Genomic DNA, 129,096 nt, shown 5'->3' with positions numbered 1-129,096 from the left:
GTTTTCCATTGGATTCCTAGGGGTGATGGGAAGACTAGGGGTGAAATGTGTCTGTGGATTATATTTGAGGAACAAGGCCTGTCTCTGAAGGCCTTAACAACACTTTCAGGATACTGGGCAAAGGAATATTCACTACAGATGCATCACATCTGTGGGTGGCCAAACTATAGAAGGTATAAGTGGAGGTAAACGTCAAGGAAGGTGGCGCATTGGGCCGAAGGGGGCCAGGTAAAGCAAATGGGAAAGAAAGTGTTTAGGTTGTGGAGAAATGAGGATAATGTTTGTTGGCTCTGGGTCCAGATCATGAAGATACCATCAATGAAACCGAACCAGTCAAGGGTCTGAGTTGCTAGGAAGGTTTCTTCTAGATGGCTCTTACACAAATTGCCAATGGAAAGTGCCATGCAGGTGCCCATGGCTGTGCCATAGAGCTGCCCCCCCCCCCCCCTCGTAGGAGGAGTAGCTGTGTGTGAAGATGTAATTAGATGCATAAGAAATAAGATGGTGCGTTTGGATCCAGAAAAAACAGCGTTTGATAGCAGCAAGTCATAGACATGCATGATGTTGGGTAACGGAGGTGGCTTTAACAGTTACGGGTCGGGATCCAGATGGTCATAGTTGGTAGATGGTGTAGGAAGTGGTTTGTATCTATGACGTGGGAGGCTAGGGTATGGGAAATTATTTGGAGGTGCTGATCAACAGTGGAGATTTTTTGGTGGGAGCACAGTAACCAGCTACAGTAGTGTGTCCAGAATTGTTGGGGTGAGGAGAAAAATGGATTCTGCTTAACCTCTTAGTAGAGAAATGAATGTCCATGGTACAGACATCCCTGAACCACTTCCACTCCCTCTGCAAGATACTGTTACTGTGCAACCCCAACTGCTTACAACATATCTCCCAAATTGATATCCTTGCCATCCAACACCTGGATGAGCACTCTAGGCACATCCTCCAAAAATTCTCAAATTTTTTGAAACACTGCTGTGACAAGTATTCCTTTTGCCCAATGTGCTGGAGAAGTCATTAAGATCTTTGCAGACTGGACTATCCCTCAAACCTAGTCCATGGACAAATCTCACTTGCCTATCATCACACACACTTTGAACCTCTTCAAAGGAGCATCACATGGTATTATCCCGGACTGCAGCAAATGAACGATATCCTTTGCCAGGGCTTTGACTTTTTATCATTGTGCCCAGAAACAAAGAAAATGCTACCCACAATCCTTTCCAACCCTCCCAAAATGGTATTCCATTGCCTACTCAATCTAGGCAATTTCCTGGTCCACCCTTATGCCACATCCAGTCCTAACCCCCTGACATCTGTCTGTGGAAGACCGAACTACAAGGACTGCCCCATCAACCCACCTAGCACGTCCTATTCTAGTCCTGTTACATGCTTTAATTATGCTTATTACCAGAGGCACAGAGACATGCAAAAGCAATCATGTCATACAGCTGCTCTACTGCAATTTTTTGCACAGCATTTTATGTGAGCATGTCCACCAACTAACTGTCCACCTGAATGAATGATCAAGGCCAAACTATGGCCAAGAGAAGATTTGGTTACCAGCGATGAAACATGCTACTTAGCATTTCACACTCTATTTCAGTTGCTGCTTCACAACTCATGTCATTTAGATCATTCCCTCCCAGCACTTAGGTTCTTTAAATTGAATAGTTGGGAACTGCCTTTGTGACACATTCTTCATTCCTGTAGCCATCCTTGGCTCAAGCTCCACTTGCCCTTTGCACCACACCCATTTCCACCCAACCCAAGACAAACTTCACTCAATCCACATTCTCCTCAACACAGTCTCTCTTGCCTCTGTTCTGTCACCCCGTCTCAACTCATTCACCTGTATCATTGTGTGTAGCAATATTGGTGTCCATGCTGCATCCCTATGCCAGGCTGCTGCTTCCTCCCTCCTGGCTGCCGACCACCTTTCCCCAAACCTCTTTCACACTCCCTACCTCCTTTCTCACCCTCTACACTCGTCACAATCTCCTCCCTAGTCAAGCTGCAGATGCGGTTCAGACACAGAGTATGCACCCTGTAGAATGTAGCTGTATAGGTTTGTGTGTGTGTGTGTGTGTGTGTGTGTGTGTGTGTGTGTGTACACTACAACTCAAAAAAGGATTCAATTTTATCCATATTTTGCGGTTGTGAACTTCACTGTATTCAGTGCAAAGAAAGTCTGAATAAAAATGCCCTCATTCACAATTTTTTCATGTTTTGTTAAATTAGACGATGTATTTTGGACCCTGTGGGTCCACCTTCAGGTGCAAATTGTCTAATGTGTAATTTACATTTGCTCGAGTGAGGTGAAATGCAATTTCCTGTTTCGAGAAGGTTACATACAAATATAGAACCTAATATCTAACTTCATCATAATGGGGAAATGCATTTCAGCTCACTAAGAGCAAATGTAAATTATGTATTAAATTATTTGCACATGAAGATGGATCCACACAGAGCAAAATGCCTGCTGTAATGTAGTACAAATAAAACACACACACAACAACAACAACAAAATTGTGACTGAAGGTAATTATATTCAAACTTCCTGTGTAAAAAGAGTTCTCCAAAAGCTAGCAAACTTTTCAATATGTGTATGTGCCTGTTGACTCAAGGCCGATGTACAGGGTGTCAGTAAATTCCATTTACAGACACTGTGGCCTTGTAGTGGGAACCAAGTCTGTTAAGCTTATCACAGGAACTCATGTCTGGAAACATTCCATTTTTCTCGCTATACACAAAATACCACAACACACGTTAAAATCTCCCACATTTCCAGCACCACAGACGAGGGTATTACGCTCCTCAAGCACTGATCATGTGATGTCCCATGCCCACTACAGGTTCATTTACATCCCGTTCACTTGAGTTTGTGATCTGTCTAGAGAGGTTTGTACCTGCTGTTGTGCTTGTGGTCTTTTTTCATACTGTACAGTAGTAATAATTCATTAAACACAGAGTACAAGCTGTGCGTGCATTTCATTTTTAGTATATCACTGTTGACTGTGGTAAACTGCACAATCGTGAAATATGCCAACATAATGTTACTGTGTGAGCTCTGTGCAACAGGAGGGCTGCTTGTCAGTAATATGCAGACTATTTCCCATACCACCAGACAGCTTCACATCTCTGTTTGGTACAGTGTACCAGTGGGCCTCAGAGAGAGGTACCATCACCACCACCAGCCAGACTGACAAGTGTTGTTCCACAGTGGCGCAGCACACCAGAGTTTTGAAGAGGCTGTACTCTACGAAGTGGAACAGAATGCGACAAAAAGTGTCAGAAATGTAGCAAGTAGATTGAATGTGGATCAGCAAACTGACTGGCATGTTCTGTACGAGCAGCAGCTACACATATACCTCACCCACAATGTATAGGCAATGTAGCCACATGATTTTGCACCACAAGCCCACTTCTGCACGTGGTTCTTGCACCATGCTGTGGACGAAACCAACTTGCCAAGGGGGATCCTTTTTCAAGGATGAAGCCTCGAAACCCACACGCTGTGCTCCCTCACGGGTTTCAGAAATGATACTGTCTGAACATTTGGACAGAGTTTCTGGATGGACATGTGACTAGGCTATACCTTCGTCCACCAAAGTTCACTTAAGCTGCATATTTGCGATTCCTTGTCAGCATATTATATGGGCTCTTGGAAGATGTCAATGCATGCGTATCAAAAGGCATGGTTCCAGCATGAGGACGCACAACCTCATTTTTCATGTGCAGTCTGAGATCATTTGGACCAGTGATTTGGGCAACAGAAGATAGGCCGTGGTAGCCAATTGCTTGGCCTGCATGCCCTCCCACTGAACCCACCACACACATGAAATCCTGGACTTACTCGAGACTATGGCATCTAAAGACCTACTGCCACAGGTTAGGGCTGAGGCAGATGCTGGAAGACCAGGGACTGATGACTGTGTATGCTGGAATATGGTACGAAGGTATCATAACTGTGTAGTCACTTCAAACTCAACTTTTAAGTGGATCCAGATGACAGGCAGCATGAGTCAGAGAGAAATGTTTGTTGTGATATTTTGTGTGTAAGGGGAAAACAGTACAGTTCATATGCTAAAGATAACTGTCTTGGTCCTCACTACGTCGTGCTACATTCTGTATTAGATGCTAGACTGCCCCCATTTAATCCTGATGCCACTGAAAAGATGAATGAAGTATCAGTGTCAGTGCTGTTGAAGAACAGCTGAAATCATTAAAATTGAACAAAGCTCCAGGCCCCAATGGAATCCCTGTCAGTTTCTATACTGAATTTGTGGCTGAGTTAGCTCCTCTTCTAAGTAATCTATCATAGATCCCTCAAACAAAAAAACTGTGCCCAGTTCTTGGAAAAAGGCACAGGTCACACCCGTCTACAAGAAGGGTAGTAGAAATGATCCACAATACTACGATCCAATATCCTCGACATCAATTTGTTGTAGTATCTTAGAAAATATTATGAATTCAAACATAATGAGGTATCTCGAACAGTACGACCTCATCAATGCCAACCAGCATGGATTTCAAAAACATCAATTATGTGAAACCCAACTGGCACTTTTCTCATATGACATACTGAAAGCTTTGGATCAGGGCGATCAGCTTGACGCAGTATTTCTTGGTTTCCAAAAAGCATTGTCTCAGTACACACCCAAGCTTATTGTCAAAAGTACATCATATGGAGCATCAAGCGAAATTTTTTTCCGGCTTGGGGACTTTTTGGTTGGGAGGATGCAGCACGTCATTTTGGATGGAGAGTCATCGTCAGACGTAGAAGTAACTTCAGGTGTGCCTCAGGGGAGTGTGTTGGGACCGTTGTTGCTCATGTTGTATATTAATGGACTTACAGACAATATTAATGATAAAATCAGGCTTTTGCAGATGATGCAGTTATCTATAATGAAGTACTATTTGAAAGAAGCTGCATAAATATTTAGTCAGGTCTTGATAAGACTGATAAGAGATTGGCAACTTGCTGTAAATGTTCAGAAATGTAATATCCTGTGACTATAATATCAGTAAGTCATTGTTGGAATCGGCCAACTCATACAAATGTAACACTTTGTAAGGATATGAAATGGAAGAATGATCACATAGGTTCAGTCGTGGCTAAAGGAGGTGCTAAACTTCGGTTTATTGGTAGAGTGCTGGGGAAGTGCAATCAGTCTACAAAGGAATTTGCTTACAAATAATTCCTGTGACCAGTTCTAGAGTATTGCTCAAGTGTGTGGGATATGCACCAGATAGGACTAATAGGGGATATTCAATGTATACAGAAAAAGCCAGCACGAATGATCACAAGTTTGTTTAACCTGTGAGAGTGTGTCACAGAGATACTGAAGGAACTGAACTGGAAGACTCCTGAATATAGAAGTAACTTATCCTGAGAAAATCAATTAACAAAGTTTCAGGAACTGGTCTTAAATTGATTACTCTAGGAATACGCTACAATCCCCTACATATTGCTCACATAGGGATCACGAGGATAAGATCAGAATAATTACTGCATGCACAGAGACATTCAAACAATCATTCTTCCCACTCTCCATACATGAATGGATCAGGAAGAAACTGTAATAACTCGTACAGTGGGATGTCCCCTCTGCCATGCACCACACAGTTGTCTGCACAGTATAGATGTAGAATTAGATATATAATGATAGGAATGTGGGAGCGAGGGATGGCAGGTGCAGGGGCTAGGCATGCTGCATAATGGCACTGGAGCCAGGTGGTGGTGGTGGTGGTGGTGGTGGTTAGTGTTTAACGTCCTGTCGACAACGAGGTCATTAGAGACGGAGCGCAAGCTCGGGTTAGGGAAGGAAATCGGCTGTGCCATTTCAAAGGAACCATCTCGGCATTTGCCTGAAACGATTTAGGGAAATCCCGGAAAACCTAAATCAGGATGGCTGGAGACGGGATTGAACCGTCGTCCTCCTGAATGTGCGTCTAGTGTGCTAACCACTGCGCAACCTTGCTCGGTACTGGAGCCAGGGAATTTGTATGATGCATGAGGAACATGGTGTGGATAGGGAGGGAGTGACAGGACAGAGAAAGGGAAAGTTGTTGGGTAGAAGGTGTGGGAACAATGGGTTATGCAGAGACTGAGGCCAGGAAGACTATAAGAGTGAAGGATGTGTTGCAAGAATAACTCCCATCTTCAGCATCCAGAAAAGCTGGTGTTGGAAGGAAGGACCCAGAGAGCAAAGGTTGTGAAGCAGCCTTTGAACTCTTGTGTGTTATGCTTAGCAATGTGTTGTGCAAGTGCGTGGTCATTTTTGTTCTTTTCCAGTTTGGCAGTGATCTTTCATTCAGGTGGACAGTTGGTTGCTGTCGTGCCAATGTAAAATGCTGAAATTGCAGTGAAGATGGTATATGACACAACTGCTTTCACAGGTGAACCTGCTTCTGATAGAATAGAATAACCCTGGACAAGACTGAAGAAGGATGTGCTGGGGCAAGTCTTGAACCTGGGCCTTTCATAGGGATATGAAATCTGCCGCAAGAGATTAGGAGTGGCACAGGGATGGACCAGGATGTTGTTTAGATTGGCTGGGCAATGGTATACCATTTTAGGAGGAGTGTGCTGGATTGTGGGTGGGTACATAATCAAAGCCCATGTGATTTGGTTATTCCATTTTGGAGTGGTATTGTGTTATAGGGGCGGGGCACCCCTTTTCAGCTCATTCTTGGGAACAGTGTAGGATTACGATTATCGAAGGACATAGTGCAGGAAATCTGTTTGCAGCCTAGTTTTGTGAGGTAGTGCGTATCTATGAAAGTCTTCGTAAGATTTTCAGTGTGGTGGGCAAGAGAATTTTCATCACTGCATATCTGGGAGCAATTTTTGGTGTGTAAGGGGTGACAGCTGTCAAAATGCCGGTATTGCTGGTGATTAGTGGGCTTAATATGGATGGAGCCATCAGTGAGGTGAAAGTCAACGACCAAGAAGGTAGCACATTGTGTTGAGGAGGGCCAGGTGAAGTGGATGGGAGAGGTCGTGATGAGGTTATGGAGGAATGAAGATTTAATGAAAGAAACTGAACCAAAACAAGGGGTTTGAGAGGTTAGGGTTAGGAAACTTTCCTCTAGATGGCCTGTACACAGGTTGGCAAAGGAAGGTGACATGCAGATGCCCATGGCTGTTCTGCAGATCTGATTTTATATCTTCCCCTCAGAAGAGAAGTCGTTGCGCACTGGGATGTAATTGGTAAGTTGTATGAACAGTAGCAAGGCCAGGTGCATGAGGAATGTTTAGGGAGGTGGGATCAACAGTAATAACTTGGGATCCAGGTAGCACTGGGGGAAGGGGAAGAGAGTATGGCATTTTTGGGTCATTGAAGGAACCAGTTTCTATCGTTGATATGACAGATTAGATTCTGAGCAACTGGTTGGAGGTGTTGAAGTAGAGGTTATTTCAGTGGGAGCACAGTTATCAACTACAGTGGGACATTTCAGAAAGTGTTATAAAATTTAAATCAATACTAAAGACACTATTGCACATGGACTTCATGATGAAAGCCACTGGCAATATTAGCTGAAATATTGTTTCAATGTTTTACTTGAGATGGTCTACAACCAAGAGTTTTATGCATGTTGACTCTGGTCACAAAAGTCTAAAAACATACATTTTCTACAATTATTACATAGATTTTTATTCAGTCATTGCCACTGAATAGCTGTCTGCCAAAACTTTGGCAGACCATCCTCCTGAGCATGAAATGGTTAACTTCAATAACTGTTTTGCAATCCCTGCTATCTGGATCGTCTGTTGAGTTATGCAGGGGAAGTTGCCTTCAACACATTTTGATGTCATAATCTCCCTGACCTCAACTGCTGTTAGCCTCTGTCTTACAACTGTACCCCACTTCCTGCTCCCTTCCTTTTCACTATGGTCTGAAACTTTGGTTTATAGTCCTGTAAATTCTCATCCACATTTTTCTTTCAGCTCTTTCTTCCTTTATGTAATCCTGCCCTCCACATCTCACAAGTACAAAACACCAGTGCCTACACTATGGTGAATTATCTTTATTGGCATACTTCTACATCCTCCACGCTGCACCCCTATTCCCACACCCTTGCCCGGTTCCTCACTTCAGTGCTGGAATGTATTTAAGTTCTGTTCCATGTCCCTATCAATTAGTTAACACTTCTGGTGTATAGAACATGAGATGCTTCAACAAATGGTCCACATCCCCCCCTCCCCCTGTAATGATTTTCCATGGACTTCTTTCCTCGTTTTTTCTTGTCCATGGTTCTTCACAACAAACTTCTTTGTCTAATAGTTTGAAGGCGCCTTCTGCAGCAGCACATTTCACAAGTTTCTCTTTCTATTGTACATATCTTACTTTTCTACAACTCTATACTCCATAAATACTGCTTCAGAAAATTCTCCGAAATGTTATGTTCACATTTCGTACTATTAGAAGTACACTGTAAATATTCTTTGCTTTTGCCACTCTCTTTTTGTTGTTTGTGACCCTTCATAATTTCACTGATTGGTAATTACGATATTTCTACTACTAAACATCATTCCCTTCTTTGCTTTGATCCAGATCCAAATACTGAGAGTTACTGATGGCTGTTTCCCTTTCAGTAACATTTTGGGCTTCAATTATTTCTTTGTTACATTCTACTCCTTTTCTGTTGTACTGCACTCAACACTTAAATGTAGTTCAGCAGTAACTGTCTTAGCAGTCTCAACTTCATTTGTTAATATCCTGTATTCTCACCAGCACTAGGTTACAATCTGAGTATCCACATCTGAGTTTGTTTTGCCATCCAGTAGTTGGTTTCTTTGTTCCATATGTCCCATTTGTTCTTCATACATTATATTTATTTTTATCATCATCTGCTAGTGATTACGGCATGTAAAACTGTACAACTGTGGTTACCATTAACTTAGTTTTAATCTTGAGAACAATAATTCCACCAGTGCATAACACACTGTTTCCTAACTTGCTCTTCATAATTATGTAACACCTGTTACGCATTTTCTGTTACTAGCAATAAGGCTTGGATTGTAATTACCTAGCCAATAGATATCTCAATATGTTTGGGGTCGAGAGACCTGAACCTCTATTTTTATGCACTGCTTCCATACACTGCCCTCTCCTCCCTGAGGGAGGAGCTGGTAGTTCTGAATGATAGGGTAGTGTATTTTTGTGTCTCTCAGAAGTACTGACCAGCAATTCTAGATAATATCATTTTAACCTTGTCAGTCCCTAACCCAAGACCTCAACTGAATGTTGTGCGGTCACACTTTTTTGAGACACTAATGCATTACTACTACAACCACAGGGAGACTTCCAACCTCTCTTGAAAAGCTCCACTAGCAGAATGCAGGAGACTCCTTGCGTATAAAGTCTTCTAAATTTTATCCATGGTTTGAATAAAACCTCCTTTCTTTCTCATTTCCGTAAACCAGACTTTTCTCATTCTAATATTGAGATACATGAGTGCTACATTTACTTGCTTCCAGTAGATACTTAAGGGTACATAAACTGGCAGCTTCGGGATGTGTGTTAAGCACTGAACTATGGTGGTGATAATATAGAGATGTGGCATATACCTATTCAGTTCCTATGGTGGGACAAGTCCATCTTGAGGGCTATGGCAGTGGCATTGTGTATTTGCCAGCATAGACAGTGCAATGGAGAGAATTCTTGATTACACAGTTATTTTATTACAGTCTAACTGCCCAAATTTTTTTCAGTTCTGTTGTGAATAAAAGTAAAACAAGATACCTATCCTTGGCATATATGACATTACAGAAATTTTAATAACTAAACAAATTTAGTTTTTGTACCACTTACTTTACTAGAACCAAAATTTAAACAACATATTACAAGAAAAATATATTTAACAAACACAACATAATATCAATACAAATGGTGTATGAAACAAGAGTAACAGAAACAGAATCAGCACTGAGATATCCATGGCTACTGGCTCTTGATAACAAGATCAGTTTCAATACAGGGGAATACTGGGAAGAGACATTCCCTTGACAGTCTTATTTTCCATGTATATTATTTTACTACCATGTTTCTGAAGTTATTTACATTGTAATAAGTACAGTCTTACTTTGCTGTTGTACTGTGTCAGTACATAAGTAATCATAATTATTTGACAACTTTCTTTTAATCACATATAAAGTTAATAACATTTTTGATTTTACTTTCTTGGCACTCTCACTCAAACAATGTTATTATTGACATGGAAGCTTTGTTGAAACAAAAACTAGTAGCTGCAGAACAAAGGCAAACTGTAGATTAGCAGAACGCTAATTATTTAACTCTCATGCCAGTGTCAGACCTCAAAAGCCAGCCTCAGATGGTTTAATGCGCAATATTACAGGAACACTGGTACAGGGCAGAATAGCAAGTTCTGTGACAACTGCTGTTACAAGATCTGGTGGAGTCACATCATACGTGAGATTCAGAGGTGTCAAGCAGCCAACTTCATGCCATCCTCGCACACCTAAAGCATCGGGGTCACCTGCAAAAAAGAAGGAAAAAAACAAACTTTTATTACATTTCTCTAATAATTGTTTTCGGATACAAGTATTACAAACGATTAAGAGCCACATATCCTCGGGCTGGAGTGTCCTGTTGTTCCATTTTAACCTCCTTCAACCAATTCCTCTCCCTCCCTACTGGAAGAAACTAATAGTTTCAAAATCTGGGACAGTGTCGTCAGTTTTATCTACAATACTAAATATTTGACCTTGTGAAAGTATGTAGTGCCCAGGAATCCTCTCATAATTTATTACTTTTCTTGACAATTTTATTTTTCATGCAATGCACCACCAGGGTGTATACGTGGATGAGGGAAAAAAATTCCAGGACTTTTCCCAGTTAAAAATACACTTTCTCCCAGATGAAAATATACTTTTCCCATGTTAAGTAATAGTATACTTTTCCTCGGAACTGTAAAACTTATAAATCCTTTCAATGGTTGTAGTTTTATACACTGGCGTAGAATTTCCTGGCAGTTTAGAAAACAAAACTCGGGGTGGGGGACACGTTTTGGAAAGATGTCTGATGTGCAGCACCATGTACACTGTGTATTTCGTATTGTGAAAATATAAATTCGAATTCCACCAAACACCGTATGTTACTTTCTCAAGGATTGAGATCGGGATTGCGATGTGCTTTTGTAAGCCAGTCGTAGCACATGTCAAGCGATCTCCCCAGCCGATGACAGCGGATATTCAGAGCATAGGACACGTGATGTAGTCAGCCAATAGTAACATCACTGTTAAGTAGCGTGAACACACAAATAGGGAAAGGTAATGGTTTAAATTAATATACATAGTGCTGCTTAAAGTAAAGAAAAGCTTTCATGTAGCCTATAATATTGGCCTCTAAGATTAAAAAGCTTGCACATATAATGTTGATCTTTTTTTGCGCATGTTACACTAAGATACATCACACAAATGTGGCAGTAAAATTTTTGACGACGACATAAATGTCTGATCTTCTGGGCTCGAAAATATTCTAAATGGTCATTCTCAAATATTTCAATTTTCAATGAGAGTCAAATGCTCTGTGATTTAAGAAATTCATCGGACATTGGCAGACAGAGTTCATCTTGTGTAAAAGGAAATTTACTTTACTAACGCTTTTCAAACAACCACTCGGAATATTTTCCCGCGACCTGTTAGAAATAAGATTCGTTTCAGCAGATGATCAGCTGCGATGGCGCAGGAAGCCCGTATGTTTGTACGTGTAAAACATTAAAAGATCTTACATTATGTCACAAAAGAGACAAGATGTTAAGAGGATACTCCAAAAGCATGGGAATTTTGTGAACCCTACTAAGATGCATAATGCAGCTTAAAGTGCACATTCCTATGTCCAGCTTCAGATGTAAATTTTCTTGGAGTGCCAGTATCGCATTATCTCATGTTTGGTTTTTCATTATGGCTTAATGCCACACATGCTAGACAATGAAAACATGAACTTGAAATGTAGCGAACAGTTGAAACTAGACAATAGTGTGGAATTAAACACTTCGTTTCAAATAAATTAACTGCCTCAGCAGAAAAGATTAATAAAAGTCAAATATCTTTAACAAACCGACCAAGATAACTTCATTGTTCTGCAAGGCGATTAACACTTTATTGCCAGAAAGGTAGAAATAAAATCAAATCTGAAACTAATAACTATTTTAGCCTTCCGTAATTATGTGAATGTATTTTAATTCACTTGATAGCTCCCAACCACAGAAATCTGTTATATTTTAATTTGACTTGAGAACAACAAACAAAGAGGAAACAGCAAAACCACTTAACGTAAACATGGGTCACGTGGAGAATACCACCTCCCCACAACAACTGGACTGCTCTGTGCATCAGGTCCGGATCTTCGATATTTTCGAACCGGGCCAATATTAAATAGTGGCGCTATCCCTCCCTCGAGCGTTTGAGGTAGAAATTTAAAAAATCGACTTTTCAAAAATATCTTCATATTGTAGTGCACACCTTTCTTACGAGTCTGAAACACAAAACATATATGATCGAGGGAACGTAAGACATGTTATTTGGTCTTAAGTGTGCCGAAGTGCAGTGTCACGCTCCTTCACAGAATTCTTCAATTGCACATCTCTGTATTTCGCTCTGTGGTATTCAAACATGCTATAGTTTGTAATGGGTGCCATAAAACTATATTCAAGCTAGAGGAAATTAACATTTCGTATCGTGCCTCTCCTGCTCCCAGTCAGCCGGTTTGACATTCTGGCCCTCTTTAAAAAATCTCAAAATTTGTAGTGTATGGGATTATTTGTAACCGGGAGGACAAGAACTCTTCAGAAAATTTTCGGGCATTGCTACCTATTTGCTAATAACTTGCTGTTCTGTGTGACATAAAATTAAATATGGGATACATAAAAGGAGTAAAGACAAGAGACAAGCAAGACATTTCTTCAATCCTTAAGTCCTAGCTCTTTTTTCTCTCAAATCTTGCCATGGCTTTATATGGTGTACTTTCCTTTCTGGGAAAGAATCTATTACCTCATCAAAGTTCGTCAAACGTTTTGCTACATGAAAAAATGCAGAAAAGCTGTTAATACAAATAGTACCCAAATAGTCTGCTAGATAAAACAAAATTGACCTGCCTAATATTGCAGCAACTGTTACACACACCAAATAAACGACACTGTTTTGGCACAAACGGTCATTTTTGCAGCAGGACAGAATATAATTCACAAAGTACCAATATCAAATGCTACCAGGCCCACTACAAGCAAAAGGTTTTATATTAGGAAATAGTTTCACATTTCATTCATACTATCTAGCTTCTTAAGTATGAGATCGAAAAGTAATAGTACAAAATTCTTCTATAAATTTGGAATTGCCATACTCTTCCGTAATTTGTGTGCGTCTCCGTTTCTTCTCCTTCCTCATTCTAACAAACTGTCTTGTCACCACCAATTCTGTAGCTATTTCTGCCAGTGTCAAAATTTATTCTCTGGTTAACTTCACTAACCCTGCCACAATCAGCGGTTTAATGACTCCACATTTGTTCTCCGGTTAGGCGTTAATAAGTGTTCGTACAACGCATTTTCCGCACTACTCCCAGAATAGAACTTCAGCGGCTGCTAGCCGAGGACTGTATAACTGGCCCTTAGTAGTGTACCGGTCTGGCCAAAAATTTTCTGTCAAAATTTTATTTTCTTGGATACACGGAAAAGACAATACATAATCTTAGTTGCCTGTTATTCCTGTTATTCGTTTATTTCCACTCTGGTAGTCTGAATCTATGGAATTCGCTAGTAATTATAACAACGCTGATCATTTTCAAACCCAGTCAACCACATAAACAGCGATTGTCATTCGCCCTTTCGGGTTTATTCGCTCAGCTCGTATAAAAAATGGTGCAAATGGCTTTGAGCACTATGGGACGCAACTTCTGAGGTCATCAGTCCCCTAGAACTTAGAACTACTTAAACCTAACTAACCTAAGGACATCACACACATCCATGCCTGAGGCAGGATTTGAACCTGGGACCATAGTGGTCGCGCGGTTCCAGTCTGTAGTGCCTAGAACCGCTCGGCCACACCGGCTGGTGCTCAGCTCGTATAGACCCATCCCCTTTTGTGTGCAGGACAGTTTATTTCTAGATGCGACGGGGACTCCCCTGGCAGAGACATCGCGTACACTATGCACGCATTCAAAAATCAACTTACGATTCATTCAGAAATCAACTTAGACTTTGATCAAAAACTGTTTAAAAACCAACAGGGAGGCGTTCAAAATCATATGAGTAATCGATAGATCAACGTGCGCTGGATGCTTGGTGCTTTATCAAACACGGTCTTTTTCCTCAATAATATGAATTTGGTGCCTCCTGCCCCCCACCCCTCTGAAACTGCCGCCTGGGACAGATAGATACCCCGGTTTGCCCCAGCCCCCTAGTTCCGGGGCTGTTGCGCTTACGTGAATCTGCCAGCTTAGGTGCACCAGTAAAATTTTTCCAGATAGCATCTGGCTGCTTGCTGCTATTGCTTATTCAGCTAACTGCCACACTTCTGTAGCCAGAAGCAGGAGAAGGTACAACTTTTATGCGACTCACCTGCACATGCACATAAGCTCGCTCGCAACTGCTCAAATAAGTCTAATGTAAACAGTTGTGACATCACGCTCATCGGAGGCAATTGGTTTTATTTTATTTTTTTCCCTCTCGTTCGTGTTTTACTGCTGCAGTGGTGAGATACAGTAATATTCTTTGTTAGAGTATTGGTTCTTACTAGTCAAAGTTACAAAATGTAACCAAAAACTAAAACAACAAAAAATTCCCGGGTTTTTCCCAGTTTTCTCCTGGATGAAAAAATTCCCAGATCTCCCAGTTGTCCCGGGTTGTATACACCCTGACCACGTTTTCTTTTTTTTAGCATTTTTTTTATCACATTTGTGGGTTATTTACTTGCTTGTCATTTGGTGATTTTTTTATTTAGTGTGTAGAGATCCCCCCAATTTAACAATAATCTCTCTCTAATTAGCAATATTTTTTCCTTTTTAACAGTCATGTGCCGTGTTACTCGTGATACTTGGCTAATCAGATGCTTAAAAATTTAGAAACCAACATTTACATAATGAATTTTTAATTCACTAAACACTTCTAGGTGATGACAAATGATTAATGCAAGCACATATGCTTTCATACTTAGCACTCTGAGTATTGTTCTCACTGCCGACAATCACATTATTCCACTCAGCATGCTGACATCGACTCAAGTCTAAACATATGAAATACACAGCTAGCTTCCTAATATAGCCTCACATTCACCCCACTAAACCGTTTTCCAAATTTATCAAAATTTTGGAAAACAAATGGAAAACCTTTAAGGTCTATTCTTTTCATTATTTTGTCATCAAATACATCAACCTTATAAAGTCAGTGTCCCTTCACCAAGAAATGGCAATACCTAAAAAAAAATTTCACAACATTTTGGGTGAATTCTTTAATGAGCTAGAGAGAGAGAGAGAGAGAGAGAGAGAGAGAGAGAGAGAGAGAGAGAGAGAGAGAGCACACACACATGCCCCAACCCCCCCCCCCCCCCCCCGCCCCCCAATATTGATACCTAATGAAAACAAGATTACTTACTTTTTGCATGCTCTGTATAACACAGTCACATGGTCATGAAATAAAATAAAAAAAAAAAAAAAAAAAAAAAAAAAAAAAAAAAAAAAAATTAAAAATATTGAAAATCCCTCAAAGTTTCACTTTCACGCATACAAAATCACTGTTTATTTGTGTGATGACATGTCTGTGTGTCATTGTTGGTACGTCTGGGTGACCACGTTACTGGAACACGATATTTGTAGTATACAGACATAGCCAGCTGATTTGATTCGAGTGGACCAAGATCAACATTCCTGCACGTATCAACCAGCAACGACTGCGTGGCTGACAGATGGCCCCCAGGCGTACGCAAAGTTGCGCCAGAGTGTGGCGCAAGCAGACTCGTGCTTCATCTTCACAAGGATGATGTAAAATTAATCTCCCACTCTGATTTCACTACTGTCCGAAAATCCTTAGATTCGTGACCTTGTTCATTTTGCTGTTATCATGATCTCTATTTATTTTGATAATTACTTCCATTTTTCAGGCATAAGGAGTAATTTGCAGTAGTTATCACTTAACTTCACAGTCCATTGAATACTTCCTTCATAGGTTGTGTGGTTCCTCCTTGACTCTCCACAAGGCGTTCTTTTCTGCCTAAGGTTGGCATGTAAACTGTTCTCTTAACCATCACTTTTACTTTTAGACTTATGATTTAGGTTTATTCTTCCTCACACTCTTCTCAACTGAAGATTGTCCTCATCACTTGTTGCCACTTTTTAAGATATCAGTGCAGGTAAGCAGAAACTGTACAGTCATATACCAAGTCACTCATTAGACTTGGATTATGTGAGCCACAAAGATTTAGAAAACAACAGTTAAATCAAAGCTTTTTATTTCACTAAACATTTATTTCTGATGACAAATGATTAACACACAACTGTGCTTTTTCTCCTTCTTACATACTTAGCACTCCAGCTACTTTTCTAACTTCCAACAATCACATTATTCCGTTTGATCCACTAGTCTTGACTCAACTCTACAGGGTGGTCCATTGATAGTGACTGCGCCAAATATCTCACTAAATAAGCACCAAACGAAAAAACTACAAAGAACAAAACTCATCTAGCTTGAAGAGGGAAGCCAGATGGCGCTATGGTTGGTCCACTAGACGGTGCTTCCATAGGTCAAACTGATATCAACTGCGTTTTTTTAAATAGGAACCCCCATTTCTTTATTACATATTCGTGTAGTACGTAAAGAAATATGAATGTTTTAGTTGGACCACTTTTTGCATTTTGTGATAGGTGGTGGCTCAATAGTCACAAACGTACAAGTACGTGGTATCACGTAACATTCCGCCAGTGCAGACGATATTTGCTTCGTGATACATTACCCATGTTAAAATGGAGCATTTACCAACTGCGGAAAAGGTCGATATCATGATGATATATGGCTATTGTGATCAAAATGCCCAACGGGTGTGTGCTGTGTATGCTGCTCGCTATCCTGGACGACATCATCCCAGTGTCTGGACCGTTCGCTGGATAGTTACCGTATTTAAGGAAACAGGAAGTGTTCAGCCACATATGAAATGTCAACCACGACCTGCAACAAATGATGATGCCCAAGTAAATGTTTTAGCTGCTGTCACAGCTAGTCCGCACATCAGTAGCAAACAAACTGCGCGAGAGTCAGAAATCTCAAAAACGTCGGTGTTGAGAATGCTACATCAACAATGATTGCACCCGTACCATATTTCTATGCACCATGAATTGCATGGCGACAACTTTGAACATCGTGTACAGTTCTGACACTGGGCACAAGAGAAATTACGGGATGATGACAGATTTTCTGCACGCGGTCTATTTAGCGATGAAGCGTCATTCACCAACAGCGGTAACGTAAACCGGCATAATATGTGCTATCAGGCAACAGAAAATCCATGATGGCTGCGACAAGTGGAACATCAGCGACCTTGGCGGGTTAATGTATGGTACGGCATTATGGGAGGAAGGATAATTGGCCCTATTTTATCAATGGCAATCTAAATAGTGCAACGTATGCCGGTTTCCTACGTAATGTTATACCGATGTTACTAAAAGATGTTTCACTGCATGACAGAATGGCAATGTACTTCCAATGTGATAGACGTCCAGCACAAAACTTGTGTGCAGTTTAAGCGGTATTGAATAGCGTATTTCCTGACAAGTGGATTGGTTGTCGAAGCACCATACCATGTTCACCGGATCTGACGTCCCCGGATTTCTTTCTGTGGGGGAAGTTGAAGGATATTTGCTATCGTGACAACATGCATCAGCACATTGTCAATGCATGTGCGAACATTACGTAAGGCGAACTACTTGCTGTTGAGAGGAATGTTGTTACACATATTGCCAAATGCATTGAGGTTGACGGACATAATTTTGAGCATTTATTGCATTAATGTGGTATTTACAGATAATCACACAGTAACAGCATATGTTCTCAGAAATAATAAGTTTACAAAGGTACATGTATCAAATTGGAACAACCGAAATAAAATGTTCAAATGTACCTACATTCTGTATTTTAATTAAAAAAACCTACCTGTTACCAACTATTCGCCTAAAATTGTGAGCCATATGTTTGTGACTATTACAGTGCCATCCATCAAAAAGCGAAAAAAGTGGTCCCACTATAACATACATATTTCTTTACGTACTACATGAATATGTAATAAAAATGGGGATTCCTATTTTTTAAAAATGCAGTTGATATCAGTTTGACCTACGGCAGCACCATCTAGCAGGCCAACCATAGTGCCATCTGATTTTCCCCTTCAAGCTAGACAAGTTTCATTCTTTGCAGTTTTTTTGTTTGACACTTATTTCGTGAGATATTTGGCCCAGTCACGATCAATGGACCACCCTGTATACATAATCCAAAGACCTCAAATGTACAGATGGCTTACTACCATAAACTTACACCAGCAAATATCTTTTTCTATATCTGGTGTACTTTTTTCATTGTTTAGCATTTTTTTTTCTTTGCTGTCCACTTTCATTCTTCAACAGTCTTTCCTCTTTGTTCTGTGGTTGTGTTTCCTTGTTCCTAGACCAATTATTCTTGTGTGGCTTCTGTCTTTCTGCATTTAGCAATCTTTTCTCATTTCCTTGGAGACTTACACTATTGTCCCAAACTCTCACATGATGCGTCCCTGACAAGTAACATAACCCAATGAAATTTAGTTTGCACACAGGACAAAATGCTAAGTGTAATACAGAAGATAACTTAAAGAAATATGCAGTGAGACGAACAGAAATGATAATTTAATAAAACACAGTGATTATATGGAAGTCATCACGATTTATGGTGGTTCCCTGGACATTACAATGGGCAGGATGTGATTCTTAATAGTGTGTGTGATCACAATAGACAGCAATGCAGCTCCCATGCTGAGTTCCTGTAGTAGAACACTCTACTCTTCCACGTGTACAGTTGACAACTGTTCACTGGTCACTTGTGCATGTGGACACACTGCAACACACCCCATCGCATCTCACTTGCACTTAGAGGGCAATTCAGTTGAGGGAATTGGCAGGTCAGCCAATTCGTTGAATATCTTCATTTCAAGAGTAGTTCCACCAGCTCTGTTTGAAGTGGTCATGCATTGTTATCCACAAGGGCTGCATGCACACCTGAAAAGACCGACATGGGGAAGGAGTATACTGTTGCAAAAATGTTTAAAAGCGAGTACAATGTTTTCAAAGATTTGGAGGTTTGTACAGCCCGCAACATTACACCCCCTTAACAAAAAAACTGGATCAGCAAAATGAAATCATGTTAACAATGCAACAACGTTCCTGGGTGCTTCTGCCTCTTACCGTATGAGGATACATCCTGGATCACTACTCAGACTGAATCTGCTCTCATCTGAGAAGAGCATGCGACCCCACTACTCACTGGCCCAGTTCCTATACCTTTGGCATGCTCGCAAATCAGCCGCCCATGTGGGGATGTCAATGGAGCAAAACATACTGATCACCAGGCAAAGAGACCATATCAATGCGGTAGCTGCACCACAGTGACATGTGGCAATCCATATTTTTGCCTTCAGGGCTTTTTTTTTTTTTACATAGGAATTCTTTTTGCCTCATTACCAATCTCCTCCTACCCCCATTAGGAAATCCCTTTCCCTATTTGAATATAATCTTATTGTTTAATTATCTCTTTCCATACCATTCTGTTTCTTTGTCTGGCTACCTTCTTCCTCAATTTGGTGTCTGCCTCCGTAGCGTAGCAGTAGCATAATCACCTACCACCACGCAGGGGACCCGGGTTCGATTCCCAGCAGGGGACTGGGTGTTGTGTATCCATCATTATTGACTCGCAAGTCGCTGATGGGGCGTCACCTAAAAAGGACTTGCAATAAAGCACCTGAACTCCCCCCCAACAATGCCATACGATCATTTCCCTCACTTTGGTGATTTTTTTTCTCTCTCACATATTAACAATTTTTTATCTGACTACTACTATCCTGTGTTTAGCTGTCTTTTACCATTTCCATTTCAGTAATCTTTACACTACAGTTACCTGATGTTCTCTTGTCTGTTATTTTCTACACGTTCATTCAGCACCTCTTATCTCTGTACAGAAATCCCTCACCTTCTGTAACCTTTTATCTCAATATAGTTATACTTCCAGCAGTCCAAGTTACCCCTCATTCTTTTACATATTTAATGTTTCCTAAGCCTAAACCTAAGATTGTCTGTGGGCCCCTCACATCCTGGGGTCTGAATGACATGTCCTTCCTTTTTTAACATTCCTCAACCTATCCTGTCTCTTTCCTGAGGAAGGAACTAGATGACATCTTTGTGATCTGGACTCATGGTGAAGAAACACTCCTTAATTTCCTCCATAACCTCAACTCCCTTTCCAATCTGAATTTCACCTGGTCCTTTTCCAAAACCCAAGCCACCTTCCTGGATGTTGACCTTCATTTTGTTGAACCTCACATCCACACCTCTGTCCATATCAAACCCACAAACAAACAACAGTACCTTCACTTTGATAGCTGCCATCCATTCCACATCAAACGCTCCCTTCCCCACAGCCTAGGTATTCGTGGCAAACGTATCTGCTCCAGTGACGAATCCCTCAACAATTACACCAATAACCTGACCAGTGCTTTCCTCTCCCGCAACTATCCTACAGACCTTGTCCACAAACAGATCTCCCGGGCAATACATTCCTCCCCGTCCAACAACAATGTTCCTACCCGCAGACCACACAGAAGCATCCCCCTTGTCACCCAATATTATCCTGGCCTCGAATACATCAATAAATTACTCCACCAGGGATATGACTTTCTCAAGTCAACCCCTGAAATGAGATCATCCCTTGACAAAATTCTCCCCACACCACCCAGAGTTGCCTTTCGTCGCCCCCCTAACCTCCGTAACATCCTTGTTAAACCCTACAATATTCCCAGGCTACCTTCTCTACCCAGCGGTTCCTACCCCTGTAACCGACCCCGTTGCAAAACCTGCCCCATGCATCCCCCCACAACCATCTACTCCAGCCCCGCTACTGGTAAAACACACACAATTCAAGGCAGAGCCACGTGTGAAACCACACATGTCATTTATCAGCTGACATGCCTGCACTGCACAGCCTTTTACATTGGTATGGCAACAACTAAACTGGCTGAGCGCATGAACGGACACAGACGAACTGTCCGCCTAGGAGATGTCCAATACCCAGTAGCGGAGCATGCCCTCCAGCATAATTCTAGGGACCTAGGAACCTGCTGCACCGTATGTGCCATTTGGCTTCTCCCACCCAACACCAGTCCCTCTGAACTGCGGAGATGGGAACTTGCACTCCAACACATCCTTTCATCCCGCCATCCCCCTGGACTGAACCTACGTTAAACAACCTCACTCCCATTTACTCTTCAGTCTTCTCCTCTTTCCCTTTCCTCTTTAGCCATTCATGCATCTTTTCATACCACATCTTTATACTATATACCTCTTTACTTCTGTATGCATCCTCTTTGATTTGAAGCTGGCACGGTACCTACAGTAGAATATCTTTGGTTTCCCTCTGACAACCATGCCTCCATCCTTGCTACCCTCCCTGTTTTCCTTTCCCTGTTGCTTCATAACCTGGGTTGTGAGTAACTAAATCCACTTTCCCTTCTTCCCTTTCTTTCCCCTCTCTCCTCCCTGATGAAGGAACATTTATTCCGAAAGCTAGGAACTTAAATTTTCGGTTGTTTTTTGTGTATCTATCGGCTGTACTGAGCTGAGGTAAGTACTGGCCAGTCCCTCTATCTCTTTGTTAGTATTTGTTTCACATCTTTATATGAGATTTTCCATTAATTATCTGAAGGAACTAATAGAGATTCCTGGATGGAATATTACATAAAAGAAAGGAAAGGCAACTGCTCACCCATATCTGACTGATGAGTGGTGCATGGAAACAGCAGCAGAAAACTATTTTATACTAGCTCTCTCTCTCTCTCTCTCTCTCTCTCTCTCTCTCTCTCTCTCTCGTAGAAGGTAGAAGTACATCCAAAAGCACCAGCCCATGGGCCCTTGTGCCCTGTGTGTTTTTCCTTTATTTCACAAAGCAATAGTTATGACAACTATGATAAGTCTTGTCAGCAGTATTGAGTATTTTGCCTTTTGAAGGAAAGTCCTGGCCAGAAATTCTGTCTCAAGATTTTACATGAAAGACACTAGGCCACTGTCGTGCATTTTTCACACAGTGGTTGATGAAGACCGACAGTTCCCCTGCCTGTCTTTAGGACCTGTATGGCTGAAATAATGGACAGTGAAAGCCAACTGGATCAGAGGTAAGTTGCTGGCCCTCAGACTTCTCCTATCCCTGAATGGTTCCCTTGTTTCAGAAGCAAATGGGCCGGGTAAGTGAGCATGCCAGTGTAATATAAAGTCTCTTGTATCCTATTCCACATATGCTGAGAACCTGAAGTACACTAGGCTCAACAGTGAGCTGGTCTGGGCAACAAGATGCTGATGCTTTGGAAGCACCTCCAACACATGGTTCCGACTAACAACAGCTGGCTACTTTATTACTGCTGGTTAGTAGCTGCAGGCACTACTCTGACAATCAATCCCCCCCCCCCCCCTCCCTCCCCAAGGGGGGTCATTTTTTCAACCTACATTCTGAACTGCTGGTTGAATGGTTAGTGGGCAACCTCTCACTTGACAGCTGATATACCACAGGCAATTATCTGACAAGATGTTTAGTAAAATAGGGAAGTCCCAGATTTCCCAGTTTCCTGGGTGGAAATAAACTTTTTCCTTGTTAAGTGACAGTACTCTTTCCCTTGGAGCTGCAAACTTATCAATCTTTTTCTGGCACTTTAGGAGACTAGATGTGCAGCAACATGTACGCTGCATATTTTCTTATTACAAAAGTATGGGTGCTAATTCCAGCATATACAGCACATTTGTTTCCGAAGCATTGAAATTGATATGGTGATGCACTTTTGTCAGCCCATCACAGCTCATCATTTGATTAGTAAGCCAATAGAACTCTTAGGTAATGTGTGTTACCCCTTCAGATACATCAAACACAAATGTGCCAGTGAAATTTTAAATAATGACATAAATGGCTGGTCTTCTGGGCCCAAAAATTTTCTAAGTGGTTGGTGCTCAAAGTATTAAGTTTTGAATGTCAGTCAAATGCTCTTCGATTTAAGAAATTCATCACAAATTCCCACACATAATGTAATTCACAATATAATGCTTCTCAAACCATGATTTGAAATATTTTCCCGTGAACTATTAGAAATAGGATTGTTTGAACAGTTGCCAGAGTGCACCAGAAAACAGGCATTACTGCACATGTGCAGCTACTGTGACACAGGAAACTTGTGCTTAGTGTTTAATCTGTGCATAAGCCTTCATCAGTCGCATTTCTGTTTGGAATTTTGTCAGTAGTGGGGCATCACATGACTATGTGCAGTATGTTGCTCAGGGGCTGACATACGAGGTTAATGTACTTAAGGCAATTGTTTTTTCATAGCCTATCTCCATAAGGAATCAAAAATAAGAAAACAGTCCTTGGAATAATATTCGTTTCAAAACTAGACTCTACAACTCAAAGTACCTTAATATTTTGCTAATAAGAAGGAATACTACACACACACACACACACACACACACACACACACACACACACACACACACACACACACACAGAATTACTAGCTTTCGCAACCGATGGTTGCTTCTTCAGGAAGGAGAGGGAAAGACGAAAGGATGTGGGTTTTAAGGGAGAGGGTAAGGAGTCATTCCAATCCCGGGAGCGGAAAGACTTCCCTTAGGGGGAAAAAAAGGGACAGGTGTACACTTGCACACACACACCTGCCCTTTTTTTTCCCCCCTAAGGGAAGTCTTTCCGCTCCCGGGATTGGAATGACTCCTTACCCTCTCCCTTAAAACCCACATCCTTTCGTCTTTCCCTCTCCTTCCTGAAGAAGCAACCATCGGTTGCGAAAGCTAGTAATTCTGTGTGTGTGTGTTTGTGTGTTTTGTTCATTGTGCCTGTCTGCCGGCGCTTTCCCGCTTGGTAAGTCTTGGAATCTTTGTTTTTAATATATATTTCCCATGTGGAAGTTTCTTTCTATATAAAGATCCACCCCCAGTTGTTTGCATATGCCAGAAGTACAAACAGTTAGTTTTTCATGTCTTTTTCAAACAGTATATAAAATTAACACAGTTATCTGTTATTTGTGAAAGCAAGAAACTATAACTGGCTGTTTGTAATCTACCCAATGAGTAAATATAAGGTCTTGTGGTGAGTTACAATAATAAAACATGGTGTGCTGCCAGTTATAAATTATTGAAGAATGGCATTCTGTAAAATTAAGACAAAACAACACAAATTGAAAAATAACATCAAGTCTAGTGGAGGTACGAGACAAGTTCTGAAGCACATCTTGTGACAGAAGGCAGATTTGTAAAACTCTGTTAAAGCTGTCAACATATTTGAGACAAAATATTTTATTCAATACTTCTGAGCCTGCATGTTTAGCATGTTCAAGTAAACATTTGCTTGTGTTCATATGTCTATAGCGTTAAGAGGTCTTACATTAGATCATAAAAGAAACATCAGAATACTCCTAGAGCATCAAAATTTCGTAAACCACACTAAAATGCATAATTCAGAGTTAAGTGCGCATTCGTATGTCCAGATTCACAATGAAGTAGGCCAATACCTGAAAATAAGCTTTTTAGTACGTTTTCTGAGACGCCAATTTTCTTGGAGTTCCCGTACTGCATAATCTTATGTTTGTTCTTTTTGAGGTTATGCCATTTGTGCCAGAAGATGAAAATGTACATTTGAAATTCACCAAACAGTTGAAACTAGCAAATAGTGCTAAATGAAACACTTTAGTTTCAAATAAGTTGGCTGCCTCTGCAGGAAAGATGAATTGTTTTAGCAAATCAACAAAAATAACTTCATTACTCTGCAAGACGATTAATGCTAATGATTGCCAACAATGTGGAAATAAAATAAGAAGACTGAAAATTATAACATATTTCAGTCTTCTGTAATAATGTGAATGTATTTTAATTCAGTTGATAGCTCCCAGCCATAGAAATTCATACAACCCCCCCACCATCCCATTTGATGTGAAATATCAACACAGAGAAAACAGCAAAATCACTAAATGTTAACTTGAGTAACGTAAAGGCTATCTCCCCCCACCCTCACCACCACCACCACCACCACCACCACCACCACCACCACCACAACAACAACAACAACAACAACAACTCGGTCTACTCTGTGCATGTGCAAATCTGGCAGCTTGGGTGCACTAGGAAAGTTTTTCTGGCTAGAATCTGGCTGCTTGCTGCTGCTGCTTACGCAGCTAGCAGTCTCACTTCCAGTAGCCAGGAGCAGTAGAGGGCACTGCTTATATGTAACTTCAGCACTGCACATATGCATAAGCCCACTAGCTACCGATCAAACAAAACTAATGTAAACAGTTGTGATGTCATGCTCAACGAAAGCAATTTTCTGTTACGAAGTATTGTATAGTTTTTGTCCTAAAGCCCTTGACACTTTTTGCTGTCGGGAGACGCTTGTGTCTACACTGTGCATTGTTGTTGTAAATGACATCATCTCTTTGCAATTTAAGTTTTATTTTGGTGTTTTTCTATTGTTTATATTTTATTGCTGCAGTATTACTCTGCGGCAGTGAGAGAGAGAGAGAGAGAGAGAGAGAGAGAGAGAGAGAGAGAGAGAGAGAGAGAGAGAAAGGAATCATGTCTTTGTCAGGCAGACATTTTTAACTGTCATCTTTTCTTGGCAACGGATGCTAGAGTAGTTAAGCATAAAGAGCAACTTACATTAGTTTATACTGTTACTGATTTAAAGCACTCCAAGTGTTGATGCAATATTGGTTAAAACCCAGCTGTCTAAAATCAATGGTTTACTTCCACAAAAGCTTCAGATTTATGTAAAGTATCTGAAGGGCGCACATCTTGTGATGTCAGTTTCCAGAGAGTGAAACAGATGTGTAAGAAAGGAATCTTCCAGAACTATTTTACATAGAACACTTCATAAAGAAATGAAATTGGGTTTGCAAAAGCACTATCAAATACGATTATAAGAATCTAAGGTTTTATGAATTATAAAAAAGATCTTAGATAAGAAAAAAGGGGGAGAGGGAGTATAAGGTTCCTAAGAATTATTCCTGAATTAAAGCACTAACATTAAATTTTAGGTTTGCAAATTTGAAGTTACAATATGTGATAATGCTGAAAGTTTTTTTTTTTTTTTTTAATGCTCACAGATCAGCTAGAACATTATAATTACCCTTCTAGATTGGTAATAAGTATATAAGTAATATAAGTATCAGTATTTCACATGGAGGACATAAGCAATACAAACACTACGTAGTTTGTGAGGTAATCGTGGAATGGGTAGCGCATAATAAGGTAATCCCTCACTTGACAACTGACAGATCAGAGACAATTTTCTGACACATGGTGTTTAGCAAAGCTTGGAATAGTTCTGTGGACACTGTTGTAATCCCCCTCCCCGACCTTCAACATAAAGTATGGTGAAGATTACCTTTACCAAAATTATTATAGAGGGACCTGAAGATGGTGTATTGTAACGTCGAAACCAGTTTGCTATAAACAACATCAGTAAATGCAGCTGATGGTGGTGTTGTTACTACATACTTAACACTAAATATAAATAAATAATACCATTGGCATCATGTGAAAAAGAGGAGAATAAGAAAGGTGACTAAGCAACTATTATGAAACTTATGAAGGTTGAAAACGAATGTCACAGAAACAGAGTGTTTCATCAAATGTTCATGAAGCCACTAGGAGACAACAAAGTGGTTTAAAAAACTTGTGTGTATGTGGCTGGATAAACTCGTCAAAAGGACCCTGGTATTTCAACAAGTACCCCCTAAGGCATACTCATATATGGTGTCCCAGAAATGTTGTGACAAACTTCTAGGGAGGTGGGGTACATAATAAGGATTCAGAATTGCACGGCAGCCCACAGCTGCAAAAGTCATCATACACCGCTAGGTGGTGCTGTACACGAGAGCATTGGATGGGAACACCACTTGCTTGAAGATGTTCCAACAAATATGGGTACAAAATGTTGTTCCATTGTGATGGGACACCTGCTCATTTTGGACTGGCTGTTTGTGTGCCTCTGAACAGATCATGCCTGCTTCGATGGATTGGGTGTGGTGGACATGTTCCCTGGCCCCAACGCTCACTGGGTTTACGAGCCCTGATTTCTTTCTGTGGGGAGCTGTGAAATCTCATGTATCATGATCCTGTGGAGTCTAAAATGGATCATGTAGCAGGAATTGTCTGCGCAGCTGCTACAATTAAAGAACCTCCTGGTGTAGCGACTGATGGTGCAAACTTTGAGCACGTGTTGGAACATTAGAGATGTGTTCATATCATACACCGTGTTCACTCATTAGATTTAAAATGATGTTTCAAATGAAGAATGCTTTTGTTTCCTTTTTGGTCTCTGACCTCTGCTACCAACTACCCAACCCATTTTGGACCATAGTTTGCTACGCAATTCTCAATCTTTATTATAAAGAAGGAAGTAGGCCATTCTAGCCCCTGGAAAGCAAAAATTTCTTACACTTCCTTCTGCACTGTGATGTCATGTAGAGGATCTGTGCATTCGGTAGAACATGGAAATCGTGATGTGCCTCCAAGGTAAATAACTCTTTTTGTGTCAATATGAGCATGAGTTACTGCAACTGCACCATGGTACAGGGCATTAGTGTTGCTCAAAAGATGAAAAATTCAAAGATGAGCTCTTGCAATGTGAATGAATAGTTTGATGCAAATGCACGGACATTTTCACGTCATGTGGCAGAAACTTAAAAATAATGCCTTTACCAAAACCAGTGGCATAGCGTAGTGTTCCTGACATGCTGAAAGTTGTGGGTTCAAATCCCTACATATGATACTACATTTTTATTTTTATTTTTACATATTTTCTGGAATAACTTGGATCATTCTTGTTATTTAGTTGATTGCTATAAAAATAATTTTTATTTCTAATGCTTTGCTGCATCATTTTAATTATAATATTAACTTTTTTATTTGTTCTCATGTTTTTTTCCTCTCATCCTTTCCTTATCTGAAACTTTTGTGATGTGATTTTTAATTACTTGTATTTATCTATCATAAAACTGGTATTTAATAAGCATATGAAAATACCAATCTATCGGGTACAAACAAAATAATCTACTTGTATTAGCTATGCAATGGTATTGACAACATATTTTTCGTTACAAGATGCACATGTTTTTTGACAGTAGTCATCATACAAACATTTAAAACATGAATTCTTGCTGCACTATGGACAAAATAACACAGAATAAGGTTTAAATAAAAGAAGACAGTTATTAATAAAACTAAATTCACGCAACACGAGGAATAGGAATAATGAATACAATAAATGAGCAAAAATATACAAGACCAAGGAAAAAAAATAGTATTTCTTTTTAGAGGTTTCCAATTCATTTAAGATTTATTGCTGCAACAGTTCCTATGGAGTACATGAGATGATTACATTTACAGTACGATAGCACAAGTGCTTCTGAGGTAGCAGGTATCAACTAATGCTGAAAACATCCATATCAGTATGTGATAAAGCCTCCAGGCCAGCAGTGCAGGTGCTGACACTGGCATCCAGTTGACCATAAAGATGGTGAATATTGTCCTGGGATAAGTTATGCCATGCATGCTTGATGTGTTGACATAGTTCTGTAAGAGATGCCACTTGAAGAGTCACTTCTTGTCCCATCATGTTCCACACATACCTGATTGGGGACAAGTCCAGAGGTCATGCTGGTCAAGGAAGTTGCTGCATATCTTGCAAAGAATACTGGAACAACCCATCACCTTCCTACTGCAAGAATGGCAAAAGAACAGGTCTAACAACATTCTGCTCATACCCAGCCCTGATTACCCCCCCCCCCCCCAATAAACACCAAAGTTTGTAGCTTATCATATTTCAGACAATAAGCCTGGGGTGGGGCCAGTAAGTTTTGGATCAATGCACTCTACAAGACAACATTCACCAGGTATATGCACTAAAGTCCACCTCTTGTGGCCAGGCAGGATCTGCTTTCATCGATGAAGACTGCGGTGCACCATTCCATCTTCAGAGTGGTCCTGTGACAGCACCAGTCAAGCAGTGCATGTCTATGCTGTGATGAGCAGAAGACGGGCTATAGGTGTGCATGTCTGTAGTCCCACTACTAATATCTGGTTCACAACAGTTCATGCTGACATGTCTGGTCTCACAAGCCCTCTCATCTGTGCTGTGGTAGCCGTACAATCAGCCATTGCTGCCCTTCACAATATGATGATCCTGGTGGGCACTCGTGCTGTGCAGACATACAGTACCATTTCTAAAGGTGAGAATGTCCACATGACCACCGATACCAGCATCGCTCCACAGCTGATACAATATGTCCAACTTGTGTGGTGCTCTAAAACGTCCATCTCACCACTCAGAAGGCCACAAATTAATTCCTTTCAAACTCGCTCAGTTGGCTGTAGAAAGTACAAGTTGGTCTCCGTGGCATGGTTGCCTGCTTGCTCCATGTTTGCATCACACTGAGCCTTCTCACTATGAGCATTCATATTAAAGAGCAGACACAAATGCCACTATGGTAACTATGCCACTATTCTGTCTGTTGATGGATGATGTTGAAACCATTATCAGTACACCTATCATCTCCCAAGTGGCATATGCCATCAGCGCATCCATGTTGTTTTGCCAGGTGCACTAAGTTTTGTTTTCCAGCAGTGTAAAATGATAAAATGGTAGAAATTAAATCAAAGTTAATACATAAAAAATATGGACATAGGTTCCAAATGAAAAAGTGCAAATAAAAAAATAATTTTAAATCAATATAATAACGATAAAAGTTATGCATATAAAAATAAAAAAGCACCTGATGAGATTGAATCACACAATCTTCAGCATATGATGAGTGTTTCTAAACCACTATACTACATGGACACTGTGGGAAACGATGCTAATGAATCACAAGTATAAGAAATACCAGAAACTGCGAAAGATGAAAAAAAAAAAATCTAATTAAGAGATTTGGGAACAGCGTGCGACAACTCTGTAAACTCTCATGTTCTCCCAGATGTGCTGAAATACATTGGAGGCTATATCGCATTACAATGTCAAGACACTGATAAATCATTGGTTTTTCCAGCAACAAAAAGTAAAGTATGAAAGCATAATACAGACTGAATACAATTATATCTTGTGGAGATGTTTCTCATCCAACGCCAGCATGGAAAAATAAAGTGTTGTACTTTGCAGCAGAAACAAGTGTGCTAACATACAAAAGGTTGTAGAATGAACTATATCTTTTAATAAAAGTTTCCTGAGGTTCATGACACAGTCGTTGCTCTTTTTGCAGGAACACGATTAGGAATCTGAGTCAAGACACTAAGTTCGAGGCCAGAATGAAATGTGCCACAACAAGGAAGGAGCTATGAATTATATCTTCATCTGGTAAATGATAAAGATAAATCTGGAAAAGGCTGCATTACTATCTGCTTCCTCATCAAAGAAGTGATTTCTTTTCCCACCTTAAATATGGTTTATTTGGTCCTAAGGTGCTATACATCTGTCAATCCACCTGATTTGATTTGTCCAGATCTTTATTATTTTAATCAACAAGAAAATGAACGAATAATACGCCCCAGTGGCGGCGGTTTGGTGCATTTGCCATGCAAACCCACAGCTGCGTTGCATTATGCATTCTCACAAACATCAGTTGGATCGAGCCAATAGTTCTTGCTGAAATGGACCATCCCGGAATCTACCATTTTTGAAAATTAGGGGTGGCAGCAGGGAGGAGGTGAGGTGCGGGGGTTTACCTTTCGAAATGTCAACACTTTCTGACAAATTTACCTATCTGCAGTCCCAGAAGTTATCCAAACATCTTTTAACTGGGGAAAGCTTAAAGTTCACAGACAGGACTAATGAGTATTTTCAAACACACTACTCCTTACACAATGTTGCATGCACAGCTCTGCAGCATGTGGCCCCAAAAATGAGTTTTAGTTGACCCTACAATACAGTTATGACTGCAGTCGAAGTTATAATGATGGCATTAAAGAACAAATGAAAACTTTTCCCTGATTAAGATTCTGTCAAAATGAGGTAATTAGAAATGGAGCTCAAGCTTGGACAAGGAATGAAATCAGCTCAGTCCTGGTCAAAGGAATCATCCCTGCATTTGCCTCAAGTGATTTACAGAAATTGTTAAAATCCTAAATCTGTTGTATGTGGATTTTAGCCCTGATCTTTACTACTGTTGAGTCCAGTGTCTTAACCTCTCTGCCACCTCACTTGGTGACTAAACAAGACTCTGATTTGCATACAAATCACCAACGGCAAGACCTAATATGCTTCTTGAGATCCCCATTCACACAGAAACAATTACATGCAACTTAACTGTGTTCTTCATCACCATTTGAAACATGAATTTGGTAAACTATTTAACACTGTTAAATATTTTATACAATACAATAAAGATATCTAACTATTTTTACTTACAGTTGTGACTTGTGCCTACTTACCAAGTTCATTGTAGACAAAGGAGTCAGTCTGCACTCTTTCACTAAATTTGTGTGTTTCACAGCAAACCAAGACTGGCACATTGTAAGCGTGAGCAAGCAAAGCTATTTGCGAGGCCCCTGCGCGAGACATCACATATCCATTTGCCAGAAGTGCATGGGCTCCAAGTAATACCTTTGTTGCCTGTGGAAATGTGGATGATTCCAATGTGATTACATAGGTTTTTAAACAAACAGATAATTTGACTATAAAGAAGTATTATTTCTCATTACAAGAGATGCACAGTATGAATACAATAATCCTTGAATCCAAATTATTGTGATATTGTCTCACGTGATTGTGCAGTGGCAAGTTGGTTCCATTTTTATTAATTAATCCACTAAGTATTAAAAGAGTTTTTTTTACACAATAAATGTTTTACACCACACTCTTGGTCAATTTTTAGTTCGATATTTTCAAATGCATATGTTGATATGCATAAAATTAACAGAATGTAGTTTATTTCATAATAAAGAACCGAACATTAGAGAGTACTTCAATAACATTAGCATCCCAACTGACTATTAACCATACTACTACAGCTTATCATATAACAGTGTGCACAAGTATGTCCAGATTAAAAATTAAGTGCAGCCACACAACACCACTGAATGGGAAGAGACTAAATAGTGACTATGTAAATAGGATCACATTTGGTTCTTCAATTTAGCATCATATATCATCAGTTAATGTGTACTTAAAAGCTTGAATACAAATCCTCTTGACAATGACCAAATGTTTGAGGGTGGTCAACAATGTGGAGTAAAACATCTGGTTTCAAATAAAATGACAGCTTCAGCAAAAAAAAAGTGTATTTTAATTGAGTTTTGGTGTATATGTATTCAAATATGAATAAAACCTCCAAATATATACTGTACTTGTTTTTTGAATAACATTCCAAACAGCTTTCATTCTTAGTAAATAAGTGCCCAAACTGGATGAATTTATGAGATAGCCAATTAAGGACTACATCAATTTTGCATTATAATTAGTGTTTCTTCATCTACTACAAGTATGCAAGCAGTAAACATTCAGTAAACATTAACCACAATTTTTAAAAAATTTAAAAAATGTCTCTCCAGGGGTGGGGTAAGCTGTAGAAATACTATCATCCTAGTATCCGTCTCCAAGGCAAAGGTCACTAACGCACGCTTGGTCAATGGTGCTTGAACTGGGAGTAAGCTGGCTCAAATACTGGCAATGGAATACATTTTCAATGTCAGTATTTGGCTGGCAAGCGGGACAGAGGTGGTGGCGTAAATTCCTGATCATCAGACTTTGCGCCAATTTCCTGGATTAAATACCAAATCTCTCTGCAGTGTCTCATGAAGTAAGGGTATGTGACACAGTTGACAGTGACCCGTAAGTCTAATAGGGACGTTAAAACTCGGTGGCCCCCTTGGTGCTGTTTGCTTGGAACAGTCTATGTGCCGGCATCGGGTTTCACTATCTCTCTTCAGCTGTCATCATCATCATCATCATCGTCATCCAAAACTAATATTACCCCCCCCCCCCCCCCCACACACACACACCTTCCCTTCCACACTTACACTACTGGCCATTAAAATTGCTACACCACGAAGATGACGTGCTACAGACGAGAAATTTAACTGACAGGAAGAAGGTGCTGTGAGCTTTTCAGAGCATTCACACAAGATTGGTGCCGGTGGTGACACCTACAACGTGCTGACACGAGGGAAGTTTCTAACTGATTCCTCATACACAAACAGCAGTTGACCAGCATTGCCTGGTGAAACATTGCTGTGATGCCTCATGTAAGGAGGAGAAATGTGTACCATCACATTTCCGACTTTGAAGGTTGGATTGTAGCCTATAGTGATTGCGGTTTATCATATCGCGACATTGAGGCTCGCGTTGGTCGAGATCCAATGACTGTTAGCAGAATATGGAAACCATGGATTCGGGAGGGTAATACGGAACGCCGTGCTGGATCCCAACGACCCCATAACACTAACAGTCGAGATGACAGGCATCTTATCTGCACAGTTGTAACAGATCGTCCAGCCACGTCTCGATCCCTGAGACAACAGATGGGGACGTTTGCAAGACAACAACCATCTGCACGAACAGTTCGACATCGTTTGCAGCAGCCAGGACTATCAGCTACTATCAGCTCAGAGACCATGGCTGCGGTTACCCTTGACGCTGCATCACAGACAGGAGCGCCTGCGATGGTGTACTCAACAACAAACCTGGGTGCACGAATGACAAAACGTCATTTTTTCGGATGAATCCAGTTTCTGTTTACAGCATCATGATGGTCACATCCGTGTTTGGCGACATTGTGCTGAACACACACTGGAAGCGTGTATTCGTCATCGCCATACTGGCGTATCACCCAGCGTGATGATATGGGGTGCCATCGGTTACACGTCTCGGCCACCTCTTGTTCGCATTGACAGAACTTTGAAAAATGGACATTACATTTCAGATGAGTTACGATCCCGTGGCTCTTACCTTCATTTGATCAATGCGAAACCCTACATTTCAGCAGGACAATGCACAATCGCATGTCGCAGGTCCTGTACGGGCCTTTCTGGATACAGAAAATGTTCGATTGCTGCCCTGGCTAGCACATTCTCCAGATCTCTCACCAATTGAAATCGCCTGGTCAATGGTGACCGAGCAACAGGCCGTCACAATACGCCAGTCACTACTCTTGATGAACTGTGTAATTGTGTTGAAGCTGTATGGGCAGCTGTACCTGTACACGCCATCCAAGCTCTGTTTGACTCAATGCCCAGGGGTATCAAGGCCGTTATTACGGCCAGAGTTGGTTGTTCGGGGTACTCATTTCTCAGGACCTATGCAACCAAATTGCGTGAAAATGTAATCACAGGTCAGTTCTAGTATAATATATTTGTCCAATGAATACCTGTTTATCATCTGCATTTCTTCTTGGTGTAGCAATTTTAATGGCCAGTAGTGTATTTAATGTTTCATTTACTTTTCCAGATTTATTATCTGTCTATCTGGGCAAAAGAGCTGTTGATGAAAAACCACCAGTCTGACATGCCACAGCTGCTCATCATCTCATTTTGCCAATCTTTTGCTGTTATATCACACTGTTATACGGGCATTCTACTTTTCTCTTTGCTTTAAATCATGATAAAACTTTTACAGGCATGGGAGATTGAGCCTTACCTCACGCATGATGAAACTGGCAGCAGGTAACAATACATATGAACATTTTAGGCCATGCTTCACAAGTCGGCGCAACATTTCCCGCCCTTCAAGCCATGGCCGCCCATCTGCCACAACAACATGAAATCTTTTCCCGCTATCATGAGCCTTCAGCAGAATTCTCGTCAACAACGAAGAACTGAAAATAAAGAAAATTGTTTATAAATTAATAATAGTTATAGATTACTAAACAAAATATTATGAAAAGGCAGATTTCTACTCAGCATAAAGACAACATGCTTAGTTGCACACAAAAACAAAGAAAAGACTGTTAGACATTGAGCTTTCAGCCAAAGCCCTCTTCGGAAAGGAAAACACATTCGCACAAGCAAGCACACTTCACACACATGACCACTATCTCCAGTCACTCTGGCCAGTATTCAACTGTTCTGCAGAGAGTGCAAGCGTCAATCCGGAGTGGGGTTGGGAATAGGGAAGGGTAGCCCCATTCCCTTCTTTCAACTGACCTCTACCTATTCAGATTCCACCAGTCTCTGTCCCTCACAAATCTACTATTGCAAAAATGCATCTCCAAGCATAGGCATCCCAGAACCACCTCTGCTCCCTCAAGAAGATACTGCTACTTATGCAATCCCTATCACACGCATCATATCTCTGAAGAGCATTCTAGACACACCTCTGTAAGTTATCCAGTCTGCTGACATCCTACTGCCAACCCAATTCCTACCCTACCCACAGTGTTCGTCCTTGTCAACCCCTCACAGCACCCACACTCTGCATAGCTAACCGAAATTCCTTGTCCCACTCCACTACATCCAGATCTGAAGCAATCCCAGAACATTGTTTTTAACCTTTACACCAAAATCTTATGCCCCACAGAACTCCTAGTCCTATCCAAAGGCCTCACCATCAGCCCTGCACCCAAATTTAACCATGCTGGACTTGACAAAGACCTACTCTCCTTCTCCCAATGGGAACACTCCTTTGCCACAAATCCCTCCAACCTAATCCCCGTTCATACCTCCATCCACCTGTGATCCTCCCTGCCTCTAACCTAACCACCATGTTTCAAGAATCCAACTTGGCCTCACCTCCTTCCCCACGTCCCTTCCCAAAAACAACTTTTCACCAGAAGAAAGGACAGACAAACACAGCCTCAGAACAGATCCTGACCTAATCATCCTAACTGCAAAAAAAGAGGTTTGAATAGTGCCATTATCAATGGTTAAGCAACTGCCTGCCTGAAGGCCTCTGCCAGTTGTCTGACCCCGCAATCTACAAACTATGCCAGTGATCCCATGCCGGAAGTCCAACACAACCTCCAATCTCTGCTCAAAGCCTTACACACGTCAGAAAACCTCTCTCCTGAACTCATTTCCCTTCTCACCCCTTTGAATTGACACACACACACACACACACACACACACACACACACACACACACACACACACCTTCCACCTGATCTCCAAAATCCACAAGCCTCAACACCTCCAATCAGCTACCCGAAATTGAGCCTCCCAAGTCATACATATGAACAACTTACTTCACCACCCCTCCACCAACCACACTCCTTTACCTCTTGGATCCTACTGAATGTTGATGTTGTACACCAACATCCCTCATGCCCATGGTCTCCCTGCTATTGAACACTACCTCTCCCACTGTTGTTCAGACTCCAAAACCACTACCTCACTCCTCGTACGCCTTACTAACTTTATTCCCTAACACACTTCTACTTCTCCTCTGAAGGGGGGTATACAAACAAATCAATGGTATAGCATGAGAACCCGCATCACACCCTCTTATGCCAACCTGTTTATGTGCCACCTAGAGGAAATCTTCCTAGTCTCCCGTAACCCTAAACCCCTTGCCTGGTTCAGGTTCACTGATGATATCTTCATTATCTGGACTCAGGGCCAAGGCACCCTATCCCGATTCCTTCACAACTTCAACAACTTCTTTTTCATCTGCTTTACCTGGTCTTTCCCAACCCAGGATGCCACCTTCCTGGACGTTGACCTGCTTCTTTCTGATGGGTCCATTCACAGCTTCGTCTACATTAAACCCACCAACCGTGCCTGCATTTCAACAGCTGCTATCCCTGCCACACAGCCTGGTCACTCAGGGACAGTGCATCTGCTGTGATAAAAATTCCCTTACCCAGTTTGCTCAAGGACTCACAAAGGCTTTCACAGACAGACACTGTCCCCCAGACCTGATCTGCAAAAAGATTTCCCACACACCCCCAATCCTCCCACCACTGCTAAAAGTCAGCTAAAAGGGAGTGCCCCCTTCATCACCCAGTACCACCCTGGACTGGAACAAATGAGCCATATCCTTTGCCGGGGCTTTGATTATCTATCAGCACGCCCTGAAACAAGGGAAATCCTACCCAAGATCCTTCCCTACCTCATTAAGTGGTGTTCCATCATCCACCCAAACCCCACAACATCCTAGCCCACATCTATGTCACTCATAATCCTAACCCTTTGTCACAGGGATCACATGCCTGTGGAAGACCCAGGTGCAAGAACTGCCAAATCCACCCACCCAGCACCTCCTATTCCAGCCGCGTCACAGGCAAGGCCACCAGTGAAAAAAGCCATATCATATACCAGGTCTGCTGCAATCACTGCACAGTTTTTTAATTTTTTTAAAATTGGTATGTCTACCAGCCAGCTGTCCACGTGGATGGATGACCACTGCCAAAGTGTGGCTAAGAGAAAAGTGGACCACCTTTGGCACAAAATGCAGCAGAACATTAGATGCTCGATTTCAACTACCTACTTCACAACCCAGACCATCTGGATCCTGCCCTCCACCACCAGCTTTTCTGAACTGCATCGTTGGAAGTTATCCTTACAACACATTCTCTGGTCCAGAAATCATCCTGGCCTCAACCTAAGGTAACCTACTGTCCCCACAGCCTCCAGCCAACAGTTTCACCTCTTCTCTCTTATGACCTCCTCCAAATTCACGTCCCCTCACCCTCACTGTGCACCACTCTCTGCCACTGCAACCACCTTCTTTTCCCCTTCTCTGCTCCTCTCCTTTTCTGCTCCCCTCCTCCTACAGCCTCCTGATGCTGCTCCTGGTAGCCTTATCGTGCCTCCTACTACCTGCACGCTCCTGCAGGCAGCGCTGACTCCTCTCCCTCCAGCCATATCCTGCTATCCCTCCCCCCCCCCCCCCCCCTTCCCTGCCCCACTCTGGATTGCTGCTACTGCTGGAACAATACAGTTGCATTTTGGCCAGAGTGACCAGAGATAGCTATCATGTGTGCAAGGGGTGTGCTTGGTTGGGTGAACTGTGAGTTTTTCTTCTTCTTTCTGAAAGAGACTTTGGCTGTAAGCTCAATGTGTAGCAGTCTTTTCATTGTGCCTGTCAAAATTTCAATGTGTTGTCTTTATAACGAGCAGTGATATACCCATTCATAGTATTGTTGATATTCCAACCAGGAATTCCCATTGTTTGATTAAACAAAATGATATTCTGTTAAGCAGTTAAACAATTATTGGCAATTATGAGTCATCCTTTACCAACTTACACAGTTTGTGCAATTGCTTCACATAGTTCTTTATTATTATTCTACCATTCACAACATGAAATGTAAAAATCCTCATAAGCAATGGGATACTTTGTTTGTTGGCGGTCTGGTTGGGCTGAGGAGATGATCTCCAAATCTGAGCTTAGCGTGGCAGTTTGGGATGCCTTCAATACACTGTGTATTCAGAACAATAACAGTGATGTCACTGGAATTTTTCTGCAAGATAATTTACAAATTTTGTCATGAGTTATAGTGTTTTTAGCTATCAAGGGTGCTAAACAAATGGCATTCTGTAGCTTGATAGCCAACTGGCTAAGAAGTCTAAATTTTTGAAGTGACTTTAACTTGCAAAATCATACAGTTAGTTATGGACCCTTGTGGAGGGAAGGACGCAAGACTGATGAGATGTGGATATGGAATGCTATCAGCAGTTTTAAATTTCACAGAGAAACTTCACAGTTCTAGCACAGGTGCACGAGATTCTAGAGACGCAGCTTTGTTATAGTAATTCCTCATTGGCAGTTGTGACTTTCAAAGTTAAGTGTACAGTGATTTAGCCTCAGCTGATGTGGCAGTTTTGTGTCAGATTAGGGAGCAAACAGTTACCTGGAGTTAAAGTGGGAGTAAATCATATTGTTACTGGGGAGTTATCATGAGATGCTTTTCTCTAATGAGGCCACCAAAGATACCATAAACAGAAACTTGGAGACTAAACTGTTATTGTTAACATGTTTCCAGTCCAGTGGTTGGATCTTGTGCAGCTGGCTTGCTACAGGAAAGAGTTGCGACTCCTTAACCTCGGTTCATCAGTTAAAGTGGGACATCAATCCTTACAAAAATCTTTTTCAGTAATGCATCAATGCAAATAAATAATCCAGGTCTGCTGATTCACGATTCCTTCACAATAACTGCATGACTTAGTGGCATTTCATGAATCATATAAACTTGCAGACTGTGGAACATTGCACTGTCATGCTTTTGCAAAATTGGCCCACTAAGAAGGGCCATTTCATTGTTAATTCTAAGTCTCTGCCTCTGTTCTGGCATAAAATCTAAACTTTTTAAAATTTGTGACTATTGGCTCCTTTAAAGTTGTTCTTGTTTTGGCAGCTAGGAAACAGGAAAGGAGCAGGGAAGACAGATTTTAGCACCCTTTGAGAATGAGGTCATTAGAGACAGACTACAACCTAGATTTAGACATAAATGTGAAGAAAACTATTACCTTTTAAAGTACCATCCTGCCATTCACTTTAAGCGACTTTGGTGAACTACAGGAAACCTAAATCTGAAAGCAATCTGAACCACACTGCTTTTAACTCATGATTTACAGTGGGTCTCACACACTTTTTTTAGTATTGTTTCTTCTGTACATCTCTCCCTTTACCAGTGATGTTATACCAATAAAAGCTTAACTGATTTTAATGAGAATGTAGGCTTTTTCAGTATAATGTCTTATATTCTTCTGAGTTTTCCAGCAGATAGTGCATTCAACTATGTCGCAGGCCTGCCTGGCTGCCATTCTCAGAATAATTGCTGTACTATATCTTGCTCAACTGATGTCTCATCAGAGATGACCCCTCTCCCTCATTCTATTCACAGAAGAAAGCGCACACTAAGTGTCAAGGTATGCACCATTGTAGCTGTCTAATGATACCGTGTAAACATGCAATGTCAAAACGGGATAAATGTGACTAACAGCAATGTACTGTCCTGAGATTTGCAAATATAGTCCCCAGCCTGCTAGGACAATGAGTATTTTGTTTTAATCATGTTAAGATGGGGTTCGACACCTGGCTTAAATTAAGCCATTGTCTTTATAAGATTCTATGTCATGTGTTAAAAAGTATTACACAGTTACATCTGGAGTAGCGCTTAAAGGGGGATAGGACGTCAAACAGGCCGACTTGGAGTAGGAGAGGCACCACAGGACATTTTATTTTCTACTGTCTATACTTTTACAAATAAATTCATAAAACTTTGTCAGCATGACCAGGAAGGATTTGGGATTAACACTCATAGCAGTGGAATACATCATTTTTTCGCTTACTATTGGCTGCATTTGTTGCTATAGGTACATTTTTCTTCACCAGTAAGAGAGATTCTTTGATGAATTTTGCACACCATACAAACCATACTTACAGGTGTTTGAAACTCTAGAATTTTCCAAATCTATTAAAAACTGTGGTAAAAATTGAGATAATTAACTACAAAATTTGACTTCTTTCTAAACATAAAGTTTAAAACTTAACAGCTCATTCATTGTTTCATAAATTAAATTGATTCTAGAGTTTCAGACACCTGTAAGTATGGTTTGTATGCTGTGCAAAATTCATCGAACAGTCTCTCTTACTTATGAAGAAAAGTGTACCTATAGCAACAAATGCAGCCAATAGTAAGTGAAAAAATGATGAAATTTCACATGTAAAAAATTTATTTTGTTATGTTTTTGAACTTCCGTTGGTACTAGTGTTAATCCTGAATCCTTCCTGGTCATGCTGACAAAGTTTTATGAAGTTACTTGTAAAGGTATAGATAGTGGAAATTAAAATGTCCTGTGGTGCCTCTCCTGCTCCAAGTCGGCCCCATTTGACATCCTACCCCCCTTAACAGACATGGAATGAAATATGAGCCACAAGTTGTCACGCCTGTGTCCTTCAGCACTGAACGTGTAATAAACCACAGTTCTTTGCTTCAGCCAGCAGATTGTTTTAATCATTTCTGCAACCTATAGACTGTTGGCTGGGGGAGGGGGGGGGGGGGGATATCTCTTGTGTGGCATTAGTTCTGACAGATAAAAAGCACACTATTTCATCTGAAAAATGGTGTTAAATGGAATATGGAATTTTGAAATATCATGTTTAGCCGAATGCAGAATCTAATGGCAAGGAATCTGACAATACAGTAAGACTGTATCCATCAGATCTCACTCCCAATTGTTACATTCCATCCTGGAGTTTCCATTGTTTGGTCTCACTCCCATTCATACCAGCTAAATTACATAAGGATACCATGCAACTACTAAAATTAGTACACAGTTTTAAGTTCAATTAATTGCTGTCAGCTAAACATATGACAAACAATTTTAGTGCTCTGAAGTGTAAAAGAAAGCAAATAAAAATCTAGAAATCGAAGACGAGCTAATTTTACTGACTGAGCAACAAGTTGTATTAAACAGATTATACTAACTTGCTATCTTTCTGTTCAATTTGGTAAACCATTTATAGTCTCTAGCATTAACTCAATTACTTGAGAACCATTCCTTAATTTAGGTATTTTCAGAATTTCCTTTTTCTCCTATGTCCCTCTCCCAGCATTTGTATTTGGCCTGAAAAGCTTTTGAATTATAAGTTGATATACGAGATATGATTAGCAAGTAATGGAGGTTTTTGTTTTTCTCTAATAATCTTTATTTATTCATCAACATCAACTCTGTCCCCTCTTCAAAGTAATCCCACTCAGATATAATACACTCGTGCCAGTGCTTTTTCCAATCTTGGAAGCACTTCTGACAGTCACCTTTCCTCCAGCAATTCTGTTTTTCTCACATCAATGGTAGCCAAACGACATACTTTCATGGTTCTCATCAGCCTCAGGAACATAAAGAAGACGAGGGGGCCCTTTCCAGAGAATACAGTAGCTAAGGCAATAAAAAAAGGTTTTTTTTTTTTGCCAAAAAAATCATGAACATATATTCAGGTGTGAGTGTGGGGATTATTGTGATGCAATTTCCACGAGTTCTTTTGCAACAATTCCGGTCATTTTCTTTGGGTTGCTTTATGAAAATGGCACATAACTTCCAGGTAGTATTTCTTATTGACCATACGATCATAAGGCAGGAACTCATGATGTAATACACCGTTGTAATTGAAGAAAACATTGAAAACAAGCTTTACATGCGATTGAACTTGTTAATTTTTTTCATTTGGCTGTTCAGGTAGTTTCCATTGGAACGATTGGGCCTTAGTTTCAATGTTATACCCATATACTCGTGTTTCATAATGTGTTATAACCTTCTTTATAAGTTCTGGATCGTTGTCAACTTCATTCAGAAATTCCCAAGAGATGTCTATGCGACATTGTTTTTGGCCAAAGTTGAACAATTTCAGAACAAACTTTCCTGCTTTACATTTCATACTGAAAACACCTGAAAAAAATTGGTTGGCATGAGCCAACGGATATGCCAACATCATCAGCAGCCCCTCTGATGGTGGCTGGGATTTTCCAGAATAATTTTCTTTACTTCTTCCACATTTTCATCAGAAATTTATGTGCTAGGGCATCTACAGTGGTTGTCATCTTCAACGAGTTTTCGACTCCGATTCAAACATCCATGACTCAAACTGATGTCTTACTCATAGTAAATTTGCCAAAAACCTCAGTCAACATTTTGAATGTAGTGCTGCACTTTATTCCATTTTTCGACCAAAATTTAATGCAAATTCTTTGATCCATCTTTTTCAAGTAATACTTCACCGAGCATTCAAAAACACAAGTAATTTTTCTGATTGTCAACTATAAACTAAACATTCAAAACTGCTGAAAATGCAAATATACCATGTGCACCAACAAGATAAAAAAAATTGAAAACTGGATGTATAAAAGCCTGTTAAATTAAAAAAAAAATTCTTTTACTTTTTGTTCATACCTCGCATATTCTGAAGATTAATAACTGCTTTAATGGTGCCACACCAATTTTATTGAAGAACCATGATTCAATGAAAAGTGTACAAGACTATGCTATCAAATTGCAACTCACCATCCATACGTGAGTATAGTGTCACCATTAGTTATTTTGTCTAGAACAGCATTGCAAATTGCCTGGCCTGCCACATCTATCTGTTCTCTTATGTATGTGTCAACAGAGTCATGTAACTTCTTCTTTGCCTGCAAAAAATGTTATCTTAGCAAATTTTAAGTACACACACATGACTACAATATTAGCAAAAATAACAAATTATTATATGTATACACTGACATAATCACACATAAAATGTTGTCTGATGTTTCCCTTAAGCCACTCTAATCATTCTGTGACTAACTTCATGCGATTTATAATTACTTTGAATATATACAATGATGTACAAAACTTAGCGACAAAGTAACTTGCACATGACACATCGGTTGGTAGCCCTGTGCCTGCTACAAGGACGTCTGAGTCACAGCTCTTGTACAAGATAAGTAATTTAAGTAGTAATAAACTGTTTTTTTAACACTTTAAACTAATTTATTACGTTAATTATAGTGCTCTGCAAGTGTACCATTAAAGGTTTTTGTCTTACTCGCGTATTTTCACAGTAATCACGTAAAGTTCGTTTTGTTTACATATCGCGGCCAGGCCGAACTTTTGAGTTTTCAGATTAAACTTCATACCGCAATCTTAAGTGCATTTACTGATAGTTTAGTGTGCTAAATACGTTTGCTGCCCCTTTATATCTGTAGAGTATCGTCATCTCTTAAGTAATTTCTAGTAAAAAACTTCTGAACCACTGTTTACATAGTCGCGAGTAGGCCTAATTTTTCGTACACGTATTTTCATTGTTTTCCGGTAACTTAATTGTCTTTCTGTCACTAAAATCGATTTGTACCATGAGTGTAAAGTGCCTGACGTGCCGTAGGATCGTTAGCTCCGGGGTCTGGTGTGATGGATGTAGTAACTTTTTTCATTGGGGCGACTGTAGTGGCATGGGAATTGGGAAAATGAGCGAGACTCTTCAGTGGTTCTGTAGGCTATGCAGTAGAGATAGGAAGATTGTGGAACAGGAGGGGAAAATTGCTGCCCTTCAGGCTGAGTTAGATGAGGCTAGGCGAGAACTGGGCAGGTTAAGGGGGGAGAAGGGTAAACAGGGGTGGGAAGTGGCAACAGGCATGAGGAACAGGCCAAGAAATTCTTCTGACAGCTTTGTTATTAATGTACAAAATAGGTTTGACCTGTTGCCTCAGTCAGAAACTGATGAGCCTCTCACAGAAGTAGATGTAGACAGGGCTCAACAAGCTTTCAGCAGCAAATTGATTAAGAATGTAGGGAAGTCTGCAAAGAGAAAGAAAGTCTTGTTGCTAGGTAGTTCGCATGCTAGGGGTGTGGGCCAGCTTCTGCAGGATGAATTAGGGTTGGATTACCAGGTCACAAGTTTTTTCAAACCTAGTGCTGAACTTGGGCAGGTTACAGAGGATTTAGGTTCACTATGTAAAGGTTTTACTAAGGAAGACACCGTGGTTATTGTGGGTGGGCCGGGCAACAGTATTGACAGAGATCCGGGGCACAGCATAAAGTGTGACCTGGCAAAGATTGCATCGGCATCGAATCATACCAGTGTTGGGTTTGTGTCGGTTCTGGAGCGCCACGACCGACCTCATTTGACCTCTTCTGTCAGGAGAGTTAATTTGGAGTTGGAACGGCTACTTGGATCTGGTGCAGGGTCACACATTGGTGTGGTTCCTGTTGATTCACTCTGTAGGTGGGACTATACTAGACATGGCCTACACCTCAACAGGAAAGGGAAGGGTAAACTGGCTGGGCTGATAGCAGGAAATTTAAAGGGGGGAGGAACTACATCTCATGGTGGAAACTCTTTTTTAGTGTAAGATCAGTGTCCAGTGGGAAACTCAGCCAGGCGAGTACTAAAGATGTTAAAAAAGTTCAAGATACTCACAAAAGTAAAGTGAAAAATAATGTTAGTATATTTCATCAAAATATTGGGGGATTGAAGAATAAAATTGATGAGCTTCTGCTTTGTTTAGAAGATATAGAAACCAAGAATGTAATAGATATACTTTGCCTGTCTGAGCATCACATTGTCACTGATATGCAAAAGGTTAGCATCAATGGGTACAAATTAGCTGCACATGTAAGTAGAGATAATATGATGAGCGGAGGAGTTGCCATATATGTCAAAAGCTTCCACAGTGCAAAAAATTTAGAAACTAAAAAATTTTGTGTAGAACAACATATGGAAGCATGTGCCACTGAACTTAAACTAAATGATGGCACTTTCATAATTGTAACAGTGTATAGGTCCCCCTCAGGGAATTTCCAGCTATTTCTAGAAAACTTGGATGCTTTGTTGTGCTATCTGTCAGACAGGGGGAAGCAAATTATCATTTGTGGGGATTTCAGTGTTGATTCCCTGAAAGAGTGTAATAGGAAGAATGACCTTTTAGTATTACTCAGTTCTTTCAATTTGAGCTCCGTCATTGATTTTCCTACTCGGATAACAAAGAACAGCAGTACATTGATAGATAACTTTTTTATAGACCAAGATAAGTTTAAGGACATAAATGCTTATCCTGTTGAGAATGGTCTTTCAGATCATAGTGCACAGCTTGTTACAGTACATGACATAGCTCCATGCAGTATAACAAATCAGACTTTCAAAGCAGTGCGTTCAATTAACAATATAAATATTGCAAACTTTAGGGAAAGCCTACAGCAGCTAGACTGGGATGAAGTGTATAAGGAACCCGATGCAAACTTGTAATATAACTTATTTCACAATACATTTTTAAGGGTATTTGAAAATTGTTTTCCCAAGAAAATAGTTAAACATAATTCCAAGAAAACATATAAAAAACCTTGGCTAACTAAAGGAATAAGAATATCTTGCAACCGTAAAAGAGAACTGTATCTAACAGCAAGAGGGAGTACTGACCCCGAAATTGTTCAATATTATAAAAACTATTGTGCGGTACTAAGAAAAGTTATTAAAAAGTCCAGAAGCATGTGTATCATGTCTGAGATCAGTAACTCTGATAATAAAATTAAAGCAATTTGGAATATTATTGAAAGGGAAACAGGGCAACCAAGAGCACAGGAAGACTTTAGTGCAATAAAACTGAATGACAAGTGCACTAACAAACAATCAGAAATTGAAAATATTTTGAATAATCATTTTTTAAATGTTGTGGAGAAAATAGGATCTAGATCTTCACTAGAAGAGGCAAGGCTATTAATAGAAGAGGCCATACCTGCACAGTTTGAAACAACTGTAATTCCACCAACCTCTCCCCCTGAAATCAGTAAAATAATAAACTCACTGAAAAGTAAAAGCTCTTACGGAATTGATGGCATTTCCAGCAAAGTACTTAAAGCTTGTTCCCCACAGATAAGTAGGATTCTCAGCCTCGTATGTAATAGCTCTTTGGAGCAGGGTGTTTTCCCTGATAGACTGAAATATGCCATTGTAAAACCATTGCATAAAAAGGGGGATACGTCGGATGTCAACAACTACCGCCCAATCTCTCTTCTGACAGCTCTATCAAAAATTTTTGAGAAAGTAATGTATTCAAGAGTAGCCTCCCATATTTGTAAAAATAAAGTACTAACAAAATGTCAGTTTGGTTTTCAGAAAGGCTTTTCAACAGAAAATGCTATATATGCTTTCACTGATCAAATATTAAATGCTCTGAATAACCGGACATCACCCATTGGTATTTTTTGTGATCTCTCAAAGGCCTTTGATTGTGTAAATCATGGAATTCTTTTAGATAAGCTAAATCATTATGGTTTGAGTGGGGCAGTGCACAAATGGTTTAATTCATACTTAACTGGAAGAATGCAGAAAGCTGAAATAAGTGGTTCGTGTAATGTTAAAACAACAGCTGATTCCTCAAACTGGGGTGCTATCAAGCACGGGGTCCCACAGGGTTTGGTCTTAGGTCCTTTACTGTTCTTGATATACATTAATGACTTACCATTCCACATCGATGAAGATGCAAAGCTAGTTCTTTTTGCTGATGATACAAGTATAGTAATAACATCCAAAAACCAAGAACTAAGTGATGTAATTGTAAATGATGTTTTTCACAAAATTATTAAGTGGTTCTCAGCAAAAGGACTCTCTTTAAATTTTGATAAAACACAGTATATACAGTTCCGTACAGTAAATGGCACAACTCCAGTAATAAATATAGAATTTGAACAGAAGTCTGTAGCTGAGGTAGAATTTTCAAAATTTTTAGGTGTGTCCATTGATGAGAGGTTAAACTGGAAGCAACACATTGATGGTCTGCTGAAACGTCTGAGTTCAGCTACGTATGCTATTAGGGTTATTGCAAATTTTGGTGATAAGAATCTCAGTAAATTAGCTTACTATGCCTACTTTCATTCACTGCTTTCGTATGGCATCATATTCTGGGGTAATTCATCGTTGAGTAGAAAAGTATTCATTGCACAAAAACGTGTAATCAGAATAATTGCTGGAGCCCACCCACGGTCATCCTGCAGACATCTATTTAAGGATCTAGGGATCCTCACAGTATATATATTCCCTTATGAAATTTGTTGATAATAATCCAACCCAATTCAAAAGTAATAGCATTGTGCATACCTATAACACCAGGAGAAAGGATGATCTTCACTATGCAGGGTTAAATCTGACTTTGGCACAGAAAGGGGTAAATTATGCTGCCACAAAAGTCTTTGGGCACCTACCAAACAGCATCAAAAGCCTGACAGATAGCCAACTAACATTTAAAAATAAATTAAAAGAATTTCTAGATGACAACTCCTTCTACTCATTGGCTGAATTTTTAGATATAAACCAAGTAAAAAAAAAAAAAAAAAAAACCTTAATCATACCAAACAGCATCAAAAGCCTGACAGATAGCCAACTAACATTTAAATATAAATTAAAAGAATTTCTAGATGACAACTCCTTCTACTCATTGGCTGAATTTTTAGATATATATATATATATATATATAATAAAAAAAAAAAAAAAAAAAAAACCTTAATCATTAGTGTCATGCAATATTTTGTGTAATGTAATTTCTTGTACAGACATCTTTTATTAACCTGACACGTTCCACATCATTACGAAGTGTCGTATTCATGATCTATGGAACAAGTATTAATCTAATCTAATCTACTGCCAAGTGACACAGCTCGATGACACTTGGACCACACATAGAAAGAACTGTACAGTATAGTACAGAAGGTAACTAAAAGAAATAAACAATGAGATAAACAGAAATAACACTTTTCTTATAAGTCACTAATTATACTGAAGTCAACATGATTTGTGATGGCCCCATCAATGTTATAAAAGGTGGGACACGGTTCTTAATAGGGTACGTGATTACCATGGACAGCAATGTATGCTCTACAACGTGATTCCATGATGGCCACAAGGTGGTAAGGAGTTGTTTTCCCCCACCAGTTGGATAGTAGTTGGTGTGCATATAGGCAAGCTGCATTACTTTGTCTTCCAAACGCATCCCGCATGTGCTTGATGTGATTTAAATCGGGGGCAATGGACAGGCCAGTCCATACACTGCATGTCCCCTGGTTCCAGCTCCTCCATCCGTACTGTTTGATGCAGTCGCACACTGTCATCCGTAAAAATGGAGGCAGGGGCAAATGCACCCCTGGGACAACACACATGGGAAAGCAGAACAATGTCACAATAATGTTGACCAGTGATTGTACTGCCTTCTTAGCTTTGGAGAGAAGTTTCCCCATGCAACATTGTGCCTTACCACACCAGCACCTGTGCTACAAAAACAAACATGTTCGACTATGTTCCTGTGCGCATTACGTGTTCCCACCTCTCACTATATATGTCCACAAGGACTACTCAGACTGAATCTGTTCTCACCTACGAAGGGTACATGATCCCATTCCTCTTTAGTTCAGTCCCTATGCACTTAGCACCATCACTGATGTGTGCGTGTCAACAGAAAACAACATACTGGTCGATGGGCAGAGGGACCACCCCAAGCAATTGCTGTGGCACTATGGGTTGAGTCCCTTTGATTCATGTTCAATGTGGCTGCAATTGCACTCACTGTTTGACGTCTCTTCTTGCCTGTTGCCTATGGACAGCAGTGCCTGTGGTTTGAAATGCTCCTCATGCACGTGAAGCAATGCTTTGACCAATCCCGATCTCTGGGGCTACACTTTTCACACTATGACCATCTTATGGTTTCCAAACAATTCTTTCCCATGTGAAGACATCCAAATGTTATCTTTGAGCTACACTGTAATGAAGACCACCACCAGTGCACCGTAACTGTTCACTGATTGACATATGCTGTCTTTTCCCATTCCTTTCACTGCCTCTTGCTGTGGGGGCCAGCCTCATTTGGCGCTAGTCACACTAACCTCTATCTTGTGACGTCCTACTTTCTGTGCATGACTGGAAGACCTTTAGCAACACGCTCCCACACTTTTCATTTATTTCCACCTAGTAGTTAGTATCTCATGTTACTTTATAAAGCTCATCCTTAAGTTTTGCTGAGTAGTGTAACTTAGTCCCTTAATGCCTGAATAAATTCCTACACAAAAGAAAGAAATAAAATAATAATAATAATAATAATAATAATAATAATAGACATATCTGAAAAAAAAGGGAGATGTCAACATAGGTCACAAGTGTTGGTAGCTTTGTGTAAAATCTGCAGCTAATGCTCCTGTGCTCAAAAACAGTTAATCTTCCATTTATTAGCATCGCACAGGTATGATGCAAATTCGCGCCACTCAGCTTTAAGCGGTTAATGGAGTGGCTTGGTGGCATCAAAGATCAGGTCTGTAGTCGGTCCTAGGAGGTTTTCAGGTCAGTTACCACTTTTTCACCTTTGGCAACAATTTGTTACTGCGAAAAATAATATGCCTCACTGTATTTTGAACTGTATTAATGGTATAGCAATGTTCACATCCATGATGGACCCTCATACTTGATTGGGTATGTGTAGTATCACCATTTACTTTTCAGCCATTAAATATTATTGATACTAACTGTTATCAAAAGGAACACGAAAATGATAACTCAAAGTGCTAAAGTTAGTGAGACAGTAAGTCCCACTCTATTTAGTATGTCACACTGCCCAACAAAAAAAGTGAAGCAGCAGAAGTCATGGTCGGATGTCAACATAACTTTGGACACACACACACACACACACACACACACATTGGTATAGCAGGTAGGTAGATTAGAGATGCAATCTTCCATGATAGGTAGAATGTTGTTCACATTTAGTGTTATTACCAAGCCTAGTATGGTGTATAAGGGATGTGGACGGCTTCATATGTTCAGTGATCACTGTGAAGGGCACGGAGATGCCACATACTCATGTGAGAAAGCACAGTCTGCAGATCTGTGGGTCATTCAGATATGAGAGTGATCCAATGATGGAACACATGGAAACATGAGGGCAGGCATAATAGTCACCAAGATTCCTACAACCATATCTACCACCAAAACGGAGGATCGCTGTATTCCACATCGAACATATCATAACCCCTTCGCATTTGTACCTGCCATCAAAGAACAAATAATGGACTCCCTGCAGCATTCGGTATCTTCCTGCACCACTAGTCAGAGACTAGCAGCAGCTACACCAGGGAATTATCATCCCAGGTGTAGGTTGGCATCAACATCATAACACATTAACGGCTGCATTGGAAGTGATGCCTTGACCAGGAAGCATGGACTTCTGATGAATGGGATTACATTGTTTAGCAATGAAACACAGTTCACAGGGTTGCCACAAGTTTCCTCACATGATATTTCCCTCATTTCCAGACAAGTTTTGGAATTTTTCCTCGACCAATTTTGAGATCTCAAGGGTTAGTAAAGACATAAGTTGACATCTGTCTTTGCAGCTATGGTACAAGAAACAATAGTGCAAATGAGGAAATATCGAAAAAAAGACTTGCAAGCAGATGGCATTTCCTGAAATGAGCAAAACTCTTTAAGTACTAACATCAACAGCTTTTGTAATGAACTGTTTTTAGATGGAGATCTTCACTGATTTTAGAAATCACCCCATAAAAATGTAAGCCGTTTAAAAGAAGTGTACAAGGCGGGGAAGAAATGCGTAAACCAACACTGTAGGTGACCACCAATAAAATTTTGGTTCTACCATGTTCATTATTATCAGCTATGTTATATCTATTATTTTACAGGTATTGTGTGATTTTTCTTTCGAGAAATATATGAGTAAATAGCGTACAAACTGCCAGTAACTGACACAATTTCCTTCTTCTTATCGTCCATACTTTCTAACATAAACTACTCTTGAAGTGACAAAGTGTGCTAGGACAAATGAAATGTCTATAATACACCACACTGTACAATGTACTTGCAGCGAGACATTCACAATTCCTGAAATCCCTCGCCCACGGCCTCTGGCCTACTGAGGTGCACCGCAGTCCTGGGTACATGCATATACCATGAAAATCTGCAGCATTATTTCACACACAGATAGGTTTGGCCTGCGGGCAGATTGGTCGGTGAAACTACATCTCACGGGCAGGGTGTGCAAATTAGTGGGAACTGGATAGATCGGCAGGCCCAATACCCTTTACAGATACTCACAGAAACAGCCTCCAGTTTTGGCCCATCATAGACATCCACTCCTGTGGCCAGCTATTCACAAGCCACAAACAGCATGTTTATGAAATGAGAGCATGGTGATCAATCCAGGCAACAAATAACTTTTCAAGTACTCTGAGAATCAATAATAATGAAGATTGGTAGCACTCATTGTAAAGATGATTGCTGAGCCACAGACATGTGTAGAAAAGACAAGTGCACGCTCACAACTAAATTTTCAGCCATAGCATTTGTCAAAAAATGAGAGCACACACACACATTTACACAATCACTCAGACACAACTCATGCACACATGACCACCGTCTCTGGCCGCTGCATCTACAATCTCTGAGAATAAGATCCAAACAAACCACTCTTTACACCTCCCTGACTCTTGTCAGCAGCTGCTAGGCTAATGACAAGAAGTGGTGGCAGCACTGACTGCAAGCTGAGGAGAGGGCTAGGAAGGGGAGAAACAGTAGGAATGAAGGGAGTACAGAAATGATGCACGTACTCAGCTGCACCCAGCCAGCGACGATGCATGACACCTCAATAAACAAACCATTTCATCTACTGAGACAAAAACAAGATTTTTCCAAGGCTTTTTTTCCCTCAAATTTCCCTGATATTTGCCAGACATGTTTGAAATTCTCTGATATTCCCTGATTTCCAGAATCTACGGCAACCCTGAGTTCAGCACCACTCTAGATGATCATCATTGGCATGTATGGCAACAACCTGAGGATAGGTCCTATCTTTCCAAAGTTTTGGATATTATTCCTGGCATTTTGCTGTAAGCTGTCACTGGGTACGACTTCAGGTCACGGCTGGTGGTAATTGCAGGAACTCTGACGATGCAACATTATGTCATGGACATTCTGTGTTTTTATGTGTTACTTGTCATGTGACAGTATTGTGAAGCGATTTTTCAACAGGACAACAGTCATCCACACGTCACATGTCTCTATGGATTGTCTGCATGATATTGAGGTGCTCTGATGACAAGCAAGATACTTGGGTCTGTCCTTCATACAACATGTGTGGACCAACCTGGACATCAACTCTGTGCCAGAACCAGTATCTACGACATCAAGGACCAGTTACCACAGGTGCCTTCAGGAGAGGACAGAATGGCTTCACGACATCCTGGCCAATTAAATCACTACATGCATCCAGGCCTGAGCAGCTGCAATGTCATTACCGGTTAGTGGGCTCATACTGCTAAGTTCTCTGTAAATCTGACTCAATTTTGTAATCTCTGAAATAACATCACATAGCCTCCCAACTCATGAGGATTCATTTCGTTCCCTCCTCCCTTTCTAATTGCTTCACTTTCTCGCCAGATAGTGTAGTACTGGCAACACTGGAGTGAATCTGAAAGAACTCGGAATCATCAGATTGCTTTTATGAACACTGAGAACTTCAAAGGCTGTGAAAGAGCAGGGGTAGTTGAGTGAACAGAATGTGTGTTTGAGATCAGGTACGGATGGGTACCCTCCATTGTAAGTGGATTACAGATCACTTACAGATGCTTATTTATGAAGTTCTAGGAGTGTCTTGATGGTGCACTGATTCGCCCAGAAGGGTCAAATTACTGATTTCAATTAACTTAAGTTTGCTCTAAGAAGGTGAGGAGGCCAGATGGAAGAGTTTCTTGGATAAATGAATGCAAGAAATATACCAGACTACTGTTTGATATTCAGTTAAGATTGAAGTCTACATCTACATCTACATACATACTCTGCAATCCACCATAAGGTGGGTGGCGGATGGTACCTCGTACCACAACTAGCATCATCTCTCCCTGTTCCACTCCCAAACAGAACGAGGGAAAAATGACTGCCTATATGCCTCTGTACGAGCCCTAATCTCTCTTATTTTTGTGGCCTTTCTGAGAAATGTTAAGTTGGCGGCAGTAAAATTGTACTGCAGTCAGCCTCAAATGCTGGTTCTCTAAATTTCCTCAGTAGTGATTCACGAAAAGAATGCCTCCTTTCCTCTAGAGACTCCCACCCGAGTTCCTAAAGCACTTCCGTAACACTTGCGTGATGATCAAACCTACCAGTAACAAATCTAGCAGCCCGCCTCTGAAATGCTTCTACATCCTCCCTCAATCTGACCTGATACGTATCCCAAACGATCGAGCAGTACTCAAGAATAGGTTGTATTAGTGTTTTATAAGTGGTCTCCTTTACAGATGAACCACATCTCCCCAAAATTCTACCAATGAACTGAAGACGACTATCAACCTTCCCCACAACTGCCATTACATGCTTGTCCCACTTCATATCGCTCTGCAATGTTACGCCCAAATATTTAATCAACGTGACTGTGTCAAATGCTACACTACTAATGGAGTATTCAAACATTACGGGATTCTTTTTCCTATTCATCTGCATTAATTTACATTTATCTATATTTAGAGTTAGCTGCCATTCTTTACACCAATCACAAATCCTGTCCAAATCATCTTGTATCCTCCTACAGTCACTCAACGACGACACCTTCCCGTACACCACAGCATCATCAGCAAACAGCCGCACATCGCTATCCACCCTATCCAAGAGATCATTTATGTCGATAGAAAACAACAGCGGACCTACCACTCTTCCCTGGGGCACTCCATATGATACCCTCACCTCCGATGAACACTCACCATCGAGAACAACGTACTGGGTTCTATTACTTAAGAAGTCTTCAAGCCACTCACATACTTGGGAACCAATCCCATATGCTCGTACCTTAGTTAGGAGTCTGCAGTGGGACACCGAATCCAACACTTTCCGGAAGTCAAAGAATATGGCATCCATCTGATACCCTTCATCCATGGTTTGCAAGATATCATGTGAAAAAAGGGCAAGTTGCGTTTCGCAGGAGCGATGCTTTCTAAAACCGTGCTGATGCATGGGCAGCAACTTCTCTGTCTCAAGGAAATTCATTATATTCAAACTGAGAATATGTTCGAGAATCCTGCAACAAACCGATGTTACTAATATTGGTCTGTAATTTTGAGGATCTGTCCTTCTACCCTTCTTATATACAGGCGTCACCGGCACTTTTTTCCAGTCGCTCGGGACTTTACATTGGGCAAGAGATTCGCGATAAATGCAAGCCAAGTAACTAAAGTCACTAAAGACTTGCTTAATTTCAAATTCTACAAAAGGAAATATCCAACACAACACTACTGCAGATTACCTACAATTCAAACAGAAAATTGACAAGTGTTAAAAAAAAAAAAAAAAAAACTCCTACATCATAATGTGAACTCAGTTTCTATACTTGCCAGTACAATATTTTACACTTGTAACATGTCAATACAGTCTGCCTAAAAATTGAAGAACAAGCTGGGGAGTCCCACTCACTATAAAACTATGTCACATGGTGCACATTAGGCTACTATACTGAGCCTTCTGCAGTGCAGTTTTAAAACAGTGGTGACACAGTTCACGGACATGCCTGGGGAGTGTTTATTTTCTCTAAATGCATTAGTACCATACAGAATATACAAATTGGTCACTAATACAGTAAATGAAAGACAAATACAAAATCTTAAGGATGAAGCTCACTTGGTGCCCCTGGTTGCTTTCAAATATATTTATTATGGAAAAATGGTTCAGCCCTGAGCAAGCACAAATTCTTTCTACATCCAAACATGTTTTCATGAAGTTACACCAATGTGTGTGTTCGTTTAGTTTCTTATAGCATGTACTATTGTTTAAATGTGGCTTTCTGTCTCTCACAGTAGAGGCTGGTATTTTGTTCCAGCCTGTTATTTGGAAATGCCTGGAAAGGTGCTGTGGTATTCATCTTGAGGTTGAAGCTCACATTTATGCCTTCAAAATGTACAGTAATAAGAAACATATTAAGAAAAGAAGAATTTTTGATTGTGAGGCAAAACCATACTTCCTTAATTATCAAGCACATAAATCGCCGTACACTGTGTAGCTAGATGGGAAACTAGTACTCAGTTTCCCTGTGCAGTAGTTTATCCAGATTAAAGATGCCACTCCTCCCACCACAGGTGTAGCTTGCTCTTCAGATTGCATATAGACTATACCATTCTCAATCAGCATGTGTACACCAAACTTTTGAAGGTAGAATACTATGGAGCATACCTCCTAGTGCTAATACAGTGTGTGTGTGTGGTAGAAGAAAGCTATAGCAATTAGAAAACCTTCTAGCTGAGAATCACGTTGAAAACATTTTAAAGATCTAAATATCTTGACAATACACTCCCCCTCCTTCCCCTCCCCCCTCAAAAAAACCCTAATTAACTTTGCAAAACAACTATTCATTCCCACAAAATCAGAACTAGAGATAATCTAGATGTAGAATTTACAAGACTGTACAAGATACAAAGTAACTTTAAATACACAGAAATGAAGCTATATAATAAGCAACCACCATTAATAAGACACTTACCTAGTGACGCAGTCAAGGAATATCTTCATATACTGTTAATGCATAAGTGCATTTATAGTGTTAAGAAATCTCAATGAGCATAGTAAATGCCCTCGTCCACAAGTACTATTAAATCCATCACCTACAGTAAAAATAAAGCTAAGAAGGTAATAAAAATTCAATATTGTGTATCCCTCAAATTAGTAAAGTGTACGCAAAAACTTCAGATTTGTATAACGTACTATGTATAGTGTTCTTTACCAGTTCCAAGAGGATCACATCAATTTGACAGATATAAAGCAAATTTCTAGCAATAAGATGGTAAACTATTAAATGTGGCATAGAATTCAAATTGTAAACTTGTCTACTTCAACATACGTTAGCAAAAAAAAACACACAGACATCGCAAGTAAAATGGTAACTTGTAAGTATACTGTTATAATGCTGCCTATCTTGTGGCAGTATTGATAGTCATCTTTCTGGAGAGAGCAGAGCAAAATTGTCAGGAGCCGTGGCTTAGCATGTAGTATCCATGTTACTGTGTGTGTGTGTGTGTGTGTGTGTGTGTGTGTGTGTGTGTGTGTGTGTGTGTGCGCGCGCCTGCTTCCATACATATGAACTCATGCGTTGTGTTGGGAATCACGAATCAGCTGTGTTGTGGCAGTTATGGGACAAGCAACTTCATTCTAAGTGAAAAAGAGACCTATAATCAATGTGACTAAATTTTACAAGTGGAGATACTTTTAGTTCAGTAACATGTCACGAAATCTTTGAACAGCCACATTGTAGTTATGCGTACACTCATCAAAGTCATTGGTAACACTGTTAGACTGGATTAATATTAATTGCAAGAATTTTCCACCTGTCAAACTAATATACTTCCATCTAAACAGATAATGGTGGACCTTATTGTGCGAGTTCTCCCCTAACCTCTACTAATTAACAAACAATACACAATTAAAACAGTTGATGGTAGCATCAGTACGAGAACAACCATCAAGGGGAGCCAGGAACAAGTGTTTCAGGCATGCAGTCATACAATATCTGATCCATGCGTCTGTGCTTTAGACAATGTTGTGTGTAGTAATAGTGATTGTACTGGGTAATTCTGAAAAAAAGAACAGATTTCAATTTTTTATTACTAACTATAAAAAATAGAAACACATTGCTCATATTACTAGAAACAGGATGGTTCTGACACAGCAACATGGCAACTACATCATAAGAGAGAGAATTTTGTGTGCTGGAATATGTATGAAGTCAATACATAGTTCAAGTGCAACATGTATTCTGCCATCAATTCAGCTAGAAGCCACATCTGCACAAGCAGATTTATGACTGGCGTTCAAAATACTTGGAATGCCAGTTGCACATGCAAATGGAAGAATACTGGTCGGACATGAATGTCATCTGGATTGGAAGGTGTGGACAACAAGATCTTGTTCACTGCCTTTGGCCTCCCAGGTGGAGGTTGCCAGACATCACAAATCACAATTTTTTTCTGTGAGGGTACATGAAAGACAAAGTCTTTGTCCCACCTAAGGCAGCTACTCTAAGAGGCAAGAAATCGAATTGTTGAAGCTGCTGATTTAATAAACAGGGACCTGTTGATTCACGTGTGGAATGAAAGGGATTACTATTTGGATGTTTCTTAAAAAATGCTTGGCACTCACGTCCATGCAAACATAAGACTCAATAAACCTTCCTCTATCCAGTGACAAGCACAATAAATTTCTATCTTTCATAGTGTGTCTGTAATAAACAACTTGAATCTGTTCTTCCTTTTTGTATCATCCTATATATGGATAGCATTAACCCCCACCCTTCCTGGTTGTGCTAAAAAAGGGGGGGGGGGGGGCGGGAGGGGGGAATTCTGAAAGATGTGGAGAGATTGCTGGAAGTATAGAGAAAGATGATGATATGTAGTGACCAAAGCTGTGGCATAAGAGTTGTTGATTTGACAGTTATGCAAATGTAATTGCAAGTTGAGATGATACAACTATGATTTCAAATAAAAAAGGGAAGAATTTCGGAATCACTTAAACATATAGCATATTTTGACAAAGGGAATGACAGTTAATTGAAAAATAATGTTGAAGAAAACATCCTAAATTGGAAATAATAACCGAGAGATGATTATACAATCCACTCATGTAACACAGGTTAGTGATGATTGATGTGCAAGAGCTTACATTAAACAATGACAGGAAAAATTTTCATTTTTACTGCTACTGGATGCTCTCTTCCCTTCTTATATATTAAAAACAAAGATTCCAAGAGTTACCAAGCGGGAAAGTGCCGGTAGACAGGCACAATAAAAAAACACACAAAATTTCGAGCTTTCGCAACCGGCAGTTGCTTCGTCAGGAAAGAGGGAAGGAGAAGGAAAGATGAAAGGATGTGGGTTTTAAGGGAAAGGGTAAGGAGTCATTCCAATCCCGGGAGCAGAAAGACTTACCTTAGGGGGGAAAAAAAGGATAGGTATATACGCGCGCACGCACACACACACACACACACACACACACACACACACACACACACGCACGCACACACGCACACACACACAGACACAGACATATTTAAAGGCAAAGAGTTTGGGCAGAGATGTCAGTCGAGGCGGAAGTGCAGAGGCAAAGATGATGTTGAATGACAGGTGAGGTATGAGTGGCAGCAACTTGAAATTAGCGGAGATTGAGGCCTGGTGGATAACGAGAAGAGAGGGTAAGTTCCCATCTCCGGAGTTCGGATAGGTTGGTGTTGGTGGGAAGTATCCAGATAACTCGGACGGTGTAACACTGTGCCAAGATGTGCTGGCCGTGCATCAAGGCATGTTTAGCCACAGGGTGATCCTCATTACCAACAAACACTGTCTGCCTGTGTCCATTCATGGGAATGGACAGTTTGTTGCTGGTCATTCCCACATAGAAAGCTTCACAGTGTAGGCAGGTCAGTTGGTAAATCACATGGGTGCTTTCACACGTGGCTCTGCCTTTGATCGTGTACACCTTCCGGGTTACAGGACTGGAGTAGGTGGTGGTGGGAGGGTGCATAGGACAGGTTTTACACCGGGGGCTGTTACAAGGGTAGGAGCCAGAGGTAGGGAAGGTGGTTTGGGGATTTCATAGGGATGAACCAAGAGGTTACGAAGGTTAGGTGGACGGCGGAAAGACACTCTTGGTGGAGTGGGGAGGATTTCATGGAGGATGGATCTCACTTCGGGGCAGGATTTTAGGAAGTCGTATCCCTGCTGGAGAGCCACATTCAGAGTCTGATCCAGTCCCGAGAAGTATCCTGTCACAAGTGGAGCACTTTTGGGGTTCTTCTGTGAGAAGTTCTGGGTGTGAGGGGATGAGGAAGTGGCTCTGGAGTTGTTCTTCACTGTGAGGCCAGATCATGATCCCATTCCTGATGTCCAGGCGGAGCTTCAAGGAATCCTCAGAACCTTAGGTCCCCTACAAAACCTTTCACCTGACTCCATCAAACTCCTGATCCAACCGACACCTCGCACTCCTACCTTCTACCTACTTCCTAAAATTCACAAATCCAAACATCCTGGCCGCCCCATTGTAGCTGGTTACCAAGCCCCCACAGAACATATCTCTGCTTACATAGATCAACCCCTTCAACCCATTACATGCAGTCTCCCATCCTTCATCATAGACACCAACCACTTTGTAGAACACCTGGAATCCTTACCCAGTCTGTTACCCCTGGAAACCATCCTTGTAACCATTGATGCCACTACCCTATACACAAATATCCCACACGTCCAGGGCCTAGCTGCAATGGAGCACTTCCTTTCACGCCGATCACCTGCCACCCTACCTAAAACCTCTTTCCTCATCACCTCAGCCAGCTTCATCCTGACCCACAACTTCTTCACTTTTGAAGGTCAGAAATACCAACAATTAAAGGGAACAGCCATGGGTACCAGGATGGCCCCCTCGTATGCCAACCTATTTATGGGTCGCTTAGAGGAAGCCTTCTTGGTTACCCAAGCCTGCCAACCCAAAGTTTGGTACAGATTTATTGATGACATCTTCATGATCTGGCCTCACAGTGAAGAACAACTCCAGAATTTCATCTCCAACCTCAACTCCTTTGGTTCCATCAGATTCACCTGGTCCTACTCCAAATCCCATGCCACTTTCCTTGACGTTGACCTCCATCTGTCCAATGGCCAACTTCACACATCTGTCCACATCAAACCCACCAACAAGCAACAGTACCTCCATTACGACAGCTGCCACCGATTCCCTATCAAACAGTCCCTTCCCTACAGCATAGGCCTTCGTGGCAAACGAATCTGCTCCAGTCCTGAATCCCTAAACCATTACACCAACAACCTGAAAACAGCTTTCGCATCCCGCAACTACCCTCCCGACCTGGTACAGAAGCAAATAACCAGAGCCACTTCCTCATCCCCTCACACCCAGAACTTCTCACAGAAGAACCCCAAAAGTGCTCCCTTGTGACAGGATACTTCTCGGGACTGGATCAGACTCTGAATGTGGCTCTCCAGCAGGGATACGACTTCCTAAAATCCTGCCCCGAAATCAGATCCATCCTTCATGAAATCCTCCCCACTCCACCAAGAGTGTCTTTCCGCCGTCCACCTAACCTTCGTAACCTCTTGGTTCATCCCTATGAAATCCCCAAACCACCTTCCCTACCCTCTGGCTCCTACCCTTGTAACAGCCCCCGGTGTAAAACCTGTCCTATGCACCCTCCCACCACCACCTACTCCAGTCCTGTAACCCGGAAGGTGTACACGATCAAGGGCAGAGCCACGTGTGAAAGCACCCACGTGATTTACCAACTGACCTGCCTACACTGTGACGCTTTCTATGTGGGAATGACCAGCAACAAACTGTACATGAATGGACACAGGCAGACAGTGTTTGTTGGTAATGAGGATCACCCTGTGGCTAAACATGCCTTGGTGCACGGCCAGCACATCTTGGCAGTGTCACACCATCCGAGTTATCTGGATACTTCCCATCAACACCAACCTATCCGAACTCCGGAGATGGGAACTTGCCCTCTCTTCTTGTTATCCACCAGGCCTCAATCTCCGCTAATTTCAAGTTGCTGCCACTCATACCTCACCTGTCATTCAACATCATCTTTGCCTCTGCACGTCCGCCTCGACTGACATCTCTGCCCAAACTCTTTGCCTTTAAATATGTCTGCTTGTGTGTGTGTGTGTGTGTGTGTGTGTGTGTGTGTGTGTGTGTGGCGCGCGCGAGTATATACCTATCCTTTTTTTTTCCCCCTAAGGTAAGTCTTTCCGATCCCGGGATTGGAATGACTCCTTACCCTCTCCCTTAAAACCCACATCCTTTCATCTTTCCTTCTCCTACCCTCTTTCCTGACGAAGCAACTGCTGGTTGCGAAAGCTCGAAATTTTGTGTGTGTGTTTGTGTGTTTTTTTTAATTGTGCCTGTCTACCGGCACTTTCCCGCTTGGTAAGTCTTGGAGTCTTTGTTTCTAATATATTTTTCCCATGTGGAAGTTTCTTTCTGACTGATTTATGTGCACTAAAGAACAATAGTGAGAAAAGGTTAAATACATTCTGAGGATCACGACTTCACTATCATCAAAGAATCCTTATTTGCATTGATAGCCTTTAGGGAAAATAAGTGCTGAAAAACTACAAAGATGATCTGTTATAAATTAGCAACTACAAACTGGACATGAAGAAATGCACCAATTCCAACATACATTCACTCACTGAACAAATTTTTGAAGCTATGGTTTTCATTTACCACAAAAATGAGCAATAACTAGCAGTTTTAGAAAATTCTATTGCAAAGAATGTGACAAGGGTGCTCTAGGTTGCCAAACTTGAGTTAAGTCTACAGGGAGCCCTTAAGAAACTGATAAAACAGGGCAAACACATTGTACCCTTCTTTTGCTGACAGTTAGGTTGTTGTAGCTGGGGATAAGAATGATGCAACCTACCGTATTTACTCAAATCTAAGCAACACTTTTTTCTGGTTTTTGTAATCCAAAAAACCTCCTGCGGCTTAGAATCGAGTGCAAAGTAAGCGGAAATTTTGAAAAATGTTGGTAGGTGCCGCCACGACAAACTTTTGCCTTCGAATATATGTAGCACTGCACAGGCATGCTTTGCAGGCACAAAGATAGATATTGGCGGCAAAACCTCCGTGTCAGGAGGGAAAAAAGTGGAAGACGAGCTTTCTTTCTTTCTCCTCTGCCCCGAGTTTCAACCACTGCATTTTATACATTATCCAACGAAGTAAATACAATTTCCGTATTGTTTAACTTCGAATGTAGCAGCATTTGAATATACTACGAACATCCGACTGGCAAGACTGGGATGTTTGTCAATATGGCCAACTCTCCATTCTGATTTTTTTCTTATCTGTGAGAAGAGATGGTTGCTAACAGGAATTTTTATGAATTGCGAATCACATGCAGTATTCTCTTCGCCTTAAGAATAATACGAATATAAACATTTTACCATGTATTCTTTCATGTTTGCTGCTATCTCATTTAAATCCTGCCTGCCTAATAAACTACAAAACTAGGGTGAGACAACAGCAAACACGGAAGAATATACAAATCATGTCATGTTTATATTCGTATTATTCTTATGCCTAATAGTGATACAGTCAGAAATGAAGCACGGCAATTGAGTAGATTTTTAAATGTAAGATGACTAATTTCTGTGCAGAATGTAATGTACTAAAGAGGCGTCTCCAAAGGTTTTCAAACGGAGAAAAATTTTCGCTAAACTCTCGTGCAGAACGTCTTCTATCAAAAGCAGTCTATTATTTGGTTCTTGTTGATCATTATCAAAGAAAGCAGCAGTGTAAGTAACAACAAATAGCTGTCTCTTGCCATTGTTTTGCTAATGAGACGATTCCTCTCCCTCTCCCTCTCCCTCTCCCCCCCTCTCTCTCTCTCTCTCTCTCTCTCTCTCTCTCTCTCTCTCTCTCTCTCTCTCTCTCTCTCTTTTTGTAAGCACCAGTAGCGCACACAAAAGCAAGCCATGCCACAAGCGGGGACATGCCGTAAACACTTATTATCAGAATGCGACAAACAATTCTTGACACAGTACAGTAATGCATTTTCAGCTTATAGTGACGTAAACACCTGTAACACAGAGAACGGCACCTACCAGATCAAAGCAAAATAAGCAATCAATTCAAACCAGACGAAGCACGTGAAAAAGGAAAGGTACCCGTATAAATACAGATGGAGCGCGTGACGCATGGCAATCGCTACCTTGTAAAGCTTAACTGCTAAGCTTACGACTCGAACCAACTGTAGCTGTATAGTCATTCATTCGACCTAAATTGTGTCTCATATTACAATGAACCAACTTTGTTTCGATTTGGAGGTGCGGCCTAAAACTTTTCTCTCCCCTTGAACTTCGAGTCTCAAATTTCAGGTGCGGCTTAGATTTGGGAAATTTTTTTTCTTTCTTGATTTCGAGTCTCATTTTTCAGGTGCGGCTTAGATTCGAGTAAATACGGTACTTGCTGCAAAAGCAGAAGTAAGAATATGAAGAAAGGTGACTAACAATCAAAATGCAGAAAAATTAATATGTAGCAGTAGGAGAAAAGAATGTGGAAGACCTACACATTGAACTGGCAAAATCACAGGATGTGATGTTTTCAGATACTTAGGAGATTGTTGCCATCCAATAGTAGACACAGAGTTGACATAAATAACAAAATACATCAAACCTAAGTGCAATAAGACAATTCACTCCTGTTTTCTGGATAGTAAAATAACAAAAAGGACCAAGATATTCATCTATAAATCCATTGTTGACAGTCCTCTTACATATGGTGTAGACATGGGAGTTGAATAACACACACACACACACACACACACACACACACACACACACACACACACACACACACACACAGAGAGAGAGAGAGAGAGAGAGAGAGAGAGAGAGAGAGAGAGAGAGAGAGAGAGAGAGAGAGAGAGAGAGACTAGCTTTTGGAGATGTTTTAGCATTCACATGATCCACCATGTGAGGAATAATACAGCAAGAGAGATTATGGGAGCCAGCAAGATGTTAAGTGAAGCAATAGAAACTCAACAGCTATTGTGCTTGTCTATCTAGAAAGGATGGATTATGGCAGGTGATCAAAACGAGTTTGGACATGGACTCCACAAAGGAGAAGGAAGAGGGAATGCTCTCCAAGAGCATGGAAGGAAGGTGAACATCAGGCAATGATGACTGGGAGACCTCCTGGAAGGAAACTTAGTAACTAGAAAGATGTGGAAAGTGGGAAGTGATGACAACTGTACATAACACTCGCGATTTAATGAAGAATAGCAAGCATTGTGCCAATACAGGAATTCTTACAATGAAATATATGCAAATAAAAGCAAATGAGCATAATTAAGAAAAGGCGAGTTCTTTTTGTACTGATCAAATAGAAAGAAAGCCAGACACTCTTCTGAAAGCTAATTTTCACTATGGAAAAAAACAGTAGCACCTGGGTCATTCCACATCAAGGTGATCACTCGTCCTCACTCTACCATCTCCAAATGTAATGAAATTTGGTGTGAAGGTTCTATATGGTCTTGGATTCTTGTATACCAAATTTCAGTCCAGTATCTTCAGTGGTTGAATTTTTAGGGGCCTTTAAAAAGACAGGCTACTCATCTTTGCGATACATACAAAAGGGCAAATGGGCCAAGTTTGCTAGGCTTTTTTAGAAGTTCTAGAAAACATTTGGTCATTTTCTTTAATATACATAGACAACTTTTTATGCTGAATCACACCATAGCAAAAATCAGGGATTATTGCCACACCTAAATAGCCTCTAAAGTGGCTAAAAAATTTGTCGTACTATTCTGAGAGCCGAGATTTGACCAACTACTGCTACTTTTCATATGAACCAAAGACACCAAAACTTCAGAGGGTTATTCCTACCTTGGATGTCTATGTATGGATCAAATTTAATTAACATTGGAATCCTAGGTGAAAAGATATGCATCTGTGAAGTTTGCCAAATTTTTCTGTATGCAAATTTTCGGGTATTTTTTTGGGAGCAATATTTCAACTGTGTCTTGTTCAATCCTTTTTTTTTTCTTGCCACAGCTGAAAAGAGTATGCTTTCAGCTTTCAAAGGTATATCGTTTAATTTTTGGATCTTGCATATTCATGAGTAAGAATACATTTTAAAAGTTATTATTTTAGATTGAAAAGTGAAATATTTTGCTCTTGAAGTCCCATAATTAATTTTTTTATTTCAGTATATAAATGAGATTCAAACATTAATTAAACACATGCCATAATAATACATAAAATACTCAACACAGTACAGCTGCAAAACAAAAATACTGAAGCGTCAGTTCCATTTTTGGTTAAACAGTACTGCAATTTTGTCAAGGGCAGATTGTGGATAACTGTATTGTCTTCCTGATGATGACACTAATGTTGCTTCTAAAATCATGAAAATATCTTGCTCAGGAATCCAGCAATTGTCTTTAACAGTTGGCCAGTGGTAGGAACCAGCACAACTGTGCGGGTGCACAAAGCACATGACGATATCTTGCTGTTCGAGTGAAATTTCACACTTTTCTAAACCACTAAGAATTGTCATAGATACATGCAACATATTGTCCTGGCTGTAACTTGCAATTCAGACTGCTGGAACTTCTCCAGGTGCATCGAAGGCATGAATTGTCAATGCTGTAGTATAATTGGAAAAACTGCTTGCTCTGAGCTGATTACAATTAATTGCCTTAAACTGATGATTTTCTCTTGTTTGAGATATTGTATGTCCACGGTGAACCTTGTTTCTTGATCAGGTTGAATTTTTTCAGTATCTTCTTTTGGTACATAAAATAACCTTTTGCCTGGAATATTACCATACAGAGTTTGAACAAATCGTATGGAGTCAATATTTGGTTATCTAATGACCTCTACAGACTATCACAGGCTGCTAGTCTTTTTGCTGTTCCTCCAGTGCCATCACAAGGTGCATTGCCCATTCCAAAAAAATTCCATTTCGCAGTGATCCTTTTCATGCAGACATAAATTGATGAAATTTTTGAAATTCTTCTACTGAGCAGGTGAACATCACTAAAGTAATAAATGTTCTTAATGTTTTCAATCTTTGTCGTTAAATATGCTATTAACTTTATTTGAAACGCATGAACAGCAATAGTATCATGATGGAGACAGATTGCTGATCATACAAATGCTAATGCTCTGACATCATTTGCCACCAAAATAGGCAACAACCTGATGTGGCCTAACTATTCTCCCAATGAAATCCTTGCACAGCATCTTGAACAACAAATGAATAATTCTCAGCAAACTCCATCAATATAATTAATTCACTTTCTGTGAGATTTCTTTTTAGCTGCTTAAGGTTGTGTTTTAACACAAAGTGATGGCTTCTTAAACTGGTAATTTTCAAAATCAGTGCCCTCATGAAATCATCGACAGTTTTCTGACAAGTCTCTAGTGTGTGTCTGTCAGTATGTGCCCATTTCTTGTATTCCATTGTTTCTTCAGAGTCATAGTTTTTAAAAGCATCTTCAAGAAAAGCCTCTAGTTGTATTTTTCCTGGACATTCTTCACAAAGTTGCAGCATAGAATCTTTCGATTCCAAACTGCATATAGTTTATTTCATCTAAATCTTGTAGTCATCTTTGATGGATGTTGCTGAAGCCAACATTAATTTGACATTTTGATGAATTGCACATACACTAATGAATGTGATCCCGAAGCACCAACTGTAGTACACCATTTTGGCCTGAGCTCACATTGAGAAGCTCAGTTGATTTACATATTGCTTACAGTAAGCAATCGACATTTCTTTCGGGTTACAAAGGAGAAGGCTTCTCTGCTTGTCAATCTTTTCCCCATTTATTCTTACATCAACACAATCCTTTTCACCAGGACATAAACGAGAAAATTGGTGATCTTTAAAAACAGTGAGGACTTTTGTTTTACTTCAACACCGAGATTTCTCCCTTTTCAGTTTACAGGTGTTGTCAAAATCCCATCTTCCACCTTCAGTTTCCTAGCCTTCTTCACCATTTTAGATGAAACAGGAAATTGTTTAGCCACATTTTCAATAGCCCAGCGATTTGGGACCAGGGTCTGAATTTGAACTTTACTGCAATTGCTTGAAGTCTGGAGTTTTATCTTAAGTTATTCAATTAAGGTGTCCATATCTTTACGTTTTTGGCACTCTTCCATTTGTATTTGAGCAATATCTACTTGGCTCACACCAGCAGCTTGGCAATTACCTTAGTAATGCTGCCTTGGGCTTTCAGAACTTTGTGCTTTATTTATCCCACTGAATCATTTTACTGATCCGTTGAAGCTTTAGTGGTGACTCTAAAAGTGATGATAATGAAATATTAGCAATAAATCAAGTATCAACAACATCCATGTCTTCAGTGGATGGTAATTCTTTCTTACCCTGGTGGTATGATTCTTTTTGGGCCACTTCAGGTCTACATTTGGTACAAATTTTCCGGCCAGACTTAAAAACTTCATTAGACAGTAACTTCAACCTATCAGGCATTGCAATGGTTACTGGCGTTACAGCCTTCTTGATTACATGTTTTTCTTTACCAACCAGGTTGCACTAAGTCTTCTGCAGGAATTGAAATTTTGCCATCAAGAAGGCATTATGGTATAACATATTTGGGCATCTTTAGTAAAATCAAGACCAGACTGATGTCATAGAAGTTTCTTGTCCACTGGTGACATTTTCTTAAGTGACTGTAGGTGACTTTTTCCATAATACAATAGTGATGACTTATCACAATCAGCTCCATCTGATCCACCACAGTAGCAGGGTGCAAGAGTCTCTTAGTTCATTCAATACAATAGTTTACTAACCAATAACAAGCAGTTCTGAAAGCACGTGAATATCCTGCTTTGAAGCATAGCATATTCAGACTTGTTTGTATATAAAATATACAAATTAATGTATCAAAACATATTGTTTTAGTGCATACCTTCAACTACGACAATGATTATTGATTACTCTAACTACCAAGACAGATTGTACAATGTCAACAGCAAAGATTCCACTGCACAAAAGACACACTGTGAAAACTGCCAATATTGAAAAAACAACTGAAAGTGGTGATCCAGCAATGTATTACTGCTGTGAGGATAGAGTCTTAAAAAACTGTTGCTGATTTAGAATGTCGATGGAAACCGAGTGACAATGCATATATGCACCCCCATGCATTGTAGGATTAAAATGATCTAAAGTGAGGTAGTGTTCCAATATGATCTAGATTTTATAATCGTAACAGAATTTTCTGAGGTTTATAATCGTAACAGAATTTTCTGAGGATTTATTATATTTATATTCTATAACATAAAACAATGTAAAAACACTTCTTACGATTAGCATAGTTACATTCTCTAAACCATAAGCAAATCTTATACTATTAACACTACAATTATACTTTTTTTTAATTTACAACTTCAAATTGTATTAATTTTTTGTATATCTCCCTACTTCTGACAGGTAACCTTACTCATCAGTATGCGAGATTCAGAAAATACACAATATAGTTTTGAAAGCTTAAAGCATGCCCTTTCCAGCTGTGGCAAGCAAGAAGGATTGAACAAGACAAAGTTGAGATATTGCCCCTCAAAAATACCCCAAAATTTAAATGTAGAAAATTTTTGTCAACTTTGCAAATGCATATCTTTTCATCTAGGCATCCAATATTAATTAAATTGTATCCACAAACAGACCCTCTGAAGTTTTGGTGTGTTTGGTTCATATGAAAAATAGCAGTGATCAGTCAAACCTTGGCTCTCAGAATAGTGCAATGAATTTTTAGCCACTTTAGAGGCCTTTATCTATATTTAGGTATGGCTAATACTCTAATTTTTGCCACTGTGTGATTCAGCACAAAAAGGTGCCTGTGTATATTAAATTAAATGACCAAACGTCTGCTAGAACATTTGCACCTTCGTATGTGATTTGAAAATGAGTAGCCTCTCTTAAAAGTCTCAAAAAATTCAACCACAGGAGATATTGGACTGAAATTTTGTACATAACTATCAAAGACCACATAGAACCATAACACCAAATTTAATCAGATTTGGAGGTGGCTGAGTGGGAACACTTTTTAATAATGGTCCCTTTGACATGGAATGACCCACCTGTCACATTTCAAGTGCACAAAAGTATGCACTTATGTATGAGCATCGATGTTTGCACTAACATTTTCTACCTTTTGCTTATTGATGTATCTCGTGTGTGATTTCACTTTACCTTTTCTCATTTTTAAAAAAATCTCATGTGCTAAAAAAGTAAACTGCTAAATGTGCTACCTTTGAAAGAAAAACAATCTTATCACCATCTCTTGCCACAAATATTTACAATACAGCTTTCTTGAATACAAGGAGTTAGAAGATGAGAGACAAGGTATCTCAATCCCAACTTCAAAGCTAATCTTAATTTCAGTTACAGCTTCCTCGTCATATTTTGTAAATGGTATGAATATAATAGAGGGAAGCATTCCACGTGGGAAAAATATATCTAAAAACAAAGATGGTTTAACTTACCAAACGAAAGCACTGGCATGTTGATAGACACACAAAACAAACAAAAACATACGCACAAAATTCAAGCTTTAGCAACCAACGGTTGCTTCATAAGGTAGCCTGATGAAGCAACCGTTGGTTGCGAAAGCTTGAATTTTATGTGTATGTTTGTGTGTGTATCAACATGCCAGCACTTTCGTTTGGTAAGTTACATCACCTTAGTTTTTAGATATATTTGTAAATGGTACTTAAAACAGTTTACAGCAATATTAGGTGCACCATAAAATATTAATATTTTATTTCTCCAGTTAAAGGAGTCAAACATTAAAATATTTCACTCACTCAGGAAATGAATGGTGAGCAACAGAGTCATTAAAGATGGTGTACATATTTGGATTGAAAATGACACCACTGTGACCTCTACAAAGAAACCATCCTGGAATTTGTCTTAATTGATTTATGGGAAACTATGGAAAACCTAAATCTAGATGACCAGATGGGAAATTAATCCAGATCCTCCCACATATTTGTCTCACAATCACTTCTATCAGTTTCAATCAATCCAGCATATAATAATTATTTACAGTGTCAGTTATTTGTGAATATACTTCCTTACATTTCCGATACTTCCTTTTTTCTTCAATAATTCTGTTTTGCTTTTTAGATGCAACACGCATATGAGTAAATCGCGTTCTGTAATAATGTTTCAATACAACAATATAACTTTCAAAATATAAAAAAGTTTATCTAAATTTCATGTGTTTTACATGATTTCAAAGGCAAATTTTGTTAGGCCAAGTAAAATGTATTACTCTCTGGAAAGCAGTGCCACATGAACACCAAATATACTTATCTGACTACCAAAGACTTGGAAGATAACTTACATCAGAGTCTGTCACATTGTTTGGCAACAATGTCAGCTGCCACTTCAAATGACGTAAAGCATTTGTTGCAGAAACTGGAAGAGGACGGCAGGCATGAAGATATGTTGTCAGCTGACGTAAGGAGCTCTCCAAACCGCGTGAGAACTCTTGTTGTGAGGGCGTGTGAAAGTCTTCAATCACCTGCAGAGTTTTAAAATAATCATCACTCATCAATACCAAAACCTGATTAATGAAGTAATTAATGTCTGCTAGAAGTTACATATTTTAGTCAAGATCTTCTATATAACAGCTCAACAATCTCAACAAATTAAGTTACTATTACACAGTTTCAAGTAATACCGCAGCACACACAATCATGCACAGAACAATGTTCCATAAAAATTACAGTCATGTTGCTAAATGCAATCTGTGAGACTATATACTATGACAGAAAATATATTGGGAGCAGAGGGGTGAAATTAGTTGAGGCAGACGTCAGTTATGTGACTAAAGAACTCTGGAAAAGAAAGTACGATAATCATAACAGAAAGGTATGCTAAAGGTATTTAAATTTATTCTATTGTACTAAAATGCGCAGTTTAGCCTGAATTCCAATTGCATCGGACACAGAAACAATGACAAAATCTGAGATATGAAGGAAGAAATCAGCTTTCAATTATGTAGCTATAATTAAATATGAACATACTCTGGTCAAAATTAATTGAAAAATACAGGCTCCAAGAGCAAAGAAATAGTAAAGTTTCGCTTTCTAGTAGGGATTTGGTTTTAAAAACGAAGTACAATTCGTCTCTACAAAAGTAATATCACATATTCAAAAATAAACCATATCTTTACCTGTTTAATAGCATGTAATAATGCTACACAACGAGCATTTGATCCAGTCACAACCCTTGATTTATACTGAATTCCTAGCCGCACAATGGCTGGATGTAATGATGCTTCTGCTCCACTGAAAATTAAAAATATTTATGCTATAAACTCTAAACACTGCATACAAATACCTAAGTTGATATATATAGAAAGAAACATTCCACATGGGGAAAAATATATTAAAAAATGCTGTGACTTATCAAGCGAGAAAGTGCTGGTAGATAGACACAATAAAAAACACACAAACAAATTTCAAGCTTTCGCAACACACGACTGCCTTATCAGGAAGAGGGAAAGACGAAAGGGTGTGGGTTTTAAGGGAGAGGGTAAGGAGTCATTCCAATCTCGGGAGTGGAAAGACTTACCTTAAGGGGGAAAAAGGGACAGGTATACACTCTCGCGCGCCCGCGCCCGCACACTCACACTCACACACTCACACTCACACTCACACACTCACACTCACACACTCACACACTCACACACTCACACACTCACACACTCACACACTCACACACTCACACACTCACACACTCACACACTCACACACTCACACACTCACACACTCACACACTCACACACTCACACACTCACACACTCACACACTCACACACTCACACACTCACACACTCACACACTCACACACACACACACACACACACACACACACACACACACACACACACACATCCATCCGCACATAGCACTCACACAACCCGATGTGCGACACGATACATGCTGAGCGATGCAAGACAAATAGGATGTGGTGTCATGAATGGACCTCGGGGATAATACTGCGTGACCTCCCCGAGTAGCCTTACATCAGTGTGTGGTTTTGCTTGTGTGGATGGATACACATTCCTACACTCACTGGACCCACTTAGCGTTTTGATGTTCAAAATATCTGAAATACCCAGCATTGGGCACTGTGCCAATGGAAGCATTTCTGCAACTTGATCATGTGGGGCCGAAGTTCCAAGAGTAGAAGTAGTTACTGATAAGCTAGACCAGTTCAATCAAGCCTGAAGCCTTGGCTGTGTCACAAGTGGGAAAGACCGTCTCAGAGTGAAGGGAAAAAACCAACATCTTCCTCCTCCTCCTCTTCTTCTAAGACAGGTAGCAAGAGAATGAGTTCACAGGAGGGGAGGGGGGGGGGGGGGGGGGAGAGAAAGAGAGAAAGAGAGAGAGAGAGAGAGAGAGAGAGAGAGAGAGAGGAATCAGACCCATAGTAATGCTGCCTCAGTTTTAGCATGGTAGTTTTCCAACAAGGTCCTCTTGTTACATCACCTCACAACAGTAGAAGACATTCTAGCAGGGCCACTTTGAAAAACTGGAGAGGATGCAGATCCAGTGTTTAAAATAACAACATTGAATGTAAATGGTCAGGCACATAAAGAAACAGAGTTGGAACAGAATTAAGTAAAGCTAAAACTGATATTGCTGCCATCATTGAAATGAAAAAGAAATTACAGAGAACGATCAAATTTCAGAATTATTTGATGATCCATTGCGGAGTATCACAAGAACAAAGGACTGCTGCTGGAATCTCAAGTGAGTGCAGAAAGCATAAAAGAACAGAATGTATCTGTACACTTTTATACATAAAATAATAAATAAATAAAATAATGTCACATCTTATATCTCAGAGAGGGCGTATCTCCATATTGTCTTTACTGTATATGCACCAGAATCACAAGAAGAGAAAGTATACTGGGAAAAGGCTGGGAGATACGAGAAGGTTTCCGTTAGATTACATCATGGTCCGCCAGAGATTCTGAAATCAGATACTAGATTGTATGGCATACCCATGAACAGACATAGATTCAGATCACAATTTAGTAGTAATGAAGAGTAGGCTGATATTTAAGAGACTAGTCAGGAAGAATCAATACACAAAGAAGTGGGATCCAACAGTTCTTAGGAATGAAGAGAGATGCTTGACCTTCTCTACGGCTACAGATACTGTGATAAGAAATAGCTCAGTAGGCATTTCAGTTGAAGAGAAATGGATACCTCTAGAAAGGCAATCACAGAAATTGGAATGAAATCATGGGTAACAGAAGAAACACTTCAGTTGATCGATGACAGAAGGAAATACAAAAATGTTCAGGGAAATTCAGGAATACAGAAATACAAGTCGCTATGGAATGAAATAAACAGGAAATGCAGGGAAGCTAAGACGAAATGGCTGCATGAAAAATGTGAAGAAATTGAAAAATGAATGATTGTTGGAAGGACTGACTCAGTATACAGGAAAGTCAAAACAACCTTCGGCAACATTAAAAGCAAGGGTGGCAACATTAAAAGCAAGGGTGGCAACATTAAAAGCAAGGGTGGCAACACTAATAGCGCAACGGGGATTCCACTGTTAAATGCAGAGGAATGAGCAAACAGGTAGATAGAGTAATTTGAAGGCCTCTACGAGGGGGAAGATTTATCTGCTATGATGGAAGAGACAAGGGATCCAGTACTAGAATCAAAATTTAAGGGAACTTTGGAGGACTTAACATCAAATAAGACAGAAGGGATTGATAAAATTCCATCAGAATTTCTAAAATCACTGGGGAAAGTGGCAACAAAACGACTATTCATGTTGGTGTGTAGAACGTATGAGTCTGGCAACATACCATCTGATTTTAGGAAAAATATCATCCACACAATTCCGAAGACTGCAAGAGCTGACAAGTGTGAGAATTATTGCACAATCAACTCAGCTTATGCACCCAAGTTGCTGACAAGAATAATATAGAGAAGAATGGAGAAGAAAATTGAGGATGTGTTGGATGATGATCAGTTTGGCTTCAGGAAAGGTAAAGGCACCAGAGAGGCAAGTCTGACGTTGCACTTTATAATGGAAGCAAGACTAAAGAAAAATCAAGACACGTTCACAAGCTTTGTCAACCTAAAGACAGCTTTCGACACTGTCAAATGGTGCAAGGTGTTAGAAATTCTGGGGAATATAGGGTAAGCAACAGAGAGAGACGGGTAATATACAACATGTACGAGAACCAAGAGGGAATAAAAAGAGTGAAAGACCAAGAATGAAGTGCTTGGATTGAGAAGGGTGTCAGAAATTCTGTGGAAAATACAGCTAAACAATAGAGAGAGACGGGTAATATACAACATGTACGAGAACCAAGAAGGAACAATGAGAGTGAAAGACCAAGAATGAAGTGCGCAGATTAAAATGGATGTAAGACAGGGATGTAATCTTTCACCGCACCAGAAGAAGAAAGAACTCAAAGTGCTAATGAAATTTATGACCTGTTACAGAACACTGCAGGAAAAATTAATAAAAATGATTATATACTTAACATGGGAGACTTATGCCAGAGTTGGTAGGAGACTTATTGAGAATACAGTTACAGAGGTTGAAAATACACTGAATAACAATGGAAAGAAGCCAACAGAGTTAGCAACTTATAATGAACTAAGAATAACAAAACCCATTTTTAAACACTGTGACATCCATACTTTATGTGGGCAAATCAGGTATAGCTTCAATAATAGGCTATACTCTTTCAAATTAAAAGACATGGGTAAGAATAAAAGACAAAAGGGCCTACAGAAGCTTGGGTGTATCATCAGATCACTTTTTGTAAGAAGTTACGCAACTTTTTCAGACATGAAAGAAACCACCTGTAAACATACAGCTGGATGCAAGAACTTATACAATGCATTTACTTGAAGAATATATTATCAACAGGGGCTAAATGAGAAATGTCATTTGATTCAATACAATATTAATGGAGAGAAGAATACTATTAAAGTAATTACCGTATTTACTCTAATCTAAGCCACACTTTTTTTCAGTTTTTGTAATTCAAAAAACCGCCTGCGGCTTAGAATCTAGTGCAAAGTAAGCGGAAGTTCTTAAAAATGTTGGTACGTGCCACCACAACTAACTGCTGCCATCAAATATATCTAGTGCTACACAGGCATGCTTTGCAGGCACAAAAATAAATACTGGCGCCAAAACCTCCGAGTCAGTAAATAAATTAAAAAGGTAGAAGACGAGCTTTTTTCTTCGCCCCAAGTTTCGACCACTGCATTTTCATACATTATCCAATGAAATAAACAGAAATTTCATATGGTTCATCTTCAAATGCAGCACCCTTTCAAATATTCGTAGCAACAAAAATAAATTTCTTTACACAAAAATACCAACAATGCACAAGGCTTTAGGATTGTTGCATGAGTTGATACGCTGGGCCTCATTAAGATTTCACGTACCAGCACCTATTGCTTCGTGGAATTTTGTGAAGTGCTTGTTGGTGTTAGTGAACCATAATGAAGCGCTTTCATTATAGTGCCAAATTCAATAAGGGAGTTATTTCTTTTGCAGAACAAAGTTCTAATCATGCTGCAGTTCTGCGATAAGGGACTGGCGAGAGCAATGCCAGGCGATGGCGACTGCAGAGAGACAAATACTTGAATGTACAAGTAGCAGGAAAGCATTTAGTGGGCCAAAGTGTGGACGATATCATGCACTAAGAGTGATTTTAAATGAATTTCTTAAGGGACAGCATCAGAAATTCCTGCATGTGAACGTCGAAATTTTAAAAATTAAGGCACAAGAAATTGCTAAAGAGCAAAAAATCAAAAATTTTACGGCTACTCGCAGCTGGATTGATCTGTTTATGAAGCGCTGGGATTTTTCACTTCAGAGGCGAACTTCAGTTGCACAGAAGCTGCCGAAAAATTATGAAGAAAAACATGTGGAATTCCAGCGCTTCATAATTAGGCGGCACACAGAAAAGCAATACTTTCTTGGTCATATGGGAAATGCTGACCAAACTCCCGTATATTTTGACACGGACATGCCGTCAAATTATACGGTTGACACCAAAGGAAAGAAAGACATAAGTGTTCTTACATCAGGGGATGAAAATAAAGTGGATGTCCATCATGCTTGTTTGCACAGCAGATGGACATAAATTACCCCCATTTATAGTTTTCAAGCGAAAGACTTTACCGAAATCAGAAGTGTTTCCAAAAACTGTAACTGTATGAGCAAATGAAACTGGGTGGTTTTCGAATGACATGGTTCTGGAATGGATTATGCGCGTGCGGAATCTTTGTCCTGGCGCAATGCTTGGTTTATGCTGCCTGTTGGTATTAGATGCGTATGCAGGCCATACAACACCTGCACTAAAACAAAAATTAGGGAAAGCAAAACAAACTTGGCAGTAATTCCAGGCAGAATCAAATCAATTCTGCAACAACTTGATGTCTGTCTGAATAAACCATTTAAGGACAAGCTTAAACGCATTTACATAGACCGGCTTTCGAAAAGCGACAGATAACTGACACCAACAGGGCGTGTAGAGCGCTCAAGTTTGACCCAAGTGTGCCAATGGATTTATGATTCATGGAAGTGTGTTCCAAATCAGACCGTGCAACAAGCATTTAAAAAATGTTTGATATCCAATGCACTAGATAGTACGAGGACGATGCTCTGTATGAAGAAATGAGCAACAAAGAATCGAGTGACAGTGATTCAGAATCATGACTGATATTTTAAACATTTCATTTAAGATGTATTACTAGTCTAATAAAATTTTGTTTTAAACTTCAGCGTTTAATTTCTAAGTTATTTTCATTCTTATTTTACTTCACAGAATAACAAAGTGTGGAGAGCTGCATCAAACTAGTCTACGGACTGAAAACAACAACAACAAACTCTGCATCTGAAGTCGTCACTAAATGATGAAATGGATAGGTTAAAGTTAGATATAGGGGGAATTAGTGAAGTTTGGTGGCAGGAGGAACAAGACTTCTGGTCAGGTGACTACAGGGTTATAAACAGAAAACCAAATAGGGGTAGGTTTAATAATGAATAGGAAAATAGGAATGCGGATAAGCTACTAAAAACAGCATAGTGAACATATTATTGTGGCCAAGATAGATACGAAGCCCACACCTACTACAGTGGTACAAGTTTATATGCCAACTAGCTCTGCAGATGACGAAGAAATTGAAGAAATGTATGATGAACTAAAAGAATAGTAGGAAAAGGGAAAGAAGGAAACGTAGTAGGTGAATATGGATTGGGGCTAAGAAATGAAAGACGAAACCGCCCGGTATGATTTTGCAAAGAGCACAACTTAATCATAGCTAACACTTGGTTAAAGAATCATGAAAGAAGCTTGTACACATGGAAGAACCCTGGAGATACTAAAAGGTATCAGATAGATTATATAATGGTAAGACAGAGATTTAGGAACCAGGTTTTAAATTGTAAGACATTTCCAGGGGCAGATGTGGACTCTGACCACAATCTATTGGTTATGACCTGTAGATTAAAACTGAAGAAACTGCAAAAAGGTGGGAATTTAAGGAGATGGGACCTGGATAAACTGAAAGAACCAGGGGTTGTACATAGTTTCAGGGAGAGCATAAGGGAACAATTGACAGGAATGGGGGAAAGAAATACAGTAGAAGAAGAATGGGTAGCTTTGAGGGATGAAGTAGTGAAGGCAGCAGAGGATCAAGTAGGTAAAGAGACGAGGGCTAGTAGAAATCCTTGGGTAACAGAAGAGATACTGAATTTAATTGATGAAAGGAGAAAATATAAAAATGCAGTAAATGAAGCAGGCAAAAAGGAATACAAACATCTCAAAAATGAGATCAACACGAAGTGCAAAATGGCTAAGCAGGGATGGCTAGAGCACAAATATAAGGATGTAGAGGCTTATCTCACTAGGTGTAAGACAGATACTGCCTACAGGAAAATTAAAGAGACCTTAGGAGATAATAGAACCACTTGTATGAACATCAAGAGCTCAGATGTAAACCCAGTTCTAAGCAAAGAAGGGAAAGCAGAAAGGTGGAAGGAATATATAGAGGGTCTATACAAGGGCGATGTACTTGAGGACAATATTATAGAAATGGAAGAGGATGTAGACGAAGATGAAATGGGAGATATGATACTGCGTGAAGAGTTTGACAGAGCACTGAAAGACCTGAGTCGAAACAAGGCCCCCGGAGTAGACAACATTCCATTGGAACTACTGACAGCCTTGGGAGAGCCAGTCCTGACAAAACTCTACCATCTGGTGAGCAAGCTGTATGAAACAGGCGAAATACCCTTAGACTTCAAAAGAATATAATAATCCCAATCCCAAAGAAAGCAGGTGTTGACAGATGTGAAAATTACCTAACAATCAGTTTAATAAGCCACAGCTGCAAAATACTAACACACGTTCTTTACAGACAAATGGAAAAACTAGTCGAAGCCGAACTCGGGGAAGATCAGTTTGGATTCCGTAAAAATACTGGAACACTTAAGGCAATACTGACCTTACGACTTATTTGACAAGAAAGATTAAGGAAAGGCAAACCTACGTTTCTAGCATTTGTAGACTTACAGAAAGCTTTTGACAATGTTGACTGGAATACTCTCTTTCAAATGCTAAAGGTGGCAGGGGTAAAATATAGGGAGTGAAAGGCTATTTACAATTTGTACAGAAACCAGATGGCAGTGATGGCAGTTATAAGAGTCGAGGGACATGAAAGGGAAGCAGTTGTTGGGAAGGGAGTAAGACAGGGTTGTAGCCTCTTCCCGATATTATTCAATCTGTATATTGAGCAAGCAGTAAAGGAAACAAAAGAAAAATTCGGAGTACATATTAAAATCCACGGAGAAGAAATAAAAACTTAGAGGTTCGTCGATGACATTGTAATTCTGTCAGAGACAGCAAAGGACTTGGAAGAGCAGTTGAACGCAATGGACAGTGTCTTGAAAGGAGGATATAAGATGAACAACAACAAAAGCAAAACGAGGATAATGGAATGTAGTCGAATTAAGTCGGGTGATGCTGAGGGAATTAGATTAGGAAATGAGACACTTAAAGTAGTAAAGGAATTTTGCTATTTGGGGAGCAAAATAACTGATGATGGTCGAAGTAGAGAGGATATAAAATGTAGACTGGCAATGGCAAGGAAGGCGTTTCTGAAGAAGAGAAATTTGTTAACATCGAGTATAGATTTAAGTGTCAGGAAGTCATTTCTGAAAGTATTTGTATGGAGTGTAGCCATGTATGGAAGTGAATCATGGACGATAAATAGTTTGGACAAGAAGAGAATAGAAGCTTTCGAATTGTGGTGCTACAGAAAAATGCTGAAGATTAGATGGGTAGATCACATAACTAATGAGGAAGTATTGAATAGGATTGGGGAGAAGAGAAGTTTGTGGCACAACTTGACCAGAAGAAGGGATCGGTTGGTAGGACATGTTCTGAGGCATCAAGGGATCACCAATTTAGTATTGGAGGGCAGCGTGGAGGGTAAAAATCGTAGAGGGAGACCAAGAAATGAATACACTAAGCAGATTCAGAAGGATGTAGGTTGCAGTAGGTACTGGGAGATGAAGAAGCTTGCACAGGATAGAGTAGCATGGAGAGCTGCATCAAACCAGTCACAGGACTGAAGACAACAACAACAACTAGATGATGATGATGATGGATGACTAATAATCTACTATGAAAATCCAACTGGCAAGACTGTTTGGGATGTATGTCAATATGGTCAATATGGCCAACTCTACATTATGAATATTTTCCTACCTGTGGCAAGAGATGGTTGCTAATAGGAAATTATATGAATCGTGAATCACATGCAGTATCAACAGAAGAACAAGATGAATGTAAACATTGTGCCATGTATTTACTGCTATCTCGTTTAAATCATGTCTGTCTAATAAACTATAACAAGTGAGACATGTCATGTCATGTTTATATTCACATTATTCTTATGCTGAATAGTGATACCAGAGGTGTCTGCAAAGATTTTCAAACGGAGAAAAACTCTTTTTCAGAACATCATCTATCACACACAGTCTGTTATTTGGTTCTTGTTGATCATTATCAAAGAAAGCAGCAGTGTAAGTAACAACAAATAGCAGTCGCTTGCCATTGTTTCACTAATGAGGCAATTCCTCTCTTTTTTTTATTGTAAGCGGCGGTAGTGTACACAAAAGCAAGCCATACGTGAGCGGCAACAGGTCGTAAACACTCATTATCAGAATGCGACAAACAATGCATGACACAGTACAATAATGCATTTTCAGCTTATAGTGACATAAACGCCTATAAGAAAGAGAACAACACTTATCAGATCAAAGCAAAATAAGCAATCGATTCAAACCAGACGAAGGACGTGAAAAAGGAAGGGTGGATGGAGCGCCTGACGCATAGCAATGGCTACCTGGTAAGGCTTAACTGTTAAGCTTACAACTTGAACAAAACTACTGTAGCTGTATCTTCATCCATTTGACCTAAATTGTCTCTCATGTTACAATGGACCACCTTTGTTTCAATTTGGAGGTGCGGTCTAAAACTTTTCTATCTCCTTTAATTTCGAGTCTCAAATGTCAGGTGCGGCTAAGATTCGGGAATTTTTTTTTTTCCCTTCATTTCGAGTCTCATTTTTCAAGTGCGGTTTAGATTCGAGTAAATACGGTACAGTAAAGCAGCGGCGGAAACATTGGGAATGGCAAAAAAGAAATATGCTAAAAGGGGATTAATGATTTGGTGCCCACAATACCTCTGTGGGAAGAGGCGAAGCTGCCACTCAGGACAGCAGCGGGACTATTGAAGACTGCTAAAATATCAATCTGGGTACCAAAACTATTTAAGGATGTTCCCCAGAAACTCCATTAGAGAAAGCGCAGCCTTGACAGAGGACTGGAGGATCATTAACTATAAGGTTGAAACTGACGGTCAATCCCTTGTGATAAAGTATGAGAGAAATCCCTGAAGGCAATGCAAGAGTAAAACCTAAAGTGTTGCTGGAATGTTGCAGTTAAAATTGCAGCACAGTAATGGGACAACTGCAACGATGAGTAAGACAGGCCCTGATCTAAGAACCATAGTCGTACAAATTGGGTGTGTCACGAATCGAAGGAACTGGATTTAAGTTTATTCATGTGAGGAATGCAACGCCCCCCCCCTCCCCGAAGATGTATTTGCATTATAAATGGAATTTCATTTGTTTTGATGGCAAACTTCTGTTCCAGGGACATAGTGACCGTCACAATGAAGCAAAATAAAGGTGGGTTCACATGTGTGTGCCTTGCCCCTAGTATCCGTGTGTCTGCGGTTGCCCTACAAGTAAGTAGCTTGTAGGTGGATGCCTAGTCCCAACATGTGGACACAAGTGATACTGTTCATACTTAGAGAGAAGCATGCATGATATGCCAGCAATCAAGCTGCAGGTTAAATGTGCCTGTGGCAAGCCAGTGGGCATTGGGTTCGTTTATTGCGGTCAGCCAGGTGTGCCGGCGAAGTGCACCAGCGAGGCTGCAGCATGAACATGTCCTCTAAAGTAGGCTGAGGACCATCCAACGTTTCTTATAAGGCTTACTGTGAGGAACAGAACACTTGCTTCATTCGTAACATTTACATTGAACAGGGAAGAATAAGCGAGTAGAGGTATCCTTCTTATCTAGAAAAACATGTAATTGTAATTCTTGAACTTTAAATATAATAAAATTTTATATTGTGAAAAAAAGAAATTATTATCCATTCAACATGTTTTTAAAGTCTTACAGTTTATATTATGAATGCACAGTTTTGCTTCACTTTGAGAGTTCACAGACTGAAACATTAGAAAGTTTGAAATGTCTGCCTAAACTTTCATCTATCTGAAGTTAAAATTTTGATAAGAAATCCAGTAGACTTCGAGGAAATGGTGGATGCATGACATCATATTTAAAAAAACTGCCCAATCACCAAGGAGAGCTTCACGGGAATATATCTTGGTGGGACAATAATACGGATTTGCAAAGAAAGCTGGTAAGAAGACTGTTTACCATTGCAAGAAGGAAAGGACAATGAACAAAATGTTGAGAAGCCTTCTTAAATCCAATCTTGCTCTTAAGCAAGCACAACAATCACCCTAGGAGACATTTTGTGAAGAGTTTAAAAGTACAGCTGCCAGAGTCCGACTTACAAAAATCCTGATTAGGTTGCGAACAAATCCAGGAGACACACTAATGATGAAGGATGGTGAGTATACTAGGTTAGCACTTGAGATGCTCAAAGACCCTCCTCAAGACTCACTCACCCAATGCACACTTGCAGATGTTTCAAATCAAAATTCAGCCCTTACACAGTACTCATCTACAGGTAATCAGTGCCGAGGAATGTTTGGATTTCAATAAAATCCTGTGTGTGATGGGAACATTTCAAACATTCAAGTCTCCAGGTCCAGATGGTATCTTTCTGGCTCCACTACAACAAGCAGCAGAAGGATTAACTGGACTCCTAATGAAGATGGTGTAGAGTTAGTTTAGTTGCATGGGTCATTCCCAATGCTTGGAGGGAAGTGAAGGTTGTATTCATTCTAAAGCCAGGGAGAATCAATCATACCAAGGCTAAGAAAGTGAAACCAACCAACCTGTCCTTCATTATTCTAAAGACATTAGAAAAATTAGTCAACATGCATGTTAGGAGGAGTAGGTTAAATGGGATTCCTCCACATGAAAACAAACACACTTATCAACCAGGCGAATCAAGTGAAACAGCACTTCTCCAAATTCATACGAAACTATCAAACACACAACTCTTTCAGGCAATCACACTCTGCATCGTGCTTGATAATAGTAGCATGAATTTTGACTCCACAGTTGAATTTATAAAAGTGCATGGCATCATGTAGGTGGATTACGATCATGCTGTGCAGATAGAAAGAAGCAGCCACCATGTGGATGTGAAAATGGTGATCAGTACCACCAAAGGAAGAGCCAAGGTGGCTGCTGAGGCTTGGCATTACAACACAGTATTCCTCAGTCAAAGTTGGTTACGGACAGCTTGTATTTATGTTCATGGGTGCAGGGAGCATTTTCTGACGAAGTGTGTTTCCCATTTATTCATCAGATATCATAAATTAAATAGGTAGAATGATTCAAGTTCTCCTTTGCGATCACTTTAATGTGCACAAGGCACTCATGGGCCTTAGTCTAAATCATTTCATAATATGACGCAAAAAGTCAATAGATGGCGCAATAAATCAGGCTATCCAAACAGTAAATGGAAGAGAAAAGAAATATAATGTAGTATTACTATACTTGGCATCACAAACATGACAGTCAAGTTTATGCTTGTTCTGTGCACCTACGTCACATTCTCTGAAGCCAATGAGCTTTCAGTAGTGTTCTGCACGCTCTATTGTAAGTATCTTAGCCAATGAGAGCATTAAATACGACTGTAGTGAGTTATTTAGCACATTTTTATTCAATTTGCTACAATTTCTCATTGCTGATGGTGACGGGTAAATGACAAATTCTACATAAGCTAGCAAGAGACGTAATTTGTGGGATACTCATTTTCTTCTAGCACAACGCACGTGTATGTGCATACTACAACTATCATTTGGAACTGGCAACACTGGATTCCTCATATGGGCTTTGACCTGTTCGAACCACCACTGCTTGTGAATCTGGCTATAACACAATAGCAGAAGTGTTTGACAACTTATGGTGGCACGTGAAGTCTGCACACCTTCAAGATCTGCAACTCCTGGCAGCTCCACACCACAATCTTCTTGACTATTGCAGAAATAGGGTCAATGAGTGGCGAGCAAGGAATGATGAAGTTACCGAAAAGATCCCTAAGGGGTGCCCACAGGGGTCAATTTACAGGTCGATTTTCTGGAATATAACTACTGAACCACTCCAAACATTACAGGAAGGGTATGACTGCACAGAAGGAGTAGTCGCATATGTTGATGAAATACGTGAAAATTTTGAAATTAGTGCTCCCTTGACCCCCCTCCACAGGCACGTAAGGGGAAGTGGGGGAGGGGGGGGGGACTGGTTGAAAAGATATGTTCCCACACCTAAAATTTTAGAAATATGTGCTGGCAATATCTACAGAAATCCAATTGTGGGGATCGCTCCGAAAAGATCCATGAAGGAAAACCCAAGTTCAATCAAATTTTGAGCATTATATATCAATTTGGGAGCCACAACAAATTGGATTAATTAATACAGAAGAGCTGCATGGTTCAGCACAGGTTCTGGAGTGAGACATGAAACATTACTTCTTCCCAAATAGATCTCACATAATAATCATGATGGTAACACCAGAGAAACCTGAGCTTACACTGAGATGACCCCACAGTCTTTTTTCAACTCACCGCCTGTAGACCAAATAGGAAAGACTTGGAGACAATACTGTAATACTGTGTACCCTCTACCACAGACTTCAAGGTGAGCTGTGCAGTGTACATGTTTATATAAATACAGCTGTTCTCAAGTAAATGCAGATGTTTCATGGACCTGAATTTAGTCAGTTGCATTTTTTTTAACCAATATGAAATATGACTTTTAGAAGAAAATCTGTACACCATATTTATATCTGATCAATACAAAAGAGCTTTCATTAGCTTTTACAGATATCTTTTATGGTAATTCAAAAAGAATTCTTCTGTAGAATCTTACACAAAAAGTAACACCCCGATATATGTATATTTATTTTGTGCACTGGACGGGAATTCTAACTTGGAACCTTTCACAGGCAAGTTTGTATATAACAAAAACTTCTTGTACGGTTTGTATTAAACTAAGGAACGAAATGCTTACACAGCTGCAGAGATGGCTTCTTTCTGACGTAGATATAAATGGTTGAACAGCTTCACTTTGTGCTGAACATCTACAAGCCCTTGCGCTACTTTCGAAACAGGACTCGCGGTACTGCTCTTGGCTGGTACTTGTTGCTGGAATGCGAGCAAAAGATGAGAACAAGAAAAATTGTAAACTACAACATTCTTAAAACTCTAGCTGTATTTCATTCCATAAACGAAATGTTACTAACATCTATAATACAATCAAATATCTAATTACAAATATTTCTCGATCTTATTACGATTAAATACTGATAGAATGTGACAAAGTAGTATCTACATCTACACTCTGTGAACTACATGAATTGAATGGCAGAGGGGTACTTCCCATTGTATCACTTATGAGGGCTTCTTCCTATACCATTCACAAACTAAGCATGAGAACAGTGATTGCTTAAATGATTCAATGGGCACTGTAGTTAGTCTAATCTTGTCTTTGCTGTCTACAGGATGATTTGATGAGTATGTTGTACTTCCAGAACCCTAGCTTACAGTATCTCCACTTTTACTCTCAAGACCTCTTCAGGTGGCTTTTCTTGGACAGTTAAAGAGCTATTATGAAAGTGGCTGCTATTACACATTGATCAGAAACATCCACACAGCAGGTCTCATGTAACCAAATTAGTGGTATCTGCACTTTTTTATGATAATTCCTTCTTTATAGATTTCTGAAAAAATATTGCTAACGAGTTTCCGATCGCGTGTCTGCATGCGCACGTGCACGTCCTAGTGCACACCGAACATATGAAAAATGAACACAGATCATGCGTTTACTCATGATCTTACAGCAAACATTGGAACCCCCTAACTCTGAATTCCCCTCCTCCCACTAAGGTTTATCTATTATCATGGGAATATTTAATTCTGGTGGTAACATGCACCTGGGAGGAGGTTACAGTTTCTGTTAACACATTGGAAAACCACATTATCCTCAGAACTCTGAATGTGACTTGACATACATATTCTAATATGAGTAAGGTTTGAAATATCAAATGACCTTTCATTGTTTTGACTCCATTCAGATGGAGAACACATTCACATTCTTGAAAGGAAATTATTTTTATTGCAGTGCTTTGAGCACAAATAACTAATTACAAGATAAAATCATCATATGCAGAATAAGGGTTCTTACAGTCAAACTATTATTTATCCAAAACAAACTCTGACAAGACAACAGCAGGGTTTCTAAAGTTTTACAAGCCATTTCAACATAACTGTCTCATTTTTGACACAACAGAACAACAAAAAATGATTCCTACCTTGTCTCTGGAAATCTTAGGTGGCTTGTCAGCCTTGCTTTTACTTTCCTCTTTCTGATCTCCCGATTTACGCTGCTGATTCTGTAATTTGGCTGCTCTCTGTGCCTCCTACAAAGTTTGTATGAAAAGATTAAATAGTAAGATTCTTTTAATTTGTAATGCAATAAATATAATGTGAACATGCATGAAATACAGTCCCACAAATTTAGAACGTGAACAATATGACGGAAGACAACTATTGAAAGAAAATATATACTCAACATATAAAAAGAGGCACTGAGTAGCAGATAGGCATGTAACAACAGAGGATGCAGTGGTGAATGAGATGAGGAGGGACAGGTGAGAGGGAGGGGGTGATGGGAGAGGGAGGGGGTGATGGGAGAGGGAGGGGGACAGGTGAGAGGGAGGGGGTGGGGGAGGGAGGGAAGGAGGGAGATGGGGAGAGGGAGGGGGTGGGGGAGGGGAGTAGGGTAGGAGAGGGGGAGGGGAGTAGGGTAGGTGAGGGGGAGTGCGTTGGGAGAGGGTGTTGGGAGGGGGGAGAGTAAAGCTGCTGCTTAATACCTTTCACAACTTCAAACTACTATTTCAATTCTATCCAAGATATTCCCACTACCATATTAAAAACCAAATGCAAATAGAGAAACCTAGATTATAGGAAATGATAATGATATATATTTGAACATAAACTATTATTACCCTCTGGAACCTGTACATTCTTTGTGTGACGAAGAGGCAAAAGTTGGATGAAATGGGGTTGTTCAGGGTGGAACCAGGACCACTGGTCAACAGAGACAGGCCAACACCCACAATACATTACAAGTAATCAATTTGCAAAATTGCAGACATGAGTTCTCCTCAGCACTTGTCTTCAAGGGCTTGAATTTAAAAATGACCACGTACAAATCTAAAAAGGGGGGGGGGGGCAAAGAAATAAGGGGGAAATAACTGGGTGAGAGGAGATTTGTCACAGGAGGGAAAGACAGACTGAGGGAAGGATGGCTCCTGGCTATTACAAAGGAAGCACATGAGAAAAAGAATAGGGATGTTGCACCAGTGAGGTTTTCAAAAATTACTTGCAACATTTTTCTTCCAACAGACAAAATATGTGCTTCCCCTTTACTGGTCGAGAAGACTGATGTTTAGTATCTGTTTCCTCCCCCAATAAGTATCCCAGACGTTTACATCTATGTCTGTACTCCAGAAACCATCTTAAGGTGTGTAGTAGACAGTGCTTTGGGTAGTACTCTCATTCCTATCTACCCTTTTCTTTCCCATTTGCAAATGGCGTGCAGGAATAATGAATGACTTGGCACGGTGCATGAGCTCTATTTCTGTGATTTTCCCATTACAGCAATTTTGCAGGATGAATCAGAGATGAACTAATATGTTTCCCAACTTCTTGGACCACACACTTTTGGAGTTTTAACAGTAAACACTGCTGTGATGCACATTGTCTTGCTTGTAGTGTCTATGAAAGATGTTGGATGAGCATTTCCTGCACACACACACACACACACACACACACACACACACACACACACACACACACACACACACACACACACTCACAAACACATACACCAAATGAAAATGTAAACTCTTTTTTCCTCTGTATGTTCTCTCTCTCCTCTGTAAGTGTTCAGGGTTGATAAGTAATGCTAAAAACCCAGTCAAATTAGGGTTTTCCAAGTTGCTTCATTCTTGGATGATCCGATGGTACACAGTGTGTTGCAAATGTCGGAAAGTATCAGTTAACACTGTTAACATATATTAACATATAGTATCATAATGTATTATATTGCTCATTGCTTTCAATTTGACACAAATAGCAAGATTACTGTTCTAAGTATTCATTTACAGAGTAAAAACAGTGACAACAAATATGACTTCATGGCATTGCTAAATTTTATGTTGTCTTTGATAGACTTAATACTAGTGGGAAGATTGTTGAACAGTTGGAGGCCCATGTGAAAGCTCCCTTTCTACACAGTTGAGTGTTTGTACATAAAACATGCAGATTTGAGTTTTTCCTAGTGTTGTGTTTATGTATTTAATTATTTTTTACGACTGGAGTCAGTTGGCACTATGTGGTTTCTGAAAAATTTTAGAGTCTCAAGAATGTGTAGGCAAGGCAGTGTAAGGATTTCCAACTTTCTGAAGATGGGTTTGCAGGAGTCTCTGGGTTTGCTCCCAGTAACAATCCTCATTCCTCTCTTCTGGATTTCTTAGGGTTCATTCAATGGATCCCAATCTGGTGTTTGCATTTCCTAGAACTAGTTTTATGGAGTCATCCCACTTTAGGTCACTACAGACAGTTACTGTGTGATAGTTTACAGATTTTATTGTTCCAGTGATTGATAACCAATAGTGTCACTGAAATATAATAGGCATTTCTATTTATTTATGTGTATTATGTTACATTTATTTTTGTTGAGAATCAACTGCCACTTCCTGCAGCAAGTGTCATTCCTTGGCACGCCTTCCTGCATTTCACTACAATTTTCTGGTACTATAACTTTCCTACATACAACAGCATCATCTGCAAAAAATGTACCAACTGTAACTCCTATCTCGCCAGTAGATAAGCAGATCTGCTCCATAGTATGAGCTCATATATTTGTCTTTTACACTTCACAAGATTATGTTAATCCCTTGACTGGGGAGGAATGCCTGTGTGATGCTTTTGGGGCAATTAACAATTACAACAGTTAGTTCAATGACACAGCTGCTGTGGTTCAACTGCTGCAGAAGCTTTTTGAGACACATGCTTGCTTACAGAATAGTAGCAGTTGTCTTCAGTATTATGTTAATGATAATTCTGCTGCAGATTCTCTTCACAGGTTTCCAGTTGATTTAATACCAACTGATTTAAAATACTTTGGAATTTTCTCCTCTTAAAACATATGGGTCTTTAGCAAAGTGCACTTTTTCCTCTACAGTAGTGTATATTGACATGAAAATTCATGACAGATTTAATCTATATGCTGAAATGGGACAGAGAGCTTCTATACAGTTGGGAAGGAAGAAGAGAGAGTTACTGACAGAAGGAAACTGTGGGGAGGGTCACAAATCATTAACAGTAGTTTGTTTAAACAGCCTAATTCACCAAATATCACAGGTATATAATTTTTGATTCTTAAACGAGACTGTCTTTTCTTTCAATGCTTTTGTTGTGAAATTAATGGTACCTCAAAACAAGTGTAGACACCAGGGCATGTCACTGCTTTAAAACAGCAACATACAGCAGATATTTTAATTTTGGTTCAAATTAAAACATAAGCATTTTATTGTTGCTGCTCATTAAATCATTAATGCAATCAGTGCATTGTAAGTCAGATCACACAATCTTTCCAGATCAGTTAATACTGTGTTCATAAGAAATACAAGATATTAATAATTTGATAATTTCACAGGACTCAATTTAGTTTTGCAAACAATTAATGTATTCATTTTGTGTAACCACATTTTCCTTTCCACATCTTAGATTGTGTTATTTCACCATCATCAGTTTTACTTTTGGGAACAATCAAGACTCAGCAGCACCCTCATTTAGCACACATTCGGGCATGATAATTAATCTAAGGCATCCAGAATGCTTGGCATCCAGAGTGCTTGGGTAGCTCAGTTGGTAGAGCACTTGCCCACGAAAGGCAAAGGTTCTGAGTTCGAGTCTCGGTCCGGCACACAGTTTTAATCTGCCAGGAACTTTCATATCAGCGCACACTCTGCTGCAGAGTGAAAATCTCATTCTGGATGTTTCAAGCTAAGGCATAATTGTGGAGGAAGTATCAAGTATATTGCTACAAATATTCAGGTCGCATCTGGTGAATTCTTGCCCACACACTACTGAGGACTCCTAGATAATAATCAGATTAAGATATTTGATCTTCTGATGTTAACATTCACTCTATGCAAACATACTTACGATTTTAATTCCTTATGTTACACAACATTATGCTTTGTTGCTTTGTAAACAGTTCACATTGAAATCACCAAGTCTTGCCACAAGCACTTTTGATTCTTAACACAACTACACAGACAACTTTCATTTGCCTAAGTCTTTGGCAAATATTTGCCGAAAAACATTTTTTGGTATCCTTGGAAGTTGCCTAATGAATCTTGAGTCATTATTTCTGCCAGATGCAAGCATTCTGAGATTTTTTGAGGCAGCTGACATGTTCTTGGTTCTGTGCTCATCTAATTCCTTAATTCTCCTCTGTACCATAACAAAATACAGCATATGATACAAAAATGTTTCAATGAATGAATCAGTCACTACCGAACAAATTTTCCATCATTCCAAGGTTTCTTAGCCTGTGTTGCTTTATTTCAAACAAAATTTGGAATTTATTTGCTATTCAAATGCCATTTACCAATGAGAGTGCTAAAACTGTTACTGCTCCGCAACACTGTCGATGTTTAAGATTGGGAATTCATTATGCTCACTGTTAGCACAAAATGATCTAATTTTTGCTAATTCAGTAGCACAGAACCAGTTTCCTTAGATTGTCAGTACTGTAAAAACAGCAGAAAGTAGCACTCAATAATGGATGCAAATCACACCCATAATTCTGTTACCAAACATGGGGGGGGGGGGGGGGGGGGGGGGAGGGGTGAAATTTTCCAATGACGAGGACATTTACATAGTGGTTCTTGAATGGCTCCTTGACCACAAAATGAATCTCTGGTATCAAGGGGCATGTTCAGACTGCTGTTTACAGAGGCTTGGTAGCTATGTTGACAAAAATAGTGTTATGTGTCTGTGTCACATTTAATAAAAGTTATTCGGAACCTTCAACATCGCAGAGCATCAGCAATTGTTGGTTAATATATTAAAAAACTAAAAACCCGCCTCGATTATTCGGCCTGCCATGACAATTTTTAACTTTCTTTGTGAAGGCACCTCATATCTTATTAAGATAGTAGAATTGTGCCTACACCCAAAACTATATCTCTATGTAAAGGCTTTTGGGTTAAAGCAGATCACTCACAGAAAAGCAGAAGTGTTAAGTTGTTGATAGCCACACACCAAACAAAGAATACTTGCTAGCTTTCAGAGTAATCCTCTTTCCAACTATGTTGTTGTTGTGGTCTTCAGTCCTGAGACTGGTTTGATGCAGCTCTCCATGCTACTCTATCCTGTGCAAGCTGCTTCATCTCCCAGTAGCTACGGCAACCTACATCCTTCTGAATCTGCTTAGTGTATTCATCTCTTGGTCTCCCTCTACGATTTTTACCCTCCACGCTGCCCTCCAATACTAAACTGGTGATCCGCTGATGCCTCAGAACATGTCCTACCAACCGATCCCTTCTTCTGGTCAAGTTGTGCCACAAACTTCTCCCCAATCCTATTCAATACTTCCTCATTAGTTATGTGATCTACCCATTTAATCTTCAGCATTCTTCTGTAGTACCACATTTCGAAAGCTTCTATTCTCTTCTTGTCCAAACTATTTATCGTCCATGTTTCACTTCCATACATGGCTACACTCCATACAAATACTTTCAGAAATGACTTCCTGACACTTAAATCTATACTCGATGTTTACAATTTTCTCTTTGTCAGAAACACTTTCCTTGCCATTGCCAGTCTACATTTTATATCCTCTCCACTTTGACCATCATCAGTTATTTTGCTCCCCAAATAGCAAAACTACTTTACTACTTTAAGTGTCTCATTTCCTACTCTAATTCCCTCAGAATCACCAGATTTAATTTGACTACATTCCATTATCCTCGTTTTGCTTTTGTTGATGTTCATTTTATACCCTCCTCTCAAGACACTGTCCATTCCGTTCAACTGCTCTTCCAAGTCCTTTGCCGTCTCTGACAGAATTACAATGTCATCGGCGAACCTCAAAGTTTTTACTTCGTCTCCATGAATTTTAATACCTACTCCAAATTTTTCTTTTGTTTCCTTTACTGCTTGCTCAATATACAGATTGAATAACATCGGGGAGAGACTACAACCCTGTCTCACTCCCTTCCCAACCACTGCTTCCCTTTCATGTCCCTCGGCCATTATAACTACCATCTGGTTTCTGTACAAATTGTAAATAGCCTTTCGCTCCCTGTATTTTACCCGTGCCACCTTCAGAATTTGAAAGAGCGTATTCCAGTCAACATTGTCAAAAGCTTTCTCTAAGTCTATAAATGCTAGAAACGTAGATTTGCCTTTCCTTAATCTTTCTTCTAAGATAAGTAAAGTAAAACTCACACGTAAAACCGCCCCCCCCCCCCCCAATTCACACATCTATGCCCCTACATGGTGCCAGCAGGATGAAAATTTCCAATGCCAGTGCTGTGAGGTAGGGTGGGTACAGGGAGAAAGGAGAGGGGCAAGGAGAGGGACTGGGGGGGGGGGGGGCTAGGGAGGGAGGGAGGGAGGAAGGGGTGGTAAGTACATGGGGTAGGCATGTGATGTTCACTTGTCGAAGATTGTGTAGAGCTGCACATGCTGAAGGTGATGTGGGGAACATGAATTGGGAGGGGTGGCAGGATGGAGGAAGGGAAAACTGTTGGGTATAGGGTGGGGGGGACATTGGATTACTAGTGATTGACTTCAGAGCACTATCAGAGGGCATGTTGCTAAGCTATCTCCCATCTGCATAGTTGAAAGGACCTAGTTGTGATGGGAAGGATCCAGATGGACCAGGCTGTAAGCAGCCATTGAAATTGAATGAGGCCATTCACCCTACTGGACAATTGATTGGTAGTCATGCAGAGAGGGGAAAAAAAAAAAACTGTGCAGTGTTTGCACCAGAGTTGGTATGTGACACGGGTACTTTCAAAGGTGGCCTGGCTTCTGATGGGGTAGGATGAGTCTGTGACAGGCATGGAGTAGGAAGTGCTGGGTAGGTTGACTCGGCACGTCTTCCACCATAGTCTACCACAGCGATGGACTAGAAAGTTGTGGGGGTTTGGTGGGCGAGGAACACCACTTTAGGAGGGGTGGGAGGTACCTTAGGTAGGATAAAGGCTTCACCACTCTTGTGATGTGTTGCAGTGACTACTTATCAGAAAGCCTCCACAAAACTGTCTAACTCCTCCACCTACAAGTTCCGCTATTCATACGTCCTTACCAGAACCTCTCCCACGAGTCTTCGTCCCTCTTCACCCCAACAACAGCCTGCACAACCAACTATTACGTGCTCCTCAAAATTGACAAGCCGAACACTTCCGGATGCCCCATTGTAGCTGATTATTGTGCTCCCACTGAAATAATTTCTGCTCTGACAGACCAAAATCTCCAACCAATTGCCCAAACCCTAGCCCTCACATCAAAGATACTTATCACTTCCTTCACCAACTCTCTACCATCCCCACTCATTTACCGCACACATCCCTACTTGTCACTGTTGATGCCATCTCCCTACACACAAACATCCCTCACTCCAATAGTCTTGTTGCTATCTAACACTACCTCTCCCAATACCGTTCATGCTCCAATACCGTTCATGCTCCAATACCACCACCGCATTCCTTACGCACCTTAGAACTTTATCCTGACACTCAGCTACTTTTATTTTTAAGGGAAGGTATGCAAACAAACGTGCAATGCAGCTATGGCAACCCTCCCATGCCAACACTTTTATGGGCTACCTAGAGGAAACATTCCTAGCCCCCAAAAACTCCATTCCCCTAGTCTGGCTCAGGTTCACTAATGATATTTTCATGATGTGGAATCAAGGACAAGACATACTATCCTAATTTCTTCACAACCCCGACAGCTTCTTTCCCATCTGCTCCACCTGGTCCTCATAAACTCAATGTGCCACTTTTCTGGACACTGACCTCCACCGCTGATGGCTACAACCACACCTATGTCCATATTAAACCCACTAATCACCAACAGTACCTGCATTTTGACAGCTGCCATCCCTTCAATGTCAAAAAATTACTCCCATATAGCCTAACCACCTGTGGATGATATATCTGCAATGACGAGAACTCCCTTGCCCAGAATGCTGAAGCTCTCACATTGGTATTCACAGAGCACAGAGGCTCTAAAGCGCGGCGCGCAAGCGCGCGCGCTCAAACAAACATATGCCCCATGCAAATACTAACACCTTCTATCCTCTCTCCACCCCCACAGAATCAGCTACAAACAAGTACCCCCATCATGCCCCAACACAACTCCTGAGTTGAACAACAGAGCCATATCCTTCGTCAAGGTGTTGATGAACTCTCAGTATCCATTGAAATGATTGACAACCTACTCAAGATCCTTCCCACCCATCCTGAAGTGGTGTCCTCACTACCATTCATTCTACACGACATCCCAGTCCACCCCTAAGCCATTCCCGCTCACAACCCTTTGTCACAGAAGTCATATCCCTGAGGTAGACCATGGTGCAAGACTGCCCAATCCACCCACCCATCACTCCCTACTTCAGTCCTGTCACAGGCTTATCCTACCCTATCAGCGGTCGCACCACCTATGAAAGTAGCCATTTCACATACCAACCCTGCTGCCAACACTGTACTGTTTTTTATGTCAATATGACTCAAACCAGCCATCAACCAGGATAAAAGACCACTGCCAAACTGTTGCTAATAACAAAACGTGCCATCTGGTGACACAACATGCTCAATTTCAACCTCTGCTTCACAACCCGGGCCATCAGGATCCTTCCCTCCACAAGCAGGTTCTTTGAACAACGCAGATGAGAGAGATCCTTGCACCACACCCTATGCTTCTGTAATGGTCCTGGTCTTAATCTCTGGTGGCCCATTGACCCCACACCCTCTACCCAACAGTTTCTCCTTTCTCCATCCTGCAACTCCTCCCAATTCATGATCCCACATCATCTTCAACGTGCACAACTCTCCTCCATCTCCGACAACTGAACATTATACACCTACCCCACGTACCCGTTACCCTTCCATCCCGCATTCCTAGCTTGTAAGCTGGTTGCCTCTCTCTGAGTCACTAGTCACCCACCCCCAATACCCCCCCCCCTCCTACCTCCCACCACTCTACCTTATACTCTCCACACCCAACATGACCCCCACCACAAACTAGTCCAGCTGCTGAAATGCAGCACTAGTACTGCTCATCTAGACAGAATCACGTACAAGGATAGCCAAGTGTGTGTGTTTCTTTTTCTTAACTTGAAAAATGATTACTCCGAAAGCTAGCAAGTTTCCTTTCTTGTGTGTGTGTGTGTGTGTTGAGAACTCAACACTTCTGCTTTTTGGTGAGGTCTGTTTTAATTCAAAAGCATTTACATTCTATCAGAACTTTCCCAAAACTATATCTCAAACCACTTGAGTTTCCCAAGCACCACTATTACACTTCTGTGTGGTCTATACTGACGGGCTGCAATTCTAAAAGCATCCTTCGAATTGCTTTTATGCTCTATTTTCAACCCGACTGATTTTTTGAGTCTTCAGTCTTCCAACTGGTTTGATGTGGCCCACCACAAATTCCTCTCCTGTGCTAACCTCTTCATCTCAGAGTAGCACTTGCAACCTACTCCTCAGTTATTTGCAGTATGTATTCCAATATTGTCTTCCTCTACAGTTTTTTACCCTCTACATCTTAGTCTAGTACCATGGAAGTCATTCCCTCATGTCTTAACAAATGTCCTATCATCCTGTCCCTTCTCCTTAGTGGTGTTTTCCAGATATTCCTTTCCTCTCTGATTCTGCACAGAACCTTCTCATTCCTTACCTTAACAGTCCTGTCTTTCTTTGATTTACTCTCAATCCATATTCTGTACTTGTCAACTGTTCATTCCATTCAGCAGACCATACAATTTTTCTTCACTTTCACTCAGGATATCAATGTCATCAGCAAATCATATCACTGACACCCTTTCACCTTGAATTTTAATTCCACTATTGATCCATTCTTTTATTTCAATCATTGCTTCTTTGATGCACAGATTGAACAGTAGGGGTGAAAGACCACACCCCTGTTTACAGGTCCTATTGATTAGGACCCATAATACTTTGGAGCTGCCTGAAATTCCACCACCACACATAATCTTACAAGTGCACTTTCTCGATGTTCTCCTTCAACCTCGTTAGTGTTCTTGTACTTCTCAAACAACTAGGAATCTCGTTGAAGACTGTAGCTCAAGTATTGATTACCAGATTGAGCAGGTATCCTATAGAAGAGAATTTTTGCAGGTCTTCACAACAGCATTTTTCAGTTCACGTGCACTTAGTGGCATCAACATGGCAAGATGCAGTTTGACAAATGCTGAAATTGCTCAAGAGTTCTCATAATTTTGAGGATAGTGACATTGATTTTTCAGAAGGTGGAATTCAGACAAATTTGTAAATAAAAAAATACGTGATCACTGAGTTAATCTCAGTATGATTACAGGGAACATATTTTTAGGAGTGTAGCTGACTGGAGGTTCTATTATTCTCCACAAAGAACCCAATAGTATTGGATTGTAACATTACTGATACACACCAGGAAGGTGTTGTATCACTTAAATACTTACGTACTAGACTAGGAAGTAATATGAAATAGAACAAATTTGAAAACAGTGGTAGGGAAAGTGAAAGCAAGGTCTGGATTTGCTGGGACAATCTAATGCAGCTATTAATGAATGCATACCACAGAAAAAAATTAGATAGATAAAAAAATCTATACAACTAGCAACGGCAGGATAAAAAACATGAAAGTTAAGGAAATGTGCAAGCTTTTAGAGTCGGTGACTTCTTCTAGTACAAGCTTTTAAGGGGACGGAAGAAGGGTGAAGGAAAAGGACTGGAAAAGTGTAAGAAACGGGAAGGGTTATGGAAAAGTCTCCCATGACCATATGTCCGGGGAGGCTTACTGGATGGGATGAGAAGGAAAGACTGAATCAGTCTTTCTTTCTCATTTCGTCTGTTAAGTCTCCCCAATCCACGGTTCTGGCCACCTTTTCCGTAATTCTCCTCATTTCCTAAATCTCACCACTCCTCGTTTCCCTTCAGCCGTTCCGTCAGGAGAGTCAGTGGCTCTGCAAACTTGCATATTTCCTCAACTTTTGTGTGTGTGGTTTGGGCACGTCTTGGTGAGTAGATTTTTGTATCTCTACAATTATGTTTCCAGAAGGTAATTATTTTTGTTGATATAGACTAAAATGTGATCTATTCTTGAGTACTGTTCCAGTGTTAACACTTGGTGCTGAGCTGTAAAGTGCAGCCGAAAAATGTGGCTGTTTTTACTATGGTAACCCACTGAAGTTCTTAGTTTACTAGTAAACCCTAAATTATAGGATCTGTGTGCTTCATTAATGTATTACTGGAATATAATTTGGTGTAATAAAGAGTAAATCTAATTGTTATTTTAAAACTTTGCATAATCACAGTTTCACAGAAAAACTCACGTATTTTTTGCTCATGAAATAAAAAAAGTAAGCACTAGATGTATACTACATTTAAGTACTTTATATTATTAATAAATGCAAAGAAATAACACGAAAAAATATACCTGCTTTGCTCTCCTTTCAGCTCTGAGCTCAGCTTTTGACTTTCCATCTGTACTTGGAGCTGCCACTGGAGTTTCTGTCTTTTGTTTCATTATAACAGACCTTTCCTTCACTTTTTCATCATCTGAAGCATTGATTCGTTTCTGTACTGGTACAGACTGTTGCGGCAACTTCCTTGCCTTGTGGTCATTAATTTGGGCCATTGCTGCCTGAATTCCTGATGCTACATCACTTGTGTCCACACAACTCGTGCCCTGCAGTGTAGGATGAACACCGTCAACTAATTTCAACGCATCACTGGTATTGGTTTGCTCACCTGCAACTCCCGATATGGGACTGTTACTGCCAGTCTGGGTGAGGGTCCGATTTGTGGTCTGTTGTGGAGTAGAAATTCCATCAACTAACTTCAAAGAGTCGCTTGCATTTGGGTGCTCAGTTGCAGCAGCATCTGTCTTGGATTCATTTGCAGCAGGTTTCAACTCGGACCAAGGTGATACATGCTGTGTGAGACTAATTCCATCAACAGATTTCACAGAAACATTCACATTTGTCCCCTCTGTGTGAGTAGAACTAGCAGCATCTATTTTAGGAACACTACTCCCAACTTGAGAATGAGGCTGACCTGAATTCATCACTGAAGTGTGCAGCCCATTTGCTAACTTCGCGGCATCACTGGTATTTGGTTTTTTGACAGCACTGGCTTTATGTCCACTGTTTCCAGCTTGCACAAGAGATTGACTTGAGTTAACCACTGCAGGATGAATGCTGTCTGCTAACTTTAAAGCATCGCTTGAATTTGGGCTTTGAGCAACAACATCTACCTTACGTTCAGTAATGCTAACCTGTTCATGAGGCTGACTTGAGTTGACAACTGTTGGATGAATACCATCAGCTAACTTCAAGGCATCACTTTTATTTGGCTTCTCACCTGCAGTGTTTACTCTGGGCCTACTATCATCAGCCTGTACACATGACTGACTCGAACTCATCGCCATATTTGAGGTTCCATCAGGTAACTTTTGTGGATCATTTGCACTTCGTTTTTCAGTGGCGGTAGCAGCAGCATTTAGCTTGGAACTTCTGCTACCAGCAACTTCAGTATGTTGTAGCTGAACAGTGTTAGTTGCACTGGATTTCTTTATTTGCTTATTATCATCAACATTTGCTTGCTCGGCAGTGATACTGGATGTGGAAGCAGCATCATTTGTTTGTGCTGTAGTTGGCTGCTTCTGCGTAACTACCACCTTTGATTTTTTTGCTTGTTTAGCTAACTTTCTTGCCTCCCTCTCTGCCTTTATTTCTTCACGTGTTTTGTCCGTTTTTGGCATTGTGAGGGGTTCTGATGAAGACTCACTTAAACAATTATCTGCAGCACTTTCCCCACAATCAGCCTCAACTAAACTTACAGGAGTATTTTTGATGCCCTTAGTACTATCTATGGTAGTATTCTCCTTTTTCGTCAACAAGGGGAGATTCTTTTTCCCGCACGATGAAACAGCTGTTTCTTTAGAAATTTCCTGTAACTCCAAAGGACTTTGTTTTAACTCACGTATAGAAATATGACTTTCTTTTTCCACACTTTTGCTAAAGACAGCCTTTTCCTCTAATAACGTCTTCTCACACTTTTTATCAGTAAGTGAAAAATGCTCATTCACACAAAATCCAGATGAGTCTACATGACATGTAGGGCTCTTTGAAGTAATTATTGATGATTTCGTATTCTGAATCTTCAAGTGACTGTTATCACTCTCCTTTGATTTTACAGGTGCTGCACTGCAAATGCTGCTGGAAAGCACTGAGGAGGTCTTGCTGATGTTGAATATCTGATTGCTTTCTGCACTACTAGTGACTCTGTTTTCAAAGTTTGGACTGGTATATATGGGGCCACTTATAAGGACACTTCTCTGTAGTGAGAGAGCAGAGGGCAATTCTGTATCACAAAGAGGATTTTTAATTATTTTACCTTCAGTTTCTGGAAGGAGTGTGTGTACTCTTACATTTAAACTATCAGTGTTGTCTACTGAACTGGTTGGAAAGCCTTTACCTATAGGCTCCTTTTTTCTCTCATGTAAAATTCTAACTGTGTTTTCAGGCAAAAGTGTCTTCCCAGAAACTTTGGATGCAGTATCACAGCTGGATGTTTCAATACTTGCCAAACTACGATTTGAAACAGTAATCTTCTTTTCCTTCTCTTTTGTTTTGGGAAGTTTTGACACTGATTCAGTAACCGGTTTACCTTTCTCTACAGTATTGTCATTTCGACCCGATGACTTCTTTGCCTTATTTCCACTATTCAGTGACAAGCTAATATCATTCTGTAAACCCTCAAATAGAATACCATTGCTGGTTTCTGAGGATAAAGGATTGTTTGAGCTTACTACAGCCTGTTTCTCTTTCTTCTGTTTTCTCTTGGTCACTAAAATATTTTCCGACACTGCTTTGGGATTTTCTGAAGCTGTACCATTTGGCAAAGTATTTCCCTGGGAATAACTGTTTCTCACAGCAGAACACAAATGCCCACCATTGTCATCTAAACATGTGTCCTCTCTTACTGGCCTTCTGGGTACAATGTGATTGCAAATATTATTGGTTTTGTGTGCGTTTCTTAAACTATCTGAATTCTGTTCAAACAAAAAATTTCTAGTACTAATGTCACTAGACAAATTACTAAATTCAGTCTGTAAATTGCTGTTGTCATTTGCTTTCTCCTCAAGATTAGATTCACTATCACCACACTTCTTCTTTTTCTTCTTTCGGGACTTTGCTGGAACCTGTTTGTTTACAAGACCCAACACCTGCAGAATTCGCTTCTTCCTTAGTCTTCTTTTTTTTGCTTTACTCAATGGCACTTTTGATCCACTTTCATCAGATGATGGGACCACAGCATGTCCAGTCTCAAGGTCTTTAGGTTTTACTTCGTTTTTATTTGAGATATTTTGTTTCTCTGACAAGGACAGTGACTGAGCAGCATGGTCCTGGAAACACAAACCTATTTTTTCATTTGAAACACAAGTTTTTTTGGCGTTTCTTCTAGTCTTGGACACATTCTGAGTTAATTTATTTTCAGATTTTTTATCAATTGATGCCTTACTTAAAGATGAATTCTCTATGGTTTGGGTAGGTACTAAGGGCCCAAGACCCTTCTTTTTTCTCTTGGCTTTCAATTCACAATTTTTTTCAATGTGTTTATGTTGATTTTCATTCTGCACTGTTGCTGATTTTTGCTTCCTTTTAACAGTTTCTCTCTGATGTTGCACGTCCTGTAACACAAAGATTGTGATCAGTAGTGAAACCACATTTTAAAAACAGTAACATAAACATAAAAGTGATGTTACGTAAGATGCAAGGTTTTAACAAAGGAAAAATAATATCTCTAACTCTAAAAGTCATTTTGTTAATGATGATAATAATAATAATAAAAGTTTATTTTATGAAGATAATGGATATGAATAACTTTGTGTGTTTGTGTAAAAATAAATAAGTATCTGAAACAAGTGAAAGAAGGTATCACTCTGCTAGGTGTGTGTCACCATCCACACTTCATAGTTCTATGCTTTTGAAGTCTCTCCCGCTTGCTATATCTTCCAACCTTGGAAGTTTAGTTTCCGAGTACAATCAACACTGCTAATTTTATTATTATTATTATTATTATTATTATTATTATTATAATGATGTCTGAGGTAGTAGCCAAACGTTTGAGGAGCAACAGACTATTGACACAGCTGATCCAGATAATGCAGTTAAAGCTAGCGACGTGAGATCCATATAACTCAAGAGTACAAAGTTATTGATGTGCGGAACTCTCGTTATAGTTTAGTTACCGCCATATCAAAACAAACAGTTACAAAGAACTGTACACCTGTACACATTTAAAATAGAATGAGAAAATGATAGAAATGCAGGGCATTCATGGCATAAAAAAGTCACTATCTATGCTACATCAATTCAGAACTTCCCTCTATTGCTTCCCATTTATACAACTACAAATGTATTGGGTATCATTACAGGGGTTGGGAGGGCTCAGATTTCGCAGCAAAATAATTGCGATCTGACTTTGAGTTTCACTTTGTGGAACAGAAGCTCAGGATAGTGACTAAAATAAAAGAAATAATTTTGTCATAGAGAGTGCCAAAATTCAACAACTTGGTATACCAGATATCCTCCATCTTTGTGAATCTACATATGTGTGTTGGTGCCACCTCCAGCTTAGTCATCCCCTGTTTCTAACCTAGCTCTCAAGCACTACTGAACATTGTAATGATCTATTACGAATGCCAGGAGACACTAAGCAAAAGAAACAGTCTTGGAGTGCTGCAACTGTTTCATACAAATTACCTAGAATGCTAAATTTTTAATAATAATAATAATAATAATAATAATAATAATAATAACGAAGAACTTTAATGCACCCCGGCTGTCGTAGATTCATGTCAGCACACTATGAAGATGAAGCATCTACATAATATTGCATCAAACCTCTATTTTGCCAGTTGACCTACATTCCTAATCTACCACTATCTTCATTAATACTGACAGCGGCTGCTTGAAATTACTACAAAAAAGTAGGGAAAGAGCATTCTGTACATATCTGAAGGCTTGGTTTGGTGTTTCTAACATCTTGTAGTGTATGAAAGTACACCTGGCCCACAATGATTAAAAAGAATGATAATCCACTCTTTCTTGGTCACTACTCCTTGAAATAAAGTAGACTTCAAATCAAAAATTTTCTATAAACGGCAAAACAATATGTCTTTTATATCTAAGTAACAATGGCAAAACAAGTAATACATTGTTGTTATAATTTAGATCAGTAAAAATTACTCCAGCGAGAAACGTAACTGGAATGTGTAATACATGCAACATGTAATTTCAATTAAATCAGTATAGTCCTATAATAAGTGTGATTACAAACTGTTCCACAGTAAGGTTCATTGAGTCCTTTTGAATGGTTTCTGTCGAAGCTGAAGTTCCCACAACATTCATCTGATTCTTGGAATGATTCACCTGAATCTCTTCCCAAGGCATATTGCTTGATGACAGATAAAAATGAAATTTAATTAAATAAATAAATCTCTGAAACTAGGCCTGAATCAGAAATTAAAAAAAAAAAATTGTTTCACTCACAATGCCACACAGCACGAGTTTCTCATCAATGACCAAAAATAACAATATTGTGAAAATGATGGATTGCCACACACACTATGTTGGAGATACTGAGTTGCAAACAGATAAAACAAAAAGACTGCTAAACAAATAACCTTTTGGCCAAAAGAACTAATCCTGGAGTAGAAAAAAAACACACACACACACACACACACACACACACACACACACACACCACTCTCTCTGGCTGCCAGGATCAGGCTGCGAGCAATTGTACATAATGGGAGAAGCAATCTGGGTGGTGGGGGTAAGGAGAAGGCTTGGGGCGGGGAGGGGGACGGTAAACTGCTGCTCGTAGGAGCATACAGGGATGAGGTGGAGATATGGTAGGACAGCTACTTGTAGTCGGAAAGTTAGACAAAGGATGGGAGGGAGGAGGGGGAGAGGAAAGGGAGCGGAAAATGAGAAAAGTATAAAGACTGGGTGCGTTGCTATGTCGAGTTCATGCCTGCACAGTTCAGAAAAAACTAGCATTGGCAGGAAAGATACAGATGGCACAGGTTGTGAAGCAGTCGCTGAAGTGAAGAACGTTATGTCGGACAGAGTGTTCAGTAATTGGACAGTCCAGCTGTTTCTTGGCCGCAGTCTGTTGGTGGCCATTTGGGTGGACAGACAGCTTGTTGGTTGCCATGCTCACGTAAAATGTACAGTGGTTGCAGCTTAGCTTGGAAAGCACATGACTGCTTTTAAAGGCAGCCCTGCCTTTGAAGGGATAGATGATACTTGTGACCAGATTTAAGTAGGTGGTGGGGTGAGGATGTATGGGACAAGTATTGCACCTAGTAGTAGTAGTAGTAGTAGTAGTAGTTTTATTCATCCGTAGATCTCTTTTTACAAGGATATAGGACATGTCGAAGTATTTACAAGCTTAGATCAATTTACAATAAGCTAATTCGTATACACATATATTTACAGACTTCTAGTTAGAGAGAATCATTAGATTTTACTCCTGGTATACAATAATTTATTTACAAATAACTCATTAAATAATGTAATGCCACACTATTCACTCATATTTCACTATCAGTCACTGCACACACTGTACACACATTGTTTCATAACACTTCACTCACTACACACACACACACACACACACACACACACACACACACACACACACACACACACACAGGTGATCCTTGGGCCATTTTCTGTACTGCAAGTTCCCATTTGCTATCCTGAAAAACTGAGTCAGCATCCCTTCATAATGAGTGAGATGTTGAGCTCAGAAAGAGGAAGAGGTGTTAGTATTGTGCTATGCATAGCTTGAGGGGAGAGTGTCTCTAGAAAGGAAAAAAGAAGAAAAATAATAAAGTGAAGGTGTTATGTGGAATATTGGATGTTTTATAATCATCATTATTATTATTATTATTATTATTATTATTATTATTATTATTATTATTATTTGTTTGTATAACATTTTTTTATCAAACCCCTACTCTGCTTTATCTAAGTAATCCTTCAATGTATAAAATGTATTGCATAACAGGTACTTTTTAGCTGCCTTCTTAAATAAGTGTATTTTTGAAATTTCTTTAATCTCTTTTGGTAATTTATTGTACAGTTTTATTCCTTGGTAGAAAATGCTGTTTTGAGTTTTATGTTTATTTTTTCTTGGTAAATGTAAGTTGAGTCTATCTCTTGTTGCATGGTCATGGACAGAGCTGTTTGTGCAGTAACTGCCAATGTTACTTTTGATGTGTACAACTGACTGGTAAATGTGTTCACATGGAGCAGTTAAAATTCCCAGTGTTTTGAACAGATCTTTACAATGAGCTCGACTACTATTTCTGGTTATTATTCTTATGGCTCTTTTCTGGAGTTTGAAAATTGTGTTCATATTTTGTGGATTTGTTCCCCAAAGAAGAATGCCATAGCTAAGAATTGAGTGTACATATGAATAATATGTAACTAAAAGACACTGCATGTTACACACAGGTGATAGAATTCTAAGGGCATAACATGCTGATGACATTCTGTTTGCAAGTACCTTTGTGTGTTCGCACCACTTCAGCCGAGAGTCAATATTCATTCCTAGAAATTTTGCATTTGTTACACAGTCTATAGAGGTGCCATCTACATTTAATTTAACATTGTCATTTTTCCTCTTCAAACTGAAGTTCATGGCATTAGTTTTCTTTATGTTTAATGTAAATTTGTTGCTTATTGACCAATCGTAAACTTCCTTGAGAGTTTCATTTGCTTTCTCGGTAAGGAGTTCTCTTGTTCTCTCAGTGACTATAATATTGCTGTCATCAGCGAAGAGAATTTTCTCACCATGAGTAACACTACTGGGAAAGTCATTGATGTATATCAGGAATAGTATCGGTCCTAATATGCTACCTTGTGGAACCCCTATATTAATATGTTTTGGTTCTGATAAGTATTTTACTAAATGTTTAGATCTATTTGAAGTATGTGTTATCTCTACTCTTTGTACCCTATCTGTTAGGTATGATCGAAACCAGTCATTAGCTACCCCTCTTATTCCTAATGCTTCTAATTTATTTAATAGAATCTTGTGGTCGACTGTATCAAAAGCCTTAGAAAGATCCAAAAATATGCCTGTGACACACTCATCTTTATCAAGAGCATTAAGTACAACTTTTGTGAATTCTACTATGGCCGACTCCGTATTTTTGCCACTTCGAAAACCAAACTGTGATTTGCTTAAAAGATTGTATTTATTCAGATAATTCATTAATCTGTCTTTCATAATTGCTTCTATTATTTTTGAGAATGCTGACAGCAGGGAAATGGGCCGGTAATTTTCTGTGTCTTCCGCATTACCTTTCTTAAGCAAAGGTACAACTCTTGCCTGTTTTAGCTGCTCTGGAAATGTCCCTGATGTGAAGGATTCATTTATTATATTTGTTATGGGCCTTGTATAATCCCTATGCATTGTTTCAGTACACACATTGGTACATCATCTAAGCCTTCTGACTTTTTATTTTTTAGCTTTTGAACAGTTTTATTGACTTCATTCTCTGTGGTTGGAAGTAACATCATTGTATCTAGTGCAACAATTTTTGCAGGTGTTATATTACAGGGATATGAGCCATGAGGCAACAGGTTGGGAGCAGTGGTGGAGTACAGATGGATGAGAATACTGTGTAGGTTGGTGGATGGTGGAGTACCATTGGAGGAGGGGTGGGAAGGACAGTGTGTAGGACATTCCTCATTTCACAGAATGACGAAAGATAGTCGAAATCCTGGTGGAAAGAAAGATTCAGTTGCCACAGTTCTGGTGGTACTGAGCTACGAGGGGAACTCTCCTCTGTGGCAGGACAGTTTTGCGCAGTGATCGCCGACATAGTGTAACTGAGGAGGAATAAGGGGGAACAGCCCGCATTTGCTGAGGCAGATGCAAAACCGCTTTGAAAACCATCCACAGGCTGGCTGGCACGCCGGACCTTGACACTAATCCTCCAGGCAGATTCATGCCGAGGACTGGCACGCATTCCCGTTCAGGAAGCAGTGCGCTAGACTGTACAGCAGTGGAAGCATAGTAACCAGTTTTCTGTTTACTGCCCCATATATAAAAGGCACTGCTGAAGGTAACAACTACAAACAAATCCATGGTATGGCAATGGGCACCTGCATGGTACTACCCTCTGCCAACCTATTCATGGGCCATCTAGAGGCTTCCTTCCTATCCACCCACAATCCCAAACAGCTCACCTGATTAACAGATTCACTGATGTCATCTTCGTGATCCGGATCAAGACTGAGAACACCTTATCTTCATTCCTCCAGAATCTAAACACCTTCTCCTCCATTTGCTTCACCTGGTCTTCAACCCAACAAGCCACATTCATCAATATTGACCTCCATGTCCTAAATGGCTACTTCAGTATCCTTTCATATCAAACCTATCAACTGTCAGCAATAACTCCATTTAACAGCAGCCATCCATTACAGACCAGGAAGACCCTTCCATACATCCTTAACCACCTACTGCTGCCCCATCTGTAGTGACAAGCAGTCCCTCTCGAAATATACCGAGGTTCTCACTCATGCCTTCACAGACTGAAATATGCTCCCACTCTTGTACAGAAACAGCTCTCCTGTGTTATTTCTCCAGTAACCCACTAACTCATAAAGCCGCACTGTCCAGCCACAGAGGAGTATTCGCCTCATGACTCAGTACAGCACAGGACTGGAGCAACTGGATCACATTCTCCACCAGGTTTTGCCTACCTCTCGTTGTTCCTTGAAATATATCCTTCCCATATCACCCACAGTGGTATTCTACCGGCCACTGAACCTACACAATATCCTCATCCATCCCCACTCTGTCCATGCTCCCAACCTCTTGAGTCATGGTTCATATTCCTGCAACAGATCTAAATGAAAGACTTGTCCCATACATCATCCATCACTGCCTACTCCAGTCAAGTCACAAGTATCACCTATCCAATCAAAAGTGAGGCTACCTGTGAAAGCTGTCATGTGATTTACAAGCTAAGCTGTAACTAGTGTGCTGCATTCTACATGGGCATGACATGACAACCAACAAAATGTCTATCCGCATGAATGGCCACCAACAAACCGTGCAGCACTTTACTGCCTCCCCCCCCCCCCCCCCCCCACAGCTATCCCTTCCTCTTCTCAGCCCAAGCTGCTCCTTATACCCACTAGCCAGATTGCTTCTCCTATCATGCACAGTTACTCACAGTCTGGCCTTGGCAATTAGACAGTGGTCATGTATCTGAGAGCAGTGGAGTGCACACGTGTATGTGTTTTCTACTCCAGAACAAGGCCTTTTAGCCACAAGCTTATTTGTTTAGCGGTCTCTTTGTTGTGCCTGTCTGCAACTCAATATCCCCACTATATGGTGTGTAGCAATCCATCACTTCTCATAATATTGTCATTATACCATCTTGGATTTTCCATTATTTGTATACATAGAATAAATTTATTGGAAAAACAGGTTATAAAAGGAAACCACTATATAAAAACAAACTACCAGAACAGTAAATTTCATAATTGTTTAATGAATCATGTTATTGAAGCCAATATCAGTCAATAATAATGGAATGTAATGGGTACATTCTATAAACACTTGTAGGAAGAATATTTGCATAATATATTTTATTGAACTGGTATTTATTGCCTTTACACATGCAACAGTCATAATATAATGGAAATACATGTTCTTAAAAACAAACTGACTGTTCGGCACTATCCCCATGCACTTTAAATAAGGATAACTCATCATGCCATGCCACATACATTATCAGAAGCTCCAGTCAACACAATTTGGTGTATTGGGGATATTATTGCCGCTCCTGCTTCTTCTTCTTCTTCAAATCCAGAAAACTGTAGATCCCATTTTTATTTTTCTAGATGAAGCCTTGTAATAAATACTGGTATTGATTACTGATGTACAGGAAAGTTGTTACTTAATGTGGAGAAATGAACATAATAATAATACTCATTCAATATTGTGGCACTTAATCTCAAATGCAGATGTCCAATTGATGAGTACACTTTTCGTCTGCAAAGCTATGTCGCGTGCTGCGGTATGCAGAGACACTAAAAGCACCATAGTAGAACTCAGAAGAAGCTTCTAAGTTGATGATGATGTAATACTACAACACAAATGTTCCCATAACTGTTGTTTACATGATATGTAAAATATCAATGGTGCAAATAAGCTAACAACTGCTATGGGTATGATTGTACCACTACTTGATTACTTATAACAGACATGGTGTTTCAGACAAGAAGATGGCAGAAATTTGATCTTAGTATACCTACTAACAAGCAGAACAACAGTACTAACTTTCTTAATGTCTTGCTTTGTGAAGTTTCCAAAATTTAGTAATTGCATAGACAAAACCAAAAGCTGCAAATGACATTTTTGTAACTTGTAAAAACTATACCTTTAGTACTTTGATTCACCTTCCTTCATTGTGGCACATATTTATTTGTTAAGCAATAGTTTCTCATATTTTATTTTTCCTTTTCAAATCTCCTACATCATTTTTAACCAATACCTATTTAATCCAGATGTTCCTCGAGTTCATTTAGTGATACAGCTGGTACCATAAAGCCAGCTCAGTGCCTATTTCTATGTCTAGTGTTGTAGAATTTAATTTTTTTTTATTTGCATTTATTGTAAATGTTAGTTTTTGTCCATCCTTGTTACTATGAAAGTTAACTTATTCAGTACAAATGAGAGACAAACTGTTAAATACTGATTGCAACATATCACCATGTAAATGCTCCTTCCAGCTGGCAAAAGTTACCTGCTTTCTGTGCAATTGAAAGATGCACTGACTGCTATCAAGGAACTGGCAGCTATTGTATATGTGGCAGTTGGGCAAAATAAATCAAGTAATATACTGGAATACTCAAAGTAATTTAACTACACTGCTTTCTGTTCAGAACAACTGATCCACAAACTGGATACCCATTAGACTGTCAGTGGTAAGTTATACCAAAAGAGACAGTTATTAAGTCCCCTGTACAGCACAGATAGTAATAATGAAGAGCTGAGGATACTATGCCCTCACCCCTTATCAACAAATATGAACTGCTGTCTGAAATAGCTACATTAAATAAGGTGCAGGAGGAAGGGGTGCACGAACTTCATGCATTTTAAACACATGGCACATACTGGTGTCCCTTAGAAAGATGACAGAAAGGAATGAAAAGAAAACAATGTGCATTTGGTGTGTATCCACATGACCCATTCAACAAGTTTAAGAGGTCTCCCTCACTGCCACCAGGAAATAGGTCGCTCTGAGATGTTACTGCCAGCAATGCCAAAATAAATAATGCCAGTCACCTGGATTCTGAGAAAACACGATGGTCACAGAAGGTGGAGTTGAACAACCATGACACACTGTCTCATGCAACTAACAACGAAATTTTGAGCCAAAAGGACAAAACCTGAGACTTGCATGATTCTGACAACCTGTACATGCACCACTGAGACAAGAACTGCTGGGCCCCAAGACATTCTAGGCTGCAACACACATTTTATGTCACAGTGTGTGGCAGAATTTTTTTTAAATTGTGAGACTGTCTCCAGACTGCTGCTCCAAAGAGCAAATATAAGGCTCCAAGAATAGTTCGTGACAATTTACAGTATCAAGGTATTGGGGATCAAGAGTACATACTTTTGTAGGAATACCAGAGTTTCTAGCCCTCCTGGGCTAAAATTTGAGATCGGTTACAGTATGATATTTAGGACAAATCTCATTGTTTAATGGAACAACAGGTTACATGAAAAGGGAAGTAGTTTATAGCTGTTAAAGATACCCAATTTTAATTTACTGTGGAAGAATTTGAATGTAGTTTGAAACCTATACCAACTGCCATGGCAATTAGCAGAAGTAGCCAAAAATGTAGGAGCAGAAAACCTTCATTCACGACTACAGATGTTACATAACCATGAAATATAATTTGGAGTAATTTTAACTATCCTAGGGGAAAAAAAACTATTTTACTTGCACCACATGAGACAAACTTTCTGTACAAGTGTTATAAAATTTTGTTTGGAAATTAAATGAAGCACTTTTCAAGAAGGTATATCAGGATTTTAAAATGTCATCAACAACATCACTAGAAGTGGATTAGTTTAAGAGGACAAGCAAGGGGTAGTAAATTGATCATATGCTTTCCAAAGGAACCATCCTGGAATTTACCTTAAATTATTTAGAAAAAACAGACAGAAGCTAAATTTGGATGATCAGATGGGTATTCGAGCTTGTTTGAAGACCAATATCTTAACCACTGCATGGAAGAAAACACTTCCACAGGGAAAATCTTTTGGAAACAAATAACACTTACATATCTGACCAAGTTCACACACATACTGGAATGTCATCTAAATGCAGATATTGCAATAACGTTTATCAAGCAACTGAGGGCTGTAAAATAAACATTCCAGTTTCCATGTATGTATAGTAAAATGGACAAGTAGTTGATTGTGCCATATTTCAAACAGGAACTACAAACTATTAATTCCAGCAACAGATATGTACATGAAAAGAGCTCATGTTGAAAAAATTAACTGCTAAATCTGTAAAAAAAGATTGTAGCAACCAGGAAAAGTAAAGGAAAAAAACAGGTAGAAATAGGAAATATCTTAAACACAACAGATGCTACACAACAGGTTTAAGGCAAGATTTAGAATAGCTGACTGACAAACAAAAGTGCTCAGTTTTATCAGAATGGTAGTGAAGCACAACTTACAATGACTACTGTACAAAACTGAAGGGAAAGAAAGGAATTATCTACATACCAGACTACAGTCGAAAACAACCTTCCACATGATGCACTTGTGTTTCGTATAGAGCACACATTCGCAAAGTTTCATCATGTCAAGTTAGAGGTAGTCTATGGGAGGGTGGAATGGTGTAGCCAATGACAGATTATGCCCATATGCCAGAAGTAAGAATTTTTCACATTTTCTATGCAAGTTTTACATAAACATTTATGCTATCAATTTATTCATAGTACCTTTGCACCTGCTTGCAATGTTGAAGTAGCTGTTAATGATTTAGGCTGAAACATAAAATCTTGACTCTGGTGGCACATAGATCTACACCACTGTCCAAGGCCTAGGTTAAGGCGAAAGGCGACAGTTTTGTTGTTACTAAGGAATCTTGGTTGTAGTGAAGGACTTATCTGTTGTGTAGTCCAAGGTTCACATCAGATTGGGTAGTGATAGTGAAGCGTATGCAAAGAAAGGTATCAGTACACAGCACACACTAAGTGGTTTGTGCAGCATTAATATTGGCAAAGGCCAACAGTCAGTTTCTTCACCTACCAATGTAAAAACTGATTTATTATTCTTCTGTTTCTAACAGCTGCCAGTAAAGAAAATAAATCCCATAGGAAATGAACTGGGAAAGGAGTTGATCAAAAAGATCAAAAGACTTAATGAAAACACCATCATTACATACCAATCACAATGTCATCAAATCATCATTAGAAGTGGATTAGTTTAAGAGGACAAGCATGGGATAGTAAATTGATCATATGCTTTTCAAAGGCGCCATCCTGGAATTTATCTTAAATCATTTAGGAAAAACAGACAGAAGCTAAATTTGGATGATCAGATGGGTATTCGAGCTTGTTTGAAGACCAATATCTTAACCACTGCATGGAAGAAAACACTTCCACAGGGAAAATCTTTTGCAAACAGAATGATGTAAGCTTTTACATAATACAAAAGGTCCATATGAAACACGTCTTGCGAATTTCCCTGGTACAGAAAGAAAATTTTATCACAAAACATGCAATGTTTCATGTACAATGACCAAGCAAAGAAAATTCACAAACAATAATGTAGCGCAGTTTTATTGCACTAGCCACTGCTGAATGGTGTATCTCATTTCATTGTGCTGTGTTTGGGTTGTTTATTATACAAGTGATGAGGCAGTGGATGGTTCATTGCAGGCAAAACCTGAGTATGCCACTTTTGCTTACACATGCTCATTATGAATCAGAAAACGTAAGTTTGATGGCACACTTATGTCTTCAAAACTAAGCCCTAAAGGAGACAAACAGAGACAAATTTGTGGAAATGGTATTGGACAGGCACGCAACTTAAGAATATCACAGGAACATATTTGCTCAAAAATAAGCTTCAACATATTTCTTACGAGGAAAATGTCTAGTTCTACGAATCAAGACATTTTACTAAAATGTACTTTGGTCTGGGGCTGTGTTGCAAATGTACATATTCAGAATTTGTTAAAGCTTCCAAAGATGGCCACTACACATACCATGAAAACATGTTGCAGAAATTGTTGCAGAGACAAATTTAAATATCTCCAGATATTAACTGTCCGAGCACTGTACACATACGAAGTCATTCCTTTCTTAAATCTTCACTGCTCAGCTCATTTCAGTTGAGACACACATGATTACAACACTGAAAATCAGAATGATAACCACATAGAAAGTAAGTGTCTAAAAATTAATGGATAAAGGCTCAATAGGTGCATGCAGTATTTTTTTTTTTTTTTTTTTCTCTTTACAGTAAGCTTCCACACGACATGAATAATATCAAAGTGTTGCCTCCCTTCTGACAAATTAAAGCAGCACATGACTCTAGTTTGCCTCTACACTGAAAGGCATATCTAAATTTAAATTTTTGATAGCAAACAAGTTCTGCTTACCATAGGCTATAAGAATGCTCACTGCTGCTGTTTCTCATTTGTTTTTCTTCAGATGCACTGCTAGCTGTAACTGCCCTCGCAAATGCAAGAAGAAATATAGTTTGAATATGATGTCAAAAGCTACTGCAATAAGTTCAACTTCATCATTGGCTGCCTGCCACTGCCACTGATAATTCAACATCAAATGTAGCTGTGTGAGCAGCAGGTTCTCATAAAATAGTACCTGACAGAGAGAGATGATTACTGTAGTAACTTTACATCCCTATCCATTTATTCTGATTAGGTTTCCTATGGTTTTTCCTAACCCTGAAGCAAGTGCTGTCATGGTTCTTGAAGAAACTTCATTTCACGTACATATTATTTTTCTTTAGACAATTATAATATTTTATTGTCCTTGGAAATTTCATGAAAAGTTAGTGTTCATTTACAAGGAGTTTGTTTTTCCAATTAATAATAAAAAAAGACAGTTTAACTGAAAGAGGGCCCTCTGAAAGTTCAACTACCTACAAAAACCGAGACAAGATGTACAACACTGTATTGGACAACTGACAATTCCAGTTTCATGAAATGGTTATTTTTGAAGGCCAGCAAGAAAGAGCATGGTGTATTCTAAGGGAAGAATCAAGTAGATGAAAATTTTGTGCAAGATGGGTGATTCGAGAATACTGATCACAAGCAAGGCAAAAAATGCATTTTTCTGAACGTTTGAAACCTTTCATACAGAATCCACATGATACTGTGGATTTACCTGTTATTGTGGATGAAACATGGGTCCACAATTTCATGACAGAAAGAAAACACCAATCAAAGTAGTGGGTGGATGCTGGTGGTTCTGCTAACATGGAAGAAAAGTGCATGACTGCAAAACAAAAAAATTCAGGACAACATACCTGTAAACAAAGGTGCTTTGGAAATAGGAGAGTACAGAAATTATAAGTGAAAAACGTAGGAAGGTCCACATCATTGACTAGACTTGTCAGTTTCTGACTAATAGAGAATCTAGTCACAATGTGTTTCCCTATCAAAAAGCAGATGCTTTGTAACCCAAGATTTCTGAGGTAAATAAACTGTGCAAAACAAAGAATTTTATTTTATGTGAGCACGGCATTTTAGTTCACCCATTTGAATGAAATACACACTGCGCAACACATGGCTGGAAAAGAAAACAAGTGCTGTGAAGAGGTTATGCCAGATGTGGATCAATGTTTTGCAGAACTCCACAAAAGCACCTTAGGGGTGAAACCTAAAAAGGGGACACAGTATATTCCACTGATTGCACGAGTTGACAAGTGTGACTATTAACAAACCATTGTTTAATTCGCTTAATAAGTCACTGTTGCCGAATACTAACATATATCGCTTACATAAAAATGGAATGTTAGGACCTCGGTGAAGAGCAGCTTGGACTCTATTTAGAGATGGGTCATTTGCGAAGGAAAATGTCCAAAGGAATGATTTGCTAGACTAAATGGAAGGACTAAGATACAACTTCTACAAAATCGTTAATCACTGTTCCTTTCTGGTCAGTCTCATTTCCACCTCAGTCCCTAGTTTCAGCTCCATCCTTCATTCAGTTGTAGTTCCTTTTGTTCAATTGTGTTCGTCCCTTCTTGTTCAACATCACACCATACTGAAAACTCTATTCTAGTCCTTTGTCGCTATTCGGATTCCATGACAGCTAATTTATAGCAAAGTTATATCTACACCTGAAAATGAACACAAAATGTGTCCTGATTTATATAATAGAGAGAGACACACCAAGTGGGAAAAAATATATATAAAAAACAAAGATGCTGTGACTTACCAAACGAGAAAGCGCTGGTAGATAGACAAAATTAATTTTTTTTATTATGCCTATCTACCAGTACTTTCTCGTTTGGTAAGTCAATCTGCTTGTGTGTGTGTGTGTGTGTGTGTGTGTGTGTGTGTGTGTGTGTGTACCTGTCCTTTTATCCCCCTAAGGTAGGTCTTCTGCTCCAGGGATTGGAATGACTCCTTACCCTCTCCCTTAAAACCCACATCCTTTCGTTTTTCCCCTCTCTTTCCCTCTTTCCTGAAGAAGCAACCACTGGTTGCGAAAGCTTGAATTTTGTGTGTATGTTTGTGTGTCTATCGACCTGCCAGCGCTTTTGTTTGGTAAGTCACATCATCTTTGTTTTTATTGATGAATATAATAGAGGGAAACATTCCACGCGGGAAAAATATATCTAAAAACAAATTTGATGTGACTTACCAAACAAAAGTACTGGCAGGTCGATAGATACACAAACAAACACAAGCATACACACAAAATACAAGCTTTTGCAACCATCGGTTGGTTCTTCAGGAAAGAGGGAAGGAGAAGGAAAGACGAAAGGATGTGGGTTTTAAGGGAGAGGGTAAGGAGTCATTCCAATCCCGGGAGCGGAAAGACTTACCTTAAGGGAGAAAAAGGACAGGTACACACTCGCACACACATATATATCCATCCGCACATACACAGAGACAAGCAGACATTTGTAAAGGCAAAGAGTTTGGGCAGAGATGTCAGTCGAGGGAGAAGTACACAGGCAAAGATGTTGAAAGACAGGTGAGGTACGAGTGGCGGCAACTTAGAATTAACGGAGGTTGAGGCCTGGCAGATATCGAGAAGATAGGTATACTGAAGGGCAAGCTCCGGAGTTCTGACAGGTTAGTGTTCGTGGGAAGTATCCAGATAACCCGGACGGTGTAACCCCCCCAGTGTAAAACTTGTCCCATGGATCCTGCCACCATCACCTACTACAGTACTGTAACCCGGAAGGTGTACACGATCAAAGGCAGAGCCACGTGTGAAAGCACTCACATGATTTACCAACTGACCTGCCTACACTGTGAAGCTTTCTATGTGGGAATGACCAGCAACAAACTATCCATTCGCATGAATGGACACAGGCAGACAGTGTTTGTTGGTAATGAGGATCAACCTGTGGCTAAACATGCCTTGGTGCACGGCCAGCACATCTTGGCACAGTGTTACACCATCCGGGTTATCTGGATACTTCCCACTAACACCAACCTGTCAGAACTCCGGAGATGGGAACTTGCCCTTCAGTATACCTCTCTTCTCGATATCCGCCAGGCCTCAACCTCCGCTAATTCCAAGTTGCCGCCACTCAAACCTCACCTGTCTTTCAACAACATCTTTGCCTGTGTACTTCTCCCTCGACTGACATCTCTGCCCAAACTCTTTGCCTTTACAAATGTCTGCTTGTGTGTGTGTGTGTGTGTGTGTGTGTGTGTGTGTGTGTGTGTGTGTGTGTGCGCGCGCGCGCGTGTATACATGTCCTTTTTTCCCCTTAAGGTAAGTCTTTCCGCTCCCGGGATTGGAATGACTCCTTACCCTCTCCCTTAAAACCCACATCCTTTCGTCTTTCCCTCTCCTCCCCTCTTTCCTGAAGAAGCAACCGTTGGTTGCGAAAGCTTGAATTTTGTGTGTATGTTTGTGTATCTATCGACCTGCCAGCGTTTTTGTTTGGTGAGTCACATCAACTTTGTTTTTAGATACATCTTTGTTTTTAGATATATTTTTCCCACGTGGAATGTTTCCTTCTATTATTTATGTGTGTGTGTGTGTGTGTGTGTGTGTGTGTGTGTTTTATACACATTGTCAACAATTTAAGTTTCAAAATGAAATGAAATTAATTTACTAAAACAATTCCATGTGCCACATTTTTCAGCTTCAGAGGAAAATCTGCTATACTCTAAATGTATTAAAGGACAGTCAGACAACCTGGAGTCCATTATAGTCTGCTTTGTTTGAACAAATCACCAACTTTCATAGTTCAAATTTTGAAAATGCCTGGTCCCACCCGAGGCTCACGTGTACACGCTGTCCACCTAACTAAATGTTCTTTGCACCTACTAGTTTCCAGGTGCCACCTTTGTTCACAGTGTGTGACAGCTTATATGTGACCACTATGATGGAGAAAGGAGCCTGTGAGCAATGGAAACAGTGTCACAGAGTACCCCCAAAGTCTTAAACCCAATACAAACATACAGTAGCTTGAAATTTCCTGACAGATTAAAACTGTGGGCCGGACCAAGACTCGACCTCGGGTCCCGAGTTCGAGTCTCGGTCCGGCACACAGTTTTAATCTGTCAGAAAGTTTCATATCAGCACACGCTCCGCTGCAGATTGAAAATCTCGTACAGTAGCTTTCTTACTCCCATCGCTCATCACAACAAAACTAACAACAAGAGAGCACAGATATAGGTGAGTGGCCAGTAATTAATAAACTAAAGTGTTAAAGTGTGGATAATTTACTCCACTTAACCATTAAACTATCAAAAAACTGATCTGTTACAGAACTAAATCATTTTCCTAACACAAAATTCAACTGTTATTGTAGTGGTCTTCAGTCCTGAGACTGGTTTGATGCAGCTCTCCATGCTAATCTATCCTGGGCAAGCTCCTTCATCTCCCAGTACCTACTGCAACCTACATTCTTCTGAATCTGCTTAGTGTATTCATCTCTTGGTCTCCCTCTACGATTTTTACACTCCACACTGCCCTCCAATGCTAAATTGGTGATCCCTTGATGCCTCAGGACATGTCCTACCATCTAATCCCTTCATTTAGAATTCAACTAACAGCAAATAAAAGTGTGCAATGCAAAACTTTGTACCATAAAGTCGCTGGTTCCAATCTCGTTAGTAGAATTTTTAAAAATTTAAATTTCATATATATTACCAAATGGAAATGTAGATTAAGAAATAGAGAATTACATGTCTTAACAAAAATTACATATTTCAACTTTTTAAATTACTGCTTATAAAACAGACAATTTTAGATTTATTTCAAATTTGGATAATTCAATGATCTAGGTAAGTGGTGTAAAACTAATAATTTTCATAGGTATTTGAAAATTGTGAATAAAGTTATAGCTCTTCCAAGTTTGGAAATTTTGTGAAATTTATATCTATCTGTCTCAACATAAATGACTATAATTCCAGTTCCAATGCTGATACAGCCATCAAACTTAATGTAACAGAAAGCTAATGAGTAGAGCTTTAAGTTCACATATAACATGGTGGGTTTCTAAGAATTTTTACTAGCAAGGTCACTGACATTGACCTTGAAGATCTCAATGTGTTGCATAGTACTGCCCTGCAAGTTACTATAAATGAGGTAAATATCAAGAAGGCATGCCCAAAGGCATTCTGCCCAAATATTCATTTCATCTTAATTTCAAGAGCAAAGAAAGGTCTAAGATGATGACCCAATGAAAGATGGGTACATGTAATTAGGGTAGTGTCTTACCCAGTTGTGGACGTCACAGAGTTGACTATAACAATGATGTCAATTAACATAACTTAAAATTTATTTCATAGATCGAACATTGTAACAACAATGTTCATCCATTCATGATGACAAATGACAAACAACAAATGGAGAATTGAGACCAAAACTGCACCATGAAGAGGATGTCTGAAATGTTAAAATTTACAAAACTGGTGCTGAGAGGAACATACTTTAATCAAAGCCAAGCACAATATCATGTCAAATGACAAAATATATAATAACATTACTTTGATCAAGAAAGTAAAAAGCCCCAATCAGCAGCCAGAAGTTTCTTATATAACTTGACCTAGGTTTCGATACTACTGTGAATATCTTCTTCAGAAGTATATGATGTTACTTCGTTACATATTTGTTGAAACATATTACACAATCATGAGCTAATCAGCTCAAGTCACATGCAGTAATTAAAATGTCCAATGAAACTGTAAATCTTAGTTAGACGTTTGCTATTGGTCAACAGCCATATATATTCCACTTTTACTGTTATAACAGATACTTCAATTACTGCACGTGACTCGAGTGGTTAGCTCAAGATTCACATAATATGTTTCAACTAATGTAACCAAGTAATGTCTTGTACTTCTGAAGAGGATAATTATAGAAGTATTGAAACCTAGATCAAGTTTAAATAAATAAACTTATGACAACTGATTGGCAGTTTGTCTTATTAATCAAAGCTTACTCACAATTGCTTTTAACAGCCATGTTCAAGACTGCACAATTATATTACAAAATTATGACATAAACTCATCTGTGCTGTCCTAATGCTAAAGGAAAACTTAAACTTGAATCTAAAGTACTAGGACTACACTGTCATCAAGCCCATATAGTGAGTTATAACCCTGATGTTTGCCAAGTTTGCGAATTAAAACGCAAAACTGATTTTGAAACTAAACATGAACATAAGAACAAATATCACAAACTACTGTCATTGATTATGTAGCCCATAATGTGATCATCTACTTACAGTTTGAAAATGGAAACATAGACAATCATAGACAAAGAGCAAATAAAAACCAACAGCATATCACATATTACCGTTATTATATAAATAAACTATATACTTTATAGAATGTGTCATCAAACCCATCACAATCTAGCAATGGGAACCACATTTCAGAATAAAAACAGAAGGTGTTACTTAAATCTTCAGCAAGCAAATGCATAGTCAGAGCCCAAAATACACTATCATATCATATTTGGTTAGAGCCATGAGAAGAGCTTCATGCAAAACTTGGAAATCAAATCATTACAGAAAAGAGTACCTCTCAGAGTTAACTAGTCATTAGAAATCATGTTTCTGAAGAAAGAGACTGCTACAAATCCAGTTACTGTCAGCCAAAATAACGAGATGAATGGTGAAAGGAAAAAGCAGTTATAGAACAGGCTACAGGTTTTATACAATTGGCTACTTGCTTCGTTAGAATGCACAAGCATGTTACAGAATAGAAATTCTGGCAAAAACTCAGCATTACAGGAAGCTCTTACAATGTTATTTTCCAGGCATTTGGAAAATACCTGTTTTCCCTCCATGGCTTTCCTTTTGCGTCCAGAGTATACTATAAAGAAAGTACCAAAGCACACATTATGTAAGTTCAGTTAAATGTTTAATAATTAAATGATACTATTCATGCTAGAGACATTATGTACAAATGAACATGCATACTAAAATGGCAAGTTGAGTGTTGAGCCTGAAAAATGGACACTATTATAATTAACAAAAATTAAATGTTAAACACTAGGCTGTTACATAAAGTACTAAGAAGCCCTGTTTTAGAAATCTGGACTTTCTAAATGAGTCAGTGAACTTTCTAAACGAGTCAGTGTGCACCATGAAAAGAAGTACATATCATTCTATGTGGTTTTTGATATTCACAGTGTTCTCTTTTGTTTCACAAATGATCATTTACTGCATAAACAATTCCCCTATAGGCATGTAAACAGTATCAGCAAGAAGGATTTTGTGCCTTATCGTAACATAGAAATAACCTGCAAGCAGCATTTAACTGTTTCTTATTCTGACAACTACCACTACGTTATGCAGTAAAAGTTCACAGTGAATACACGTCGTTTGTGAAATCTTAAATAGGCAAGAACAATGAAAAATGTCAACGTACAGCTATAAGAGAGTTTATTTTAACATGTACTGAAAGTACAACTAGTAGTTATTCTCAGCTTTACAAAACTGTTATTCTCTGACGAATTTGTAATGTTAAACATGGTGAACACTAGCATTAATGGATTACTCATTCGGAAAAAAATGTTTCATCATATATTTTCCGTACAAAAAACCCTAAATGTAGTCACGTTATACCGTGTTACCGAATGCCACCGGAGTCAATGACGAACACATGTGCATTATTAAGTGGAGCTTACACAACAGAAAGGGAGTGGGCGGGGTAGGTAGAAGACAAATAGGGAACGGTATTTGGCGATGAATAATAAAATTGTCATTTTCAGTTAAAGTGTTTCCTGGTTATGTCATCAGTCCATTCAGATTTTCTGCAACTTCTTTCACATTTAGCGCACTTATTGTATGATTAAAACGATTATCAATGTTTCAAATTTAAGAAGTGCTCTTGGTAAGATTAAGTAAGAAGTGAAATTTGCAGACCCCTTTATATTACCACTTTTACCCATTTTGCCGCATAAGAAACGCAAAGTCCCTTCTCAACTGAAAGGTACACCAAGAAAATGACCTGAGTGAAGAAATCCAAGCACGCCTTGACGTAATCGAGGAGCGAAATAGTTAAGGTAATACTAACAAAGTCGTACTATCATAGCTTCAAGTGAACTTCTGAGAATTACCTTTACGCAGTTGAGCCGCGAAGGAACAAGACGTATTTTAAACAATTTGAGGCGACAAACGTTTAACAAATATACACAGTAACATAACAAACCAAACGCACATATGTTGTCGTTTCCTAACCTGCAATACACCAAAACGCCTTCACAATGTTTATTTTATTTATACCGATATATTTTCTATACACAGAAGGAGATACACTGGCGTCTAAAGTTCCGATAAGACTCGTGCTTAGCTTACTTTAAATCACACAGCTGATCCGCATGCCTTTAAACACAAGTCACACATTTTAACACAACTTCATAGACCAAAGATGCAAACGGCTCGTAGCAACAGTAATCACTGCGTAGCTATCTAGTCCTGTACGACGGTAACGATTTTGAACGTAACAAATAGGAATAGTTCTTATATTTATCATTTCTCACGTAATATCATAATTTCAGGGTCCAGTAACAGTGTGAAAGTTCTGTGTTATCTTTGTAAAGCAAATAATGCTCAACACTAAAGTGAATCTGTTTTACTCATTGTTGTAGGTACAGAGGCAACTTGGCTTGAAAGATGATGCATTACAGTAAAATAACGCGGTAATAACGATTTGCTAGAGATAAGACGGTGAATTTAGTGCATCAGTGCAGCAGAGGAAAGTAAGACTTTTCAGACGCAAGAAAAGAAAAAAATTAAAATCTGCCTGTACAAGTGTGCCAGGTGGCATGGCCCATAGAATTGTCGTCTTTTTAATATCGACTGATGACGTGTTAATTTACTGACTGAAGTCAGAACCATGGACCCGAAAGTTGTTTTCCCATGAGCCCTGGTTCATGCGTATAGTTATTAGCGCTGATACGAGATAAAATAGAGAAGCAAAATACCGTACGTTAATGAGAGTGGCAGTCTCAGTCCTAAGTTTTGTTCTGTAATATCAGCTAGCACCATTAGTAATATTCCGTGGAAACCTACTAAGCAATTATACGAGGGCTATCCACAAAGTACATTACGTTTTCGAATTAAAAATAAATAAAGTATTGGAAATTATTTTATTATATACAGATGAAAGCCACACTTAAATACTACTTTTCTACATAGTTGCCATTTAAATTAAGGCACTTATCGTAGCGATGGACGAGTTTGGAAATTCCTTCATCGTAAAATTCAGCCGCCTGCGCCTTGAGAATATTTTGAGGTCCATCAATACTGCTCGTAAGTGTTTATAGTATTGACAATGCTTCTATACGCGCCCTCAGACGGTCAACATATTGTCAGTTTGACAGTATTATTGAACGTGTGAGGGCCCCTTTAGCATTTCATTATCAAATTATAGAGACTGAGCTAGCATTAAAATATAAAGATTAGGGGAAGTGAAGTACGGCCGTATCAAATAAAAACTTATATAACTTGAGAGAAAAACATTCCACGGTTAAAATCAGTAGGTATTGAACTCAATAAATATTTACAATAGTCATATCTTAGTAGCAATACGGTAGCATAATGTTCGAACAGTTCTATACGTTAATTCTTCAATGTCAGTGTTAACAAACGTTGTTGTTGTTGTTGTTGTTGTTGTCTTCAGTCCTGAGACTGGTTTGATGCAGCTCTCCATGCTACTCCATCCTGTGCAAGCTTCTTCATCTCCCAGTACCTACTGCAACCTACATCCTTCTGAATCTGCATAGCGTATTCATCTCTTGGTCTCCCTATACGATTTTTACCCTCCACACTGCCCTCCAATACTAAATTGGTGATCCCTTGATGCCTCAGAACATGTCCTACCAACCGATCCCTTCTTCTGGTCAAGTTGTGCCACAAACTTCTCTTCTCCCCAATCCTATTCAATACTTCCTCATTAGTTATGTGATCTATCCATCTAATCTTCAGCATTCTTCTGTAGCACCACACTTCGAAAGCTTCTATTCTCTTCTTGTCCAAACTATTTATCGTCCATGTTTCACTTCTATACACGGCTACACTCCATATAAATACTTTCAGAAACGACTTCCTGGCACTTAAATCTATATTCGATGTTAACAAATTTCTCTTCGTCAGAAACGCTTTCCTTGCCATTGCCAGTCAACATTTTATATCCTCTTCACTTCGACCATCATCAGTAATTTGCTCCCCAAATAGCAAAACTTATTTACTACTTTGAGTGTCTCATTTCCTAATCTAATTCCCTCGGCATCACCCGATTTAATTCGACTACATTCCATTATCCATGTTTTGCTTTTGTCGATCTTGTATCCGCCTTTCAAGACACTGTCCATTCCATGTCATTGGCAAATCTCAAAAGTTTTTATTTCTTCTCCATCGATTTCAATTCCTACTACAATTTTTTCTTTTGTTTACTTTACTGTTTGTTCAGTATACAGATTGAATAATACTGGGGATAGGCTACATCCCTGTCCCACTCCCTTCTCAGCCACTTCTTCCCTTTCATGGCCCTGGAGTCTGCCATCTGATATCTATACGAATTGTAAATAGCGTTTCGCTTCTTGCCACGTTTAGAATTTCAAACGGAGTATTCCAGTCAACATTGTCAAAAGCTTTCTCTAAGTCTACAAAGGCTAGAAACGTAGGTTTGCTGTTCCTTAATCTACCTCCTAATTTAAACCGTAGGGTCAGTATTGCCTTGTGTGTTCCAACATTTCTGTGAAATCCAAACTCATCTTCTCCAAGGTCAGCTTCTACCAGTTTTTCCATTCATCTGTAAATAATTCGTGTTAGTGTTTTGCAGCCGTGACTTATGAAACTGATAGGTCGGTAAGTTTCACACCTGTCAATGCATGGTTTCTTTGGGATTGGAATTATTACATTCTTCTTGAAGTCTAGGGTATTTCGCCTGTGTCATACATCTTGCTCACTAGACTGAAGAATTTTGTCACGGCTCGCTCTCCCAAGGCTATCAGTAGTCCTAATTGAATGTTGTCTACCCTGGGATCGTTCATAAACAGCATAATATTCAGAACGAATAGTGGAAAGCTGTCCCAGGTTTTGAATAAACAACAGCCTCAGATGTCTAGGTCTTCCTTTTTGTGAATAATTTAGTTGTGGTTTTTATCTCTCATGCTAAATGTTTCTTTGTTCTCATGCACATAAATCTGGTACCTGAATATAGACTGTCTAAGAACAGTCATTATTACAAGCTGGATATTTGTTTGTGTCTGTGCTCTTGCAACGATAACTTCAGTGCACTTAAGTACTTGAAGATGGGTAAATCTATTGAGGTGCTATTTTTTGAAAATCCCTTAATCGGGCAAGTAGATTAGAAAATTTAAAAAGGGAAATGGATAGGTTAAAGCTAGATATAGTGGGAATTAGTGAAGTTCGGTGGCAGGAGGAATAAGACTTCTAGTAGATTAGATTAGATTAGATTAGATTAATACTTGTTCCATAGATCATGAATATGACACTTCGTAATGATGTGGAACGTGTCAGGTTAATAAAAGAAGTCTGTACAAGAAAATACATTACACAAAATATTGCATGACACTAATGATTAAGTTTGTTTTTTTTTACTTAGTTTATATCTAAAAATTCAGCCAATGAGTAGAAGGAGTTGTCATCTAGAAATTCTTTTAATTTATTTTTAAATGTTAGTTGGCTATCTGTCAGGCTTTTGATGCTGTTTGGTAGGTGCCCAAAGACTTTTGTGGCAGCATAATTTACCCCTTTCTGTGCCAAAGTCAGATTTAACCCTGCATAGTGAAGATCATCCTTTCTCCTGGTGTTATAGATATGCACACTGCTATTACTTTTGAATTGGGTTGGATTATTATCAACAAATTTCATAAGGGAATATATATACTGTGAGGTTACTGTGAGGATCCCCAGATCCTTAAATAGATGTCTGCAGGATGACCGTGGGTGGGCTCCAGCAATTATTCTGATTACACGTTTTTGTGCAATGAATACTTTCCTACTCAACGATGAATTACCCCAGAATATGATGCCATACGAAAGCAGTGAATGAAAGTAGGCATAGTAAGCTAATTTACTGAGATTCTTATCACCAAAATTTGCAATAACCCTAATAGCATACGTAGCTGAACTCAGACGTTTCAGCAGACCATCAATGTGTTGCTTCCAGTTTAACCTCTCATCAATGGACACACCTAAAAATTTTGAAAATTCTACCTTAGCTACAGACTTCTGTTCAAATTCTATATTTATTACTGGAGTTGTCCCATTTACTGTACGGAACTGTATATACTGTGTTTTATCAAAATTTAAAGAGAGTCCGTTTGCTGACAACCACTTAATAATTTTGTGAAAAACATCATTTACAATTACATCACTTAGTTCTTGGTTTTTGGATGTTATTACTATACTTGTATCATCAGCAAAAAGAACTAACTTTGCATCTTCATCAATGTGGAATGGTAAGTCATTAATGTATATCAAGAACAGTAAAGGACCTAAGACCGAACCCTGTGGGACCCCGTGCTTGATAGCACCCCAGTTTGAGGAATCAGCTGTTGTTTTAACATTACACGAACCACTTATTTCAACTTTCTGCATTCTTCCAGTTAAGTATGAATTAAACCATTTGTGCACTGCCCCACTCAAACCATAATGATTTAGCTTATCTAAAAGAATTCCATGATTTACACAATCAAAGGCCTTTGAGAGATCACAAAAAATACCAATGGGTGATGTCCGGTTATTCAGAGCATTTAATATTTGATCAGTGAAAGCATATATAGCATTTTCTGTTGAAAAGCCTTTCTGAAAACCAAACTGACATTTTGTTAGTACTTTATTTTTACAAATATGGGAGGCTACTCTTGAATACATTACTTTCTCAAAAATTTTTGATAGAGCTGTCAGAAGAGAGATTGGGCGGTAGTTGTTGACATCCGACGTATCCCCCTTTTTATGCAATGGTTTTACAATGGCATATTTCAGTCTATCAGGGAAAACACCCTGCTCCAAAGAGCTATTACATACGTGGCTGAGAATCCTACTTATCTGTGGGGAACAAGCTTTAAGTACTTTGCTGGAAATGCCATCAATTCCGTAAGAGCTTTTACTTTTCAGTGAGTTTATTATTTTACTGATTTCAGAGGGAGAGGTTGGTGGAATTACAGTTGTTTCAAACTGTGCAGGTATGGCCTCTTCTATTAATAGCCTTGCCTCTTCTAGTGAAGATCTAGATCCTATTTTCTCCACAACATTTAAAAAATGATTATTCAAAATATTTTCAATTTCTGATTGTTTGTTAGTGCACTTGTCATTCAGTTTTATTGCACTAAAGTCTTCCTGTGCTCTTGGTTGCCCTGTTTCCCTTTCAATAATATTCCAAATTGCTTTAATTTTATTATCAGAGTTACTGATCTCAGACATGATACACATGCTTCTGGACTTTTTAATAACTTTTCTTAGTACCGCACAATAGTTTTTATAATATTGAACAATTTCGGGGTCAGTACTCCCTCTTGCTGTTAGATACAGTTCTCTTTTGCGGTTGCAAGATATTCTTATTCCTTTAGTTAGCCAAGGTTTTTTATATGTTTTCTTGGAATTATGTTTAACTATTTTCTTGGGAAAACAATTTTCAAATACCCTTAAAAATGTATTGTGAAATAAGTTATATTTCAAGTTTGCATCGGGTTCCTTATACACTTCATCCCAGTCTAGCTGCTGTAGGCTTTCCCTAAAGTTTGCAATATTTATATTGTTAATTGAACGCACTGCTTTGAAAGTCTGATTTGTTATACTGCATGGAGCTATGTCATGTACTGTAACAAGCTGTGCACTATGATCTGAAAGACCATTCTCAACAGGATAAGCATTTATGTCCTTAAACTTATCTTGGTCTATAAAAAAGTTATCTATCAATGTACTGCTGTTCTTTGTTATCCGAGTAGGAAAATCAATGACGGAGCTCAAATTGAAAGAACTGAGTAATACTAAAAGGTCATTCTTCCTATTACACTCTTTCAGGGAATCAACATTGAAATCCCCACAAATGATAATTTGCTTCCCCCTGTCTGACAGATAGCACAACAAAGCATCCAAGTTTTCTAGAAATAGCTGGAAATTCCCTGAGGGGGACCTATACACTGTTACAATTATGAAAGTGCCATCATTTAGTTTAAGTTCAGTGGCACATGCTTCTATATGTTGCTCTACACAAAACTTTTTAGTTTCTAAATTTTTTGCACTGTGGAAGCTTTTGACATATATGGCAACTCCTCCTCTCATCATATTATCTCTACTTACATGTGCAGTCAGGTGACTACAGGGTTATAAACACAAAATCAAATAGGGGTAATGCAGGAGTAGCTTTAATAATGAATAGGAAAATAGGAATGCGGGTAAGGTACTACAAACAGCATAGTGAACGCATTATTGTGGCCAAGATAGACACAAAGCCCATGCCTACTACTGTAGTACAAGTTTATATGCCAACTAGCTCTGTAGATGATGAAGAAATTGATGAAATGTATGATGAGACAAAAGAAATTATTCAGATAGTGAAGGGAGACGAAAATTTAATAGTCATGGGTGACTGGAATTCGTCAGTAGGACAAGGGAGAGAAGGAAACATAGTAGGTGAACATGGATTGGGGCTAAGAAATGAAAGAGGAAGCCGTCTGGTAGAATTTTGCACAGAGCATAACTTAATCATAGCTAACACTTGGTTCAAGAATCATAAAAGAAGGTTGTATACATGGAAGAACCCTGGAGATACTAAAAGGTATCAGATAGATTATATAATGGTAAGACAGAGATTTAGGAATCAGGTTTTAAATTGTAGGACATTTCCAGGGGCAGATGTGGACTCTGACCACAATCTATTGGTTATAAACTGTAGATTAAACTGAAGAAACTGCAAAAATGTGGGAAATCAAGGAGATAGGACCTGGATAAACTGAAAGAACCAGAGGTTGTACAGAGTTTCAAGGAGAGCATAAGGGAACAATTGGCAGCAATGGGGGAAGAAACACAGTTGAAGAAGAATGGGTAGCTCTGAGGGATGAAGTAGTGAAGGCAGCAGAGAATAAAGTAGGTAAAAAGACGAGGGCTGCTAGAAATCCTTGGGTAACAGAAGAAATATTGAATTTAATTGATGAAAGGAGAAAATATAAAAATTCAGTAAATGAAGCAGGCAAAAAAGAATACAAGGCAAAAAGGAATACAAACATTTCAAAAAAGAGATCGACAGGAAGTGCAAAATGGCTAAGCAGGGATGGCTAGATGACAAATGTAAGGATGTAGAGGCTTATCTCACTAGGGGTAAGATAGATACTGCCTACAGGAAAATTAAAGAGACCTTTGGAGAGAAGAGAACCACATGTATGAATATCAAGAGCTCAGATGGCAACCCAGTTCTAAGCAAAGAATTAAGGCAGAAAGGTGGAAGGAGTTTATAGAAGGTTTATACAAGGGCGATGTACTTGAGGACAATATTATGGAAATGGAAGAGGATGTAGATGAAGACGAAATGGGAGTTACGATACTGCGTGAAGAGTTTGACAGAGCACTGAAAGACCTGAGTGGAAACAAGGCCCCCGGAGTAGACAACATTCCATTAGGACTACTGACGGCCTTGGGAGAGCCAGTCATGACAAAACTCTACCAGCTGGTGAGCAAGATGTATGAGACAGGTGAAATACCCTCAGACTTCAAGAAGAATATAATAATTCCAATCCCAAAGAAAGCAGGTGTTGACAGATGTGAAAATTACCGAACTATCAGCAGCAAAATACTAACACGAATTCTTTAAGACGACTGGAAAAACTGGTAGATGCGGACCTCGGGGAGGACCAGTTTGGATTCCGTAGGAATGTTGGACACGTGACGCAATACTGACCTTACGACTTATCTTAGAAGAAAGATTAAGAAAAGGCAAACCTACGTTTCTAGCATTTGTAG

The 129,096-nt window shown here is 39.6% G+C and overlaps 1 protein-coding gene across 9 annotated transcripts; it reads right to left on the bottom strand.

Annotated features, from left to right (window-relative positions):
• Positions 1-9,674: 9,674 nt before the first annotated feature.
• On the bottom strand, positions 9,675-121,565 carry LOC126282287 (translation initiation factor eIF-2B subunit delta-like). 9 transcript variants are annotated; one of them, XM_049981965.1, is made up of 12 exons: positions 121,465-121,547; positions 121,227-121,347; positions 119,907-119,977; positions 97,793-101,050; positions 86,356-86,463; positions 85,056-85,189; positions 71,438-71,552; positions 70,604-70,783; positions 43,227-43,354; positions 34,924-35,101; positions 31,722-31,902; positions 9,675-10,512 (listed from the first exon to the last, which is right to left on the bottom strand). In XM_049981965.1, exons 3-12 carry the CDS (start codon positions 119,949-119,951, stop codon positions 10,331-10,333), a joined length of 4,509 nt encoding a protein of 1,502 aa, XP_049837922.1. In that variant the 5' UTR covers positions 119,952-119,977; positions 121,227-121,347; positions 121,465-121,547; the 3' UTR covers positions 9,675-10,330. The 9 variants fall into 9 exon arrangements, with proteins under 9 accessions (XP_049837922.1, XP_049837942.1, XP_049837907.1 ...); XM_049981985.1 differs by having other exon boundaries at positions 119,937-119,977; positions 121,465-121,536; XM_049981950.1 differs by lacking the exon at positions 121,227-121,347 and having other exon boundaries at positions 121,465-121,565.
• Positions 121,566-129,096: the final 7,531 nt, after the last annotated feature.

Source organism: Schistocerca gregaria, chromosome 1 (assembly GCF_023897955.1).
Source record: "Schistocerca gregaria isolate iqSchGreg1 chromosome 1, iqSchGreg1.2, whole genome shotgun sequence".
Taxonomy (NCBI): Eukaryota; Metazoa; Arthropoda; class Insecta; order Orthoptera; family Acrididae; genus Schistocerca; species Schistocerca gregaria.
This window is presented reverse-complemented; position numbering and strand designations above follow the sequence as displayed.

What these genes read in the sequence shown, in the direction of transcription:
- LOC126282287 (XM_049981943.1), bottom strand. Translation starts at nt 111,506, where the DNA reads ATGTGCCACCAGAGTCAAGATTTTATGTTTCAGCCTAAATCATTAACA. An exon ending in TATTACATGCTATTAAACAG is followed by an intron (nt 70,784 to 71,437) that starts GTAAAGATATGG and finishes AAAACTCTGCAG; the next exon opens with GTGATTGAAGACTTTCACAC. An exon ending in CCAGTTTCATCATGCGTGAG is followed by an intron (nt 31,903 to 34,923) that starts GTAAGGCTCAAT and finishes ACATTTCCACAG; the next exon opens with GCAACAAAGGTATTACTTGG.